Source organism: Mesocricetus auratus, unplaced genomic scaffold (assembly GCF_017639785.1).
Source record: "Mesocricetus auratus isolate SY011 unplaced genomic scaffold, BCM_Maur_2.0 Super-Scaffold_4256, whole genome shotgun sequence".
NCBI lineage: Eukaryota > Metazoa > Chordata > Mammalia > Rodentia > Cricetidae > Mesocricetus > Mesocricetus auratus.
Window position 1 is genome coordinate 92689274 of NW_024429182.1, and position 137234 is coordinate 92826507.

Here is a 137234-nt window from a genome sequence, read left to right on the forward strand (position 1 = left end):
AAAATGTAATACATTTACACAGTGGAGTACTACTCAGCTGTAAAAAAAAAAAAAATGACGACCTCATGAATTTTTCAGGCAAATGGATGGGACTAGAAAAAAGAAAAAAAAATCCTGAGTGAGGTAACCCAGTTTCAGAAAGACAAACACTCATATGTGGATATTAGATGTAAAGCAAAGGATAAACAGGCTACAATCCACAGCTCCAGAGAAGCTAGGTAACAAGGAGGACCCTAAGAGGGACACATGGAAAACCCTGGGAAAGGAAATTAGATGGGGTCTACAGGGTAAACTGGGGGTGGGGATAGTAAGGGGGAGAGAAGGGAGATGAGAACATGAGGGAAAAGGATGGTCGAGGAGGGGATGGATGCAGTGGAAGAGCAGTGAAAGAGATAATAGAACCACTAAGGGGCTAGGGAGAAACCCGGTGCTAGGGTAACTCCCAAGGATCCACAAGGAGGACCCCAGCTAAGACTCCTAGCAATAGTGAAGAGGATGTCTGAACAGGCATACCCCATACAGTCTGCTGAATACCCCAACTATCATCCTAGAGCCTTCATCCAGTAAATGATGGAATACAGTCAGAAGGAGGGGGAAGGGAATATATGAGCAAGGGAAGTCAACACGATGGAAAAATCTACAGAGACAGCTGAACCAAGCTAAAAGGAACTCATGAACTGTAGACTGACACCTGTGAAGACTCCAGGGCACTGATGAACTAGGCTCTCCATATGTGGGAGACAGTTGTGAAGCTTGGATTATCTGAGGGGCCCCTGGCAGTAGGACCATGATATAGTTCTGGTACATGAGCTAGCTTGTTGGAGCCTACACATTCCTTATGGTGGGATGCCATGCTCAGACTTAATGCATGGGAGAGGGACTTGGCCCTACCCCAACCCGTTGTGCCAAACTATGTTGACTCCTCATGGGAGACCTTACCCATGAGGAGGTGTGAACTCGGGGTAGGCTAGGGGGAAGAAGGGGGTGAGAGAAGGGGGAGGAACAACTGTGGTTGGAATGTAAAATGAAATTTGAAAGCTAAATTATAAAATCATGAAATTTTCAGGCAAATGAATAGTGACTAGAAAAGATCATCCTGAATGAGATAACCAAGCCTCAGAAAGACAAGATGGTATGTACTCTTGGACATTATCTGTTAAGCAAAGGGTAATCATTCTACAATCCACAGACCCAGAGAGGCTGATGGCAACTTTTTCTTGCTCCCACAAAATTTCCGCCATCTTTACTTAATGTTATGTCTTTGGTCCTCTACATGGTCTAACCACTTAAGCTTCCATACCTAAAAAGCCTTTCCATGTGTCTGGCTTTTTGTACTCACCTCTTACCATGCATCCATACTGAGGGCAACTATATTCTTTTTTATTAATGTGAATAAACCCACAATTTATTGATTGCTTAAACTGTTAGTGTACTTAGGAATGACTGGGCCACCTTGCAATGTGGTAATTTTAAGATGTTTCTTTTTTTTACATTTTTTTATCTCTTTCATTTGGAGAAAGCAGTGTTACATGCGTACCATGGTGTGTGTGTAAGTCAGAGACATTTGTTGGGAATCTGTTCTATTTTGTGGTTCCCATGGATTCAACCCCTGTTGTCAGTCTTAGAGTCAGTTGCCGTTAGCTACTGAGCCATCTCACATCCAGTATGATTTTTTTCTCCCTATCAATATAGATTGAGAGGGACTCTGACCATACTCAGAGACCCAACAAATAGAGACAGTATCTCAATACATGCTCTTGTAGTCACTGAGGCAAGGAAAGGGAGCAAAGCCAATCATCTCACTACCAAAACTTTCTGCTCCTGTGTAATTGACCAAAACAATTATCAGTGTGAGATATAGCTTCATAGATGGTAAAAAAAAATAAAAACCAAAAAACCTCCAATCATTCTCAAAGGGAAGGGAAACAGTATTTGTGCACTGTCTAGTAACTATCCAAAATTCTTTCTGATTTGTCATTCTTACAGTGACATTTGTGAAAAAAGTCTTAATGTTTCTTCTTTGTGTGTATGCATTCTTACCAGGAATATAAATAACCAAGAATGCAATTTGCTTATATACACGAAAATGTCAGATTTGTAGAAAATTCTAACTATTCACAAATTTTATTTGGAAACACAGACTCCTGCAACCCATTCTGGCCTTGAACTCACTATATAGCTGAGAATGACTTTGAATTTCTGATCTCTGCCTCCCAAGTGCTGGGATTGGTTATAGGTATGTACCACCATTCCTCGTTTTATGAGGTGCTTGAGATTAAACCCAGCAATCAATTGAGTCACATTTTCAGCTCCAAAATTAAATTTTTATTTATTTAATCAAGGATAGTTCATTTACTCCATATACTATGGTTTCAATATGTTGAAGTCCTGGTCCCAAGCAGTTGGTGTTATTTTGAGAAATGGTAGGCATTTTGGTTTTAGGGCATAACTGGTCACTGGTGATATAGCCTTGAAGAACTTATCTTGTCTCCAGCTCTTTCCTTTGTTCTTCTCTACTTCCTGACCATCATGAGGTGAGCAACTTAGCTCGTTTGTGCTTGCTTCCTCAGTCTCTTCACAGGCACACAGCAATGAATTATTAACTAGGAATTGAGATTCCTGCAACCATAAGCCGATAGCACCTTCCTTAAGTTATTCCTTTCAGGTATTTGTCACATTAAGAGAGGTTGTTGGCTGGGCGTTGGTGGTGCACGCCTTTAATCCCAGCACTCCGGAGCAGAGACAGGTGGATCTTTGTGAGTTCGAGGCTAGCCTGGTCTACCAAGCGAGTTCCAGGACAGGCTCCAAAACAACACGAGAAACCCTGTCTCCAAAAACAAAACAAAGAAAAGTGAGGTTGTTATTGTGATTAAGCCTGACTCTGTGGCTCTTTGGGACTGGTTTGGGAGAATCTGGAATAGTGTAGAGTTATACTAGAGAGGTCCCAGAATGATGTTAGAAATGATTAATGGGAAGTTTTGGTGAGAACCAAGAAGGTCAGATTGCTGATAGAAGTGTAAACAATATGGATGAGAATAAGGTCTCTCTTGGGGAATTGGATTATAGACAATTTTAATTCCAGCAAAGAACTTCTTTATATTTTAGTAGTATACTGAGTCTTTGCAAGAGGTTAAATTTAAACATTCAGCAGAGAATATTTCAAGGCATCCTGAATTAAAATGGCATGGTTATTGCTAGCTGCTTTTAGTCAGATTTATAGCAAGAATTGTTACCAAAAGCAAAGTGTTAAAATTTGAAAATTTTTCCATTTTGAGCAGAAAAAAAATGTAAAGTTAAAGCCAAGAGGAATGTGGCTGCTGAAGGGATTAGGGCCATTAAAAAGAAACTAAGTAAACCTGGGTGGTGGTGGCTCATGCCTTTAATCCCAGCACTTGGGAGGTAGTGGCAAGGGAATCTCTGTCAGCTGGAGGCTAGCCTAGTCTCCAGTGAGTTCTAGGACAGCCAGGAAACCCTGCATGAAAAACAACAAAGTAACAACAATAACAAAAAGAAACTAAGTATACTGTGTGTGGTTGTGCATGTCTACCAATGCCAGCCAGCTCTTGGAAATAGGATGCAGGAGGATCAAGAATTCAAGGTCAACCTCAGCTACATAGCAAGTTGGAGTTCAGACTGACTATATGGAGTCCTGTCTCAAAAGGTAGAAAGACATTGAAGTGGCAACTCAGTGATAGAACACTTGTTGCTATTGCAGATGACCTAGGCTTGATTCCCAGAATCGACATGATAGTTCACAACTTTCCATAGCACTAGTTCCAGAGAATCCAATACCTTCTCTGACCTTCACAGGACTAGGCATACACATAGTGCATGCATACATATATACATGCAGGCAAAACACTTATGCATGTAAAATAGACTCCCCCAAAACAGCCAAATATTTGGTATCAGAGTAACAGAAAGGTGCCTGAGGGTTTCTCAGGAATTGGCTAGCTGCCACCCATGTTAGGCACTTGGGTATAAAGGTTTTAATTAATTCAAAAGACTTGGCTTTGAGAACTGTTCACTTAGGGTCACCTAGGAAAGTGCTCCCCCATGTTTATCCATCCAGGTATTCAGAGGCCATTGAAAAGGAGCTAACTACTGCTTGAGCTAGCAGTAGACCTTGGCATTGCCTGTGTGAATTTCAAGCATGTAGAATGTAGGAGTTGTGTGATTGCAGGTTTCCCTTTGTGTTTCAGAGGAAAGTCTAAAAGCCCAATGTACGCATGTCAGGGCCAGAATCCCCACAAGATGTTTATGACAGCGTGCGAATTGTGAGAGAGGGTGGAACTGTGGTGGAGACTCCAGAAAGCTAGAGAGGTCACGGACATAGAGCATCTGCTATGAAGAAGCCACGTGGGCTGCAGATGGCAAGGCCTTAGTGGTGGGCACGGTCCCTTGCCCCTTTGAGCTCATATCACATCGCCACTTACCCAGGGTGCTTTGGGGATGGGCTATAGGACTAAATGTTCTGCTGGGTTTTGTTCTTACTCTGGCCCAACCTTTCTTTGGTGTCTGTCTATTCCATCCTTTTGGAATGGAAATGTTACCATGTGTCATATTTTAGAATATGTCTTGAGTTTTATGAGGGTTTATAGCTAAGAGTTTAGGTCTGAGGAAATTGAACGTGGACTTCTGAGAAATGCATTTGAGCTGGATAAGGTGGTTTGAGCCTCTGCTTTCAGCATTTGGGGAGCTGAGTCAGGTGCATCCCAAGTTTGAGGCCAGCCTGAAACATAGCAAGACCCTGTCTCAAAACAGAGAGGGTTTGAGGGACTATACATTTAATATAACCCTTTGAGGTCCCGTTGTGGAGTGGTGAAGTTTGGATATATTCCCCAAATGCTTGGTCCCCTTATGGTGGCACTATTAGGGGCTGACTGGATAATGAAGGTGCCAATTTCAACAATGCATGAATGGGACACAAAAAGGTGTGACCTAGGAGGAGGCTCCTGGGGAGGGTATTTTCAAAAGGTATGTGCCCCTGGAACTTCCATGGGATAGGAAATAGATTTCGAAGGAAAGCAGGAGTTTTGTGCTGGACAGCCTCATTGGTGCCCTAAAGAACATTTCATATGGAGGAGTGCTTGCTCAGCTGGTTATTGTTGAATGAGCGAGGGGCCGTGAATCTCATTTGGCCTTTGTTTTGAGTATATGACTCATTCAGAGAATGGTAATGCAGAAATGGGACATTCCAATAATGCTGCTAAATGCCTTAAGCAACTTCTCCAGTCAAAACCACCTGCTGGATATTTAATGCAAATGCTGAGACCACAATAGAAAGCTGATCAAGGAGTCAGAATTCTGTGTTAGCCATTACTAGGTTTCCTATACCCTTGTAAGCATGACTAACAGCAGGCCCCTGTACCCAGAGTACCCACAGACTCTGCCCCACTTGTTTGGCACATGTCCCTCTTCTTCCTCTATCAATAGCACCTTTTCCGCATTTTATACTCTGTGCATACTCCAATCTTCCAAATTCCAGAAGTCATTCCTAACACCACTACAGCTTTATTGGGGGACGGGGTGGCCTCAGGATAAGGTTGGGCTGCACACGTGGACCCTTCGTTGGATACAGGTGTCAGGGCTGAGCTTTGTGGGTAGTGGCAGATGCATCAGGATGTTCTTGCTGTTCAGCTTGGTGGTGTCAAGAGGCCCGGTCATGTATACGGGACAGGAGTACACATCCAGGCCCGCTGAGACTGGGGCATCACTGGCACCACGGGCTTGTATGCTTACGCTGACAGGAGGCAGAGGGCTGGGTTGGCTGGAAAAACTGTCCTGCAAGGCCCCATCCATCTGGTCCCACTCAGCATACTGGAGCTGTAACCCAGTCAGCAGCAATCCCATTTTAGGAACCTTGGGATTTGGGCCATTCTCCACCTGGGGGCGCCAGAAAACAGGCAAAGCTATGAAGGTAAGAGTCAACAGGGTCGACAAGATAGGGTGTAATCAGATACTTTGAGGAGGCGAAATGGGGAGTAGAAAGGGTGATGTCAAGATACCCGGATGTGCAGAGGGCGCTTGTTCAGCTCCTGAAGTTTCGGTGGGACACTGCCGGAGCCAGAGCCTTGGTTTCCAGTACGATTGGGGCTGGGCACCGAGGACTCCAAGTACGCCTCCCAACGCAGTGCCAGCAACAGGCGACGAGGGTGGCGGAAAGCTGACAGGTGGAATATGCGCTCTGGTTCGTTGGCATTTTCGCTCGTGCCACTGTCCAGGTAGCGAATCAACAGGTGCCCACGGCGGGACAGCTGTCGCAGCCATTGCCAGGGCAGCTGAGGCCCAGCAGGCGCATGAGATCTCCAAGGCCGAGGTAGGCGTCCAGCCCAAAGAGCTTGGGCCACTGCTGCACAGCGGCTGGAGGTGCACGGGGTTTCCCCCTTCAGCTGCTGCAATAAGCAGTCAAGGTCGCGCTGCAGTATGCCCACCAGCTGCCTCAGTTCCAGTACCTCTGTTTCTAAGAAGCCCTCCAGAGGCCGGTGGGCACTGGGCCCCAGCACCGCCCAGGGAGTGACACACTGGCCTGAGCGAGAACGGTTGGTTAGCAAAACCTGAAGTGCCACCAGCCTCTTCTTGGCTTGCACCAGGCGTTGCCGAAGTCGCCTTTCTTTACGCTGGGCGCTTCCTCTGGAAGCCGAAGGAACCCACGTGGGTGAACACTGCTGTAGCATGTTCAGGAGAGCACGACTCTGGCGTCTCAATAGCCAGTACTTGGGCCCTTCATTCAGTCCGCAGACACGAGGTTCGGCTGGTGTGGGCAGTAGTTGCATCCGGGCCTTGCACTCTGTCATGGCATCTAGCTCCCCTAGCTCTTAGGATTAGAGGTGAAGAACAAAAATTGTCTCCCCACCAGACCCAAGGAAGTAGGCCTTCCTCTGATCCCAGAATTACCAGCACTGCCCTCTCATACTTTTATTGGTGCAGATATTATCTACATTCCTGTGGGGACTGCAGTGCAATGCACTATTCCCCACTCCAGCGTGGACATTTGCCTGAAGCTTACCTGGGCTAGGCATCAGAGTGGCCAGCAGATACTGAGGTGTGTGTGGCCTGACCCAGCTCTTGTTTCTGGGACTCAGGCAGGCTCGTGTCAGGCTAGTCAGGGCCTCTCTGTCCTCTGGGTCCCCCAAAGAACCACCATAGAAAACTGAAGCTGCAGATGAAATCGGAACTTCAGTCCTTCCAGTTGCTACCACCCCTCAAAACAAAATTGTGTGTTTATCCATCACGTGTATCCTGGCCTTCAGACGTCCACCCCACCCTTTCCCAGTCTTCTGGGGGCAGATCACCATATGCAGGACAGGAGGAGGACCTCACCAGCCAGCTCTAGCAAGGCAGCACTGGGGTTGCTGAGACTGGCCCACAGATGCTCTTGGATCTGAAGAACCTTGGTCAAGGTTATTTGACTCCTAGGTAAGGATAAATAGAGTACAGTCTTAATAACAATATACTGAGACTCTTGTATATATTCTTCAGTGAAAATCTTTCTCCTGAGCTCTAGACTTATGAGGGCTCACTAGACAGTACTACTTTGTACCCCAATACAACTTGCTTTCTCCTGCAATAATCATTTTCCTCTAAGACCTATTCCACCGCATAGCCTAGTAAGAGGTATTACAGCCAGCCAGTTGTCTAAGAAGTCAAGGCACCATCCTTATTCTTCACCATATGTTTATTCCTGACCTCTACTCTGACTGCCACCCTGGTCTCTACCACCCCATCGTGATCACTTCCTGAGAGCCTCCTTAAAAGCTGTTCTTTTCTCCAGACGCACCTCCTCTGTCTATTCTTCACATGGAAGTCTGAGTGATGCTTTCAACAGATAGGATCAAGTCTCCTCTCCTACTTAAAATCCCCTCAGTTCCTTCCTGCTGTCTGCAGATAACCCGAGGCCCCTTGCCATGGCCCTCAAAGCCCTTTGTGATAAGCTTCATGTTCCTCTGTTCCATCCCCAGCATGTCCACCTCATGAAGTCATTCCTCCACTTAGAAAAGCCCTGTTTCTATCCTACTGGCTTCTGCTTTTAAGGCTCAGTTCAAAGTGAAGTTGCAAAGTCCTTGGAGAAGACTTTCTTGCCTTCCCTCTTTGGAGGTCCCAAGCTTGGTGGTGCTTGGTGTTTGCTGGGTGATTGAATAGGACTGGTGGATCCCTCACCAGCGCCCTCTGTGAGCTTGCAGCTTTAACCCATAGAGCTGTCGGTGTAGTAGGAGACCATGCAGCAGGAACAAAGGCAGTGTCTTCCTGAGGGGTTGCATGCAGAGCCCTTGCTGGGAACTCACACTGTCGATCAAGATACGGCCCAGTTCTAAGGACTGGTCCCAGAGAACAGACATGGAGTGCTGGGTCAGCACCCCTGTGGAGGAAGCAGAGTTCTGAGTCAGCACAGTACAGTCACTCTCCCCTTCTTAGGACTTGATAGCTTATAAAGCAATGCTCCTCACCTGGCAAGGAAGCACTGGCCTCAGTGGACACAATCAGCCAAAGACGGAAATCTCTGTGGACAGTGGCCACATTCCTGCTTTCTGGTTCTGCTAACAGTTCTGAGTCTGAGACCACTAAGTTTAGATAGGGGGCTGAAATAAATTCTCAGGTAATGAATAGACTGACCCACAAGTTCAGGGGTCATATTCAAGACTGGAGCAACAGACTTCACATGTGGAGACCAGCCATGAAGTCTTAGAATTCAAGCTCAGGACCAAGTGTAGGGTAGGACCCTCAAAGCCATCACGCAGTATACTTACCCCTGGCTCCATCCAGCAGTTCCAACAAGGGCTGTAGCAGTTCTCTTGGCCAATGGGGCATCAAATGACAGTTATCCAGCACTAGCCAGTGCCCTTGGAGCATAGCCTGGCATAGAGTGTTGACTACAGTTGAGACAGGATCCCCATCTTCAGAGCCTAGTGCTATCACATGCAGATGCTTCTGTGTCTAGGAACCATTAGAGAGGTGACAGAGTAACTCAGAGTGATCTTGGGGTGACTTGATCGACTCAGAGTTATGCCATAATAATCTTAAAGTACCTGTATGATTTAAAAAGACCCATGAGGATGCTGGGACAGGGCCCTCATACTCCATCCCAGCCCGTAGAACCCCACTCACCCTGGTCAAGTGACTAGACTCAAACCTTATCATGGTTAGCAGCTAGTTTCCGGATGACAGTCACTGGATGCAGGGTGGCTGTAGGGTGGCCAGGTGGTGGCAGCAAAATCAGTATGGGCTGAGTAGCCTGATTATGTTCAAAGATTACGGTAGGGGCACCCAGGTCTTCATCTAGGGGCCGACCTATTAGACTGGTGGTGAGGTCTGCTAGAGCGCCTGCCAGGCAATCTGGTCGCAGTACACGCCACAGTATCAACTTCTGGAGGAGGCTAAGTGGCTCAGAATTAAGACCAGGTGCAGGACCCAGCACAGTGGATGATAGTGACAGGTAATCCTGCCACACACTGGAGTGGCCTGCCAGGGATGCACGCAGGCCAGCAAATGGGGGCAGCAGTTCCAACACCCCACATTCTTGCCAGGCTCTTAAGCCTAGCCAGGCTGGTCTAACCACACCAGGGACCTGTGTGTTATGGCCTATGCTGGGAGAGGCTGACAGTCCAGGCCAGAGTGCCAATCTCTCTAGATTTGGTGTCTTCTTTGTCACTTGCAGCAGGGCCAAAGCACCCAAGGCACCCACCAAGGGTGCTTGGGTCAAGCCTAGGGCAGCAACGGTGCTGGTCAGTAGCTGGCGGGTCAGGTGAATTTTCAACTGCAGCAGGTGGCTAGCCAAGTCCTCTCCATGATAGCTGTCATGCGGTTTCATGCTGTCTAGAGCCCGCCTGGTGACTGCCAACCAGTTCTCTAAATGCATACAGAAAAATGGCAGCATGTTCTGTAGTGGGCTTAGGGCCTCTATAATAGCCATTCCATGACAAACTATCTGTCGGTAAGGTGTCCACAGTGCCATCTCCTCCAGCTTCTGCTCTTCTATCTCCTCCTTCTGAGCATTCAGTTGACATAGCTTTGCTTGAGTCCTCACCATTGCTCTCAGAAACTTGGACGGTTTCTGACGCTGTTGGTTCTGAAGTAGCAATATCACCAGCAACCGCTCCTGCATGTGGTAATTTGTTGGATGGATTTGGACCTTTGTGATGACCCCACAACATCACCTCCAGCTCTATACTTGAACCCTTCCCATGTTTATCCCACCCCACCAACTGGGCCCCCAGGCACCTCAGTAGCCATCACAGCTTCGGAGGTGTCCACTGCTCTGGTTTTCAGGTCCTGCCAGCGGGTCTCAAGCTCTGGACGTTCTCTGCACAGGATTTCGTGCAGCATCTGTTCTTCTAGTATTTTCATATTGAGACCCAGATCCAGAACATTCAACCTTTTCAGCAATTCACAGCCTAGTACTTGGGGTCACATGGAAAATGATAACTCACCCATGTCAGAGTCAAGCATAGAGTAGACATTTGGCTCTTTCACAGTTTGGAGCCTGCTCTGAGCCTAGCTGAATGAAACACTCTTAGGGAGGATTCTGGGGCCTAGTATGTCTACAAAGCTGTGCAAGTAACCTACTGGTCTCACTGTTAGTATTCAGGCACCTGTATTTGCCTGTCCTTTGGGTCCTGACAGAATACATCCTCAGCTGCATCACCAAGAGCACCACCTGTATACATCCACTATGTTCCCTTTTAAAAGGGCTCTTTCTACCCTTTCTCTCTGTCCCCCCCCCCCCGCCTTTCTTTTCTCTTCTGTTGCTCCTGTCCGCAGTCTGCCTCTCCCCTCCCCTTTTTCCCATTCCCTTTTCTCTAATAAAAACCCCTCCATGTGAGCTCTGTCACATGGCATCTTTCTCATGCCACTTTTTAAATTACAATACTCACCTTGTGCCAAAGCATGAATGGGAAGGGTAGTGCTCAGATACAGACAAAAGCCAGGTTGCACATGGGGTGGACTCAGATTCTCCCTTGACAGCAGCCAATGAAGTTCTTTACACCCTAGGCTCAGCTCCGTATTAGTCAAGAGCACAGGCAGGCCTGTAGAGGGAAGTAAGAACAATTATCCACAATGCCAGCACCCATGCCACCCAGTCCCTGCACAAGATTTGCTTCTGATCACCTCTCTCTTGGCTGATAAGAAGGCTCAATAAAGATTCTTCAACATGGTGGAATGTAGGGATCAGAACTGAGGTCAGATTGTGGTATGAAAATATTGTGGAGCCACAGAATTAGAGAAGAAAATGGGGCTGTGGTTCTCACCATTGGCAGCTGCCTCCAGGAGCCGAGGACCCAACTCTGGGTCAGTGCCTGAGAGCACAGTAAGGCAAGGAGGTGGAGACGGGGTCTCAGACGATACACTTGAGTCCAAGCTCTCTGACTCACTCTTTTCTTTCTCTGTTTCCTGCTCCTGCTCTGCCACCTCCTCACTCTTGTTTTCTTCTATTTTCTGCTCTGTTGTTTGGTCACTGGCCTCACTACTATCTTCTTTGTCATTGTCGTTATCACCTTCATCTTCCGTTTCATCCTCACTGTCTTGGTTTGTCACACTGTGTTTTGCTGGGATGGAAAGACACAAAAGAGTGTCTCTTAGGAGAGGAGCTTGTTTTCTCAGGAGTTCTGGTTAACCCAGGGGAGGGTTCCTGAGCGGGGGTGTAGAGGAAGACAATTCAGGAAAGCTGCTTAAGTTCTATGACACAGTTTTCGCATCTGAAAATTGGAGCTGATATTAGTGATAACCTCATAGGATTGCTCTGGAGTGGAATTGTGAGGATACACAGTATGGACCAGCACATGGCAAACAAGAAATGCTGGTTGTCATTATTACTCTAAAATTCCAAGAAAGGGGTTAGTCATCTCTGAAGTTGACTCCATTTCTGCCCTTTCTGTCAGATGATTAGAAGAGTCAATACCCACCCCATCTTTTTTAAAACGTCAGCTATTCTGACAGTATCAACTAAAAAAAAAAGTCTTCCCTGATAGGAAAATTGGTGCCTGAAACAGTGGCTGATAGGTGAAGGGCTATAAACTGTCGCACTAAAAAAGTCAAGGCTGGGGTGCTGGAAACCACAGAAGGTGGTGTGGGAACAGCCATTCCCAACCCCTTTTCTCCTGCAAGAAGAGATAAATATTTGTTTTCTTTCTAGGTTCTCTTATAAGTGGAGGCTGCCCAAGCCTAGCGTTTGTTGCATTCATTTTCTCTTGATCGCAAATTTAGCACTTTAAGCCACCATTTATTATCCTTAAGTACTGAAGGCTAGTGGTCCAGCACATCATGGCTAGATTCTCAGCTCAACCACACACTGGGCTTAGATGAATGTCTCATCTGGAGCTGGAAGCCCTCCTTCAGGTTTAGTGGATCATTTGTTGCTTGGTTGGTTTTTTAAGATAGGATCTGACTGAGTTTCCCAAACTGTCCGTAAACTGTTGGGCTCAAGACATCCTCATGCTATGGCTTCTTGAGTACCTGAGCTCTTAGGTATGTACCACTGAGCCTGGTCTTACTGGGTTTTCACAATTTCCTTCCTACAGCTGACCTTTAAGTTCCATCCATTTCCAAGCCAGCAAGTCTGTTGACTATCTGACCTTCTAATCTCTCTGTGTTTTCTTTCCTCCTCTCTGCTCGGAGGGCTCATGATTAACTTAAGCTTGACCAAGATAATTCAGAATAACAGCTCTCCTTAAGGCACACTGATTAGTAACCTTGGTGCATTAGTAACCTTCTGAAGTTCATACCAGAAGGCAAAGGTCAGGGCTGCAGGTGTAGCTCGTAGTACAATGCTTTCCTAGCATATACAATCCCCAGCACTTGAATAAAGAAAACCATGGGGACCAAAATTCTGCCCAACACTTCTGAAAATGTCTGCTTTCCTGACAGAAGAGACGTAGATTGCCAGCAGTAACTCTGACATGATGCCTGAGTGGTAGACATCTTAAGGCTATGACATATGGAATAGTTTCTGAGATGACCATAGCGAGTTTCCGCAAACTTAATAGCTTAAACTAATATTCTCTCAGTTGTGGAGGCCAGATATCTGAAATCAAAGTGCCAGCAAAGCTTCATTCCCTCCAAAGGCTCTAAAGGGAAATCTGTCTCTGCCCTCCATCCTCTGGTGAGTGGAATTTAGGTATTCCTCAGCTGTGACTCCATAACCTGCCTCCTTCATATGGTCTCCCCACCGTGCATCTGTGTCCTCTTTTCTTAAATATGACAAATGCAGAAATGTCGACTTAGGCTTCACCCATTTAAGGAACAGAATGATCTCATTCAAGGCCCTGAAGTGCATTATTTCTATAAAGACCTTCCATTCATATAAGATGAGAATTGTCCTCTCATCTATTCAACTCCCCAAACTTCTTTTACACATGGATTCCTTCATTTCCTTCTCCTAGGAAATGTTTCTGCCAACACTATTCAGACGGCTCTGTGATTCAAACAATCCCCAAAATCGTAAGCTTTAGTTGTAAGCAAGATTTCCCATGGTGTTGAGTAGAGCAGAGAAGTGGGAGATCATGGCTTGGCGTCCTATGTAGACTTAGGGCCGTTGTAACGTGAGCTAAGGCCAATAAGACAAAAACAGTAAATGAGAACAAATTTATTAATATAGTTCAGGCTGGTAAAATATGGTATGTGTTAGCTACAGAACCTCAGTATCTCCACCATGAAAGGGCAGACCACAGGAAGCTGAGAGTGCTAGGGAACTCAAGACACCCCAGAAGCATACGGCCATCATCCATGCCTACCTTTGCTGTCTTTGGAAGGTGGTGCCAACAGCTCATCCTGTTTCAGGGGTAGTGGGTTCAACCAGACGAGGGCCTGGTTGCTGGGGTCAAGCAGCAGAGGCCAGCGGCAACTGCTGAAGTGGATATGGCTTCGCAGCAGCAGGCCTAACAAGCGAGCCGACTTTGCTTGGGGCTTAAGGTCTCGATCCCACTGGTGCTGTTCAGATTCACAGCTCAGCAAGGTCAAAATCCTGAAGGGACTACGTGTGGGCAGCAGAGGGTTCTTTGGTGGCACCCCAACTGATTTCTGCTTCAGCGCCTGTGCCACATCATCTGGCTCCAGTGGTTCCTCAAAGCCCTGGCACAGAGACAGCCACTTGTCCAGCAGTTCTTGGCGTCGCTGGGGTGGGAAGGGTCCCAGGTAGACAATGGCAGCTGAGCACAAGAGGGCATCTCCAAACACGGTCTTGCAATGATCCTTCAGCTTCTGGTGTGGAGAGGTAACCAAAGCATGAGTAGTCAGTGAGGTAGGGAGGCACGTGGGAGGGCAGACAGAAGGTCACGCGAGGGGAACGAGGGATATGGAGGGGAAAGTATGGGGAGGAAGGTGTGGGGACAACGAGGAAACAAGGCATACGGTTGGATGTAAAATGAACCGGGAGAGAGACATCTGGGAAGGGGTTGTTACCTGGAGCTGTCTGGTCCACATGTGCATGGGTGTGAGCAGTGCAGTCTTCATGGGCCATCTGTGATACCGTCCACATTGTGCCTGATTGAGGTTCTCCATGACGAGGCTGTAAGAGGCTTGGGCATCTTCTAGCTTCTTAGTCAGAGACAAAGTTTGCTCTAGCAGATCATGGGCCTGAAACTGGAATTGGCCCAGGCGGGCCTGCTCCCGAGCCAGTGTTGCCTCCACCTGCCGTAGTAGCAGGCCAGTGGGCAGTCCCCGGCGCTGTGCCATCCCGTAGTGCAGAACAGCCCATAGCCAGACTGCCAGGTTTGCTGCAGGGATGCTTACTGACCTCAGGGCTGCATCACTCATACCTGGGGCATTCAGAGCTTGATTTAACTTTATCAGCTCTGCGTCAGTCAGCTTCTCCTTGGGGAAGAATACCAGCTCCTGGGACATGTGTTAAGGGGAGAAAGGAAGACATGGGTGCTCTCGACCTTGACTCAGTAGGCTGATCCTGCCCAATTCTCCCTTTATGTGACTCCTCTCCTTTTATGGTACCTCATCTTTCCTACCTGATAAAAATCTTCAGTACATAACAGCTGCTTGGCACTGGCCCAGCCTGTCTCATGGTGGAACAGGTCACACAATGCATCCGTCACCTGGACTACAGCTTCTGGTGGGGCTCGATAGCTTCTTATCTCCTCAAAGTCAGCCACCTGCAGCTGGCTCAAAGGACCTAGAAATGCCTTGCCCATCTAAATGAAGACAGATGTATGCTGCCGTGTTCTGTTCATTCTTAAGAGTATTTCCAAGGAGACCTCTCTTAAGGTTCCTCATGAGGATCCATTTCCAAACCACCCTATAACTTTGGCCTCCCTGCCTTGTTAGTCACCCCATTCTGTCCTCTGAGTATCCTGTGAATGGGTGTCCTCTCCCCAGAGAGCAGGTAGCAGAAAGAACCTACCTGCTCCAGGAAAGCCTCCTGTTGGGCCTGTAGGGCATCTTGCTGCCTGACCAGATTCTCAATGAGGCTCTCCTGGTGTTGACATTCTGCCATCTTCTGCCTGTATAGGAGCTTGCTTTGTTCAAGCTGGGCTTGATATATACCAAGATTCTGTGAACAGAGGCCCAGACCTTGCAGCTCCTTTCCCTGGGCTGTATGAGACTACCCCCACAGAGATATCATGAGCATGATAGGGTGACCTAGTCGTACTCCCAGTAGGCCACAGATTCTGCTCTGGGTCTGTGACTTATACATCTAGTAGCATAACCTTAAGTTGTGAGTGAGGGGGTGCTTTTCCTGCCATTTTATTGCCGTACAAGTAGCTCCAAAGCTCATGTAACTATTCTGCTACGTCTCTTCTCTTCCCAACTCCTTAGTAACAGTTGTCAGAGAACACTGTCCATCCATCTGGAAGCTTTCTCCCCTGTCCCCAACCTTCATGACATTGGATCTCCCTGTCTCTTCTTTTGCTATCCCTACACTACTTCCTTAATACAAGTTTCCAAGGCCTCATTTTCTTCTCACCCTACACTTCTAATGCAGCTTCTAATATCATGGTCTTGATTGACTGTACTGTGTGGAGCAGTGTTTTACTATACCATAACCATTATTCTATAAACCCAAATATCTCTAAAGCCACATTCTTTCCCCAGCCTTACACTATGCATCCATCCACTTAAGCCTCTCATAAGTCCTTTCAACTCTAACTGTCCCCAAAATGGATGTATTCATGACTCCTTAGTTTTCTTGCAATATTTCTCCTCTCTCTGTGTTCTTTTTCCAAAGAACTTTGACAGAATATTCTCAGATTACTCACAGAAAAAAATCTTGTTGCTACCCTTGGCTCCATCTCTTCTATTTCCTCAAACCTAGCTCATTTTTATAGATCTTCCCATTATACCTCCTGAATGTTTCTTATCTCCATTCCCAATGTCCATTAACAGTCAGAATCTCTCCTGAGCTGCACACTACTTTTCTAACTGGTGCCTCGATTTCTGCTTATTCCCTTCCTCCAATCTCTCATCACATTGCATACTAGTTAGTTTTCATTAACTGAATCTCATTGTTTTTGTGTCTTAACACTCACCTTTTTGGCTCTTATCTTTCTAGGCTCATTGTTTTGTTCCTAGATCACCATACTCTCCAGACATTCTGACTTTGAGTTCCTCTAGTGTGGTCAATGTTCTCTAGTCTATGTGTCTTCACTCATGGTAATGCTTCAACCCAGATGTTCTTTCTCTCACATCCCTTTACAACTGTCCAGATGTTACCTCAAGGAACAACTTTACTGTACCTTCATTGTTGTTTGCATTCTAAAGGAATGTTTTGAACATGCCCTCATTCTACACATTTTGTGCTATATACTGAGACTGCCTCCTCTTCTTTTTCCTCCCCTTCCTTCCCTTCCTCTTTCTCTCCTCTCTGGAAAACTCTTCATGGTACATCTTAGAGCACTCTGAACTTTCCTTGTCATAATATGCATAACTGTTTGAAATTGCCCAGACAAATCTAAACTATGTCCCTTAGGCTCTTTGGATCTCTGTTTTCTCATCAGTAAATTAGAAAGGGACAGTTGCTTCCTGTGCAAGGAATGTATTTTCCTTTTATCTGCCAATCAGTCTATCCTTCTATTTAAATACAAGATATAAATACAAATACAGACATACCTTTTGAGGGCCTGGGCAAAAGTTATAGTTCAATTAATTTTGTTGGTAATACCAATGAATAAATGAATTAATTATGAGAAAGGGAAAAATGGAGGATACCAGAATGATTCTGGGGATTTGACTTAGATGATTAAGAGAATGGTAGTATCATTTTTTGGGGTGAGAAACACTGGAAGGATGCATTATTAGGAACATTTAGTGAATGACCAAAGGATCTAGCCAAATGACCCTTGAGATTATGAATGTTTCCTAGCTATATTTGGAATTTCCTATATTATGGTGTGATATAAGGAATCAAGGAATAGCAGGACTCCTCAATCAAATCAATAATTCATGGAATTAATTATCTTGAGAAAAATGTAGGAACCAAGGAAAAGACACTAGAATTTAGGAAATGTAAGAAAAGAGACCCTGTTTACTTTGAACTTTCTCCAACCCCATTCCTCATTTTTTTAAACTCATCTGAGTCTTGAGGTCGAACCTGGTCATTCTATGATAGGAAGAGGGCACCAACACCTTGAGAATTCCAGGACCACAATTTACACAGAATATTACAGAAATTATGTAACATAGGGAAATAGCCCTGCTCACACTGGTATGAAGAGACCGATTAGGTATGAGAAGTAGCAAGGCCTGAAAGCTTACTAGCAGGTTGATCAGATTACCTCATGAGAATGGACACTAGTCCACTTCTCAGTAGCCAGTCCTGAATCTTTTTCAAAGACTTATGTGATACAAACTAAAACAAAGTACTATTTCAAAAGCCATTGTATTAAAAACAAAACTTCTCGCTAGTTTATAAAAATACCTCAAAGGGAATATTTGACTGTGGAAGGAGTAACAATTCCCACCCCACTAGTTTTAGGAAAATATGAGAGATTTATTTACTTAAAAGGATTGGCTCTGCATATCAAAGCAAAAGGATTAGGGTGTGGACCAGACTGGAAAGGAACTGCATTTGGGGTAACATTCAGGTGGAAAGAGGAGGGTTGATGAGCAAGGGGAGCAAGTGTCATAAGAAGTGGAGGGAAGAAAGGAGATGGTTCTGGAAAATACCCGGCAGCAGAGGCTAACTAAAGAAATGCAGGACACCAATGTCTGGTGTGCCATTTAAATAGGATTTTGTTTCTTTGCTGTAGTATTTATTTCCCTGTTTTCATTACTCATCCACATTTTCTCATTGTTGACCACAGCCTTTTGCTACTTTTTTGGAAGAATGCTGCAAAACAAAGTGACATGGGGGGGGGGAGCAGATGGCTATCATGAATTCCACTGAAGAGGATAAGGAACCCAGAGATCTCAGGGGCACACCATACTGTATTGAGTCAAGGCACGAAAGGTACCCAGGGGTAGACATTTGAGATTTCTGTGTTAGAAAAGTCAATGTAATCTGAACTATATCATGGGAAACTTTGGGTCCTGGGCCTAATGGAAGATACAGCAAGGATTAGAGAGACCCTCTAGGGGAAAGAAGACTCTAAAAGGAACAAGAACCAAAATTCACTTAAGTGGGTTCTGCCCCAGTCCCTTTTTGTTCTCTTGCTTTGACACAACTGTGTAAGTCTCACAGTCTTCTCCCTCTTTACCTTGTAGGAGCCTTTTAGCTGCTTTTCCAGGTCAGTTAGGAGGTTAGTTTGGTTGCTGTGCCTCTCAGCCAGCAGCCTCAGAATCTTCAGGGCAGAGTGGATACTAGAAACACAGTAAACCAGTGAGTGGACTCCACAGAGGGCAGAAAGAAGCAAACTGCAGGGATGGGGATGCTCACCGCCACGCCCTCATTCTCATCTTCAGGATCATCTGCTGCTGCAGCAGCAGGAACATGTCCAACAAGTCCAGGAATGTCTTGGGGGTGACAAGTGGCAATTCAGGGCACATGTGCTGATGGTAATAGGCAGATGAAAGATGGATGAGAGCCATGATTTTGGCTACATTGGGAATTAAGGCCTTGATATCTGGGCACTTCAAAGAACCTGCAATGGATATAGTTTTGGTCTGGTCTTGTAGGATTGGAAGGGAATGAGATAGCAAGAAAAGTAGAAAATATCAGTCAGAAATCAAGGAGAGGGAAAAGAAGAGTGAGATATCTGATCAAGAGGATGAGAATGCCCACCCTGGGCATTAACTTTCACTAGCCGGTTGGGATGAGTGGTAGGAACAAATGAAAAGTGGCTCACCATCATCAAGAGGTAGACTCTGAACATTCTCTAGGTGGCACTGGGCAATCCTGACCAGGGAAGCTTGGTCCCAGGGTTCATAGCGATCAACACTGGCAGTGGCCAGTTGAAGGAGCCTCAGGAAAAGGGTGGAGGGCAGCTGTTTTTGGGCTTGATCATCTCCCATCAAGAAGAACATGTGCAAGTTGCTACACACTTGCTGGTAGAACCTGTAAGTCAGGGACTCAGCTGTCATCTTTCTTTAGGCCTGTTTACAGACCCCTGTTCTAACACGGACCCTTTAGCCCACATCTTCAGAGTTTTTGTGACAGCCTATAGATATTTCTCTTGTCTTTTTGGCCAGGGAAGAGTAAAGCAGAGCTGACATGGATGGGTTCTGAGCCTTACCTATGCAATATTGTGTCCTTCTTCATGATAAGTTTGACCACAAGGTTCTCCTTGGGGAGGTGTTCTTCAATGTTATCCAGATCGGCCTCTGTGTACTGGTCAGGGAAGCTACCTGAGGTTGCTAGGGCCACCAGTCGGTGAAAGATAGCAACGCTCACATTATCAGGTACCAGAAGAGCCACTGGCTGGTTTAATACTCCAGCACACCAGCTGGCATCCCGGAGACACTGGGAAACAGCCTCCTCAGACTCAGATGGCAAATGAAAGAGGTGAGCCTGATAAATGCTAGAGGCCAGGCTGACAGCTGTATGGCGCCCAGTACCCCGAGCCACTGAGAGTAGTAGGCCATGCTGCCGGGGCCTAGCCAGGACTCTGACCAGGCGGGCCACGTGCTGGGTCATCATGTGGCACTGAGCAAGGTGGGGGTTCAGTTTTAGCCGAGCAGCTGAGGCAGCCAACTGCTTTTCCAGGTTTTCCCACTGCCGTTCCAAGTACAAATTGGAACTCTCAACGTTAGATCCCAGCGTAAGTTCCAGACTGAACACCAGGTCTGAGGGCTTCTCCTGGGGATAGAGCAGCAGCACAGGCAGCAACAAGGGTAAAGTTAAGTCCATCTGGGATGCCGTCTGCCACTTATTCTTGGGTGCCTGTGACTGGAGCTTACCACCAGAAACGGTTATATCTTCCTCCTGCTCAGCCATCTGAGTTACCCCTTCTGTGTTCTCCTTGTTTACTGACTTCACAGGGAACGACGCTAGACTGCTGTCCCCGAGGAATGAGCATGTGGTGGCCTGAATGCCATACGGATCCTCCTCTTTTTCTGATTCACTGTCACTATTGCTTAAGTCCTCCCACTGGGCTATTTCTCCCTCAGATTCTACTTCGGGCACTTTTTCCTCCTCCACCTCCTCCTCATAATCCTTGACCAAGGGCTGAGACTCTGGTCCACAACAGAAGACACTCTGAGCTATTTGTAGAAGCAAGTTAGCACAATGTGAACGTTCCCTATCGCTGTCCAGCCGGTCACAAAATGTTCTTTGTGCCTCATGTAACCAAAGACGCACCATGATGCGCATAGACATCATGATTGTCAGGCGAGTTCCACGCAAGCCAGACACCCGGCGCAGGTGCTCCTGGTGATGGAAAGTATCTACAAAACCTCGTGAGCCTGTTCTGGTAGGCAGAAGCTGCAGGCTTCCCAGAATGTGGCTCACAGAATGCAGGGAAAAGCGGTAATGTGGGCGGAGAGGTGAAGGCATGAAGCAGTTACCCACAGCCATCCAGGCCTCCACTGAAGCCCTGACGAGGGCTCTTGCTAGAGTGTGCTCCCGTTCCACAGAGGGGATGCGTTCAAGCCAGGCTTGGATACTAGGCACATGCCTGCGCAAAAGGGTGTCCTGGGTCATGTTTTCCAGGGCCAGCACGGTGAAGAGTCTGAAGAGACGTGGAGAGAGTGGGCGCTCAGAGTAGCCTGGCACTGTAGCAGTGGCAAGGAAGTTTACTGTAGGCTGCAGCGTCTGTAATTCCAAGGTGTTCCAGGCATAGATTGTGCCTTCCATTGCCTGGCGCAGAGTCTCCAGCACTGGCTGGCATATCCTCTCTGCGTCTGTAAAATATTAAGACCAGCACTGAGGACGTGCAAGTCCACATGAAAGTATTCCAGTGTACCTCCCATCCCTGCCTCCTCTTTTTCCAGCATATAGAGTTCTAAAGGAATTCTGCATATCTGATGTTTTGGCACTTGGTAACCTCTGAGCAAGTTGCCTCTCTCTACATATTCCTAAACAAAATGATATCTTATCTCTCCTCCCCTAGATCTTACCTATTCATTGCCTGAAGGTAATGAATATTGTAATATTTGCAAGCTGAGATGGTTGGAAACTGAGTCAGATCCCAATAGAAAGTGCAAATCATCTCCATTAGAGAATGCACAGTTATATCACACCTATGCTTTGATCCAGTCATGGTGGTACATATATATCTCCCAGCACTTGGGAGATAAAGACAGGTGGATCAAGAGTTCAAGGCCACCTTTGGCTACATAGTGGCTGTAGGGCCAACCTGATTGAACTACATGAGCCCCTGCCTCCCAAAAATATGCCAAGGAGATGACTCAGAGAATATGAGTGCTAGCTAAGCAACCTGACAACGAGAATGTAATCCCTGGAACCCATGTAAAACAGCCAGGTGTATTTGTAATCCTAGCACACCTGCTGAGAGATGGGAGGTAAGAACAGGGAATTACAGGGAAGCTTTGGGTAGCCTGGAGTATATAGCACAGCACTGGAGCAAGAGAGATCCTGCTGCCTCGGAAAGTGAGAGGCCCAGTTCCTGAAAGTTGTTTTTGACCTCTACATACATGCTGTGGCACATGTACACACACACACACACACACACACACACACACACACACACACCAATGAATAAAACTTTAAATGGCCTTAAGATGTGATTTTCTAGAGAGACAAGGAGAATGAGGAGGGAAGTGGGAAGGGAATTGAGAACAAAGTATAAAGACACATATGTATGAAAATACCATAATGAAATCCATTGTTTTATATCCTAATATGAAAACATTAAAGAGAAAAAAGTGATTTACACAAAACAAAATATATGTTTAACTGCATAATGGAGTTCTGACAATATGGTCACCTCTGTAAACCACCATTTTAATGCTATTTAGATTTCATCAGCCCTGAGAGCTCCTTCCTGCTCCTCTACAGTCTCCCCATTCTACCACCATGCAGACATCGCTCTTTGAACTGATCTCTATCTCTGTCAACTATGCCTCTTCTAGAAGTTTGTTTAAATAGAATCAGCTACTTGATCATATCTGTTTTCTTTCACTTTGCCCGCATTTGACATTAATATGTTTTTAGAGATCAGTAATTTGCTATTTTGTTATACAATATGCAATATTGCATTATGAAAATACCACAATTTGTAGATCTATCAACACATGGAGGGGTATTTAAGTTAGTTTCAGGCTTTGGTTTTTCCAAGTAATGTTTATCCATGTACTTTATTTATGGACATGTGTTTGATTTTGCCACAGGTAAATACAAGAAAACACTATTGTAATACAATTTCTTATTTCTCGACATTTCTACTTACATTCAACCCCACTAACAACATCATTGTATTTGTTTTGACGACCAGCTATCTTTTAAGGAAAGTACAGAAAGAAAACCACAGTTGTTTATATGCAACCACAGTCACTATGTTTGATGTTCTTAACTCTTGACTGCACATCTGGTTTCCATAAGTTACCACTGCCACGCTGTGGAACAAACTCATTTTGACCTTTCCATTTAAGCTTTTATTTATTTTATCTATTTATGTCTATGTGTGTATTTGTGTAAACATATGCCATGTATGTGCAGGTTCTAGCAGAGGCCAGAAAAAGGCATCAGATCCCCTGGAGCTGGAGTTTCAAGTGGTTGTTAGCTGCCACTTGAGTGCTGGGAATTAACCCAGGTCCTCTGAAAGACAGAGTCATCTGTCACGCACCCTTGAATACTTTTTTAGATTTATTTATTTTACATGTATGAATGTTTTGCTTGCATGTATATGTGCACCACATACATGCCTGGTAGTCATAGAGGTGAGAAGAGAGCATCAGACCCTCTGCAGCTGGAGTTATAGATGGTTGTCAACTGCCATGTGGGTGCTAGGAATGAAACTTGAGTCCTCGGGAAAAGCAACAAGTGATCTTAACTGCTGAACCATCTCTCCAGCCCCTTGAATACTTCAATAGTTGCTATAAAGTATTTGCATGCTAAATCTGTATGTCGTGCCAGGGCCAGTTTCTATTAAATGCCTCTTTCCCTTCATCCTCTCCCTCCTCCTTCTGACAGAGCCTCACTGTCAGGGTGGTCTCATGATCTTCCAATCTTCCTGCCTCAGCTTCCTGAAAGCTGCAATTACAGGCGTATGCCACCATGCCCAGCTCATTGCTTCTTTTTGATAGTGGGGTGTGTGTGTGTGTATGTGTGTGTGTGTGTGTGTGTGTGTGTGTGTGTGTTTTATTTTTTGGTTTTTCGAGACAGGGTTTCCCTGTGACTTTGGAGGCTGTCCTGAAAGTAACTCTTGTAGACCAGGCTGGTCTCAAACTTACAGAGATCTACCTGCCTCTGCCTCCCAAGTGCTGGGATTAAAGGCATGCACCACCACCATCTGGCTATTTTTCTTTTTTTTAATGTGTAGTTATTCTTTAAATTTTGTAGGAAATGTTTTGGTGGCTGTCATTCAAATGCAGATTTTCACACTAACAGCTTTAGCATTCTTTACATTCTGTACTGTTTGCAATGTTTTTTAGTCCTCCTACTTAAATATTTTCTTAGCTGAAATGTATCATTTATTATTCATCTATCTTACTAGACCTGTCTTTATTCCTTTTATTATATGCTGGCACCTTAATTACTATTTAAATTCATCATAATGGACAAAACATAGTAGAAAAGAATGACAGGTTTTGAGCAAAACAGAATTGTATTTTAATATTAATCCTGGTATTTAATAGCTAAGGTAGTTCAAAAAAGTTATAAAATTTGTCTGTTTCCTTTTTTAAAGTTGTGTGTGTGTGTGTGTGTGTGTGTGTCTGTCTGTCTGTCTGTCTTTATCTGTCTGTGTCTCTGTGTGTCTGTGTATGCGTATGGTCACCCCAAGAGGCCAGAACAGAGCATCAGTTCTCCTAGAGTTGTAGCTATAGGTGGTTGTGAGCTGCCCAGTGTGGCTGCTGAGACTGAACTCAGGTCCTCTGGAAGAGCAGCAAGAACTCTTAACCAGTGAGCTACCTCTCCAGCTCCCTAACTCCCCACTATGAACATATTCCTTGTTAAAAATCATGTTTTACAAAAATCCCCACCTGGGGCTGGAGAGATGACTCAGTGATTAAGAGTACTGGCTGCTGGTCCAACATTCACATGGCAGCTCACAATAGTCTGTAACTCTAGTTCTAGGGGATTTGATGCCCCTTTCTAGGCTTTTATGGGCACTAAGCATGCATGTTGTACATATACATACATGCAGGCAGTCACACACTTTTATAAACTTTAAGGACAGCATAAAGCTGGGCAGTGGTGGCCTGCACTTTTAATCCCAGTGCTCAGGAATAGAGGCAGGCAGGTCTACACAGCCAGGACAGTAAAGGCTGTTACACAGAGAAACCCTGTTTCAAAAAAACAAAAACCAAACAAACAGAACAAAAATATTAAACATGTGAGGCAGAACAAAGCAGGCAGCATCATTGGCTGCCATTCCTGTCTTGCCCCTCCACCCTCTGGTAGAGAGGTGAGTCCCAGGGACTCTTCTAGTCCACCTTTCCCTCTTCAAGTCCCCTGACCTGTGGCCGCCAAACCCTTCCTGCCACCGAATTCCAAAAAAGGACCTGGAGGCAGAACAAAGCAGCCAGCAGCCTGCATCAGCAGCCACCATTCCTGTTTGCCCCTCCACCCTCTAGGAGAGAGAGGGGGGAGACAGAGAGAGAGAGAGATGCCTGGAACATCCAACATTGGCTGCCATTTCTGTCTTGCCCCTGCACCATCCAGGAGACAGCAGAGGATAGAGCCTTCAACCCATACCCACTAGGAGAGGGAGAGATCCCACATATACCCACTAGAAGAAGAGATGGGAAAATGACAGTATAAGAACATATCCAACAACAGAAAGACTTCTATGGCACTACCAGAGTCTAGGAATTCCACATCAGCAAGTCCTGAACATCCCAATGCAGATGAAACAGAAGAGAATGACCTTAAAAACAACTTCATGAAAATGATAGAGACACTCAAAGAGGATATGAGAAAATCCCTTAAAGAAATGGAAGGAAAAAAAACAAACCAAAAAAAAAAAGCAAACAATCAACAAAACTCTTAAAGAAAGCAAGGAAAGCCAAGGGAAAACAATTAAACAGATGAAGAAAACAATTCAGACATTCAAGACCTGAAAACTGGTCTTGAAATAGAAACAATAAAGACAACACAAACTGAGGGAATGCTGAAAATAGAAAAGCTGGGTAAACAATCAAGAACTACAGGTGCAAGTATAACCAACAGATACAAGAGATGGAAGACAGAGTCTCAGGTACTTAAGATAAACTAGAGGGAATAGATAACCAAACAAGTGAAAGAACTGTATCACAAGAACTTTGAGTCTTTAAAGAAAGAAATTAAAGAAGACATCAGAAAATGAAAGATCTCCCATGCTCTTGGCTAGGAAGGATCAATATAGTAAAAATGGCAATCTTGCCAAAATCAATCTACAGATTCAATGCAATCCCCATTAAAATCCCAGAACAATTCTTTACAGTCCTTGAAAGAATAATTCTCAACTTTATATGGAAAAACAAAAGACCCAGGATAGCCAAAACAACCCTGTTCAACAAGGAAATGTCCAGAGGCATCACTATCCCTGACTTCAACCTGTATTAGAGAGCTATTAGTCCTGAAAACAGCTTGATATTGACACAAAAATAGACAGGTAGACCAATGGAACTGAATTGAACACCCCGACATTAACCCATACACATATGAACACCTGATCTTTGATGAAGAATCTAAAATTATACAATGGAAAAAAGAAAGCATCTTTAACACGATGGTGCTGGCATAACTGGATGCTGGCATGTACAAGACTGCGGATAGATCCATGTCTGTTGCCGTGCACAAAACTTAAGTCCAAATGGATCAAAGACCTCAACACAAATCCAACCACACTGAACCTGCTGGAAGATAAAGTGGGAGGTACCCTTGAATGAAATGGTACAGGAGACAGCTTCCTGAACATAACACCAGTAGCACAGTGAGATAAACAATTAGTAAATGGGACTACCTGAAACTGAGAAGCTTCTGTAAGGCAAAGGACACAGTCAGCAAGACAAAAAGGCAGCCCATAGATTGGAAAAAGATATTCACTAACCCCACATCTGACAGAGGGCTGATCTCCAAAATTTACAAAGAACTCAAGAAGCAAGTCTCCTAAACACTAAAGGATCCAATTAAAAAGTGGGTTACAGAACTGAATAGAGAATTCCAGTAGAGGAGTCTAAAATGGCTGAGAGATACTTAAGAAAGTGCTCAATGTCCCTAGCCATTCAGGAAATGCAAATCAAAACAACTCTGAGATACCATCTTACTCCTGTTAGAATGGCTAAAATCAAAACACCAATGACAGTTTATGATGGAGAGGATGTGGAGAGAGAGAGAAACACTCTTCCACTGCTGGTGGGGGTGCCAACTTGTACAGCCATTTTGGAAATCACTATGGAGATTCCTCAGGAAAATGGCAATCAGTGTACCACAAGATCCAGCAATGCCACTCTTAGGCATATACCCAAAAGATGCTCATTCATACAACAAGGATGTCTGTTTCACTATGTTCATAGCAGCATTATTTGTAATAGCCAGAACCTGGAAGCAACCTAGATGCCCCTCAACTGAAGAGTGGATAGAGAAAATGTGGTACATTTACACAGTGGAGTACTATTCAGTGGAAAAAAACAATGGAATATTGAAATTTGCAGGCAAATGGATGGCACTAGAAGAAACCATCCTGAGTGAGGTAACACAGTCACAAAAAGTCAAACATGTTATGTACTTACTTATATATGGATTTTAGACATGAATCAGGGGAGTGCCAGCATACAATCCCACTGCCAGAGAGTCTGGGAAACAGAACCTTCATCCACCGAATGATGGAAGCAGAGGCAGACACCCACAGCTAAACACTGAACTGAACTCCTGGGATCCAGTGACAGAAAGGGAGGACTGATGAGCAAAGGGGTTAAGACTGGGCTGGTTTAGCCCACAGAAACAGTTGATCTGAACAAGGGGGAGCTCTTGGACCCCAGACTGATAGCTGGGTGGACAGCATGGAACTGATCCAGAACTCCTGAATGTGGGTGTCAGTGAGGAGGTCTAGGTAATCTGTGGGACCTTGGGTAGTATTTATCCCTGGCATACAAATGGACTTTGGGTGCCCGTCCCACAATGAGGGATGCTCTCTCAGCCTAGACTCTTGGGGGAGGGCCTAGGCCCTGCCCTGGATTAAATGACATCAAGAAGGCTTAGTGAGTAAGGATACTTGCAACCAAGCCTGGTGACCTGATTCTGATTCCTTGACCCCACATGGTAGGAGAGGACTCAAGTTTCTCTTCTGATCTCCACATGTGTGACATTGGCATGCTCTGCTTCATGCATGTATACACATACTAATTGTTTAAAAAAATTAAGAGTTATAGTTTAAGCAACTGGCTGGATGGTGGTATCTGTTACTCAGAGACACGGGAGCAATTTGGAAGGGCATGATGAGACTAGGGCTAAATTTGAAGTATCAAGGTAGAGATGTATAGTAGATAGTTGGATAAATAGGCCTATGTTTAAGAGCGATGTCTGATTTGGAGATAAAAGTTATCAAAGCAAAGAGATGATGGAAGCTTTGAGAGAGGACATGATTCCTCAGAGAACATGTACAATCAGACAACAATACTAAAAAAAAGTACTGAGCTTTGATCTGTAGGCAGATGTTTAAATCAATGAACATTGCAATGGATTTTAGTGTAAGACGACAGTAGCTTTCCCTTCAATTCCTTCTCCCAGCTCCTCACCAGAAGCGGCCAAGTGCAGATCTTCCATCAGGAAAAGGAGTGAGCCTTTGGAGTCCTGGTGATACATGAGAAATGTGCCGACTTGTGATTGGCCATGGACCCCTCTGTTCAGCAGGTGACGAAGATGGGTAGAACTTAAAGCAGGGTGAATGGGGCTGTGAATGGAAGGGTGATTTGGCTCCACTAGCACCTTCACAAAAGCTGACTTCCCTGTGGCTATCTCTCCAGCAAGCAGCACTGGCTGTCCATTTGATAGAAGCAGGTCCACCACATACAAAAGTCGTTCAGTCTGCAGGATAGGGGCAGGGGCTTACTATGGCAGTTCCAGATAGGACAGGAATCAAATTAGTTCTAGGGAAATTGTCTTAAAGCTATACTTACAGGTTATGCATTCTTGTAATTGTGGAAACACCAGAGTATATGATCAGGAGGGCCTCAGGAGGACCTCAAATATGAGCTACCCCCTAGCATAACTCTTTAAGCCTCAACCCAAACTATTTCCTCATTGTCTTCATACCTGGGAAGAGGGCTGGAAAGTACCCAGACTTCCTCTGACACAGCTGCTCAGGTAATGGCCAGAAAAAGGGACCAGTGTCCCATCTTCAAGGTTTACGTGTAGATCAAACACCAGGGCCGAAGGAGGCAGCTCAGGGTAGTTGGACAGGGAACTAATAGAATTCCTCATGAAGTTATCAAAGACAGACCAGTGCCTGCTCAGAGGACACACAAGCAAGAGTCAGATAGTCATAAAAGTTCCATCTATGACATTCATATCATATCCCCACTGTAATGTCCCATGAATTTTAGTTACCACAGACCAATCTACCTCAGCTCTTTTATATATTGTACTTCCCATTCTTGTGGTACCTGGAGGGAAGGTGGGCTCCAAAGCCCCATATTGTGGCAAAAAGAAAGCTGCTGATAGCCAGCAAATGTTTTCTCTGCTTTTTATTCACATTGTCACTGTCAAACTGGACTCTGTTCTTTGAAGATTTGAAACTTTGGGTCCCAAGATCGCTGCCATTAAGGTCTTCTGCAATGGTCACCATGGTCAGAACAGGAATCCATAGAAAAAGAAGATAGCAGGGCAAATAGAGGTTGGCTACATAACTTCTTTCACTTTTAGTTCCCTGGACCAGCTTCACCAAGGAACCCATGCTCTGGCTCAGGTGTAACCCAGTTACCCTTAAGATCCCAGCTCTCTCAAAAGCCAACCTTTCTACCTCCCTACCTTGAACACGTGGCTTCTCCTCTTCATATAAGGGTAGATGGGGGTCAAGAAGAGCACGCAAGATGCGGGCCAGGCTGGTGACTTCTGCCACACCTGGGCAAACAGTCTGATGTCCGTGTACCTGTAGCAGAGAACTGGCACCGATGCGAGTAAGGAATCGGAACACTGCAGGCACCAGGACTTCAGCTAAGTGGTTGAGCTCTACGATTGTCTCTTGCAACAGGTGGTATTCATGGGGCAAGGATGCCATCAAGACATTAAGCATGCTCTGCCAAGTCTGCTCCCCACAACACCAGACTAGAGCACACCGGCCTACCACTGTAGGAGACATGCCACTTGCCTCTGCCACCTCCATCAAGAAAAAGGTACTGAGGGGCCGTGCTATTTGTTGACCATTAGGGAGACTGAGCTGGGGAGGGTCACTTAGGAGACAAGTGATGGAGTCTATCCATGTAGAATTAGGGGCCCCATCACATACTATCCATTGCTGAATCCCCGTGAATTCCTTTAACTGCTCTTCCGAGTCCACACTCTTACAATGAGGGGCAGCATGAAGAAGCTTGGGGAAGATGCCATAGTGCCAGGAGGGACCCTCTGACCATCCTAGGAATTCTTGGGTGCTGAGCACACTAGGATATAGGTGGGCAATTTCCACAGACTGGAAACCCTGGGTTGAGGTTTGTTCCATGGCTGCCAGCCGATTCTGAATCTTAAGTAAGCTCTTCCAACAAGTACTCTTGCCACTGCCTGCAGGGCCCAGGAGCAGAATACCAGAGGCCCGGCTCAGGGCCTGACTAAGCTGCTCCAGAGACATCAGTGTGTTAGGGGTGGGAAGCAGGCCTAACTGCTGGAGTTCTTCCACTACTACTGACCTCATCAGTCTATGGGTCACAGGTTCTGCCAGCACATGGCTAGCATTAGGGAAAATCCCACAAAGTAGCTCTCTGAGCTTTTGCAGGCGGAGCCCATCAAGGGTGGTGAACAGTGGTGAGTGCAATAGGGCACGCAGCAGGGCAGCCTCCTCAGGGGCAACTAGGTTTTGGGGCTGCTGGGAATTGTTTCCCTCCTCAGTTGCATTTAGTGTCTGTATTGTGTCTTCTAGTACCTGCTTGAGCAGTGGCAAGCGGCAGGGCAAGGTCCCAGACACTAGCTCACGCTCTAAGGAGAATAGTCTGGATAGTCGAGTAGCCATTCGGGAGGCGTCCTGCACCCCTGCACCCAGCAGGTTAAGTTCTGCCACTCGATGCAAGTCAGGCAGTGCAAATGCCACAGGACGAAGTAGCAAATGCAGATTGGCAGGTATATCAGGGCTCAGGGCAGGAAATGTCAGGAAACAGCCATAGCCAAGGCACATAGACACATGATGCTTCTCAAAGAAACCAGCACCAAGGAATGGGGCCTTAGTAGGATTTATGGTACTGATGTTTTTAGAAGCTTTCTGATACAGTGGGGCATAAAGATGGTGTAGTTCATCCAGACGCTGGCCCAGTGCAGAGAGCAAGCTAGGAGGTAGTTGGTGAATATTCTCCAACAACAGCCAGGCCCCACACTGAAGGGCACCATTCAGGTAATTGCTCAGACATCGGAACTCTATCTGGGGCAAGCAGGGCATCATTACCAGCTGGCGGCCCAGGGTCCATGTCAAGCTATTCACCGTTTCTGTCTTTCCCAAACCATCCCGGCCCAGTAGGGTCCCACAGGCTACCTCCTCCAGGGCCAATAAGAGAACCAACACTTGCCGCTCATGCATCAGGGTAGGTAGAGGCCCCAATTTGGGTCCCAGGTACTCATAATTGTATATGAAGGACCGGCCAAGCACATCTATCCAGCATGCAGCTGGTGACAGAAAGGACTCAGCAGCTGCAATGGTCTTAAGACACTGCAAAGGACTTTTGGAGTTCAAGTGAGATGAACCCAGGTGATACTTAAGTTGGCGGGCCCAGTAGAAGTCTGTCAGATCACTGACCTGGTGCTTCTCCAGGAGCTGTGCTATATCCCGATGAGTCACTGTCATGACCAGCAGGTTACTGAATAGGCTAGTTTGGCGAACAGAAGGCAGAGATTGCTTACTCTGGGAGCTCCTCTGAGCTCGTATAAATTGCACCAGCACCTCCAGCTTGTGCACATGTATGGAAAATGTGCGCATGGTCCCCCGCTCCAACAGAACTTCCTCCATCTCAGCCCGCCACACTACCTCCTCTGCCACCAGTATGCACTGCCATGGAAAAACCTGGATTGCATCTAGCCAGTGCTGGACATACGGCTGCTTAGGTACCTGCCTTTGTTGAGGCAGTGCCTTCAATGACTTAACTAAGGATGGGCCTTGAGCAAGGCGGGTGGCCACACAGCTCTGCAGCAAGTTCACTATTAGAAGACGCAGACACTTCTCCAAAGAGGCTAGCCACTTAGGAAGATCTGGATGTAGAGGAAGAGGACTCTGAAGCTTCACTTGCTCTCCATATGCCCCTAGCACAGCAATTGTCTCCACTGGAGCCTGTGTACTTGAGCTTGACTCCTGGTTATTCTTGCTTTTCTCATCATCTGTGCTGCACCTGAATTTCACAGCTTTAATGTGGGGAAAGCAGCGCCGTGCCCATGACTGGGCCTCACAGGTCTCTAGAGGGGCAGCAAGCAGGGCCACCAGTTCACTGTCACTGAGGAAGAAAAGGCGGGGGAAGTAGGCACATACCCCATAAAGGACATCCTCCAGAGCCATGATGATGGCCTCCAGCTCTACAGATCCTGCTTTCAGTAGTTGTTGTAGATGCTGACCTTGGAAGTAAGGGCTTCTCTTGGCATTGGGCACTATAAGTGACAGAACCATTGGGTCTGCTACAGAAATTCGCATTAGAGTCCGATACTGATCATCCATGACCTTGAAACGGGCATTCTGTGGTAAGAAAGGTAGTAAGTAAGGGGTAATATGAGAGCTCCACTCTTCTATTCAGAGTCCTGATACTCAGGAGCTCTTGCCCACCCTCTTTTAACCCCCTACCCCCTTCCCTACCAGCTCAGCACCAGGAAACTGGATCTTCATCTCATGCAGAACTTTATTTAGAAAAATCCACTTCTGCTGGAAAGCCACCCACACCTCCAGCAGGGCACCTGTATAAGCAGTCGGAAAGGAAAAATACTTGAGGGTTTAACACTTTCAAGGGGGGTCCAGCATACATCTGATCTCTCCAGTGACCCCCTAGCCCAACAAAAACATACTGTTCAGCAGAACTCAGGGACTAGATTAGAGGAAGTAAAACATTCACTAGAAATAAGGATCTGGTCACATCAAACCAAGAAAGAGCCTGGAAAGTCCTTACTCTGTCCTTCACTTCTATCCAATGTTCCCCTGTCACCCCCACACCTCTGGACCAGTCTACATCAGGTTCCATCCATTCAGCCAACTAGAGCCCTGTACTCACCTAGGCCATACATGATGGTCACCCACTCTAAAGCTATTTTATTCAACTCTCCTGACTTTTGGATGGCTAGGATCTTGAATAGTGCCTGGAGACTGTTCTGGATGGCATCTTGCAGGCTGCTGTAGTCTTAGGAAGAAAAAGACACACTGTCATTATGTGTGAATCAAGGGCAGGGGCTGGGGTAGGAAAGAGCACATCTTGACCTTCTAGGGGAGGCAATTACCTTAATACTCTTTTTTATTTAAATTAAAAACAATCTTATTTTACATACCAATCCCAGCTCCCTCTCCCTCCAGTCCTCCCACTCCTCCCACTATCTCCCCATTTGACCCCTATCCACTCCTCAGAGAGGGTGAGGCTTCCCATAGGGAATCATCAAAGCCTGCCAAATCATATGGGGCAGGACTGAGACCTTCCCCGCTGTATCTAAGCTGAGCAAGGTATCTCTCTATAGGGAATGGGCTCCAAAAGCCTATCTTCAGAGGTTGCATCAGCCCATAGAGTTGATATGGCAGAGAACTGAGATCTTAAAGCAGGTACTATGGGTAGATTCTAAGCCAGCCATCAGATATTGTCATGCTTATCTAGTTCTATGGGCATTCTTTAAGGCATCAAAGCTTCATCCTAGAAAGAGGCCTCATGGCTCTAAATCTCTACTGTATGCAGCAAGAATACCCATTCTGGGATGACTGGAATCCTGGTAGAAAAGTTTTCTCTTATTATTTTAGCACTTAGCTTCTTTGGGGACACTTAAAGAGTTATCCCATCATTTTTGGTGAGACCAGGCCTGGATACAGCATTAAACACTAGAATTAACAACAGAATTGAGAAGATTGGTTTGGATAGGTGTAGGACTCTCTAATTATCCATGTTTGAAAGAAAATACATAGTATCTTCAATAATATTGGAAGAGTTTGGGTCCTCTGTTTTATCCCCCATTTAAATGGCCCCTGAACAGTAGGGAGGCATAAAGGCCCATCTGTTGTGCTTATCTAAGGAAGGTGGATCAGACTACAAATCCCTATAAACATTTACCTGAGAGCTCGGATGCCACTTTTCCTTTATATGCCCACACAGACCTCAGATTCTGAAGGTTAAAGGAGGTTGTGTGAAGTCTTAATCTAGCTATGTCTGCCAACATATTATATATTTAACAAAGAACATTTTCATGGGGGATATTTTGGATGTTGAACTATCCTTTTCATATATGTCCTTCTTAATTTTGCTAATAATCTAAAAGGGAGAGTGAACGATTAGTAGTGTCACTAACCCTACAAGAACACATCTTCCTGGGGTAAAAGTTAAGTGTTCACCATCTTGGGCTCATTCAAGTGAGTGAAGTCACTAGTTTCACAGTGTGTGACCACCATAAAATTTGTCCTTGATTAATATACCCAGAACTTATGCAGAGGCCTAGTACAGGGAAAGGATAAAACCTGTAGGAAGAAATGTCAAGCACATAATACTCTGTGAATTAAAGCCAGAGGGAAAGTTGGATAGAAAGTAGGTTAAAGACTGTGAACTCAGGTGAAGATTGGAGGAATCTACTTGGTTCTTGAGCTAGAGGTAGCAAAAGAACTAAACTTCACAAACAAATCCATAGTTTGTACTCCACTATTTTTAAAATTACTTTAGTAGCAGAGGAATCTAAGGGTGGTACAGAAAAATAGAATAGAACAAAGAAACAGATTGACAGAGTGTGAAACCAGGGTCAAACATGGGTACAAAAATCAGCATAAAATGTGCTCATGTCAAAAGTGGGAAAAGAATGTCCTTTGAATAATGGTATATTAACTACAGATGTCTGGTCTTAATATGTTTCAGACAATACTGACAATGATTAGTCCTAAATAAGAGGGATGTGAACAAAGAATTCCATGTTAAATATATAGGAAAGATATTCCAAACCTAATACTGAACATGAATGCATGATAAGGAAAAAGATTCCTGTTATAAAATGCATATCCTCTCTTCTATGACAAATTTTCACTAGCTATACGTTTTGCCCAGACAGACTCATAAGTAGCCCAAATGCATCCACTTTCCTCATTGTCCATTGCTACCATTCTAATGTAGGCCATTATTGCTCTTCCCTTGAGTTACACCAATTGTCTCTTAACTGATCTTCCAGTCTCTATTCTTTGCCTCCCAATTGAACTAAAATCTGACCTTATCACTTCCCCACAACAAACCATTCTCCATGATTTAAATATTACTGAATAAATTCTCTAACTTCGCGTGCCTATTTCCTGTTCCAAGCAGTCTTTGGGCTCTTGTCTCAGTGAGTCGGAATGTCCTCTAATAGATGTTCCCCTTTCTATCATAGATATACTGGCTGAACTAATAGGAAGCTTTGTTGCTATGATTAACTGCCTGGCACACACAACTAAGGAGGGAGAGACGTATTTTAGTTCATAATCTCAGAGGTTTTGCCAATCATGGCAAGGAGAGTAAATACAGCAGTTTACATCATGGTGACCAGGAAGCAGAGAAAAAGGAAACTGGGAAGAGCCAAAGCAAAATATGGCTCTCAAGGACACATTCCCAGTGAACTACTTCCTCCAATTAGGCCTCATCTTCTACCACCCAACAATGTCATCGAACCATGAACTTATCAAGAGGTAAGAGCCCTAGGATCCTATCACTTCCCAAAGCCCTTCAGCTGTCAATCAAACCCACAATGCATGAGCATGTGGGAGACACTACAAATAAATCCACTACAATGGTACTGTCTAATATCAAAATTCAACAGAACCACACAAATCTCAAGCTATTATTTAGAATATTCTAACATTTTTTGCTCTATAGGGAGAGATTTTAGATACCTGTGCCGCTGTCCACGCCCACTTTGGGTGTGGCTAGAGGCGCATACAGAGGTGGTAATAAAAGGCTGTGCAGGAGAGACGAACTGGCTCTCGCTCTTTTGGGCTTCTGGTCCGGTATTGGAAAGCACTGACTCACCTGGGCTGCCAGTTTCTCTTGTAAGTACCTTCCACAATAAATAATTACCTATACCCTCATCGAGCGTGCGGTTTATTTTACAGCGACATTGCTCCAAGTTAAATTATATGCCTGATTAAATGCAAGTTAAGTGAGTATGCGTGAAAGAATATTTGTGTGTGTTATGTCACAGTATTAATTATATAATCTGATCTAACAGAGTTGTAACTACTGGAATGTGTGTGAGAAAAGAGTTGCTGCTTTTATGGAAACCATGGAAGATAAAGGTGAGCTAATAAAAAGTTCTTGTTCTTAGAATAAAATATTAGCAAACATTTTAGCTAAAGTAAAAATTTCAAGTCCTAGCTACCTACCTACTTATCTATCATGATTATATATTTAACTAATTTCTTAGATTCACTGATACCAGTTATGCTGAATAAAAGAATTTCTCCTACCAGCAGTTCCCAACACATCTCATATGCTTTTTGTCATAATTAGCTTCAGATCTCAACTAGACACATCTGGGAAGAAGGAACTTCAGTTAAGGAACTACACCTTCCCTGTGGGCATATTTGTGGACATTTTCTTGTTTATTAATTCATGTGGGAGGGCCCAGCCCACTGTAAGCAGAACCATACCTAGGCAGGTGGGCCTTAGCTATATCAGAGAGATAAATGAGTAAGCCAGAGGAAGCAAGCCAGTAACAATCATTCCTCTGTGGTCTTTGTTTCAGATCCTGTCTCCAGAGACCTACCTTGAATTCCAGTCTTGGCTTCCTACAGTGATAGACCTATAAGTCAAATAAACCCTTTCTTCTCCTAAATTCTGTTCCCTATGTGGAATGTTTTTCTCACTTTGCAAGTCTGACAAAAGTAGTATTTCTCTTAATAACCCTGGTTCTTTGAATTGGTGGTCTTCTCTTATCTACTGTCCTCAATATGGTAGTCTATCATGTATTTAAATGTATGGTATTGGTTGGGTGGTGGCGGTGCACATCTTTAATCCCAGAACTTGGGAGGCAGAGGCTAGCAGATCTCTGAGTTCAAGGGCAGCCTGGTCTACAGAGCTAGTTCTAGGACAATCAAGGCTACATAAAGAAACCATGTCTCAAAATAAACAAACAAACAAATGAATGGTGCTGTCAGTTTGAGGGATATAAGGCTATATTTGTTAATCTCAGAGTGCCCGGTGTTTGACTCAAAGAATGAGGGAATAAAAGGAAGAATGATTTTGCCATAGCTGGGTGTTGGTGGCGCACACCTTTAATCCCAGTACTTGGGAGGCAGAGGCAGGCAGATCTCTGTGAGTTTGAGGCCAGCCTGGTCTACAGAGCAAGTTCCAGGACAGCCTCCAGAGCAATACAGAGAAACCCTGTCTCAAAAAAAAAAAAAAAAAAGAATGGCTTTGCCTTCCACCAAGGTTCCAACAAGGTGGCCAATCAACAGACATGCCTATCTTCATGAAGATCCTGATGGGCAAGACCATCGCCCTCAAGGTTGAGCTCAGTGAGACCATGGAGAATATCAAGGCCAAAATCGAAGACAAGGAAGGCATCCCACTGGACCAGCAGTAGCTTATGTTGCTGACAAGCAGCTGAAGGATGGCCCCACCCTGTCTGACTACAACATCCAGAAAGAGTACACCCTGCACCTGTTACTGTACCTGCAGGGTGGCATCACTGAGGTATCCTAGGTGAGCTCACCCAGTACAACTGCCACAATCTGCCATAAGTGCTATGCTTAACCTGTGCAGTTAACTGCTACAAGAAGTGTAGCCATACTAACCATTTGTCCCCAAGAAGAAGGACAAATAAAGCTGAGATCCTGCTTGGCCCAAGGCTCAGGGACCCAACAGAGTCCTCTTCAATCAAGTGGGAGAAAAGGAAAGAATGGATGAGTCGGTAAAGCACAAAATCAGCAGGGTAAAATCCAGAGGACAGAGCATTGACAAGTAGAGAGAAATAACCACAAAAAGTTTTTCTTTTCTTTTTTTCCCCCAAGACAAAGTTTCTCTGTGTAGCCCTGGCTGTCCTGAAACTTGCTCTGTAGACCAGGCTGACCTCAAACTCACTAAGATCTTTCTGCTTATACTGGGATTAAAGCATGTGCCACCACTGTCCCACTTTTTAAAAAATATTCCTCAAATTATTCCACAGAATAGAAACAGAAGGAACATTGCCAAATTCATTTTATGAGACCACAGTTACCCTGATACCTAAACTGCACAAAGACTCAACAAAGAAAGAAAACTACAAATTTCCTACATACATGAGATGCAAAAATACTCAATAAAATACTAAAAAACAGAATCCAGCAACACATCCAAAAGACATTCATCATGATCAAGTAGGCTTCATCCCAAAAATGCAGGGATGGTTCAACATATGAAAATCTGTCAGTGAAATCCCACATATAAAAAAACTGAAAGAGAGTCAAGATGTAACCGTCATAGGGATAAGAAGCCCAGAAACTTCTCTGGTAAGAGAAATACTTAGATTAACAATTATGGGATAAATACTTAAGTCAGAGCTAGCCAGTAAGAAACAAGCAAGGCCAACAGCTTCATAATTAATACAGCGTCTTGTGTGTTATTTGGGGACTACAACGCAGCAGAGCCCAGGCGACTGGTGGGGAAAAAACCAAAGCGGCAGACAAGAAAAAGGCATCTCTCTACAAATGGTGATCAGGAGTGGAATCATGAATTTCCATGCAGAATGACAAAAGCTTTAAAGGAATTTTATAAACAAAAGAATGGAGAAAAGCATGGGTTGTTGGTAGCAGCATTTTCTCAGGTGGACTCTTATTTTGCTAGCAACAAGCAGAGACTCATGTGGTTTTGCTTAAGGGAGTCTTCCTGACTCAGCATAAGTTAAAAAAAAAACCAACAATGTTCTTTTAAGAGACTCTGCTAACAATTAAAAGATGTGTACGTACAGCTGGAAGTGGCAGTGACCACATCTCCAAGCCAGCAGCTTTTGCTGGATCTCAGCATAGACTGAGGCGATGAGCTGGAATCACGCTTATGCCCGCCATCTTGGAAAAACTGCAGTTTAAACAGCCACGGTTTTAACAGATAAAACATAAAGATTTACAGTAAAGTCAGACTTGGATGAAGAAAAACCTCTAAAGGTTTACAGTGTGTTTAAAAATATATGTAGAATTGAGAGAGAAAAAGAAATGACATAGTGGTAAATAAATAGAGAAGCTGTCTGTGGTGGCGCATGCTGGTAGGAATTGCTCCAGAGGCAGAGACAGGCAGATTTCCAAAGAGAAACCCTGTCTCAGAGAAAAAGAATTAAAAGTAGAAGAAATAAAGTAATAACAGATAAATAAGCCACATAAAGATGGAAAATACATAGAGGGTCTGGATACTGTATGCTATTGTGTTTTTCAGTTTTTTGATTGCTAAGGAAGGAACAACTATTAAAGTATACTTGATTATAAATGCTGCTGAATTAATTCAACTTATATTTTTAAAAATGCCTTGACTTCAAAATTTAAGTATAAGGATATGTTACTTTGGAAAAGAGTTTTTGTTTATGTTTCCACAGACAATGAAAAGCTGAGGATTCCTCCCAGGCTTCTGTGGTTTGATGAACCAAGACCCCCGGAAGCAGTGGCCCAAGTGATTCAACATCTAAAACAGCTAAGATGATGGAGCCTTACAGACCCGTAAAAATAAGGACTTATACAGGTTTCTGAGTTTTGTCATGATCCCCATGGTATGAACAGTGCCCCCTTCCAGCACGAAGCAGTTTGGAATGAGTGACATCCAAATCCCCATATTGTTTATAAATCTTTGTTTTCATTTGAATGGGGTTGCTTATAATTGGTTAATGATCACAACCAATCTCTTTTTAAAAGAAAAAGGGGATTATGGTATGGAAATGAATACTTTGTATTGGTATGGTTTTTCATTTATTGATACAAATTCAAGGTCAATTTTGTGGTATATATATTTCTCCTCTTGGTTAAGTATTGTGTGTATACTCATCTTTTAAAACATAGCACATAATTAAATACAGACTATAGATAGTTACTTATAATAGTCAGAACTTATAGTTAGGTTTTCTAGATATACAGAAATATATTTGAGATATATAGCCTTCAAACCTTTCAAAGACCTTCAGAAAATGGCATTTTAAATGGTTTAGGGTTTTTCTTGACAATGAGAAATGACTGCTCCTGGCATCATCAATTACGTCTGAGAGGAAGACGGGCATCAAAGAAACTCGTTATAGAGTTTGCTTTCAACATGGCAAGATTAGCCATTTGGGCAAGAAACTGCTCTTGCCTGGACTGCTTGACTGTTTTGTATAATCTGGACATGCAGTATCCACAGGAAAGTGACTGCTGAACTCAAACAGTCCTACAGGGTTCCTGCTTCATGGAAGAGTCTACAAGACTTTCTGCAGGACACAGAAAAATGACTGACAGACTGCTGACGCAGATGGACAGTTTGAAATTTCCTGCTTTGCTGAAAAGTGTTCCAGACACACTGTGGCCTATGGGCTGAAGATGGATGCCCCAACATTACAGAGGAACTTTGGGTGCCTGCCCAGGAAGCAAGATGTCTCTGTCAATCCTAGTGTTTATATATTATCCTTCTGTGGTCTTTGATGGAATTGAAGACAGATAGTTATAATTATAGTTTTCCTTAGTTATGATAAAAGATAAGCTACTATATATAGAACTTTGGACTCACAAGGATGGGATGGATGATATTTTCTTTAAATCTTGCTAAATGTTGATAGGCAAAATGTTGTAACTGTGTTCTTGCTTGATAGCTGTTCTGATATATAATTTAACTATGTTAAAGTTAAAACCTTTCTTTTTGTTTAGACAGAAAAGAGGAGATGTTGGGGAAGTCCTGTGTATATGTCAATAAAGCACTGTTGCCAATAGGGAAGCAAGATAGGTGCACAGGAGTCAAGGAGGACTCTGGGTAGGAGAAACACAGGGAGTCAAGGTGTAACCGCCATAGGGATTAAGAAGCCCGGAAACTTCTCCGGTAAGAGAAATACTTATGGGGTAAATACTTAAGTCAGAGCTAGCCAGTAAGAAACAAGCAAGGCCAACAGCTTCATAATTAATAAAAAAACTGAAAGAAAAAAACTGTATGATCATCTCATTAGATGATGAAAAAGTCTTTAGCAAAATCCAAAACCCCTTCATGATAAAAGTCTTGGTGAGATCAGGAATACAAGGGACACACCTAAACATAATATACAGCAAGCTGACAGCCAACATCAAACTAAATAGAGAGAAATTCAAAGTGATTCCACTAAAATCAGGAACAAGACAAGGCTGTCTACTCTCTCCATATCTATTCAATATAGTACCCAAAATTCTAGCTATAAAAATAAGAACGAAAGCAGATCAAGGGGATACAAATTGGAAAGGAAAATATCAAAGTACTGCTATTTGCTGATGGCATGATAGCATACATAAGTGACCCTAAAAATTCCATCAGGGAACTCCTACAGCTGATAAACACTTTCAGTGAAGTGGCTGAATACAAAATAAACTTTAAAAAAGCAGTACTCCTCCTATATACAAATGACAAATGGACTGAGAAAGAAATTAGGGAAATAACACCTTTCATAATACTCACAAATAATATAAAATATATTGGTGTAACTCTAACCAAGCAAGTGAAAGACCTTTATGGCAAGAACTTCAAGTCTTTGAAGAAAGAAATTGGAGAAGATATGAGGATATCGAAAGATCTCCCATGCTCATGAATTGGTAGAATTAACATAGTAAAAATGGCTGTCTTACTAAAGGCAATATAGAGATTCAATACAATCCCCATAAAAATTTGAACGCAAGTCTTAACAGACCTTGAAAGGATAATACTCAACTTCATATAGAAAAACAAAAACCTTAGGATAGCCAAAACAATCCTGTACAGTAAAAGAACTTCTAAAGGTATCACCATCCCTGACATCAACCACATGGTGCTGGCATAAAAACAGACAGGTTGATCCATGGAATGGAACTAAAGACCCAGATGTAAATCCACATAATATGGACACCTGATTTTTGATAAAGAAGCCAGGTATATACAAATGGAGCTGGTCTAACTAGATGTCAGCAAATAGATCCATATCTATCACCTTATACAATATGCAAGTCCAAGTGGATTGAAGACTTCAACATAAACCAGATACACCAAATCTGATAGAAGAGAAAATGGAGAATAGTCTTGAACTCATTGTCACAGGAGATAACTACCTGAACAGAATACCAATAACACGGCACTAAGATCAACAATTAATAAACAGGACCTCATGAAACTGAAAAGCTTCAGTAGGCAAAGGACACTATCAAAAGGACAAAATGGCAGCCTACAGGATGGGAAAATATCTTCACCAACCCCACATCTGACAGAGGGCTGACTGTCAAATTAAGAACTCAAGAACCTAGACACCAACAAACCAAATAATCCAATTAAAAAATGAGGTACATATCTAAACAGGGAATTCTCAATAGAGGAATTGCAAATGGATGAGAACACCTAAAGAAATGTTCAACATCCTTAGCCATCGGAGAACTGCAAATCAAAACGATTCTGATGTCCCATCTTATTCCTGTCAGAATGGCTAAGATCAAAAATACAAGTGACAGCTCATACAGTGAGGATGTGGAGCAAGGGGAACACTCCTCCACTGCTGGTGGGAATGCAAACTTGTGCAACCTCTTTGGAAATCAATATGACAGTTTCTCAGAAAATTTGGAATGAATCTACCTCAGGACCCAGTTATAGTACTCCTAGGCATTATACCCAAAGGATGTCTACCTATCTCAAGGACACTTGCTCAATTATGTTCATAGCAGCTTTATTCATTCAGCTCTATACATGTTCACTGCTACTCTATTCATAATAGTCAGAAACTTAAAACAACCTAGAAGAATGGATAAAGAAAATGTGGTACATTTATATAATGGAATATTACTCAGCTGTTAGAAACAATGACATCATGGAATTAGCAGGCAAACAGATGGAACTAGAAAAGTTCATCCTGAGTACGGTAACCCAGAAAGACAAACATGGTTTGTACTCACTTATAAGTGGGTATTAGCCAAAAAGGATAACTATTCTACAATCTAAAAACCCAAAGAAGCTTAGTAACAAGGAGAGTTCAAGGGGGGACACATTAATCTCACTGTAAAGGGGAAATAGAATAGACATCACAGGTGGGTGGGGGGAGGGGTATGGATGGGGGTTTGGGAATAGGTGAGGGAAAGATGGAGGGAGAAAGCACTAGAAGAAACAGCTGTAATCTGGGGCACCTCTGAGATGAGTTAGAAACCTAGTGCAATGGAAACTCCTAGGAATCTTGAGGGTGACCCTAGCTAAGACTCCTAGCAATGGAGGATACAGAGTCTGAACCAGCCATCTCCTGTAACCAGGCAATTCCTCCAACCCAGTCACATGGCATAATTGGAGACTGGCATGTAGAAGAATGCGGATCGATCCATGTTTATCGCCATGCACAAAACTTAAGTCCAAATGGATCAAAGACCTCAACATAAATCCAGCCACACTGAACCTCTTAGAAGAGAAAGTGGGTGGTACCCTTGAACGAATTGGTACAGGAGACAGCTTCCTGAACATAACACCAGTAGCACAGGCAGTAAGATCAACAATTAATAAATGGGACCTACTGAAACTGAGAAGCTTCTGTAAGGCAAAGGACACAGTCAGCAAGACAAAAAGGCAGCCCACAGAATGGGAAAAAATATTCACTAATCCCACATCTGACAGAGGGTTGATCTCCAAAATTTACAAAGAACTCAAGAAGCAAGTCTCCAAAACACCAAAGGACCCTATTAAAAAGTGGGCTGCAGAACTAAATAGAGAGTTTTCAATAGAGGAGTCTAAAATGGCTGAGAGGCACTTGAGAAAGTGCTCAACATCCTTAGCCATCCGGGAAATGCAAATCAAAGCAACTCTCAGATACCATCTCACCCTGTCAGAATGGCTAAAATCAAAAACACCAATGACAATTTATGCTGGAGAGGATGTGGTGAAAGGGGGACACTCCTCCATTGCTGGTGGGAGTGCCAACTGGTTCAGCCACTTTGGAAATCAGTGTGGAGATTCCTCAGAAAATGGGAATAAACCTACCACAAGACCCAGCAACTCCACTCTTAGGCATATATCCAAAAGAAATGATTCCTAATGATATTCTGCTACACTCATAGATCATTGCCTAGCCCAGTTGTCATCAGAAAGGCTTCACCCAGCAATTGATGGAACCAGATGCAGAGATGCACAGTGAAACATGAGGTGAAGCTTGGGGAGTCCTGCAGCAGAGGGGGAGGAAAGATCATGGGAGCTAGAGGGGCCAAGGACACCACAAGAAAATCCACAGAATCAATGAATCTGGGCTCATACGAGCTCACAGAGACTGAACTACAAGCCAGACAGCCTGATGTGACTGACCTAGGCACTCTGTACATGTTAGTTGTGTAACTTGGTCTTCTTGTGGGACGCCTAACAGTGGGAACAGGATTTTTTTCTGACTCTGTTACCTGGTTTGGGGACCCATTCCTCCTACTGGGTTGCCTTGTCCAGCCTCAATAGGAGATGCCTAGCCTTACCATAACTTGATATCCATGGGGGGCCTGCCTTTTTCTGAAGAGAAAGGAGGAGGAGTGAATGGGGAGGGGGGTAGGGGAAGGATTAAATGGAGAGAAGGGAGGAAGGGGGAACTGTGATAGGAATGGAAAAAATAATTAATTAAAAAGAGTTCCTGCAAAGATTAAGACATTAATAGAGCTTGAGAGATACCATCTGAACACATGGATACCTCAAAGCTATGGTTGAGGATTGGGGCCTGTCTACAGGAGCCATATTCGACAAGAACTGGTGAATGAGCAAAGCCTTTAGCTGGAGGCATTCACCGGATCACAAAGGCTGAGACTCACCTGAGAGGAGAAAGGTGCCACTATCCTTGCCCACTAACTCCCATTGGGGGCTTCGGGATGTCTGCCTTTTGGAACGCTCTGAGGCTGGGGGCTCGTAGGGCACATGCAGGATGAAGTTGAGCAGGCGTAGCTGGCGCCCCTCCCAGTACTGCTGCATCTGCTGTAGGCTCTCTTGGGCATGAATTCGTTCCTTCTCATACTGCCACACCTGGAAAAGGTATGTCTCAGAAACCAGAAACAAGAGGTGGCTCAGGAAAGACAGCCTTGAAACTGGGACTTGAAGATTGGGTCTGAGGCAGAACTCAAGGGCCTGGAGTACGGAGCTCTCATATGAAGGAGGAGTGGAACCATCAAGCTTCAGTCATGTTTTGGCAGTTATTAATGTTTGGCCCAGTACTGCTGCCTCCACTGAGAAGCCTCCTGGATGGCTCTACTGAGTAGGCAGTATGCCAGCGTCAAACTGCCCATTAGGGATCAGGTAAATGTTGGCAGACATCTGCCTATCTATGTGTCCACAGCTTTGAGCCTACCATTCACTTCCTTCCACCAGGGGAAGCATTTAGTCAGATAAGAATGTGTCTTCAGATCCTCATCTGTAGATGGATGGAGACTCTTCCGACACTACAGGAAGGCCATCAGTCCCAACTTCCCTCTCACCTACATGCCAACCACTCTCCCCCCATAGCCCAAGGGACTGCTAGGCCTTGACTGGCTTTATTACAAAATGTGGCTCCAACCAGCCCCCTCCTCCTTGTGGGACCCACCTGATTGATTCGGTCTGCGAATTCCAGCAGTGGACAGTTGAGAAGCTGGCCCAGTGTGAGAAGGTCAAAGCTTTGGAGACTGCCCAACCCTAACACTGGAATAGAATAGGCAAGTCAGAACAACACCTAGCACATGGTTGAATGGAGCTCATATCCCAGAGCTCATTTCCACCCTGAGCCCAGACCATCTTGGACTGCAGTGCAAGATCAGGAGTACAACACAAAGCCAAGAACCCAGAACCCAAGGGCCAGGCACAAATCTGAGACTCCAGCCCATGTCCAATCCCATCAGTTGAGAGGACCCTGTGTTGTAATGAGGGAGCATAGCAATGTGTTCTTCCTGGATCAAATAAGTTTAGCATATTGGGAAAGAGGACACAGGAGCAGCAGGGGGATTGCTCTAAACACTGTGTCTTTCCTATCCCTCTCCCCTGTCTCTAACCAAACAGACCTCTCATGAGGGATTGGCAGCTAAAGTTCTGAAGCTGGAGGTTGCCCAGCTTGGTGAGCAAGGGCAGGTAGCTTCGAAACTCCTCTAGCATGCGCATGCAGCGTTGTAGCACTGGACTGGGCAGCCCCAGGGTGGTGCTGAGCCGCGCTGCCTCTGTCAGCCAGGCATCTGTCTTCTCCCGGGCCATAGAAAGGCTGAACTGCACAGAGAAGAGTTCACTGTCAGACTGACACCCACCCACTCTACCTGGCTGACTTCTGCCCCAGGTGAGAGCTCCCAGAAGTACCTTGGTAAAAGCCATGCACTTCCACTCACTGAAGTTTTCAGAGATGATTCGATAAAGCCTCCAGATGCGCTGCTGCTGTACAATAGACCGGCTCCCAGAAGCGGGTGGGGACATAGGACTCTCATCTCCTGTGGAATAAGGCTGGCTGAGACTTGGGTTATTGGAGGAATGAGTCAGTGAAAAGCCCTTAATGAATACAAGTTAAAAAAAAGATGGTGTGGTACCTATGTAAATCTCTCAGTTCAACAATAGGAAATTGGGTCATCTACAGAGCAATTATTTCAAAGAAAGGATTCCTGGGCAAACACCACAGTGCTAAACTAAAAGAGCTTCCCTTCTATTAGTCTCTAGCTCACCCACTCAATTCCAGTTGCAGTGGACTTGACTGTAGCTCAGATACACCAGGCACACTACCTTCCGCTGGGGCCTTTGACCTGCAGTTCAACCCTTGTCACAGAGAACCACTATTCACACCTTCACCACCTCCAACTCCAAGTCCTTGTTCAAATAATACCTATCCAATAAAACATTGTTCTCTACTCATTTGGCATTTTCAGACACTCTTGTTTTGTTTATTTTTTCTAGGTTACCTATCACTTTCTAATGCCCTGCATAATTTAGTTATATTTTATAATTATCTATCATCTTTCTTCTCCAGCTGCAATATTGAGTCCATTACAGAAGATGTTTTGTCATTTGGTCACTGATGTACTTTGAGTTCAATACATGGCAGGCACTAACCAAGTAAGTGCTGAATGAATAAGTAAGAGAATGAAGATGATTATTAAATCAAGAGGATCTAAAGGACTAGATTATTTTTACAAAAGCTGGGATCAGGTGAGGAGCTGGGGACAGAAGAAGGAAGCGAACACACTGCTATGCAGTTCTCTGGGCCTAGCACCACTTGGCCTGACTACTTTACTATGTTTTTGTTTGTTTGTTTGTTTGTTTGTTATTGGTAATCTAAACTCCTAACAGGAAGGGTCAAGTCAATGGTTGACATCAATTAGGACTGAAGGCTTCTCAGAACTAAAAAACAGAGAGAAATTCCTGACAAAAGATGACTCTAAAGCATCTCCCATTTCACTGGCCATAAGGCCCAGTTGATAGCTGACCAAGGAGCAACTCACAGTGCACCCTTCCAAGAAAAAAGTGACTGTGTATGAGAAAACAGCCTGTGCAGTTACATGCAGAAGGGAACCAGCCTAGCAGCACTCCTGAAGTGTCCTGCTCTCAGATAAGTAGTCTGCTCTGGTTAGCTCCTGTGGGACAGTGAGACCCTCACCAGTCTTCTCTCTAGATATGTTGGCTGGAAGAAGTGATTACCACATCAAGATCTTGACTGTTCTTTTCTATGACCTGCTGCTTGGAACTGGACAACACTGACCAATGCTAAGCTTTCCAATGAGTGTGCACTGTCTCCCTAATAAGCATTGAACCCAGGGGCCCCATCACAATCTAATGAAACATTCGGCTGTTTGTTTTCCCTACCAGACTGTGAGCTTCCTGTATCCACTCACATAACACCTGAGACAAACAAAGAATGAGGCTTTTGTCCTGCAATGATTGTTTGTAAAGGAGACTGGTGGGGGTGTTGATTCCCAAGGCTTGCTTAGGATCACAAAAGACACAAGACCTGGAGTCCCAACCCACATCTTAGTTGGAGGGTCCATCAAATGATGAAAGAGGAGGTGAAGATAGTACCAGTAAAGGTGCAGTAAGTGTAGCATAGTTCATTGAAGTTGTTGAGTGTATTCAAGAACTGTTGCTCCAAGGCAGAAAGCCGGTGCTCCGTACTCCTCTGTTCCTGTGAAGGATCCATGAAGGGCCCAGACAGTGCCTTTGCCAGAAGGCCTTCCAGCTCTGCCAGTGCAGCTGCCATCAGCTGCAGCAGCTTGGGCACAATGGAATGTCGCTTACTGAGCAGGAACTCTGAAGCCTGGCTTCTCTCAAACTGAAATGCCTCCCATATATCCAGAAGCTGCAGGGCAAGCAGAGGACAGTGAGGTGTGGTTATAGTGCAGGGAGGCCAGGAGGGACGAATGATCCTTGAATTTTTCTCTCACCGCGATGTCTAGTGTCTCATTCTCAGCAATAAAAAGGCCACAGTGGTTGCGGATGAGGTCATGGAGTGATCGGACATATTCTACTCGCTCCTCCAGCTGGCTGTATTGCTCATTAGCTTCATTCAACTGCAGAGGTTACAGCATGAGACACCAGCACCCCAACAACCCTGCCTACCTCTTTGGACTCACCCTCAAAAGGCAACCCTATCTTCCAGAGTGGGCATCTGGAGGCTCCAGGCCCAGCTTCAGCATTTAGACCATGGGAGACAGGACAGTTATCTAGGATCAGAGTCTCCCCTTTGACTCAGGTCTTAAAGGAAGTCTAGTTTTTATCTTCCAGACCTGATGACAGGGCAATGTATCTCTAAATTACCTACTGTCCCAAGGAACAGAACCACACCTCTTAAAGCAGTGGTTCTCAACCTTCCTAATGTTGTGCCGAACTCCAATCATAAAATCATTTCACTGCTACTTCATAACTGTAATTTTGTTACTGTTATGAGTCCCAATGTAAATATTTGTGCTTTCTAATGACGTTAGGCAACCCGTTTGGGCTGTTGGATGCCCAAAGGGGTCTCACGCCCCACAGGCTGAGAATACTATCTTATAGCAAGACTCTTGTCTCTTCAGGGTCTGCTCCTGACATGAAGAAGCAGAGCACTACACAAACAGGGCAAGACTCAACACAGACAGATGACATGTGTAAGCATAGTTCAAGATCCTCAAAACCCATAAAGCTCAACAGAAACCTAAAGAGAGTGTGCTGAGCCCTTGAGCAGACAGGGCCCCGGATATACGAGGAAGAAAAGGATGAGGAGACCGCACCTTCTGGGAGCACTGTGCAATGGCATGGATGTCTGAGCTGATGGTTTGGAAGACACGCAAGAAATCTGTCAGCTCTGTCATCAACTGCTGATTACGGCTCCAGCATTCACTTTGCACCTGTGCAAAAATGTTCTTCCTCATGCTGCTTAACTTGGATTCTGGAAACAGGAGAATATGGTGTTAGGGGATTTGTGGAAAATAAGTATATAAGAATTAGTATACATGAGCGAATGGGCAAACAGGAAGTTTCCTCATAAAACGACAAGAGGTAAACACATGAGCTTAAAAGGACAATCACAAGGAGTTCCCACAGTGTGATAAATCACTGAGTTTCCTGGGGCTCTCAGCCCAGCATAGTGAAGGGAAGGCGACCCTGAGAAGGCTTGAGGAGGTCTCTGCTGGAGGGGATATTGAAATGAATGTATAAGTAGTTTAATGTTCCAAGAATGAATATGGAAATGCACATTCATGAATAGCAGGCCCTTGTCTGTGTTTTGGAGTCTTTCTTCTTGCAGAAGGGATACCTTCTGTTTTTCTCTGTTTTTGTTTGTTTGTCTTTTTGTTTGTTTTCTGTTTGTTTTGGGGGGTATGAAGGGTGTTATTAGTATGTGCCACTAAGATTAAAGAAACGCTGTTAAAGTAGATAAAGGCTTAGATGATAATGTGCCCTTGGTAATATGAAATACTTCATTGTCTGGGGAAGCAGGAATCAGGGGGTTGTAGAGCCATCTCAGATGGGTAAAGGTACTTGTCAACAAGCCTGACAACCTGAGTTAGGTGGAAGGAGAGAACTGATTCTTTTGAATGTCTTCTGACTTACACACCCACACAATCATGCTTACACACATGTACCATGACATGGGAATACACGCACACAGTACATATATAAATGCAACTTTTATTTTTATTACTCTTAATTGTGCATGTTGTGTGCGGCGGGTATGTGCATGAGGAAGCCAGATGTATTCAATCTCTTGGAGCTAATCCTGGGAGGGATGCTGGGAGCCAAACTCAGATCCTCTGGAACAGCAATAACACACTCTTAGCCACTGAGACCTCTCTCCAACCCCAAGTACAATTTTTGTAAAGAAGACACGAATAATATCCATATGACATAATTCACTGACTCTTAAGATCTCACTGGTTATAGAAGGACATCATTATTTTATATACTACTGAAAAATAAAAAAAACTATGACATGCTGCAATGTTTTAAGATACTTCTTAAGTTTAGATATGTTAAAAAATAGGCATAGGATATCAAAATGCAATATAAAAATATAGAATACCTCAAAATTCAGTACTGAGTACTTATATGCCAGACATTATTTCAAAGTACTTCACATGTATTAACTCATTTTTTCCTCATAGATTCCCTCTGAGTAAGTACTATCATTCATACTTAGTTTATAAATAAGCAGAGGCACAGAGAGGTTAACTGTACTGGTCCACAATACACAATGATAGAATAATGATTCATACTTAAATATCTTTGTTTTACTCCATTATAGCTCAGGTTATAAACATAATGTAGAGTTAGACATGTATACATGTAGCTTGTGGTTTATGCATATATCATATATAATATTATTACATTTTATTTTATAAACTGTATAATGTTATGTGAAAGTAAACACACCTACCCCCTCCTAGCATCTACGCAACTAGTAGGTAGAATAGTGAGTTTGGAGGCAAACAATTGAGATCCACTGTGTATGGCACTTTCAGCGACTTGGAAGAGATGGAACTGATTAAAAACTACCAAGAAGGAACTTCTGAAGGGCACCTACACTGAACAGAGCATTTCTCTTGGTGGTAATGATTGCTTGGTCACTGAATGGTACTGCTTTGGGACCAGGACGACTAGGCAAGAGTGCAACAGTGACACCACATGGCACAAAGGAGCAATGACGTAAGAAAATATTAGGGTTCCTTTGGTCCATGAGCTGGATGGAGATGGACTGAGAAACTGATTTGAGAGAGAGTAAAAGCGAGAGGAAAGGAAAAGACTTGGTGATGGTATGGGTGGATGTGTTTAATACCCTTCTCTGTTCAAGGGAGTTTGGAAAGAAAGGGAGCAGAGTTGACAGATAAGGTGGCAAAACAGGATCAGCAAGAAGTCTGAAGCAGACAGAGAGAATAAGAAGAAATGAAAAAAATCTATATCAGCCGCTTCTAGAAATAATTAAAAAACAAAACAAAACTTATTTTGTTTTCCCTTCCTATAACCTTGAGTGACACATTTTAGCACACCTAGTTTACAAAGAAACCGAAGCTGTGTGGTCTTCTATCACAAAGCAAGTGAGAAACAGAGCTAGGCCACTAACTGAACTGAAGAGGCCAGTGGATCCCAGACTAAGGATCATGAACTTTACAAACTAGAAAGAGAACAGACACCTGGGGCAGAGCCAAGGAAAGGCCTGCCTAAAGCAAGGCCAGAAAGAAAGTGAACAAATTGTACCATCTTGTCAGAACAAACCCCTGCCCAAGAGTTGGAAGCTTCAGGGGCCTGTAAGAAATTCAGTGAGGAGCAAAAGCTGAGGGGCTAGGCAGGCAGGGTGCTTTTAAGCAAAGAAATCTGCCTCGTCCCCACTGAGCATGGATGCAATTTCGGTGTTGGAAGTAAGGGATCCTAAGGTAAATAGCATGGGAGTGGTCAGCCTAAGACAAGTGGTAAGCCTAAGAGACAAGAAGAGGAACTTGCTAAACCCCCAAAACTCTGCCACAGCAGTAAGAGCCATGGTAGTACTGACTCAGAAAAGGTGAGGGCTGTAGAGATGGCTCGAAGATTAAGGGAACTTGTTCTTGTAAAGGACATGTTGGGCATGACTCCAGCTCCAGGGGATACAGTGCCCTCTTTTGGCCTCCACTGGTACCTGTATACACCACACACACACACACACACACACACACACACACACACACACACACACACTTAAATAGAAAAGGAAAAAAATGGGCACAGAACACACCCCAGCTACACTAGCCTGGGACACAACAGCACAAGGATCATCAATGTCAAGAGGGCTAGGACCAGGCAAGGGGTGTTACACTCTTTCCAGGCAATGTACAACCAGTGGGTTTCCCCAGTGCCAGTGTGCTGTGGAAGCAGAATTGAGCAGAGAATACTTAAGAATAAAAATCAATGGTGCTAAGAATTCTGAACTAGCCAAATATTCAAAATAGATAAAAATGGATCAGAGTAGCTGCTCTAGATGAGAAGAGCTCTTGTTAACTGGGAAGAGTGTGTTCTTTTGCCAATGTCCACAGAGGTTAAGATTGCAGAATGAGGCAAGAACAAAGAGTAACTTTGACACATGAAAATGGTGGTAGAAATTTTGGCACCACTACATTCAAGAAAGGGACACCCTAGTTTCCCAAGAATCTCTATGAAGAAAAACCAAGTGCAGGCTAAGCTTCTTAATCATATTTTGTTTGACTTTTTTTAATCATTTTTTATTTTAATTTTAAATAGCTTGTTTTACATGTCAATCCCAGTTCCCTCTCCCTCCCCTCTTCCCGCAATCCCCTTCCCCCCCCCTCCCACCCTATTGCCAAATCCTTCCACATAGGGGATATCTAGAGTCTGTCATTTTACTCTTGGTAGGGTCAAGGCACTCCCCTAAGAGTCCAGGCTGAGAGAGCATCTCTCTTTGCGCTATAGGCACATGAAGACAGTTTGTATACCAGGGATAGACACTGGTCCACAGCGTAGGGCCCCATAGGTTGCCCAGGCCTTCTCGCTGACACATTTGGGGGGGTCCAGATCAGTCCCATGCTGGCCTCCCCACTGTCGGTCTGGGGTCCAAGAGCACTCCCCTGTTCAGATCAGCTGTCTCTGCTGGTTTTGCCAGCCCATTCTTTGCCAATTTGCTCATCACTCCTCTCTCTCTGTCACTGGGTTCCTTGGGTTCAGTTCAGTGATTAGTTGTGTGTTTGCCTCTGCTTCCATCAGTCACAGGATGAAGGCTCCCGGATGGTTATAGACATCAAGTTCATTATCAGGAATGGGCATTCAAGGTGGTCCCTCCACTATTGCTTAGCTTGCCAATTGATGTTATACCTTTAGATCACTCGAGGTCACTCTGGTGCCTGATCTGTCTTCGATCCTATGATTCCCTCTTCCCCCTATTCTACCCCCACCCCCTCAACTTCCTGTTCCCCCATGACAAACTCCCTTCCTCTTTACCCTCTCTATTCTTCCCAGGACCCCCCCCCCACCCCTCGCTGTGTTCCCCATCCATTCAGAGGATCTTGTCTCCATCCTCTTCTCTTGGGTACTATGCATATATGCATATCTTTTAGGTTCTTTCCTGTTTCCCAGACTCTCTATCTGTGGAAGTGCAGACTGGCACTATCCTGATCCATATCTAAAATCCATATATGAGTGAGTACATACCATGTTTGTCTTTTTGCGACTGGGTTACCTCACACAGGATGGTTTCTTCCAATGCTATCCATTTCCCTGCGTATTTCAAGATTCCATTGTTTTTTTCTGCTGAGTAATACTCCATTGTGTAAATGTACCACATTTTCTCTATCCACTCTTCAGTTGAAGGGCATCGAGGTTGCTTCCAGGTTCTGGCTATTACAAACAATGCTGCTATGAACATAGTGGAGCAGATGCCCTTGTTGTATGAACCTGCCTCATTTGGATAAATGCCTAAGAGTGGAATTGCTGGGTCTAGTGGTAGATTAATTCCCATTTTCCTGAGGAATCTCCATACTGATTTCCAAAGAGGCTGTATGAGTTGGCATTCCCACCAGCAGTGGAGGAGTGTTCCCCTCTCTCCACATCCTCTCCAGCATAAATTGTCTTCGGTGTTTTTGATTCTAGCCATTCTGACAGGAGTAAGATGGTATCTCAGAGTTGTTTTGATTTGCATTTCCCTGATGGCTAAGGATGTTGAGCACTTTCTTAAGTGTCTCTTGGCCATTTTAGCCTCCTCTACTGAGAATTGTCTATTTAGCTCTGTACCCCACCTTTCAAGTGGATCCTTTGGTGTTTTGGAGACTTGTTTCTTGAGTTCTTTGTAAATTTTGGAGATTAGCCCTCTGTTGTTTGACTTTAAAAAAAAACAAGAATAGAAAAGTTTTCATCAACCGGCATGTGATTCCTAATGAATATAGGGATTGAATGAAGTCAAAAACAGAGGCTGACCTTTGAGATCATATCTTTGATGGCAAAGAGAAGGGACTGCGAGCTAGAGCTTTGGAAGACTCCAAAGGTCCCTGGAGGATATTCTAGTCCCAAGGTGACCCATGTGCAAAGATGTAAGGAAGGAAGATGTAAGGAAGACAAGAAGCACTTACCCAACTCTGCTTGAACATCATGGCCACTCAGGAGCAGCAACTTGCCTTTTGTGAGCAACTGGACAGGCATATTGGACACACGTTCCTGCCAATCTTCCAGCTGGCTTACCAGTACTACATAGTCATTGATAGGAGAGCCTCTTAGGTCCTCTAACTTCTGAGGACCCCAGACTTTCAGGAACTTATAGATGCCTTCTACCCACTGTTGTTCATTGCAGAATTCCCGAACCTCCTGCAGCATGTCCTAAGAGCAGATAAAGTGTGTAAGGCAGAGGCAGTGGCTATGATGGGAGCTGGAAGCCAGCAGCCCATTCCTCAAACCTCTGTTCTCACCTCCAGGAGGGCCTGTTGTACAGCCAGTGCCTGTTGGATTTCAGCATTGTTGTCCAAGTCCTCCTGTACATGATTATAATTGGGGTGCAGATACTGACCCCGAAGCCGGTGTCCACGGACCTCAAGGACATCAGTAATTGCATGAGTCTTCCAGGGCCACACAAATCCTACGTTCGGACCACAGAATAAGCGAACAGCATCGCTGGGTTTTCCATGAAACTTGGGCATCTGGAATTCTGCATTTGAGTCCTGGTCTTTATCATCTAGTGAAGTACATGACATAATAGTTCATGAGTATTCTCTAGAGCCCCACACAAACTTTCTCTCTATCCTAAATGAACACACTCATCATACACTATACTCCTAATCCCTGCTTATGAGAGAGTCTACACATACATCATCAACATTAATTAATTAATACAGCACAGCAAATCCATGAGAGGAGTGGATTAGCCAGAACTCACATGCTGAGAATAGAATTTGTCTATAATCGGGAAGGGAAATTATTACAACTTATTTTTTAAAATATGTGCCCAACACGTGTGATTTTATGTATTTGTCTATATAAAATACAGATGCCTTTCCAGAGCTCTTTCCTTCTTATACATGATCCCCTAAAACTAACTTCATCTTTCATTCATCTTCATGAAGACATACCTGTTGGGTAAGGAAATTAAAAGGCATCTAATCCTTTTAATGATTTTTTATGACGACATTTGTACCCTGATGAAAAGGAATGTCAAAATGTATTTTCTTTCTGATAGTTAACAAAGTTGAGGATTAGAGCTGGAGAGATGACTCAGTGGTTAAGAGCACTGGCTGCTCTTCCAGAGGACCCAGGTTTGATTCCCAGTATCCACATGGCAGCTCACAAATGTCTGTAACTCTAGCTCCAGGGGAGTTGACACCCTCATACATGCAGGCAAAAGACCAATGCACATAAAATAAGAATAAATAATAAGTAATTTTAAAAGTTTAATCTTAACATCTTAATGAACTGTCCTATCAGAAATAGCACAGCCACATGAACTAAATAAAGCAGATGTTGAGCAAGCACAACTTGTCAGACAAGCACACATTATTTTAACAACAGCAAATAAAATACAAGTGTGACATTAGAGAAAACCTGGAATTTGGGGTGAAGCAGGGGCAGACAATGTGTATGTACACACACCCACCAGCATAAGCAATTACATAAACACATGAATTAGCAAGCACATGTACTTAAGCACATGAATTAATGAGCACAAGTTCCTCTAGACTCTCCTACTTCCCAACAGACATGTACAGTACCCATCTTAGAGCTGCCCCATTACATCCAAGGCCTGACCTGTGCCGAGCCTCCTGTCCACTTCCGTGCCATTTACACTCTACATGTGCCCCTCCCCTCCATTCAGACTTCCTATCCCCTGTCTCTGGCCCTTTAAATACCTTCAGAATACAATGGATCTCTGGAGGTCCTCAGGTCTGTAGACTGTACTGCCTTCATGTTAGGGGACAGAGAATGAACAGAAATAGAGAAACAATGAGATTCTAAGTAGGCTGAGAACTTTGGATTCCACAGAGGATAGGATTAGGAATTCCCAGAGCCCACTCCCTTCCCAATCCAGAAACCTTTAGGGCAGAGGTCTTCATAGACTGCAGATCCTTAGTAAGACTCTCGATTATAGTTTCAATACGGGGCATAGGAGACAATTGGTCATTGTCATCAAAGACCAGCTGTGATAAGAGAAAGGGGTTTTGTCTTGGGGCCTGTAAAAGAAGGATCAGGAGAGGTTACGGGGCAGATTAATGTACACTCCCCGACATGTCCTCTGGTCCTTGATTGACTTCCCACCCTACCCACCACCTTACTTGCAGAGTGTTGGCTACAAAGGAAGTTATTTCATTTTCTAAGATGGAAACAAGGTTCTGACAAATCATGTAGTCAATCAAGCGGGCAAACTTTCCCAGCTTCAGCAACCATGTTTCTGCCTGCTTCAGCTTCTTCTCCAGATGCCTGCATAGCACCCTCTGAAGGTATATGGAGCCTTGGCCTTTCCTGATCCTGTTCCAGTTTTGCACTCTCTCTTGCAGGCCCTGTTGCATTTGGTATGTGTCTTCATGAACCTTTCAGGATAGAACGGTAAAACTCATTGCAGACAGAAGGATAGGAAGAAAAGAAGCTATCCACTGGTCCCTACAAGCAACGAGGTCTTGGTATCTGGAACCTAGAACTTAGATTTGCATGTGGAAGGCTCCTTTTCAGTAGAGATTGGCTCCACACACTTTTAAATGACTTGAGAAGACACGAAACAGAGGACTTATATTTAGAGGGCTCATGTGCTAATGTGATAGGCCAGGCCTACAGATAGAAAGGCCACAGGATAAGGCAACTAACCTTGGCAGTCTGTACCTGTAATCCCAACACTTGAAATATGTAGGCAAGAACATCAGCCTGAGTTATAATGAGACCATGCCTCAAAACAAACAAGCAAACCCCAAGATGGAATTCAATTAGAGAAAGTTGAGTATAGGGACACAGGGAGTGTCACAAGGCAAGAACAGATAAAGACTGCATGATTAAAGTCAGCAATGATTGCAGGATTTGGACTCTAACCATTAGGCATATGATGATGGATCCTCCTGAGAGACATAATTATATTACAAGATATTTATAGGCACTGACATAGACTTCCAATTGAGGAGAAGTTGGTATGGGGAATCTCTTTATAGGTTCTTCTTGGATCTAGGAAAATTCTAAACTGACAAAGGCTGAGAGTTGTCAAGTCTCTACATTTGTCCAGTAGAGGAATCTAAGAAAGATATAGGAAAGCTATGCTTGGCTAGATGAACCCAACGATAGTCCCTCAAGCTCCCCCCTTTCTTTGCCATGTTCCACTGAGTTTGTGATTAGATCTCACTAATATCTATGCATTGTATTTCTGCTCTCTATGAATTTGTGTTCTGCAACGCAGTTGAGCCCTAAGAAAACATGTCTTCAATATCGGGAAAGTGTCATTTCCCATGCTTTAGCAATATCCTCAAGGCTTAGTGTTTCCCACTTCATATGCCCTCAGTCTATTATAATGGTTCCCAACTTTCCTTATGCTGTGACTTTTTAATGTAGTTAGTTCCTCATGTTTTGGTGACCTCCAACCATAAAATTATTTTCATTGCTACTACGTAACTGTAATTTTGCTACTGTTATAAATTGTAAATATTTGATATGCATGATATCTGATGCTCTATAGAGTAATTCCATTGTAAATATTTAGAGAAAGAATGTAATATCTTCCATTGAAGGGTCCCCTTGATTGCTAATGAGCATAGAACTATACAAATGACAGTAGTAGCCAGGCGTGGTGGTGCATGCCTATAATCCCAGAACTTGGGAGGCATAGGCAGGCAAAACTCAGTGAGTTTGAGGAAAGCTTGGTCTACAAAGCAAGTTCTAGGACAGCCAGTGTTGTTATACAGAGAAACCCTGTCTTGAAATACCAAAAAAAATCCCCAAAATGACAATAATAGTTATGATTGAAAAACATAATAAATATATAGTTTTAAAATACTAGCACTAGGCACAATAACTTGCAAGTTACAATTCTTTTACACCTGTCAAACATAACTCAATACCCATTCCTAATAAAAAAAATCCTTAACAAATGAATAAGGGAGAGCCACAAAACATCCACAATTAACATTTTTCTTTAACATTTTAAAACTAGGTTAGCTCTTCATGATGCTGTATTGTAATGCATTTATAAATGAAATGCATTTATTCAGTAGCAATTAAGAGTTTGGTTTGAACAGCTCAGTGACAAGCTGTTAGTATTATGGAGTTCACATCTTCTGCCCCTGCCTCTTGAAGGTGACTGCCAGCCAGGAAACATTTTTTTTTTTGGTTTTTCAAGACAGGGTTTCTCTGTGGCTTTGGAGGCTGTCCTGGAACTCGCTCTGTAGACCAGGCTGGCCTCGAACTCACAGAGATCCGCCTGCCTCTGCCTCCCGAGTGCTGGGATTAAAGGCGTGCGCCACCAACGCCCGGCTCAGGAAACATTTTTTGTTCCCTGCAGCCACATAGAAAATGGCTCTGTGTGCTTAGTGCTTGTCTTTTTGTTTCTTAAATGATGTTTAGTTTCTTTTTATTATTTTTTAATTTAAATTAGAAACAAGCTTGCTTCACATGTCAATGGGGGGGTTGGAGGGTTGAGGGGGCTGGTGGGGGACAGGGAAGGAGGGAGGGAGAGGGAGCTGGGTTTAGTTTCTTTAGAACACTTGCCTTAGCATACACAAGTCTCAGGGTTCAATCCTCAGAATCAGGAGGAAAAAAGGAAAAGAAATTCTTGCCTAACTCAAGACAATAAAAATATTGCCTCATAATCTAAAAGATTCCTCTTTTTTTCACACTGATATCTTTTACCCATGGTGAATGGCATTGGGGCAATAATTAGAAAACAATGGCTTAGTGAAAAAGCTAATAAAATGTGTTCAAGACATTTAACCCACAGAATCTTGGGAAAGAGAAAGCAACAAATGCAAAGCATGAAGAGATCCATGTTCAGGGTTAGGAAACTGTCAATATAGCGTAATAAAAGTGCAAGGCTGGGCATGGGGACACACACCTTCAATTCCAGTACCTATGAGGCAAAGACAGGCAGATCTTTGGGTGTTTGGGGCCAGCCTGGTCTACATATTGAATTCCTGGATGGCCAGGGCTACATAGAGAGGCCCTGTCTTTAAGAAAAAATTCAAACTTGATATAGAAATTCAAAGATGCAAAACAGCCAGGGTATCTTTAAGAGCACAAAAGGTGTACGATGTGTGACACCAGATATAAAGCCTCATCAGAAAGTTGTAATAAGGAAGTCAGTGTGGCTTTGAAAGAATATAGGTAGGTTAATGAATGGTACAGATTTTAGAGACAGACTCTTACAGATAAAATGGTATAGCATCAAGGGCTATGGAGATGTCTCAGTCAGTAAAGTGAACGCCTCACAAGCACAAGGAGTTGGGTTCAGATCTCAGCACCCAAGTTAAGAAGTTGGAATGTAAGCTGGCAGATGGTGGTGTATGTCTTTAATCACAGCACTAGACCAGTATGGTCTATAAGAGTGAGTTCTAGGATAGCCAGGGCCACACAGAGAAACCCTGTCTCAAAAAATAAGAAGTTAGGACATAACTCTAGCCTAGGGGCTGGGGACAGGTGGATCCCTAGAACTCACTTGTCAGCAAATCTAAACAACTAATAAGTGTCATATCTCAAAAACAGATAAGGTACAATGTGATTGAGGACTACACCTGATATCTACCCCTGGCTTACACACGCATCCATGTAAACATACAAACAAATGCATATCCCTACACAAATACACAAAAAAAAAGGAAGGAAGGAAGACCAATAATAACTAAATGGAGGAAAGAATCATTTTTTTCTTGGTTTTCTGAGACAGAGTCTTTCTGTGTAGCCTTGGCTGTCCTGGAACTTGCTTTGTAGGCCAGGCTGGCCTTGAACTCAGAGATTTGACTGCTTTTGCCTCCCAACTGCTGGGATTAAAAGTGTGCACCACCTATGCCTGACTGAAAAAAAGTCTCAGTTAATTCAAAGGAAACTAATTTTGACCCTTACCTCACGTCATATATAAAAAAATTTGAAATAGACTATAAAGGTAAATCCAAAGATAAAATAATAAAATTACTATACAAAAACAGACTGTGTGACTTGGAATAAGTACAGATATTTTTAACAAGGACTCAAAAGACTTGGTTGTTGTAGAATATTACTTTGACTAGGCAAAGATGTGTTACATTTGTTTATGCTGAATTTCTTTAATTATGTAAAGATGTGTTGCATTTGCTTCACCTTGCCTGTCTAAGGCACCTGATTGGTCTAATAAAAAGCTGCAAGGCCAATAGCAAGACAGGAGAAGGATAGGTGGGGCTGACAGGCAGAGAGAACAAATAGGAGGAGGAATCTAGGCTCAAGAGAAAAAAGAGAAGAAGGAATAAAGAGAACAAGAGAGAAAGAGAGGTTCATGCCTGAGGCCAGAAGCCTGGTAGCTGTTAACCAGCCATGGAGACAGCAGGAACGTAAAATATACAGAAAGAAAGATGAAAAGCCTTGAGAAAAAATATAGATGAAGAGAAACAGTTTAAGTTATAAGATCTAGCAAGAAATAAGCCTAAGCTAAGGTCCAGCATTCATAACTAATAAGAAGTCTCTATGCCATGATTTGGGAGCTGGCTGGTGACCCAAAAGAAAAAGTCTGCTGAACTTGATAGCACTGAGAAAACAAAGAAAATTTAAATCAGGGACTAGAGAGAAGGCTCATCAGTCAAGAGATGGCTGCTCTTCCAGAGAACCAGGGTTCAATTCTCAGCACCTAGATGATGTCTCACAACCAACTGTAACTCCAGTTCCAGGGAATCCTATGCCTATGTCTGGCTTCTGTGGGTACACACATATTGTGCACAGACATACATGCAAGAAAAACTCCCATACATGTCATTTTTTAATTAAAATAATTTGTTTACCAAAAGACACAATTTAAACAGTAAAAAGGTAAGCTCCAAACCTGTCATACAATTGACATAGAATTATATTCCCAATGTATAACAAAACTTTGAGAGTAGGAAAACATTACTGTCACACATACCAAAGAACACAGTACGTCTGAATCTAGATGTATAGACGTTTTCTCATAAGCACCAAACACTTCCTCAGCAAATTCCATGTGTATATCCCATACTTAACTCTGACACTATCTGGAAACAGCCTTGGGTCCTTCTGATTAAAGGCACAGTCCACAAGACTGTCTTCCACTTCAGATGGCAATCACAATGGGTGGTCTTAGTCCAATTGTGCTGCTTTAACAGGTTACTTGAAATTTATTAAGTACAGAAATTAATTTTCTCACAGTTGTGGAGGCCGTGAAGAGGCTTCTTTCCGCATCTTCCAGTTGAGAGGAAAACTATGTTAAGAGGAAAGGTGAAAAGGCAAGGGAAGGGAGGAGCAGAGGCAGAGCCCTCCCCCGTGGTCCTATCACCTCCCAAAGGTTCCATCTTCTATTATTGCCACAATGGCACCTGGTTTAAACACAAAACAAGAACATAATAACAGAGGACAGACAAGTGCAAGAACCTGATAGGACATCCCTGATAGTACTAGATGGGGATGTGGACCTCAGATACAAAGTAGTCATAATTAGGAAAGATTCCATCACTGTATGCTTCTACTAGCCATGGAGGCCTGTCACAGGTTCAAAGATAATTCCAGATTATGAAAGGTTAGGATTCTAGTTCTTAATTTCCTTAATGCCCTAATTCCTTCGTGTTAGCACAAACACCTGACAAAACAGACACTGTTACCTTCCTTTTCCTCCCTTCTCCTAGGCCAGGAACAACCCCTGGGGACCATTAGAGTCCCAGTGTTTGCTCAGTTGTTATTGATCCATCTATCCCAGAATAGAAACTATTGTTGCTGAGCAGAAAAATGCATCAAATCCAACAGCAGAATCCAAGTCACACAGGGGTCCCAGAAATAACTTAGCCAGGAGAAAGGGCTCACAATAAAGTAGAACCTCTTACCAGGTGAAGAATGGATGCACAGAGATTCAGAAAGTGACAGAACACTTGCAGAGCCTTGTCGGTCTCTTTGGCTATTGTCTTCTGCAGGTCCAGAAGCTCATAGCACTTATCTGGCTCCTTGGGTAGCCAGGACACAGAGCGAAACTCCTGAAGGAGCCTAGAATCAAGAAATAAGCTAGTTAGAGCCGGTACCCCAGCCATCCCTCTTTCAATACCTTTGAAGTTTTCCCAACCCAGTTCAATCCAGACTGAGCAAATGTTTACAAAGACTGTAATATTCCCAGTGACCAATGACAGTTGCCAGGTGGTAAATTATTTGGAAAAGCCTCATAGAATGCACAGATGCTTATACCTAGTGACCTTTCTTCTAAGAAAGGCTCATATAAATCCTAAGATGTGAAAAGACAAGACTTCATCCTGGGAATAAAGAAAACGAAGGTCCTAAAGTGTCAAGATTGAGAGGCATGTTTTAGGATCAAAGGTAATTAAACCACAACTACTCTAGAATTGACTGCCACTGAGGAAGCTGCTCCTGTTCTCAGCCCTCCCTGTTTCCCCAGAACTCCATCCATAGCTTTTGAGATTCTTTGAAAAATATGAACAGCCCTCAATAAGCAGTCAGGATTAAGATGATAAATACATGGTAACTATTCTGTGCCTGCTAAAGGGCACTGGATATATAGTATTTTCTATCCATCATCAATCTCATTTAATTCACATTATTTGCGACCCCCGGGAAGGGACCCCCGACCCGCGGGGGTGAGGTGATGAGGGTCGCTACTAATTTGGTGGGCCTTCACGAGCAGATCCGATCTGGAAAGTGAACTTCAAGAGGTTAATGGAATCAGGCTCAAGACAACATTCGCTGATCAAGAGCCTTTATTTTTGGGGGCGCTCTGGAATTTATAGAGGAAGGACCTCAGGGGGTGGTACAAGCATGTCAATCAAGTCTCAATTCAAATATACACCAAATACGGTAAAGACAAAGCTGTAATTTTCCATCAGTCATTAGTTGCATTCCACAAATGCTTGTCAGCGTAAGTCAGGTGCAGGAATTAGGGAAGGATAGGAAGTGTACAGCAGAACACTTTAACCTTTTGTTAACAAAGACAATTACTCTGTAAGGGTACTTCCCTCTGGCTAGGCGGGTGGGCTGCCCTGTGTAAATTTAACTTTTATGGTTAGCCTTTTCCTTTGTCTCAAGGGCATGTGTGCTAGTAGTCACGTAGTCAGAAGGCCAAGAAACGGTTGACAGATCTTATTACAGATGGTTGTGAGCTACCATGTGGTTGCTGGGAATTGAACTCAGGTCCTCTGAAAGAGCAGTCAATGTTCCTTACCTCTGAGCCACCTCTCCAACCCCCTACATTTAATTTTTAAAATTTAAATTTTACCATGAAATGTAGATTTCCAGGAATCCTAAAAAATAAAGTAAGCTGATAACAGTGGACCTATACTGCAAAATTTCAGGTAGATGGAATTGATAAGTGATTGTCTCTATTAGATGTAATCTTCAGGATGCAGTGCCACGATCCCTAATGCCTAAATCATTGCATTCTTTCAGTATCCTCCATTTAGACTTCCTGAGCATTTGAGTTTGCAACTCCTATCACAGAATAAATATTATCTGAAGTATCATGAAGGAAAGACAATGAAGTGATAAAATAGGAACAATCAACTTTCAAAAAAGTGTGGGTGAGTTTAAAATGTGGGGAATTAAAGAAATTTTGGGTTCAAATGCCCAAGTTTGACCCACAGGCTTAGCACTTAATTGTGGTGTACTTCTGATAAGTTCTTATAGAAGAACATAAAAGATATATATTCAGAATACTGGTTATATAACAATATGTAACATATGATAATATTTTATATATGATGGGAGAAAGGACTAGAAAAATAAAATATAATATTCTTAGTGGTTATTTATAAATGATAAAATTAGAGGGTTTTTTCCTTGTCCTTTTTTGTATTTTAAAATTTTATAAATGGACATGGTATGCCTTTTGTCCAAATAAATATGTAGAAGGCACTAGATTCAAGCCCTAGTACTGCAACATACACACATACCCACCAAAAACAAAACAAAACCCCCAAACAACTAAAAACTAACAGGTTCTGCTATGCAGTATAGGTCAGCCTCAAACTCTTGGTCTTCCTGAATCAGCCTCTGAGAGGTGGGACTACAAGCACACACCACAATTCCCAGTATGTAAAATTTAAAAATCCATGACAGCTGTGTTTGTAATACTTCACCTGCTAATATGGAGCATCCCAGCTCCAAAGTGAGGAACAGCCAAGAGCAGATGATTCTTCAGGAAAGTCTGGATGCGATGCAGCCCATATAACCTCACGTTCTTCTTCCAACTGCAGGTGAGAGGAAGTGGCAATACAATATGTTCTCATGTTTCTCTCATCTGCATCTCTGCCCAAGTCCAATCCTGTCACTACTTACCAGGTCAAGGCCTTTCGTAAGAGGCAATTCTTAAAGAATGGAATCTGCTGGAGTTCATGCCAGACAGCACAGTTGCGATGCCAAGTACCTAGTGTCATTGCTTCACTGCCCTCCACAGGATGTACATGCAGGATCCCAAAGGGAGAAAAGATGTAGTGTTCGGGATTCACTTTGTTTGGTGGCACAACTATCAGGTTGTAAGGCCTGTTTTTAATTAAACAACAACAACAAAAACCACCTCCAATTAGTGAGAATGGAAAAACCTGCACATATCCTGAGGAGACCAGAGAAGACAGGGAAGAGAAAAAGGAAATAGAAAGGGAGGCAGAAAAAGCTAGAAAAGGGGGAAAGACAGCAGGATAGTATCCACACTAGAATTATTGAGCAAATATTAACAAGAAATGTAAACCAAAGATAGATGAGAAGAAAAAGGCATTTAGCCTGTTAGCCCGTTCCAAGTTCTTATCTTCAGATACAGAGCATCTCATAAAATTTATGACATCATCATTTGTAAGCTACAGTATTATTTTATGAAAATTAAGATTAAAAAATCTTCCCATTGTGATACATTTTCAATTTTTGGCTTAATTTATTTGAGTTATACATTTTTTACCACTCCCCTTCCCTCCTCCCCTCTCCCCTCTCCCCTTCCACCATACCTCCCTGCCCCCTCCCACACTCCCATTTACTCAGGAAATCTTATCTTTTTTCCCCTTCCTAGGCAGACCCATGTATGTCTCTCTTAGGGTCCTCTTTCTAAGGGTTCTCTGGGGTTGTGGCCTGGAGGCTGGTTGTCCTTTGCTTTATGTCTCATATCCACTTATGAGTGAGTACATATTATATTTGTCTTTCTGGGTCTGAGTTACCTCACTCATGATGGTTTTGTTCTAGTTCTGTCCATTTGCCTGCAAATTTCAAGTGTCACTGTCTTTTACTGCTGAGTAATACTCCATTGTGTAACCACATTTTTCTTATCCATTCTTTGGTTGAGGGGCATCTAGGTTGTTTCCAGGTTCTGGCTATTATGAATAATGCTGCTATGAACACAGTTGAGCAAGTATCTGTGTGGTGAGTGTGCCTCTTTTGGATATATGACCAAAAGTAGTATTGCTGATTCCCAATTGTGCTGAAGACCAATGTTTCCCTAACATTGAAAAGATAAGATACCTTGACATTTTGGAGATGATGAAGTGTGTCTGTGGTGGGGATAGGGGTGTTTTAACAGTGGCTATCAGAGCCTGTGATGGATGTGAGTGAGGGAAGGATGGAAAGGGGAACTTTGGGCTGGGATGTGGCTCATGGTAGAGCACTCACCTAGCGTTTGTGAGTTCCTGAGTTCCATGTAAGAACAGAAGAAAAAAAAGTGGACCCAAGAGGGAAAATGAATGAATGCAACTGGTGTGGAATCAGGAGGCTTATTTTTCATAGTCTCACAGGATTAGATAAAATATAAAAAAGGTGAAGAGGTTTAAGTCCTGTTCAGGGAAAGAAAAATTTGGTTCAGTCTAAAACAGGATGCTTTTGGAAGACCAATGTTTCCCTAATATTGAAAATTCAACATATGATTCTTGCACCAAAGCTAGGTAAGGTCAGCATTAAGTGTGCTTCTAAGCCTATAAATACATGCTTCCCTCATTTCAAAAAAGAATAAAGAACAAAAGTAAGAAAGGCACAATTCAGACAAGAGGTTGTGAAAGCAAAGCAGGGCCAAGAGTGCAGAAGAGAAGGCTGAGGGGGAGAAGACTGGAAACTGAGGCAGGAGAGAGGGATGTGCGTGGAGAGAAAGGACAGCAGGTAACATGGATGGGGGGTTGGTTCTTACCTAAAATACCGATCAGGAGCCACATTTAGATAGAGGAAGTGGATCTTCTTCTGGTACCAGTCTGTATTCAGAAGGGATTTTACCTGACTTCTTAGCAAGGAAGTCTTAGAACTTATCTTCTTGAAGGCCTTTTCCTCAGGCGATTCAGAGGCAAGCTGGGACCTGCATGACAAAATAAATCAGGGAGAAAAGGCAGAGCAAAAAGGTCAGTGTCAGTGTCTAGAGGTGGGCTTTGCCGCCATTGGCCATGGAAAGCAGGAGCTAGATCAAGTGTCTGAGGGGACACAGGTGACACTGTCAGAGCCTGTCTAATCTATACTCAAAGATGTCACTTACTGAGCAAATAGAGTCCATCAAGCATGTTGGTCAACTACAATCAACTATAGCCAGGGCATGAAAAAACTCTTCTGATAAATGAATCTACTAGACTGCCTGTGATTACTGCAGTCAGTGTTATGTAACATTGTATACAGTACTAGGAAGATTATTTTCTCAGTGCATTATCCTGGAAGCCCTCTGTCCTGGAATTCTTTTCAGCAATAGGCTTTGATATTGGATCAAATCATCTTAACTGCTATCTGTGATCAAAAGAGGATATCAAGTCCAAGGCCTGCCTGGCTACGGTTAGTTCAAAGCCAGCATAGGCAACTTAGTAAAACACTATCTCAAAATAAAAAGTACAAATATGAGTAAAAATTTGGCTCAGTGGTACGGCAGTTGCCTAGCGTACATGAAGACCCAAGATTGATCCCTACCTAGCATGACAAAAAAATAAAATAAAAACATTATTTCCTAAGTAGTGAGGTTCTATAATCACAAGACCAGAAATACTGGCTTCTGAACAGATCCATGGTGTCCAGTCTGAATTCTGGGCTCATTCCATTTTGATGTCATATACAAACAACTAGTGTGCCCATTTCTGCAATCTGTTGTACCTAACCATATGCTCAGCCCTGTCTAGCCTCAATCTCATCAAATTCTTCCTTCTTTGCCTGCTGTGAGCTAATTCCCTTGGTTTCACTTGCCTTCTCTCATTCTGTCTCCCCAGTTTGAAGGTCAGTGTGCCCTTTATTTTCTGCAAGGTTACTATGTGTTTGTTAGGTCCCTTACTATTCTCTATTAAATTTCCTCTTCTTCTTACCATAACCTGTTTAGTCCTATGGAGTACCTACTTCTCAGGTACTGTGTCTTAAGGGCTGCCAGTATCCCTCTACTTTAACAAGAGTCCAGATACCAGAATTACTTCAAGCTCTGGTCCCAGCGTCTTTTTCTCTCTCTCAAGCCAGTCTTGATGAATAGTAAAATGCCATTCCCACTTGTCTCCCATCCATTCCCAAGTGTACTATAATCTGGCTTCCTCTTCGCAAAACCCTGGCAGTGTTTCATACCACCAACTGTTGCCTCCCTGACACGCTTCCACCTCCTAATCCACTTTACTAATCTAATCTCTACTCAAACCCTCTATTCCTGCTGTATCTGCGTGTCTTTCCCAACCCCATTCCACCAAGAGTGTACGCAGACAATAGCCAGCAGCTTTTTGTTTTGTATTACTTATCACAATTTGTTAATTATAACTTTCTTGTCCTAACATCTCCCTCCCCAAACTGCAGGACTCTAAAGGAAAGAACCGAGTCTGTCTGATTCATTTCTTCCATCCCTAGCATCTAGATAGATCCAAGTATCTAGTATTAGTAATGAAATGAGCTAGGACCTAGGAAGACAGCTCTGGAGAACAGTAAACAGTATTAGCTAGGCCTCAGGGATTGACTGCCAGGCTCAGAGAGATATGAGAACTTGATTCCTTGATATATCAGGAATATCCCAAGAGAGAAAAGTTAGACTTGGGGCCACTCTGAAAAAGAAAAGCTCTGCTGGGATGACTGAAGACATAAATTTTTGACATCTGTCACCTTCCTTCACAGCTCCAGGAACCTGCCCACTTATCCACCATGAAGAATCTGAGACTTCATGAAAAAAATCACACATTGATCCAGTCATAAATTTAAGAGCAAAATCTGAGGAAGTCGTTACTTGATTAAAGGCAAAACTAGCTTTTGTTTCTAGACAGTCAATGTGTCATAAACAAGTTACAAAATATCAAGAAAATCAGACCAAGCTAGAGAGAAGTTCCTAGACTAAAGTCAAAGAACTCCCAGAAAAGGTATTTTAGGCATTCTGAAATCCTAGAATTTTGAAAACCAGACTGGGTAACTGGAAGGAATGGATCATTGCTCAAGGGACCAGCCCATCCGATCAGAGCAGAAAGATGACTCAGAGTCAGTGCTCTGCCATAGACCTGAAATACTTCACAAAGTGGAAGAAGACCACTCAGACAAGCACTTCCTAGGAGTAACCAAGGACCCTATCCATATCTAACACCCAGGACCACCATAAAATAAGCCCCAAAGTGTGGTTCAGTGATTATAAAAGAGAAAATGAACCCCAAGGAAGCTTCTGGCACCACCCAAGAAGACTGGGAACAGCAAGGTTATGTTTTGACTCCCTATTGGTTGACTCTTGATTTCAGTATTTCACAATTGATTAGCATAGAGACACTGACTTTGTTTTGCAAGTGAAAAGGAAGAGCCTAGTCCAGTCCAGGTTAGGGCTGTGCTAATCCCAAAGAGCCAGAAGGAGGGACTCAGAGCCAGTGGCCCTGTAGGCACCTAAAACTAACTTCTTTTTCCTCCTCTACTAAAACCCCGGACCAGGCCACTCACTTTCTCTCAGCAGGCTCTCCTTCTCCATAATCAGCATCACTGCTCTCATATTGTACAGGGATGTCTGTCGCCAGTGCCAAGGGCAGGAGACTAAGGCTATCCAACCACTGGTTCTCGTCTAGGGCCACCTCAGCACCAACAATGCCCAGGCTATGCTGTAGCTCAGGTAATGTCAGTGGTTGTAGCCACGTGGCTAGTTCTCTTTTTTGTTGCCCACTCCACAGGGCCTTCACAAACGGGCATGCTGGGCATAGGGGCCTTCGATGAGACCTCTTCATCCAGGGATGGCAGTCAACATGGGAGGAACTATGTAATAAAGAGCGGTCTGGGGGAAAGGCCTTGTCTATGGCATCTAGCAGGTCCAAGTGGAGTTGGGATTGGACCTTGGGTGCCCAGCAGTACAGCTGCTCCAGTAAGGGCAGCAAATCGAGTTGACCAGTTAGCATCTCACGATATGGAGGCAAGAGGCCCAGGACTGCATGCAGATAGCTCCAAGCTTCACAGCTGCCATCCTGCAGCACAGCTGACAACAGAGACCGCAGCTCAGACAGCAGCAGCTCCAACGATGTCCGCTGCTCGGATTCAACCACTGCCTTAAGAAGCTCTTGTTTCTTTAAGCAGTCCCAGGAGTGTTCTTGGCTGCTGCAGCTACATTCACTGAACCCAGACTTCGTCTCTTCCAGAATAAAACGGAGGCAGGTATTCAACTGCTGTCGAACTGATCTTGCCCACAGCTCAGGGTTCAAATGCCAGTTCCAGTTTTTTGGCTGCTGGCTCTCACCTGTGTGACCCAGCCCGGTTGGGGCAGGGTAGGGGTGGGAGGTTAGGTTCAGGCCATGGGCTAGGACAGCAAGAGGTATAGAACTGCAGGGCACAAGCAGACCAGTAGAGGGCCTTTCTTTCCTGAGCCCCTCACTGTCAAGGACTAGCCCTGATCCGAGGAGGACGCCCCGGACGAGAGCTTCTTCCCACCCTCCAATGCCCTGTCTCACCTGGCCTGCGGGATGTAGAAAGCATGGAAAGGGAAGAGGAACAGGCCTGAGGATGAGGTTTCATCGCGGAGCTCTCGCTGTAGTGAATGAACCTAGACTCAGTCCCAGTCACTTAACACGGAGACCGACACACGCTAGCTAGCAAAATATTTGGCAAACCGGCATTCACAGCAGGGAACCTTCAGAGCAGAGGCTGGCAATTGCCTTGAAAAGAAGACACAAAGGGGTCGTCACTCAGAAGCAGCAAAACCTCAGTCACCTGAATTCTTCGCCACAGATTGAGAAGACCCTGAGCGGAAAGCCGACTGCTGAGTGGGGTTGTAGGTGAGGACACCTAGAGAAAAGAAGGGGCAAAATGGGGAGGCCCCGGGCTTGACAGTGGGCGGGACCTCCCGAGGAGCGGGGAGACCTGAACCATCAGGGCAGCAGATCCGGATTCTGAGCTGAGGACTCAACCATACCACCTGCTCCCAGCAGTTAGAACCGTTACAGAATCCTGGAGGCCCAAGCCTCAGCCGGAGCCAGGAGAGGCCAGCATGCAATGTGGGAGGGGCCTGAGCGGGCCCGAGCCCAGGCCATACCAGCAAGTTGCCTCTAACCAGACCCAAAGAGAATCTGGGCGGGAGAATGAATGACAAGATTGATTTGGCGCACTAACAGCATCTAGGGTATCTAGAGCAGGTGTAATCCATGTAACCTCTTATCCATTCACTGATTTCCCCCTTCCCTCCCTGAGCAGTACATCTCTCTGTCCACAAAGAAAGCGCACATAAGGCAAAAATCTTTTATCCCTCTCAACAAGCTACACATCTAGTTGGGGCCAAGAATCTGGGAGTGGTTTAATTATTAAAAAAAAACAGAACCTCTGGGGCTGGAGAGATGACTCAGTGATTAAGAGCAATGGCTGCTCTTCCAGATGTCCTGAATTCAACCTCCAGTAACCACATGGTGGCTCACAATCATCTGATGCCCTCTTCTGGCATGAAGTTGTACATGCAGACAGAGCACTCATACATTAACACACACACACACACACACACACACACACACACACACACACCCCACCTCTGTCCTACCTCTCTGTGATAGAGGTATGACTCCAAGATTTTACTCTAACCAGTGGAAATTTGATATGCCAGAAACATGATGGGGATGGTGGTTAAAAAAAAAAAAGTAGGCTGGGGGCAGGGGGCAATCATACATCTGATTTTGGATATTTCAAGTTTTAAGTCTGAGATACTTACCAGATATCCATGGGCAGGAGGCATAGCACTTGTCCCACATGGTCAAGGCCCTGGGTTTAGTCTCCAGAGTCTTAAAAGGGAAGCTGGCCTTGAACTCATGATTCCTCTGCCTTGGCCTCCTAAGGGAAAGGATTATGCTTATATTCCATGTTCAACTAGAAGTTTAGTGTTTGCTCTCACATTGTATTCAAGCATAAGTATTCCTAGGGCTATCACTGGAGTGTTCTCTTTTCCCAAAGGCTATGAAAATAGTGTTAGGCTTCGAATTCCAAGAGATTTCACCACCATGTTTGCCAAAGCCCATTCCAACTAGTGAGATGAATAAAACGAAGAAAAAAAAGCACACCTCTTTTTAATAAGTGCACAACCTGGCAGTTGCACACATCACTCATTCACTTTGCCAAACCTAGGGAAAAGAAAAGCTTCTACATCTAATCTTTGATTTCAGTGGTTGTGGTGAATTAATTATGAGAATGGCCCCCACAGGCTCATCTATGTGGATGTTTGGTCCCTTGCAGGGGCTGTTTGGAAAGGATTAGAAGGTGTGGCTTTATTGGCTCATCTCACTAGTGTAAGTATAGAAGAGTGAACACTTTTCATGTGTTCTCAAGACTTCAAGTCTCTGCTCAAATATCCTCTTGTAATGAGTTCTTTAACTTCCCTATAATAGAGGTCAGCATTCTACCCCACGTCCTTTCCTCTTTACCCTGAATTATCTCTCTGTACATTGATTGCTGAGTTATATACTCATTTACTTATTATCTGTTTACCCTGACTAAAAATATTAGCTCCAAAGTGGCAAAGATTCTAATTGTTCCTACTGCCCCTTAGCTTATCTCCAGTCCTTTTTTTTTTTTTTTTTTTGGTTTTACAAGACAGGGTTTCTCTGTATTGTTTTGGAGGTTGTCGGTCCAGCCCAGCCTTGAACTCACATCGATCCACCTGCCTCTGCCTCCCGAGCGCTGGGATTAAAGGCGTGCGCCACCAACCCAGCTGGTTTCATTTTTTTGAAAATGAAGATAATAGTGTATACTTCTTAGGCCACTTTTGAGATGAAATGCTATGTATGTAAAACATTTAGCATCTCATAGAAAATAAATACTTGATAACTGACACAAATGAGACATAATAGGGTTCAGTGAGAAGACATGGGCATATGTTTGAAGTATTAAAGATATGTTACATTTGTTTATGCTTTGGAATATTTGTTTAATGATGCAAAGATATGTTGCGTTCTTTATGTTGCATTTGTTTAACTCTGTGATGGAGATTGAATTTGGTTCATACATGTTGACTTATAAGTTTAAAACCTGTAAGGGCAGTCCAACATGAAGCAAGCTGAGACAGAGGTTAATGCTTCATTTTGAGGGGAATTTTGACCTCTACATACATGTCTTGGCACAAGTGTCCACACATACACACTCACATGAAATAAGTATAAATGTAATTTAAAATTTTTAATCACTTCTTCAGGAGGCTGGAGAGATGGCTTAGTGGTAAAGAGCACTTGCTGCTCCTTCAGGACCAGAGTTCAGTTCCCATATCAGGCGGCTCCAGGAGATCTGGCTTCCAGGGTCACCCACATACATTTGTGCTTATACACACTCTCCCTCGCATAAAAGTAAATGCCCCCCCAAAAAAATCACTTCAAGAACTTGATTCCACAAACAGGTAAATTTGTACTAGTGTTATTTTACATGACAACACACACTCTTCTGTGTATAACTTACTGTGGTTGTGTTTATTTTTCCTATACTGACCTTTATAAATTAAGTTCCAAGAGAACAACTACAGCACCCCTCTCTCTCTCTTTTTAATCTTTAGATAACTTAACATCAGAGTCTTATATGAATACATAGTGAATGTGAAGCCTGCCCAGAAATGCAAAGACAGAGTTGAGAATCAGGAAAATGTGTTCCAGAACCACCAATAACATGCTTTTTTTTTTATGGTAAGCAAAAGACAAAACCAAAACCAAACCGAAGAAAAAGGCTTAAAGATGAGTCTAGAGAGGTCATATGGGACCTGTTCAGACAAAGCCCCTGGTGTCACAAAAGCCAATAAACAAATGAGTGCTGTCGTTATTTATATTTTGTATCAGAGTTGACTAGTCTGAAAAATGAATTGGCAGGTCTTTCTAAAGCCGAGTCTTTCTTCCTTAGAAACAGAACCCCTAATCTTTAGTTAGACCAATGACTGGTGATAAAGATTACAGTTCCAGCCTCCCTTATAACAAGATCTGGCCACATGAGAAACTTTTAACATGCAACTTCCAAGGAGGAAGGCATGCCCTTCACCAACAAACTCTGATCTGTTCTGTTCCTTAAAAGGTTTATGTAATGGAGAAAGCGCCACCTTAGGTCACAAGAATGAGGTGGGATATCCCAGACACAATCATCAGAAAATATGTGAAGCAGCTTAGGTCTCAGATGATTGTGAAGCTACCATACCAGGTTTGATCTAGGTTTTTTATTTAAAAGAAATAAAAATGTGGTGAGCTGCTGTTATTGTCTCTTTGCTGTCATTAACTGAGAGGGGTTCCAACTAATCAAAAGGAATCTGGACTCCAACAAAAGGCTGTTAGGAGACAGCTTCGGTCATCTGTATCATGAACTGATGAAAGTTAAATTAAGCTGCTGACAAAAGGGGGTGAAGAGTTTAAGAAATGTTCACACAGAATTAGAGGACCTACAAACTGAAAGGGTAAACTGCTGTAGATGGGCCCTCAGGTGATGACTGGCCGTACAGTGTTACAAGAGTTTGGCATGAAAATAAACATATCCAGCTGGGCATGGCAGCTTGCTCCTGTATTCCTAGCATTCCAGAGGCTAGCAAGATTCTGTGAAGTAATTTCTTCCCTAGCCAAATACTACATCTTGAAGGAAAGTTTCTTAAGATAAAGAAGAGAGGTAAAGTATTCCATCCTGCAGGGAATCTCCTTCAAACTCAGGAAGTAAACAATTCAAAGCTTTAAAAATTCCTGAATCTGACCAGATGCACTAGGCCCCTCCCTCTCCAAGCATACATACACAGCAAGGACTGCTGAGAGACACTCCCAAACAAGATAAGCTGCCTTGAACAGACACTCTCGATCTGCTGAGCTGCTTGCAAAGTATGCAGTCTGCCCCCAGGTTCTAGCTTTTGTGAGCTGTCAGCCATGCTGGGCTGGGCTTCTGGTGATGTGCTGTCCTGGAGTCATTTCTGGTCCAGTAAGGAACCCCTTATGCACACTCCTTTAAGTAATCCCAATAAATCTTTAGTTCAACAAGTTGGACTATGGTGGTATCCTTAGGTTGGATCTGTGATCAATTTTCTATCTTGAGTGAGTTTACACGCCCAGAGTATTGCCAAGTCTAGGCAATAAAGTAACAGCATTTCTTCACAATAACAACAAACCCAAGAATAAGCAATAAAAATTCTCAAACTCTACATTATTGGCAAAAGGCTACAATTGCAAATTCATTTTTTATCATTCACTAAGACAAAATTTCTCTTGGTTTTTCTGTTAATATGAACTTGAGCAAGAAGTAAGTTAAAAGCTGTGCACTAGTTACTTTGATGAGGATACAGTGAGTTATAAAGACATTGACTGTCTTCATAAGGTACAAACCATTAAAGAGTGCCAATGCACAAAGAACTACAGTAGCTAAAATCTGTTAAGACTGCTTTATGGAAATGGCAATTGCATTAGGAAGTTTCATAGGTGAAGCAATGATCTCTCTCCTGCATCCTGAACCAGGAAACAACAAGTACAAAGGCCCTTAGCAGTGCATGACAGAACCATGGAACCGAAAGCAAGCGCAGTTGGAGTACAGAGAAAGGGAAGTGTGATTCAAGTCAACTCAACAAATAGGGTTGATAGTACTTCATAGCTAAGATAAAGCTAGAGGTAGGACTGGATTATACAAGACCCTGTAAATCATGACTAGAACTTCAGGTTTTGGGTAGATCACTTGCATAGCATGTACAAAACCTGGTTTCAATCCCCAGCATTGAAAAGAGTTCTAGTTTTTTATTATAATGGTTTTGCCATGTGCACACCTTTAATCCCAGCACTTGGCAGGCAGAGGCAGGTGGATCTCTGTGAGTTTGAGACCAGCCTGGTCTACAAGAGCTAGTAGTTCCAGGACAGCCTCCAAAGCCACAGAGTAACCCTGTCTCGAAAAACAAAAATAAAGAATGGTTTTAAGCATTTGTTTCCTGGTTGCTGAGTAGATAGGTTAAAAGGGGTGCAAAAGTAGGCACAGGGAGGAGCAGCATTGTAAATGTAATACTGGAAGATCATAGCAAAGATGGGGAGAAGCAGAATCAAGTAGTATTTAGAAATGTAAGGTGAGATTTGGCAATTGAGTGAGAAGATCAGAAAGAAGGATGTACTTAGGTTTCCAGCTTCTTCAACTAGATGAACCAGGAATAAAAGGAAAGTTTATAAGAAAAAAATTAGGTTTGGATTGTTCTTGAGATACACAACTGAAGGTATCAAGTAGCTTGAAGACCTGGGAATCATCAGTACCTAAAATCCAAAGTGGGGGGCGGGGAATGAAACCATCCTAGAAATTTTTGAGAGAAAAAGAATACGACCTAGAGAAGACTATGAAGAGAGTGAGCCACTATGAAGGTTAAGACACCATGGTTACAGAGGTAGGAGTAAAACCTTAGAATCAAGGCAGTGATGGAATGTCAACAAAAAACTAACTATAAAATAGCATCAAATGCCACTGAGAGATAGAGGACCAGGAAATAATCAATGGATTCAGAAATACAAGGTAATAACCCAGGTGATCTTGATAAGCACTCTTTCAATAGAGTAAGGTCTACATAACTCAAAAGGTGGTAGTCTAAGGAATGGGAATGGAGAATGACTTGAAAGGTGGAGACAACTGTGTCTGATTATAACTACAAAGTGGTAAAAATCGGATGGTAACCCAATGGAAACTATAAGAGTTTGAATAGTGGAGTCCTTAGCACATTTAGAAATTGACAAGAAAAAGCAAGAAGATGTTGGATGCATTCAAGTAGGAAATGACTAAGACTCAAAGCCCAAGAATGGACACTAGCATTGGATAAGAGGGTTTCCTCCCTATTTAGAAGGGAAAGGGAACGGTGCAGATGGGTTAGTCAGCAGAATACTAGAAAACCTACAGCTGTTTTCCTTGTGGAGGAAAAATATGGCCTACAGAAAGAAAACAGGGCCAAAAGGGTTAAAAATACTAACTTAAAATAGTTACTTAGGGGAGCAGGAAAGAACAGAAAATCACCGAGTGTGGTGGTGTGTGCCTTTAATCCCAGCACTTCAGAGGCAGAGGCAGGAAGATCTCGAAGTTCTAGGCCAGCCAGGGCTACAGAGTGATACCCTGATCAAAGTATAACATACACACACACACACACACACACACACACACACACACACACACACAAATTAGATTGTGAGAGCTGAAATTCCATTTGAACTTAACTATGAATTCGAAGTGGCATAAATATGCTCTATGGTGATATTGTTGAGTAACATTTAACTGCTCAAATGCAGACACAAAAGTTTCATAAGGGGGCAGGGCACGGAAAAAAAAAAAACTCAGCTTATAGCAAGAAAACCATTGTGGATTAAGCTGACTAGAAATTTAAAGGCAAGTGTTACTGAGGAAAAAAATTATTAAAGCTACAAGAAATCTAATGATAGTAAGGACATTGATTTACTAAACCAAGCTCAAGAAATATGGTCAGTGAATTCAAGAAATAGTGCTTTATCACTTGAGTAATAGTATTCTCAAGACTGAGTGGTTTAGATTGATGACAATACATCCAAGACACAACTAAATGGATAGCCAAGACAGAATAGAAACCATTAGGTATTGGATCAAGAAACTAAGTGATCCTAACTACTGAATGGACCATGCAAACATCAAAGGATTAACTGGTGGATAGGAAGTACAAGAGCTATTTAGAGGGAAGGAAAAGAAGAGTTGGTGAGAATAGTAACATAGGTAGAGGACTACATGGACGAACAGTTTTAAAGCCATTTGATTGGGCCAAGGAACAGGCAGTGAAGATCTAAAGTCACAATGACAGAACCACCACCTCTACCTCCAATGTTGATATGGTAAGGCTATGCCAAAAGTAACCTCTGGGCCAGGATGTAGGTCAATGGTAGAATCCTTTGTTAGTGTGCAGAAAACCCTGAATTTGACCTCCCACAAACCCCTGCCTCCCAAACCAAACAAACAAAAAACAAAACCCAAAATACAAAAAATTCCAAACTTGTTTTGTATGTTGTGCCTGAGAATACTGCCCTGCTCTCACTGTGCCAGTGCTATCACTTTATAAGACTGGAGAAAGACGGGCAACTATAGAAAGTGGGACAGTAGGAATGGGTTTCTCCTAAGGAAACTGAAGAGGAAACTAAAGGGAGAAAAGAACTGACAGGTCAGATTGAGGCACATTTGTTTTTGCTCTGAAGGCAGACTATGCAAAGATGATAGTGTATGTAGGTTGAGTGTGGGGAGCACACATGTGATTCCAGTACTTAGGAAGTAAAAGCCAGAAGGATTTGAATTCAAGGTGTGAGACTAAATAATAAGACTGTCTTAAAAAAAAAAGTTCAGGTAATTCAAAGAGAATGGGCTTCGGACAGATCTGTTTCCTAGTCTTTTCCCAGCAATGACTAACCATGTGACATGGAAAGAACGGAAGCACAGACAATTCACAGTACGTGTTTATTGAAAGGCTACATACATTGGTGCAGAACTCTTCCAGCAGCAACACTATATCCTGGGTCTCCACCTTCCTGTCTCTGGGAATGAAGACGTCACACTCTGCTTTTCTTACATTTATGCTTGTCAAAGAGTGAATTTTGTCAGGCAGACATGAGGTCACTCTATAAGGAAGTTCCTCGTCAGCAATTTTTATCTTCCTAAAGAATTATCTAGCAACCAGTTGTAGCCCATGTCTGCAATCCCAGTACCTGGGAGGCTGAGACAGGAGGATCATAAGTTTAAGGCCAAAGGACCTAAAAATCACCTGAAATGAAAAAACACAAAGGAAAAAGCAGTGACACACTAGAATCTGTTTTCAAAGAACTATGTATAAGACAGAGCTCTTGTACATTCTGGGTTCTTCTTTGCCTATTAAATGGAAACAATACCTCCTAGGTTTGTGATAAAATGGATAAGATAAATTTATGCAACATACCCAGTAGACATGATTTTGAGAAGCAGCTGCCCCAACTGCACTTCATTGACAGGTCTTGATATACAGCACAGACTGCCTTCAAACTCACAATTCTCAATCTGTGAAGTGCTGGGCTTGTAGGCATGCATAATAAGGCTTGGGCAAGAGCCGCGTTTTAACACAGAGCCGGCTATTTCTAGTTTTTGGCTGGCAGCACTTGGGCAGTAGAGGCAGGAGGATCAGGAGTTCAGGGTCATCTTTAGTTATCATGATTTCCATGTCAGTTTTGAGACCCCCATTTCAAAAATAAAAAATAAAACACATATTTCTGACCTGTAGGTGTGTGTGGGGGGGATCTGCTTTGTGAATGGTTGCTTTTGGCTGGGAATTTAAAATTTAATTCCTCTGTAAAGAGTGAAAGCCGGCCACCTGTGGCCATACTTGAAGGGGTGGGGTGGGATTAAGGAAAGCAGTGAAGAGGGGATGGGTAGCTTAAGTTGTTGAGAGTTCCTACCTGGCATACACAAGCCCTTGAGTTTAACCCCCAGTAAAACAATAACAAATGCACACCCCATGCTGTTGCTTGCCCTGCATCCTGTCATTATCCTTGACAGGTGGCATATGCCACATCCTCCTTCCTTCCCTGTCCCCATACTGTAGATGATGTTATGGAAAAGGCAGAGCCAGGAAAGGAGGAATCCTCCTGAATACAGATGAGACCCCACAAAGGGAGGGGCAGTAACAAGAATACAGAAGCTGGCACCAGTTACAGTTGAGAACAATGCAAGGTGGAAGGTAGAGAGCTGGGATTAGGAGATTCCAGACAAGCAGTGAAACACTAAGGAATTGTTAGGAGTCACATTAGATTATATTTAACCACCCCTCCATCACCATCTACCTCTCCCTTCGATTTCTCTTCGTTAGATTTGACTAATGTTGTCCTTCTGACTTGCCCTGAAGACAAGAAGAAAATCCTTCTTTGTTTAAAGTCTTTATTGCTGATTTTACAAAGACAGAAAATATTAAGATGGTAAACTGGGGAAATGATCGAAATTCTAGACAACATCCTTGTATTTTTTTTTTTTTTTTTTTTGGTTTTTCGAGACAGGGTTTCTCTGTGGCTTTGGAGGCTGTCCTGGAACTCACTCTGTAGACCAGGCTGGCCTCGAACTCACAGAGATCCACCTGCCTCTGCCTCCCAAACATCCTTGTATTCTTACAGGCTAGTCTTTGTTTTGTTGTCACTGATCTCCTAAGAATTGGTGGCTAAAGCACTCTTTTCTTCCTCCTTTTGTTGTTTGATACTGAATTCTTCCCCTAGATCCAACACTAGTTATGATTCAATATATATATTCAGGCACTTGAGTTAGACTCAAGGACAGCCACTGAGAGCTCTCCTTTTGGAACCAATTTCCCGTTGCTATTACCAACCTTAAAAACTATGTTTTTGCTGGGAATCTGGGAATGCTGAGTTTGTCCTACTAAGTTACAGAAGGCAATTTCTCAACTGCCAGGACTGAGGACAGAAGATAGGCACTAAATGGCAGACTAAAGGTTGGTGCCAATAAATGGACATAAATTCCTGCCCAAAACCAACCAAAGTAAAACCCGGTTTATTGGCTCCAAGAAAAGGAGCAACAGTGCCCAGCTTTCAGGCTCAATCTTTCCGTACAGATTTCGACAAGCCCAAGGTTCATAGAGGAGCCCATCCAAGCACCTTCTCTCCTGGGGCAGGCGATGGCTAGCTGCCTGACGACGAGTCTCTGGGCTGTTCTGCAGGAACACTTGGCAGGGCCGAGGCAGCCTCGTAGTCCGCGATGCGGCGCTGGACGAGGGCGGGCATGAGATGCACGTAAGCCGCCATGAGACGGTGGTTAGAGTGGATGAGCTTCCCAGCACAGTGGTGTAGACAGGCCTCCTGGAAGGAAGACGGAGGTAAGCAGAGACCAAAGGGGTCCTGTCAAGCCCTCCTTCTCCCCGGGTCCCCAGCCTAGCGGTGAGGTCATGGAAGGCAGAGGTGCAAACGGGGTGGGGGGGGACCGTCACGTCACGTCACTGTCAACTCTGGGGCCCCCACGGTCCCCACCTCCTCAGCGTCCAGAGCTCGGTGGTGCAGGCTGGGCACACAGCGCTGGAAGCACAGTTCTGTCATCCGATTGTAGACCAACAGGAAATCTCGCAACTAAGAGAAAAGCGGATCAAGACTTTACCACCGCCGAAGCTTCCCGGAGTGCGCAGGGCAGCCTGCCTTCCCCACACTGGGGGTTCTTGCAGGTACCCCAGAAAACAAACCGCACGTCTAACCCGGAGAAAAACTTAGCTCTTACTCACGTTTCTCAATTGCTGCTGCTGCTGCTCCATCACGCCCAGGGCGCGCGTCCCACGTGACTTCCGCCCTGGGGACGCGGAGTCGCTCCGGAAGTAAATTCTCGCTAGTCTCCAAGAGCTTGAAGGCGTGGCTCCAGGATCGCCCTGCCCATGTCTGCTAACGTCACCTCCGCCCTTCTTCTCTGCGACGTGGCCGGCTTCTTCTGCCCGGAGAGCACGTCACTTCCGCCGAATCTCTGACCTGCTGCTAAGATCGCGACGGGAACTGAAACCCGAGGTCCCCGCGCGGTCCGGGCCTCGCGCCCTGAGGGGAAGAGTGGCCCGGCCCAGGTGAGAAGGACATACTTGTACGAAAGGAAGTTGAATGCACAAACCTGTGCTGAGGGCAACATGCCCTGAGCCCTGAGCAAGGATGAGGACACACCTGATGCCCAGGTGTGTGGGGGGGTGGAGGAGACCTCTCACATCTGGAAGGCATAAACTGACTTTGGAAGGGACGGTCTGTGTCCTGGGAAAGAGAGGCTTTTACCTGACACCAGGAAGACACCAACTGCTCCAACTAAGGCCTGGTGGGGAGGGCCGGAGGGAGGCAGATGATTGAGATGGAGAAAGGAGAGACCATTTGAAGGAAGAGGGGACGGCACATCAAAGGATGTGAAAGACCAGGGATCGCAGAGCATTCTTGAGTGGCAAGTGAGCATCTGAGTTTACCAAAGGATTTTGCCTTCTGGTAAACATGCCTGTGTAGGGTCAAGTTCCCAGAGAGCACAGGCATTCCCTCTCGCCCTCGCTGCTGTAATCCCATTGCCTCAGTATCTCCCACATAGTAGGCACTCACTAAATGTTTGATGAGTGACTGAATGCATGAAAGGTTACTGAAGGTGAGGTCGGGGCTTGCGAGAAGACACCCGAGGCTTTGGTATGCATGCATCTGTAGAAATAATGTGCTTGGAAGAGAAACACACATCTCAAGGAAAGAAGTGGAGGCTGATCTCCAGGGAGACCCAAGTCCTAACAGACAACCTCTGAAACCTCTGAGAATACAGGGAAGGCCTCCTTGTTCTGGAGTGCTGGCCGGTTTCCAGAATTGTCTGTGTTGGGCTTTACAGCGTGCTGGGGTGGAGACCTTGACTCCAGTCCCTTCCCTAGCCATGACGGACGGGATCCTAGGGAAGGCAGCCACAATGGAGATCCCAATCCATGGAAATGGTGAAGCTGGGCAGCTTCCTGAAGACGATGGGCTGGAGCAGGTGCTTTGTTTGATTCTTCTAATTGTTTCAATTTAGCAATCCTGACTCTTAAATGTTTCTCTTTCCCGTCCCAGTAGCCTTCATTTAGTTAGCCCTCTTTATACTTTTCAAGTCATCATTATGACTCTATACAGACTTTACTATGTACTGTCTCTATCCCCAAAATATCTCAGCCACCCCCACGTTCCTGAAGTGCCCCCTCTTCTCTGACCTATAGGACCTCCAGCAGGTGATGGTGTCAGGACCCAACCTCAATGAAACTAGCATTGTGTCTGGTGGCTATGGGGGCTCTGGTGATGGACTCATCCCCACAGGTATGAATGATAAGAGACAGGAGGCCTGAGTGGGAGGGGGGCTAGTAGAGTTTGGAGGCTCATAGGACACATAGGAAAGCATGAATCGTGGAGTGGAGAACTTGAACACTGCTGGTGTGAAATCCACAGACTGTCCAATCCCAGATCAGCTCTTGGAGTTGATCATCTGCTCCCCACTTGCCATTTAGTCTCTAGCTGTCTCATTTGTCTTTTCGTCCATGGGGCCACCACCACCTGAGCCACGCTACGACCTTTGAGTCACAAGAGCTCTGCAGCTAAAGGCGATTTACAACTTTGTGAAACTTCTTGGAGTTCTTAGAGTCTTATGCTGACTAGAATTCTACTTGGAAATACAAACCAACTTCCCTGTTTTCTGTGCCCAACACCTTTTTTTTTTTTTTTTGGCTATCTTTTTGTTTTGTTTTTTGTTTTTTGCTTTTTTTTTTTTTTTTTTTTTTTTTTGGAGACAGGGTTTCTCTGTATTGTTTTGGAACCTGTCCTGGAACTCCCTCTGTAGACCATGCTGGCCTCAAAGTCAGAGATCCGCCTGCCTCTGCCTCCCGAGTGCTGGGATTAAAGGTGTGCGCCACCAACGCCCGGCTGCGCCCAACAGCTTTGGCCCTTCCAGTCCCACTCATCCTGTTTGCTTCTGTTTCTTCCTTTCCTGTCTACCAACAAGACTCTTACATGACCCCAGGAATGCCAAATACATACATTGAGTTGCTTTGGTTTTTTGGGACCTAAGTCTCCGTTCCCCCTAATGAGCAGAAGAGTGCACTTGTGTAGATTTCCTCCTTTAGAGAGGTCATTTCATGTGCTGGGAGGGAAGTAAGTGAGGTCACAGAAGTACCTGATTGTATGTGAGAGAAACTGGCATCAGAGAACTTGGTCCTTTAGGGTCTGGCCGCCATCCATCTCACAGCACCTCACCTTCTGGCCCTGGTGATGAGGTGGCCCGCGGCATTGCCGGAGAGAAGTTTGACATCGTCAAGAAATGGGGCATCAACACATATAAGGTAAGACTGGGGAAACTCTCCATGGGTACCGTTTCCTTTTCCCCGGGTCTCATACATAGTCTTTTACTATGACTAAGAGAACGGGGGTGTTGGAGTAGTTACTTGTTGGGGTTGGGGTGGAGTTTAGATTTCTGACCTCCCACCCACTTCCCAATCAGTGCACAAAGCAGCTGTTATCAGAGAGATTTGGCCGAGGCTCCCGGACTGTGGATCTGGAGCTAGAGCTGCAGATCGAGTTGCTGCGTGAGACGAAGCGCAAGTATGAAAGTGTCCTGCAGCTGGGCCGGGCACTGACAGCCCACCTCTACAGCCTGTTGCAGACCCAGCATGCACTAGGGGATGCCTTTGCTGACCTCAGCCAGAAGTCCCCAGAGCTTCAGGTGCCTCAGCCAAAACAAAGAGGGTGGGGGTACTGGGCCCTGGCCCTTCCAGGCAGGCATTCCTCAGCCTCCCTCCCTCCCTCCTGCAGCCCCCAGGGAGAACCCCTCTGGGGTGTGCCCAGTCCTGCCCCCAGCACCACTCACCTATGGAGGCAGCCTAAGGGTTTGTACAGAGGCCCGAAAGTTGGAGGGGTTGTGGGAGAGGGCGCAGTGGTGCCTCACAAGTAACCCTTCTCCATGTCATCAAGAATGCCTTTGGTGCTTGGCCTAATCAGAGACCCTCCCCTGCCTGCTGCACTAGCTTTCCCTGTCCCTGTCTTGTAAACTTACCTGAGACTCCACTCCCCACACTCCTGCCCAAGGCGACCCTACTAACGTGGCTAAGAGAGCCTTGCTAGAGGCAGTCTGGTTGTTTTAGTTTTGATGGCTGTTTCTTTGGGACAGAGGGAAATGAAGGGCTGTACGGCTCCTGTCAGGTAAGCACCGTTACTCAAGGCCTGTGCCTCCCTTCTGCCCTTAGGAGGAATTTGGCTATAATGCAGAGACGCAGAAGCTGCTGTGCAAGAATGGGGAGACGCTACTAGGGGCTGTGAACTTCTTTGTGTCTAGTATCAACACACTGGTCACCAAGACCATGGAAGACACACTCATGACTGTCAAACAGTATGAGGCTGCCAGGTGTGGGCACTGAAAGGGTCAGGGTTCGGGAAGTTGGCTGGCGTGGGTGAAAATTCGAGCATTTAGGGGCATACAAGTTCAGGAAAGAGTTACATGTATGGATGAAGAGGTGGAGACCAGCCTTTATCACCCCTTCCCCAGGCTGGAGTATGATGCTTACCGGACAGACTTAGAGGAGCTGAGCCTAGGCCCCCGGGATGCAGGGACACGTGGTCGACTTGAGAGTGCCCAGGCCACTTTCCAGACCCATCGGGACAAATATGAGAAGCTGCGGGGAGATGTGGCCATCAAGCTCAAGTTCCTGGAAGAAAACAAGGTGCTGCCCTACTCCCTTGGTCCTAAATCACCTTCCCATCTGACAGTGCCCTTCCCCTCAGACCCTCCTAATTGTTGGGTGGGGAGATACAGCCAGGCTAGGGACTGGGTTCCCCTAGCCCCTTGATACCTAGCACTTTCAGGTAATCTTCCTAATCACTGGCCTTTGTTGTTGTTGAGAATCTGGCCACTAGGACCAGGAACATGACAGAAAGAAATTGTCCCCTCAGCTGGGGTGTCAGAACCCTAGACACAGCAAATAAGTCAGGTTTCTTCATATTGCCCCTTCTCTTTTGACTTCTTGGAAAGTCCCCATCCCGCAAACACTGTCAGAACAGAGTCCATATGCCCTGACCCATGCCTGGGCTTAGGCTCAGCCCCTCAAGAAGGGTGCCTGAGTCCAGCCTTAGCTGACCCCGCTGGGCCCCCAGATCAAGGTGATGCACAAACAGCTGCTGCTCTTCCACAACGCGGTGTCCGCCTACTTTGCTGGGAACCAGAAACAGCTGGAGCAGACCCTGCAGCAGTTCAACATCAAGCTGCGGCCTCCAGGAGCCGAGAAGCCTTCCTGGCTAGAGGAGCAGTGAGCGGCTCCCAGCCCAACTTGGCTAACGAGAAGGACACTGGGCGGGGCAGCCCCAGGGTGGAGGAGATTGGACACGTGATGTCCTTTGACACTTACTTTCGGGCTTGGGCTCCCCTTTCCTGACTGGGGTCTGATACCAGTTTTGCCCATACTGCTGTGGTCTGAAAAGGGCCTGTAGGCCCAGAAGCTGCTGCCCTGTCCTTTATCTTCCTGGCCTCTGGGCTTCATTCCCAGATCGTTTTCTTTCACTCCACAGCCAAAGGCTATGACAAAACACTCCCTGGCCAATGGCATCACTCCTCAGGCCTATCCCTAGCTCTTGGGATGTGCCCCCCGACCAAAGACAGGACCTCCAAAGGCTCTGTCAGCCAATGGCAGCTCTTCTTGGGCTCCCCTGGGCCAATAGTGTTGCCTCCAAAACCCTTTGTCCCTCCTCGGTGTGTGTCCATTGCAGAGAAGGGGACTGGGACCAAAGGGGTGAGGAAAATGGGGAGCCCCATTTATGGCCCTGCATCTGAATGGGCCTCCCCTCATCCACACACCCAGTTGAATTGTGCTTAGAGCCCAGGAAGACTGGGTTCAAGCACTAGGAATAAACCTTTCATAAAGCAGGCCCAGTGAGGTCAATTTGTGGGCGACTAGTGGAGGGTGGGTTGGTAAGAAATGCCCAGTAATCATGCATTCAATTCTTATGAATTCAAAAGAGCTGTGACCAAGTTTCAGAAGCTGCTGAAGGTCTGATCCCCTTCAGTCCTAGTTAGAGCCAAAGCTCTATTTTCTCTTCCCCATTAGCACCAAGAGAGCTATGGGTTCGAAGAACATAGGGACCAGAGGGGTTTGGGCTGGCTAACCATCATGCATTCAATCATACAGCTGATGTTTACTGAGTGCTTTTATTTGCCAGCCACTGTCTTAGGCCCTGGGGAAAAATCAGTGGATAAAACCTGGTCCCTGCTCACAGTGCTTAAGGCCAAGTGGGGGATAGAGACAAGTAACCAGGCAACTACAATACCATGAGAAGTGCTAGGATGCGGGATGCAATGGGAGCACCTAATAGGGCATCCAGCTTAGACTGGGGTAGGGATGGCGATGCCAGCTTAAAAACTGAGAGCTAAAAAGTAAGCTAATATGCCAGGCAGAAAGGCCAGTGTACATGAAGTCTGAGTAAATCCTGTCTGGAATGAAAACTTAAGTGGGTGTGGCAAGAGGTAGGACTTTTAATCTTTGGAGAAAGGGAACTAAGAAACCTCCCGGTCAGAGACTTGACAACCTGGGGAAAGCCTAGGGTTGAGAAAAAGTCTTTCTGGGCTACTGGGTAGCCTAGTGGCCCTAGCTTGGCTCCAAGCATGAACCCTGCCTGAGCTCCTTCACAAGTAGAGAGTAGCTACTTGCAGAGATAAAGGCAGTTTCACCACTCCTGCTGTAACCCGCACTGCTCCTGTTGAAGTCAAACCTGAACTTTATGTGAGAAGTCACAAGAAAACTCCCGGCAACACTTTAGTCAGGACTCAGGTGCCATCAATTGTCAGCCCCAAAGACAACTGCAGATCTTTTCAGCATTCACCTCTGGAGGGTGGAAAACGGGGCCAGAGCAGTCAGCAGGCTCTCCTAACACAGGGTGCACTCCAGTCTGGCTTGGCTCTTGGGTCGTTAATACTGCAACCCCCGGCCAGGCTTCCTGGGCTTTGGTTAGCCTGTATGTAGTCAGCTGTCTGCCTTGATTATTAGAGGTGCTGGTCCTCATATTAGCCCCTACTTGGTGGGCCACTGGGGAGTTTTCGTTGAAAATTGAATCTCCAAATGGTTGAAGACAGAACCTGAAAGCAGAGCCCAAACCTGGTTCCACCATTTTCTAGCTGATTAGGATTAACGCCTGGGGAACGAACGCTCCGCTCCTTCCGTTGTAAAGCAGCTAATAAAAGCAGCTACCTATTACGGTTATGCGTATTAAATGAGATAATGTATGTAAAGTGATTAGCTCTGTCTGGCACGTAATAAACACTCAGTCCCTGTTAATGTACAAATGTTCTTGTAGTCTACCAAGGCCGTTTTTCCATAATGCGATTCTGAGAATCGCTCTGGGTCTTTGGTGTGAGGAAGGAGTCGCTGGATGGTCTAAACCAAATTTCCTCACGAGGGGGCTCCTGAGGCACCTAGAACCGAATGAAGTCTCCCAGTTAGCCGGCAAACCCCTTCTCCCAGAGTTCTGAGCCGAGGTACAGGTGGCCCCCCTCCCTCTTGCTCAGCAGAAACCTAACTTGCAGATTTTACAAGAGCCCGCAGGAAAGCCAGAGAAGGTGCGACTAGAGAAGCAGCTGGGACGGGACCTCAGAGTACTGAATTCTGCTGATTCTAGCTGCTTTTTCTTGAAGGGACCAAGTGCCACTACCTGATGCCAGCTATCGCCCTTGCCCTGAGGCCTCGGGAGCCAGAGGCAGCGGGCGAGGATCCCGGATCTCAGATCCGGGATTCGCTTGTCAGCTCCTATCCGCACCGCGGAGGCAGCGCCCGGCGCCGCAGGGGCGGAGGGGATGGTGGGCGTGACCTGCGAGACGGGGGCGTGGTTGGGGCGGGCCTTCAGCTCCCCAGTCGCCCCCTCCCCCGGCCGGTCCGCAGCCCCGCCCCGGCCCCTCCCTCCGGCCTGTGCGACGGGTCCGGCGGCCGCGCCGGCGCGGGGACAGGCGGAGGCGCGGGACGTGGGGCGGCGCCGCGGGTAGGGCCGGGCGGACGGGCGCTGGCAGCGGGGGCAACGCCGCGGGCCGCTCCGAGTGGCTGCAGTCCGGGCCTTGCCCTCCCATCCTGCTCCCACGCCGTGAGTGCGCCGCGCGGGCCCCCAGGGTGCGTTTGGTTCCCCTGTATGTCGGGATCCGGGTCCAGGCGCTAGCGGCGGTGTGTCGGTCCGAGCGTCTGTGGGTGGGGGCGCGGATGCTTTTCAAAAGCTGTTCCAGTCTCTGTCCACGTGAGGCGTGTCCGTGTCTGTGAGAGCAGCGGGGGGATTCTTTGGGCTGTGGCTGCTCACGTGAGGTCCGTGTTTGCGGGCGGTGCGGTGGGGGGAGGCGCGGGTGGATGGGTGATGGTTCCTTTTAGGAGCGCGGGTTTTGGGAACCTGTGTGTGTTGGCGGAGGGTACCAAATGCTGCGGCCGATGGTGTTGGGGGGTGTGGGTGGGGTTGCTGATTGGCACTCTGGAATCTTGTGGCCCGGCTTGTCCGAAGGGTTCCTTTCTCCCTGGTGCAGACGCCCACCCCTGCTCTCTTCTCCTTCCTCCCTGGGCACCTAGAAGCCCACTAGCCAGGATGGAGGACATCCTTCCTCCGCTGCGGGCACAGCTTGCTGGACAGGAAGCTTCCTGCAGAGGCTGTTTCTTGTAGGAAAGGACCCCTCTAGTTCTTCCTCAGCCTGGGCCCTGCCTGGAGGACTCCAGGCCCCTCCCTAGTTCCCACTACCTTCCTTCTGGACTTGGTTTCAGAACCTGGGCCACAAACCTGCAGGGACAGATGGTTGCAGGTTGGAAGGGCAGTCTGTACCCCAGGGAGGTCAATATGACTTAAAGCAGGCCCTGTGCATGTTCCTGGTGTGGGAGTCCAATGTGGACCTCAAAAGAAAGAAAGAAAAAAAAGGACTGCCCCAGAGGGAAGATAAATCTGAGATTTCAGGGTGGGTGCAGAGATCTTTACAGGTCTCTCCATCCACACTGTGCCTATCTCCTAAGCGGGGCTCTGGTTTGCTGCAGAATGAGAATGGAAGCTGCAGGCCTGACAGGTGCCCTGCCTCTCTTGGCTTGGATGCCTGCATTGAGAGAGCACTTAGACTATCTTATGCTGTGGGAAAGCTACCTTGTGCTAAATGGAGGTCTCTCTCCTTGGAACTTTGTTCCTTTGTCTTGTTACTGTTTTTGATTTTGCTTATTTATTTATTTTGCTGAAAGGGACCTACAGAGTTTAAACATAACTCTCCTGTCACCAGCATCTATTGAGGACTTTCTATATGGCAGTTACCAACTCAGCTACTTAGGGGACAGTGGCATTTCTGCTAATATAACTGGAGAGAAAAGAATCGTGGTTGGGATAGTAGCGCCTATGCTCAGAAAACAACTGCTACACAGCAGAGTGCTGAGAGTGAATGCCATGGGTGACTTAAACTCAGAAAACATTTATTTTGGAAAGAAAGGGGAGGGGCAGCCTGTGAGCACCCTCTATCATGCTTAGCTTTGTGATGGAAATTAGCAATCAAATCATCAAGCTAGTTTGAGATGAGATTTAATTGTGGGGCACATTGCAGTCTGTAGGAGCTTTTAATTTGAAAGGAAGCCTCTGGAATCTCAGATTTTGAGAACAAGAAATCCCCCTAACCCTCTCTTTCCCATTTTACAATACGGGTATGGAGTAGACTTATCTTGTGCAATGGCATTAGTGACAGGACTAGATCCTAAATTTCATGACTTTAAAGATGGTGGTGGCAGACATGTCTTTAATCTCAGCGCTCAGGAGACAGAGGCAGGTGGATTTCTGAGTTTGAGGCCAGCCTGGTCTACAGAGTGAGTTCCAAGACAGCCAGAACTATACAGAGAAACCCTGTCTCAAAATCAAGAACGAAATTTTAAAATAGAATTACATCACTTTGCCCCATCCCTTTCCTCCCTCCAACCCTTCCCAATTACCCTTCTAAACCCTCATATGCTGTCCTCTCAAATTGATAGCCTCTTTTTCTTTAGTCATTATTGTTAACATATGTGTGTGTAAACTTATGCACACGTATAGGGTCATGGGAATCCCAGCCCCAATGAATAGATCTCTTGACTTTTTAAAGTTGAGCACATTTTTGCATCGAAGTATCATAGTTTGTACGTAGAGTTGAGAGAAAAGTCAGGGTTGATATTACTAGGGCTCTGACTGATAAGGCCTGGCGAACGGTGGTACCTTTTATGGAGAGGAGAAGCACAGCAGGAAGAAAAAGGAGGAAATGGATTCAGTTTGGGACTATTCTATTCATTATCCAAGCAGAGGTATCCAAAATTGCAATTAGATATGCAGGTCTGGGATTCAAGGGAGTGAGTCTTTCCGCCCAAAGCTTTGGGGGTTAGAAATGCATGAGAATTAAGACTGCAGGAAATAATGAGATTACCCAGACAGATTACATAAACAGAGAAGAGACCCTGAAACAAAACCCACAGAATTAAACCTTTAAGGAATGGGTAGTAGGGGCAACGAGTGCAGTGAGTGGGGGTACTTAGCCCAGTGGGTCGTAAAACCACGGGGTTCCAGTGCTGCCCTTTGAGGCTTACTCTCTTACACTGCTATTCTGTTTGTAAGTGTTTCACATTTCTGTTCTTTTTAAAAATTAATTTTTATTTAAATTAAAGGGAATCTTAGTTACATACCAATCCCAGTTCCCTCTCCCTTCCATCCTCCCATTCCCCCCACCCTCCCCATATTTCTGTTCTTTTACTCAGTTTTCCCAAGGCACCTATCAAACTCATGTTTGTTTCTCAAGATCCAGCTCAAACATCCCTTCCTCTGGAAGCCTTTTTCATTTTCCACCAAGTTAGATACTTCCCGCCTTAGCAGTTAGAACTGGTCGTTGTCATGGTTCTTACCACATTGTCATTAAGTGTGTACATGTCAGTTTCCCACGGGGAAAAGGTAGGGAGCCACTTGATCCAACTCTGTGTCTCCAGCTCCTAGATGAAGGGTGGCCTAGAGGGTGTCCAGGACATTTGATTGGATGATCCATGCACCCACTGTCAGAGTGATAGTAATATGAATTTCATCACTTTCCTTCCCTGGAAAGGGAAAGGTTGCTCAGGTTTAAGGGCTTCCCCTTATCCATTGTTGTTACTTTTCTTTTGGAGAAAGCCCAAAGGCCACAGCCTACAGACATTTGTTATTTTTCTCAGCCTCAAATGATCAAATATACCTGGAAGCTAGTGAGTAGGAGTGAGTCATTTTAGCAAGTGAGCCTAGGCAACGCCCTCCACCTGTACACACCCCAGCAATGCCTGTGGTCACCTCCAGTTCACAGCTGTGTAAGTCCTGTACACTGGGAATCTAGTGTGACTGGAGAAGAATGTCATCCCATGCTGGGGGTGGTTTGAGAATTTGGAACACCTGAAAAGCTCTGAAACACATTTTCCCTCTCCATGTCAAAGATCCCATTTATCCAGCACTAGCTGTCTTCGTTTAAAATCAGCTTTTTAGCTCTCTGAATTTGCCTTCTCCAGCTGCCAGAAAGTACACCACTTGAAGCTAGAGCAGCTTCTTTGGGGGCTTTACATGATGGGGCCTCTGACATTTCAGTGGGGATCACTGTCTTGATGGAAAGGCTCTCTTCTCCCTTGGCCTCCGGACAGCTTGCTTCCCCTCTGCCATTCCTGTCTCTGATACCTTCCCACTCTTCCTTGCAGGCTTTATATTCTGAGCCTGTATCTTAATTGTTGGCATTCCTAGGGACTAAGTTATAGGTCCTCCTTTCTCACTACCCTTGGTGTCATCTACTTCATTGTGGCTTTAGGAACATCCCTATACCAAAGAAATCTAAATCCATGTCTTCTCTTTCCTCCACTTAAGTTGCCTTTCCAACTGACAGCTAGACTGTTCCACTTGAACTGTGTCCCATGGGCACCTTGGAGACATTGTGTTAAACCACTTGACTCATCACCCTGTTACCCAGACTCTTCTAGTTTCCAAGCTAGAAAACTAGCAACCATTTCTAATCCTTTCTTCTACCCTGCCTCTTCATATAACACCAACCAGTTATCGGATTCTATTGGTTTTCTCCCCATGAAAACTATTTTAGCCTCCTGTAGCAACTACTTTCTTAAACTTCCACTCCTGACCCCCTATTTTCCACTCAGCAATAGAAAAACATCTACTTTTGTCATTCTGGCCTTAATCTCCACCTCCCTCCAACCACCACCAAACTTTTCCTTTGCACTTTGGATAATCCCCTAGCAGGGGAGGGGGTGAAGTCCAAAGGACAACAAAGCATTGTGCAGTATGGCCCCTGCTTAGCTCTGCATCCCATTTGTTAGCCCTCTCCTGCCACAGTGAGTGATCGCAGCTCCCAGAGACAGAAAGCACGGTGCTCAATAACTTACCCATCCTCCATCTCCATCCCTCTGGGCCCACCTGCCTCAGGTCCAAGTTAGGGAACTTACTCCTGCTTCCCTAACATGTTCACCACCACACTGCATTGCAGAAATCTGTTTATTTGCTCTGTGTCCAAGATCCTCTACATGTCTGCTGTGATAAATAGCCCACTTGAGTCTGGGCCTGTTGGAGGTCTATGTCTAGAATAGAGGCGTGATCCAGGAGTAGGAAGGCCCCAGGAAACCAACCTAGCGAACCCTAGATTGAGGCTGGGGAATGGCCACAGCAGATGTGATACCCTGTGAATCGGGGTAGGAAGCCGAAACAGGAAGGGGAAGGGAGGGAGGGGCTGTCGGTCCTTGGATGTAACCCAATTCCCGCCTCTGTATGACAGGCTGGGAGATCCCCTGGGTTTAGAGAGGGGTGGAGCCTAATGTCCAGCTGCCCCAGCCAGGCTCAGCAGGCCACTGGTACTCTACCTCCCAGCCTTCCTATTTACAGTTTGAAGCTTCAGTTTGCCTTCATCCTCCCTCTTCTGTAAGCTGCCTAGCTGCCCTCCTTTCCTCTTATGATGCCCTAGTATTAAGTCCCCCAAGATGCCAGTGCCCACATCAGGAGAGATTTTCTCAAGTGATCCTTCCTTTTCCTTCCCACACCACCAGCACATACACTCAGGGCAAATGCACTCTAGCCCTTCTATCCCTCCCCAAGTCTGAAGAGGCCTCTGGGCTGTCATTCATTCATTGTCTTTAAGGTGCCCGTGGTATTCCTAGGTGGACACAGCAGTGGTGATCTGGTCCCTCTCCCTGTTTTTCAGCTTCTTCATGGGTAAATTGCTGACACGGATTGCCTACATCTACTTTGTTAACAACACTCATTTGCTTATCACTCTGGCCTGGCTTCTGCCCTAACCACTCCACCACAGCCAAACCTAGCGAACACGTCTAGTCTTTAACCTGTTTCACCCCACTCCCCTATTGCTTTCCACTTTGTATCCCAAGGTACTCTGTCATCCATTCTTGTTGCTTCAAGGGCCATTAATATGCCGATGATGCCCAATCAATAACAAGCCCAGACTTCTCTCTTGAGCTCCTATATGCTGTTTCTAACTTGACGGCTCCACCTGGACACCATGTATATAGTTCAGGTTTAGTGTACCTAGAACAGCATGTCCCAGATACCCCCTTACTAGCCCTTTCTGTCTTCTATTTGATCAGTTGAGAAACCGGGGAGTTGTTATCAACGCCCCCTTTTTCCTCTGGTATCCAGTCCATGACACTCCTTCTAATTCAACCTCAAACCCATTATTAGCATTACTCAATCTTTCTGCCTCTAACTCTGTAGCACCGTGTTACCTGAAGAACTGGGGTAACTTCCCTACTAGTCCTCCTCACTCCACTCCAGCTTCTGTTTCTCTGCAGTTGTCATCGTACCAGAAGAGTGTTCCAGTTTGTTTCCATTTATTTGTAAACTGCCTCTTATTATTATATTCTTAATGCTCTTGCCGTTACTACTTTGCTTTAATCACACAGTTCGTTTAAGTATGAGCCTTCTCCCAAGAATGTCCATTTACTTTTGCTTCAGACCCCTCCCCAGTTCCCCATGGTTCCTGCCAGTACCCCTACTTTTCTGCTTGCAGAGAGCTCTTTGTGACCACTCAGTAAAGAATTTTAGTTTCTTGTCACATTATTTTTCTTCATAGTACTCTGTGTCACCTAAGGGCAATTATGAATTTACTTGCTACGATACTTTCTTCTTGTTATTTTTAAGACATGGTGTCTCTACATAGCTCTGGCAGTCCTGGAACTCACTGTGGCCTCAAACTCAGAGACCTTCCTGCCTTTGCCTCACAAGTGCTGGTATTAAAGGTGCGTACCACCAACCCAGCTACTCATAATACTTTTTAACTATCCGCTATCACCTCTCCACTTTTGTTCAGACACTTCCAGTGTCTGTGTACATTAGGCACTTAGTAAATAAATACTTTGAATTAATCATCAAACTCAGTAAAGATAGATCATTCTTAATGTCAGACTCCTTGCTAAGACCTAGAAATGGGAAGTAAGCTAGTTGCCTGCTTGTAAGAATACTATATATGAAGGAAGCAGAGAAGTAATAAAATTATAGGGTAAGGTCTAGGATCGAGGAAATACAAGGAATTGAGGGGCAGGCAGAGGTAGCACCCAGCCCAGACTTTGTAAAGACCCAGAGGATCTTCCCAAAGGAAGTGACGTTTACTTGAAAACTAGGCAAGGGGGTAAGAGTGTCTCAGGCAAAAGTGAACAGAATGGGTAACTACAGAAACAGAGAATATGGAGTTTTCTAGGCATTGAAACCATTACAACAGAATTGTTCAGCTTTTGGGGCCAGTTTAAAGACTTTATCCTCTGGACAGTGGAGAGCCATTGAAGGAATTTAAAAGGAGTAATGGTAGGGTCAAATCTGTGTTCAGAAAACTCGCTCTGGTCGGAAATGGTGATGGATGGGAAGGCACGGGCGAGGCGAGTAGAACACCAGCAGCTGCACTGCAGTAGTGAACCCTTGGCAGCCTAAGATGGGCCGCTTGGGGTGTGGGAGAAAGGAGGGCTTAGCAGTCATCCTTAACCTTAACACTGGTTGGTGTGGCAGAAAGTGCAACCCCAGGCAGTTGTGCTAAGTGGCGGGTCAGAGTGTGGGCAGAGAGGCTACCTGGAGGCTGGTTGGAGGCGTTAAGCAGAAACGAGACGGGGTGTCAGTGAAGTTATTCCTGCACTGTGCACTTGACCTGGACCCTCTTAGACTTTAAAACAATCATTTGGGATGGGATTTCGTATTTGCATTATTACGAATTAGAAACTGATGGGGTTTGAAGAATAATTCAGTCACCAAGATGGCAAGAGAGGAGCTTTAAAATCCAGTGTAACCCTAAATCTGTGCTCTGAAATCGTGCCACGCTCAAGAGTCATTCAGCCCACGTGCTTCACGCTGCACTTCCAGCCACCACCTTGTCTTGTCCCTGGCAGGGAAGAAAGGGGCACATTTCTCTGCGGGAGATCGGGTGGGGAGAGGGACTGCTGGCCCCCCTGCTGCTGACTATTTCTCTGTACACAGGCTGGTGTGAGTGGCAGGAACCATCTGTGGTCACCATGGCAAAGAGGGAGGACAGCCCTGGCCCGGAGGTGCAGCCAATGGACAAGCAGTTTCTGGTATGCAGTATCTGCCTGGATCGGTACCGGTGCCCCAAAGTTCTGCCTTGCCTACATACCTTCTGTGAAAGGTGAGGGGAGCTACCAGAGAGGGACAAGGACCTTGCAGCACCCCGTGCCCCCCAAGGGAAATGCATGTTATAAATAAAGGGAGTGTGCATGCATGGGAGGGAAGTGAATCCCATCCTGCAGGAGGTAAGGATCTGGCTGTAATAGGCTATGAGAGAGCCAGGAACTCTGAATACTGGGCCAGAGTGTTGCCTAGAATCGAACCTTGTCAGGTCCTTCCCAGATCACAAAGCAGCCAGGGGAGAAATCCGAAAGTACTGAGACTCCCAACCAGCACTGGAAGCAGTATAGTTTGTGACTGATGGAAGCATGGCTATTTGAAGTTAGGTTTGTTCTTCCCCGCCTGGTCCGAGGCACTAAGTGAAAGGCAGCCCTTCTCAGCTTCTATTTATTGTGCCTTCATTCTGCTAATATTTCTTATTGAGTAACTGCTGTGTGCCAGACCCAATGCAAGTCATTGAATATGCACTAAGGAGGAAAACAATACCAGACAGGATTTTATCTTAGTTATTTATTGAGACAAGGTTTCACTGTTTAGCCCTTGATAGCCTGGAATCCACTATGTAGAGCAGGCTGGTCTTGAACTCACAGGCATCTACCTGCCTCTGCCTCCCAAGTGCTGGGATTGAAGGCGTGCGCCACCATACCCATCTCTACAGACGTGATCTTTATGATGAAAGGGTTTGTAGTAAAGTGAGGGAGGTAGCAATCCAGTAATCATAGCGCTGGCTGGATTGTTAGACCCATGAATTACACTCAGAGTACTCACATGCAGTACTAAACCGTGTAAATTTAGAGATCCATTAGTTTGGAGAATCCTGTGCATCCCAGGGATGAATAGAAGTTAGGTAGGCAAAGGGAATTTAAGAGCAGGCTAGGCAGAATGGAAAGCTCAAGGAGACCATGTGGCCTGGGGAATGTGTTAGATGAGGGAGGCTACAAGAAACCCCGTGTAGCTAGGGCAGAGTGAGGGATTACAAGTGATCTGGGATACAACTGGATAGGGAGGTGGGCTCAGCACGCCCATTAGGAAATTTGTCATGCCTGGAAAGCACTCAAAGCCTTTGTGTGGTTTTCTTCATGATCCCATTGTATTTTGGTATCCTTTTCTCTCTGGTCTCATTTCTCATGGCTGCATCTTAGATGTCCTAGTCCCCAGATCTTCTCACCAGAGTCTCTCCAAACCTTCCATCTATCCCGTTTCCACTAAATCTGCTTCCCTGACAGCTCTTCTCTTGAGATTCCAGCTTTACTATCTTCTCTGTTAATCAGTGAGCAGCCTTCCTGCCCATTTAAATTCTTGTTTGGTTAGGTTGGTTGACCAGCAGGCTTCTGAGATCTGGGTGTGATGGAATACACCTTTAATTCCCATCACTTTGGAGGCTAGAGGAGCTTTGTAGTGAGACTGTCTCAAGGGTAAAAAATACAAAATGATAATAAAAAAATAAGCAGTAAAAAGCCAGAGAAGAAGCCAGTGTATGCTGGTTAGTGAGGGCAGGGGCTAGGAGAAGGGGGAATCACAGCCTCTGTGTAGCCCAGGCTGGGTGTAGGTAGGCCTCTTTCCTCAGCCTCCCAAGTGTTGTGATTTCAGGTGTGTGACATCATGTCTGGCTTAATTAGATTTTTTTGATTGATTGTTTTTCTTTGTGTTTTTTTTTCTACATCCCAATTTAAGTTTCCCTTCCCTTCTCTCTTTCCAGTTCTTCCCTCTAATCTCCCCTTCTCCCTGCCCCATCCACTCCTCCTCCTCTGTTTCTCTTCAGATACAGGCAAGCCTCCCCTCCCATGGCTGTCAGCCAGCCCTGGTATATCAGGTTGCAGTGAGACTAGGCACCTCCTCTTCTACAACTAGTGAGCTTTAAAAAAATCTAATTGTAACATATAGGCCCTCTGCATATATATTACAATTAGATTTTTTTCAAAGCTCACTAGTTGTGAGCTTTGAAATTCCATAGAGTGAATTTTAAAGAAGCAAGAAAAGAGACAAGAAGGTTGGAAATTGTCAATCCGAGAATGTCTGACAAACAGGAAAGAGTTGTCCATTACCTAACAAGGTGCATTGTGGGAATAGAGCTAGACTAGTGGGATGAGAGCCATGAGGGACAGATTGGGACCGATCTCAGAGTCAAAGAAGTGACAGGTGACGACATGTGGGTGGCAGTGGGAACAGTAACGGACAGAGAGGTGAAGTGAAGGAAGGGCTCTTCGGTGGTAAGGAGATAAGGACGAGGAAACGGTGATGGAGGTGGGTGGCCTGGTAGATGTTAGAGCCACCGAGAGCGGGGACGAGAGGGCGATAGAAGAGTTGCCTCAGGAAAAGGACTTCAGACAGTGGAGAAACAGCCCTCAGGTCAGTGGGGACAGTAGCAAAATAGTGTGGTCCAGGCAGAAGGGAAGGGACAGCTTCAAAGGAGCTGCAGACACATAGAATGTTCCAGTTGGGAAGAGGGAGGACTCAACCCCACCTTCTGGCCCTAAGGAATGTGGAGCATGAAACAAAAACCACTCTTCTGGGAGGGACTTCAGGGAGAAGTAGGTCACAGAGAAACCAGTTAATATTTGTAAAGCACTTAAGATCGTACCCGACACACAATGTTTGTTACATCTTAGTTAAGAACAAAAGGTATAGACAAGAGCGAAAGAAGAGCCTGGGATACAGGACAGTTTCTTCTGCGGGTATCTTTCTTCCACGGACTGATGATCTCTAAGCACAGCTGCCTTCAGTCTGGTGTCTGTTTCTAGCAATCGTTGTCCTCTCCCTCCCTCTGGTGACTAATCCTGGCCACCATCATTCCTCACTCCTCCCTTCTTCACTCTGTGGTTGGTCCTGCCTCAGGCAAGTTAGGCATCCTTATTCTGACTTTGTCCCTGTGCTCCTCTCAAGCCACCCTTCCTGTGATCCTTCCCTTCATCAAAGGATGGGGTCGGCCAAGCCTCTCCTTCCTTAAGACTTTGTCTTCCTGACTTCCTTGTCATTCCCATCGCTCCGTCTCTACTGCTAACTTTTTAGCTAGGAAATAAGCTCGAAATTCCCATAATAGTAGGCTGGGGTGTATGTGGCTCAGTGGTGGCTTGGGTAGATGGCAAAACTAAAGTACCCTTGTCAGCACAGAGAAGCTATTTTCTTGTATCCCTGCAAGCCCCCTCTCACTCAACCACCCAGTCTCCCCACCATCTTCAACATGTATCACTCAGACTTCTCCCACTGCTCTTGCCGCCACGGTCACCTTCACAGAGAAGTCTCCTCATGTTTGCCAAATGTAGTGGACACTTTCCGCTCCTCAGCCGCTTCCCACCCTGGTGACTCATTCCCTCCGGACACTGTCACTCTTCCAGCCCCTCTGACCATCTATCACCTCTGCCCTTCATGGTCATCTGTGCTGACTTCTCCGTCCCTCTCTCTTTCCACTGCCCACATCTTCTCGGATCTCATCCTCTCTCTGGCTGTTGAGTATCTGGATGTTGATGTCCCCTCATCTCTGTGTCTTAACCCCCTTCTCCCCAGTGCTGTTCCCTGTGTTTTTCACTGTGATGTATGTCACCATCATTCTCTCAGATGCCTAAGCTAGGAGCCAGGAGCCCCTGAAGAACGATCTCCCTCACTCTCCATACCCACTCATCATCATCAGCTTCTCCCTCTCCTTTTTTTCTCTTTCTCACTAAATCTAATCTACCACCACCCCCTGCTGGGCCTCATTACGTAGCTCAGGCTGGCCTTGAAATTGAGGCAGCCCTCTTACTCCATCTCCATAGTGCTGGAACGATAGGCATGTGCAGGCACACCTGGCCATGTTTCTTCAGTATAAATTTGTTCCCACCCTTACCATGAATCCAGGTCTGTCTCACCTCCCTGGAATAGTGGGAGTATGTTGGTTAAGCACAGGCTCCAGTGCTCACTGGTTTGGTTACTCTGACCACTTAACCCTTTATGCACCTCTTCATACAAAGTATAAAGCATAGCACCCAGCACACACCCTTCTACAGGCATGTATCTGTACATGGAAGCGGGCCTTTGACATTCAATCCTCATGTAGCTGAACTCTGTGCCATCTCCATCTTATAAGGAAAGAAGTTTGTGAAAGTAACTTGTCAGGTGTCACACAGTGGATTAGGTCCCTGGCCAGGGAGTTGAACTTGAGGCACACTAACTCAAGGACCAGTGTCCTTAATCTTTAAATTCTAATTCTGTGTCTTTGTTTTTCCCTCTGAAGACTAGAAGTATTTTAAAGGCTGGCACTGTGTTTTATTTTTTATCCCCAGAGCGCGCCATAAATTTGGCAAGAATAACCAGTCAGTAAATGTTTAATGAGTTAAGGAGGACAGGAGTAGCAGGATGAGGGCTTGTTACATATTTTCTTGAGGAGGCTTGGTAAACATCTGTGAAAGGTGAGCCTGTGTTTGTTTTAGTGGAGGAATGTAGACATGTCTGTTCTTAGAAAGACCAGGGATGTATTCCTGCTCAGTGCTCAGAGGCCTTCTAACATCTGCTGGTCGATGAGGCCTGTGTGTATGTGCACTCCACACAAAGAAGTTTCGAAATGAAATGTCAATGGCACATGCATGTAAGAGGGGTTAGGCACCTATGAGGGGTGCTTGTGCCCCTGTGCTGTGACTCTCCCTTCTCCTTGGCCAGATGCCTCCAGAACTACATCCCTGCTCAGAGCCTGACGCTGTCCTGCCCAGTGTGCCGCCAGACATCCATCCTCCCAGAGCAGGGGGTCTCAGCCCTACAAAACAACTTCTTCATCAGCAGCCTCATGGAGGCCATGCAGCAGGCTCCTGATGGGGCCCACGACCCCGAAGACCCCCACCCCCTCAGTGCAGTGGCCGGCCGCCCTCTCTCCTGCCCCAACCATGAAGGCAAGGTGGGCCCAAGCGAGGCCCATTGAGGCCAGGACTTGGGGTGGGAGGAGAAAGGAGAGGTGATGAGGGTAGGGTGGCAATGGTGAGGTGTTCTGCAGGGGTAAAGAGGGCCAAAGGGGAGGGGACAAAGAAGTGTAGTGTGCGGCTGTTGCTTCATAGGAGCCCTTGTACCGCCAGACGATGGAGTTTTACTGTGAGGCCTGTGAGACTGCCATGTGTGGTGAGTGCCGCGCAGGGGAGCACCGGGAGCACGGCACAGTGCTCCTGCGGGACGTGGTGGAGCAGCACAAGGCAGCCCTGCAGCGCCAGCTCGAGGCTGTGCGTGGCCGGTAGGCATCTCGGGGGTCTGGGCTGGTGCCCCAGCAGGGGCAGCACAGAGGTGCAGGGGAGGGGGAAGAAAGGTCTAGGAAGAGCAAGACTAGGAGGCTCTCGAAGGACAGATAGGGGATCTCCCAGAGGGCAATAGTCTTTGAGGACTGATTTGGCGAGGACACCCTCCAGCATGAGGTATGAGATGTTTCACCTCCTCAGATTGCCACAGCTCTCTGCAGCTATTGCCTTAGTTGGGGGCATCAGCCAGCAGCTACAAGAGCGCAAGGCAGAGGCCCTGGCCCAGATAAGTGCAGCCTTTGAGGACCTGGAACAAGCTCTGCAGCAGCGCAAGCAGGCTCTGGTCAGCGACTTGGAGAGCATTTGCGGGGCCAAGCAGAAGGTGCGTCAGGTCACCCTTGCCACCCATGGTCTGTGGTGAGATGGTCTTACTGTCTCCGTTGTCCACATAAGGCTTCCTTTTCTCTAGCCTCTGTTCTGTCTCGCAACATGGCCTGTCATTGCTGTGGTCACTTGCCTCTCTGTCCACATGGTGTGTCACTGCCGTGGTCATCTGCCTCCCTGTCCACGTGCATCTCTATGTATTTCTTTCCTGCCATGATACTACAAGCTCATCAGTGAGCACAGCAGCTTCGTTTTTACCGGTCAGCATACCTACTCCGTCTCCTCCCCTTCAACAGGTGTTGCAGACACAGTTAGACACACTGCGCCAGGGTCAGGAACACATTGGCAGTAGCTGCAGCTTCGCGGAGCAGGCACTGAGACTGGGCTCTGCCCCTGAGGTATTGCTAGTGAGAAAGCACATGCGAGAGAGGCTGGCTGCACTGGCCGCCCAGGCCTTCCCGGAGAGGCCGCACGAGAACGCACAGCTGGAACTGGTCCTTGAAGTGGATGGGCTGCGGAAATCGGTGCTGAATCTGGGTGCATTGCTCACCACCAGTGCCACTGCACATGAGACAGTGGCCACAGGCGAGGGCCTGCGCCAGGCACTGGTGGGCCAGCCTGCTTCACTCACTGTCACCACCAAAGACAAAGATGGACGGCTGGTGCGCACAGGCAGTGCAGAGCTGTGTGCAGAGATCACTGGCCCGGATGGCACACGCCTTGCGGTGCCAGTGGTGGACCACAAGAATGGCACATATGAGCTGGTGTATACTGCCCGCACAGAAGGTGACCTGCTCCTCTCAGTGCTACTCTACGGACAGCCAGTTCGTGGCAGCCCCTTCCGTGTGCGTGCCCTGCGACCCGGGGACCTGCCACCTTCCCCAGACGATGTGAAGCGCCGGGTGAAGTCTCCCGGTGGTCCTGGCAGCCACGTACGTCAGAAGGCAGTGCGTAGGCCCAGTTCCATGTACAGCACTGGTGGCAAACGGAAGGACAACCCAATCGAGGATGAACTCGTCTTTCGTGTTGGTAGGAAGGCCGAGCACAGAGCCAGATGAAGGCTAGGGGCAGGGTTGGTTGAAGGTTGAGGTGAGGGCCTGATGGGGGCCTAGGGGAGGATGGTGGGGGCTGTCTCAGGCAGGAGGTTCAGTGAGGAGGGGAGAGAGGTTCAGACTGATCTCAGTTAATGTGCGTTTTCTCATCTCTTACCCACAGGCAGCCGTGGAAGGGAGAAGGGTGAATTCACCAATTTGCAAGGTGTGTCTGCCGCGAGCAGTGGCCGCATAGTGGTAGCAGACAGCAACAACCAATGTATTCAGGTAAGCCTCTTTACCTAGCTCCTTTAGTACCAGAAAGGATTGACACACCACAGCCTTCAGGTCAGCTCTTAAAGAGGAAACCCACAGTTGCAACCATCTTTAAAGAGCAGTGAATCCAAGCTCCTCTTCCCCACCCAGAACCTTCGGTCAGAGCCAGGGTCCTTGTGCTTGTTGCCTTTCCTTCCCAGGCCACGCTAAGGCCATCTGAGCTCCTAGATTGGCTCCTTCTTTTTCTTTCCTTGAGCCATTTTCAGGCTGGTCTACTTTATCTTAGCAGTCAGGTTGCAGGTCTGCCCTTCCCCGCTATCTTCCAGCATACCAACCTGGCTCCGGGGTGTTATCTGCCTGGAGAGTGCAGCCGTCTAGTTGACGAGAGAACTAAAAGGGGGGAGTGCCTTTCATCACCTAGAGGGTAGCACACAGCCTCAAGTGGTTCTGTACTTGCTTTCCAACTTGTACCTCGCACAAGCTAATTCAGGCATCAGTCATACTCAGTGTTCATAGTCTCTGACGTACGGCGACTGAAACATGGCTTTCCTTCTCCATAGTCCTTGCAGAAAGCACTGATCCTAGCATAGTGGGTATGAATTGTGGTAGATAGTGTAGTGATTGAATGCCTGGGCTCTGAAACCAGACACCTCAGCTTGAATCCTGACTCCCTGTACTAGCAAGTCATGTGACCCCCTTGGTACTGTAGTTAAGTCATGTGTGAAATTAGGAAAAGCGTTTCTCGGGATTGTTGGGAGTATTAAATGACGTAATGTAGTATACCTAACACCTAGCTGTTGTTAAAAATATTATTGTTCAGGTATAGACTGTAAACAAAGGCAAGGAGATGGGAAAATGCTGGAGTGGGTAGTTCGCATCCCATCCTGGCTGCAAGAAGCTTGCTATTAGGAACTTGGAGTGGCAGAGGTCAGATTGTAAACGGTTTTGGAAGTGATCCCATGGAAATTTGATTTTACCCTGTGAGATTAGCTACTGTGCACCTCACTTCTTAGAAATGTATTACTGTGCAGCTGCACCTTAACCCGAAGACCCTTACTTTAAGATACCTGTACCTTTAAATGTCCTGACCCTGCCTGGATAGCCTTGTCATGAATCCAGTTCTGCCTTTCTTGTCACTCTAGCAACTCCCTGACTCCACTCCACCTAGCAGGAGCCCTTTCAGCCAGATTCTCAGGCCTGTCGGCTCCATTTATTTCTTAAGGTAGAGGAGCAGGGAATCGCAGGAAGGGATGTGGGGCCAACTTAGATGATGAGGGGGTGCTTAGGAGTTCTGGGGTAATGCTGGGATTCTGCTCAAGATTACCTTCCACTGACTTCTCCTGTCTTCCCTTTAAGCCAGAAATGCTTTCTAGCACAAAGGTTGAGATTTAGGGACACCTGTCCTGTCGTTCATACACAGAAAAACTGGTGCTGCTTGACCCTCTGGCGAGGGGTTGTGAAAGAGGCTGGCATAGTCCTCTCTTCCAAACACCTGCTACTCTGTGACAGTCCTTGCTTCTCTCTACTTCCAAGTCCACCCTGATGTCATAGCTGCTGGAAGCCCATTCTTGGATTCCAAAGCTGATTCCTTTACTCCCTCTTACCCTGGATGCCTCAGGACTGATGTGGGCTGAGCTCACATCTGTAGGATGTGACTCCCCTACCTTGCTCATGAGGCTTGGAGGTCCTTGTGAGCTTCTCCTATAGTGCAGGGTGGAACCCTACTGACAGAGCACACATGCCCAACAATAAGAAAGTGCTTTGTAGTTTTGAATGAACAATTTAATTTGTAAATATTCGCATTGTGTCATTATCTTAGTCCAAAAGCTTGTTAGCTCTTTCTGGGGAATCCCCTTTCCCTTCAGGCAGCGTGCAGATCACATCCTTCTCTCTTTCCTCAGTCCTTTGCTCTGGCAGTTTTCACACTTTTCCTTTTCTGGGCTGGTTTGTAGTTTTTATCTGATGTTTTATCTTTTTGTTATTTTATGTTGAGATTCTTGAAGTCAGAAATCTACTTAATGTGCCATGGTATAGGAGAGAGATAACATAGGGGCCAAAATGAGAGTCCAGCAAACTCTAGTGCTGTGAAGGAAACAGTGTTGCAGCTTATACTGAATACCAGATGTCATGGGAGAAGGGAATGATGCGGTGGAGAATGGAGGGACTCGGTTGACTGAGTTTTTCTGTGTAGCTTTGGAGGCTGTCCTGGCACTTGCTCTGTAGACCAGGCTGGCTTGAACTCACAGAGATCCCCCTGCCTCTGCCTCCTGAGTTCTGGGATTAAAGGTGTGCGCCACACTACCTGGCTGATGAGTTCACTTTTATCCCTACTGAGTTTTGAGTTTGCTGTGAGATATCCAAATGGATCTTTCTAATGAGTTTAGGCCTGAGATTGAACCGGGGGATTCTTTTGTTGGTTGAATGCCTCCTAAATGCCAGAAGCTCTACACAACTGAAAATGCAGTGGCAGACAAAACTAATGCAGCACCAACTCCAAACAGGGCTTGCATCCTTAGAAGGGGTGGACCACAGATAGCCACAAAGTGGCAGTTGTTATTTTATATATATGAATGAATGAACCCTAACTTTATACGTATGTACTGATTTGAAAGGTGGGAACTCTGAAGAACTCTGAAGAAGTGATCTGGAAAGTTTGGAACTCTAAAGATAAATATGAGGTGGCCAATTCTGATAGGGGGTGTAAGAAAGGATGGGAAGAATGAGGCTTTCCAAACCCTCCCCACTGTTGAGTCTGAATTGAAGATGCCGTGGTGGGAGATGGCTGATGGACTACCTCACTGCTGATCCGTAGCTGCTCCTTTTAGCCCCCTCATTTCTACTCCTTACCCTTGATACTTCCTTTCTCCTGCTGATACTTTTGACTTTGCATAGGACCAGTGCAGAACGCCATGTGCTATGCTGACTGACCAGGTGAGGGCTTACTAGAAGGTCATTCCAGAAGGTGATGAGCTGTGGTAGGACAGGTCTGGCAGACCTATCCCTGGGTGGCCCAGCCCATGAAGGAGAGAGCCGGCCTGAACTGAGTATCAAGCCCAAGGCACAGAACTTGAGCTTTCTGTGGTAGTTTCTTGGCTCTGATCCATTCTGTGTCCCCAGAGGCAGTAACAAAATGGAGTATATGAGAATTATGCAATGAGTAATAGAGCTGTGAAATTAGAAGATGTAGTTTAAGAGGGAAAGAAAATTAAAGAGATGCTTTAGGATGAAGAGATCTTAGCATCTTAAGAGGCTAAGGTGGGGGACTCTACGGGGAGTTTGAAGGATTCGTTCTGGGGAACTGGAGAGTTGGCTTAGTGGTTAAGCCTCTGCTCTTCCAGAGGACCAGGGTTCCATTCCCAGCATCCACATGACAGTTCACAATTGTCTGTTCCTCCAATTTCAGGGGATCTAGTACCCTCTTGTGGCCTCCATGCAGGCAAAACACCCATACACATAAAAAAACAAACAAACATCATTGTGTTCAGAAGAAAGGTTGCCTGTCAGCCTATAAACCGAAGGGAATGATCCTGTCTACTTTCTCCTTCTCACCTACCCCTTCCTACTTGGCTGTGAAATTCTGTTGGGTTTTCCTCCTGCATTTCTCTTGAATCCATCTGCTTCCCTCTGGATTGTTTCCTTGGTTCAAACCATCACTGTTTATCATCCGGATTTCTGCTACGGCTTCTAACTGGTTGACTAACTTCCAGTCCTGACTCTCTCCTGTTAGAATACTTTTGTAAAAGCACATCTGTCACTTCTCTGGCCATAAATTTTCAGTGACTCCTTATTATAACCAGGGTAAAATATAATTCCTGTTGGCGACTCCAGCCACACTAGTGAGGTCCTCAGACACGGTTCCTGTTAGCTAGACTCTGCACCTTTCAAAATTTGTTCTTGCTAGTTCATGATTGACATCTTTATTGTTAGCTCACATAATCTCCTTCTTTTGGTGCCTTTTCCCACCGTACCCTTGGTCCCCTTTGTGTTTTCACACTCCCCTTCACATTCTTACTGCAAGTCCTCTAAGGTATCGCTTACATGATTCCTCTGTACCCCTGGCGTGGTTCCAGCAAGTGGTTGTTGAATGCCTGAATAGATGGGATCTTGCTAGGACCCAGCTCCCTTTCCTCTGTACCCACAGTGTTTCCCCTCCTCCCTGCTCCCTCCCTTGCTCCTCTACTCCAGGTTTTCTCCAATGAGGGCCAGTTCAAGTTCCGATTTGGGGTCCGTGGGCGCTCACCTGGGCAACTACAGCGTCCCACGGGTGTGGCAGTGGACACCAATGGAGACATTATTGTGGCAGACTATGACAACCGTTGGGTCAGCATCTTCTCCCCTGAGGGCAAGTTCAAGGTGAGAAGTTTGCTGTTGCTGTACTCTGAACACCTGGTGAGCTGCTCTGCTGACCGCACGAGGTCAGGGCCTAAAATGGTCTATTCCAGCTCAAGGTTCTGCTTTAATACCAGGCAAGGACATTATGCTCTACTGTACTAGTCAGGGTAAAATCCCTTATGGTATACCCTTTCTACAGACTAAGATTGGAGCTGGCCGCCTCATGGGACCCAAGGGAGTGGCTGTGGACCGGAATGGACATATCATTGTGGTAGACAACAAATCTTGCTGTGTCTTCACCTTCCAGCCCAATGGCAAGCTGGTTGGGCGTTTTGGAGGCCGTGGGGCCACTGACCGCCACTTTGCAGGTATGAGAAAATAACAGGCTGCAGTCCTCCAGTTCCATAGAATTTCCCAGGGTCCTCCCGTTGTAAGGACCCCTTCTATATCTTGACTCCAGTTCCCCTTTCCTAATTTCTAGTTCCATCTTCCCAGAGGCAGGGTACCTCACTCCACCCAGAGATCCTACCCTTCTCCCGACTGAGTGCTTCAGCTTAATACTTGAAGACCAACTTTGTATTTTCAGGGCCCCACTTTGTGGCTGTGAACAACAAGAATGAGATTGTAGTAACGGATTTCCATAACCATTCAGTGAAGGTCAGTGCCCTCCCTCCCTCCCTCCACCCACCCTCCCTTCATGACCACTGTCCCAGTGGCCCTTCCTCTTCAAAAACCTCCTTTCTCCCTTCCCTCCTTCTCCCAAGCCCCCTTGAAATCCTTCATTGAACCAATAAACATTTATGGCCTGGCTGCTTTGTCCCAGGCCTATGCTAGAAGCTAGGGCTGAGTAAAGCAAACACATTCCCTGTCTTCCTGGTTAGAGTCTGTCCGGGAAGAGGAGACAATCGGGAAATTACAATTTGAAGTGATAGATTCAGGGATAGGTCCAGGGAACTGTAGGAGGGACAGGGAAGACCTGCAGCACCAGTGGGAGTGAGCACAAAATAGAGAAGGAGGGGATACACACCAGTAATCCCAGCACTTGGAGGTGAAGACATAAAGATCAGGAGTTCAGGGTCATCCTTGTCTACATGGTGAATTCAAGGACCACCTGGGATACATGATACACCATTTAAGAAAAGACAGAGACCCAGAAAAAGACCATGGAAGTCAGCACCATTTATGGCACCACGGGTAGTTCAGACTAGGTATGCTGGTGCACGGTGAGGGGGAGACCTGCGTACCCTGTGAAGGGGCTGTCTCTCTTTTTAAGAGCTATGGAGACTGCTTGAGGAATTGCAGGTAGGGATGCGATGAACCCTTTTTCATTTTAGAACGGTCACAATGACTAGGGCAATGCTAGATGAAAAATGATGAGAGCTTGGACCTTGACACAGGTATAGCTATATATATATATCAGTATTGAGATAGAGAAATGGGAAGTACCGCTCTCCCATGGAAGCATCCCCTGGAATGTCTGACGGGCAGTGGGATACTATGTATGATGCCTGAAAAGAATTTCTGGGCTAAACTGCATATCTGGGAATTCCCTTTGGAACTTTACCCCACCCTCCAAGACCTTGCCCTCTGCCTGAGGTCAGGTCCCCAGTCCCTAGCCCCTTCCCCCACCAGGTGTATAGTGCTGATGGAGAGTTCCTCTTCAAATTTGGCTCACATGGCGAGGGCAATGGACAGTTCAATGCCCCCACGGGAGTAGCTGTGGATTCCAATGGGAACATCATTGTGGCCGACTGGGGCAACAGTCGAATCCAGGTAAGTAGGGCCTCGGGATGACTTGAGTGAGACTTCCTGCTGAGCCTCTTCTCTGCCTGACTGTACTTCTGCTTCCATTCTCCACCTCTTTCCCAGGTATTCGACAGCTCTGGCTCCTTCCTGTCCTATATCAACACATCTGCAGAGCCACTATATGGCCCACAGGGCTTGGCATTGACCTCGGATGGCCACGTAGTAGTAGCTGATGCTGGCAACCACTGCTTTAAGGCCTATCGCTACCTCCAGTAGCTGCACAAGGGCCCTACTTGGCTCATGGAGGGACGGACATAGGGGTGATTGGACCAGAGGGTCTGGCTAAGAGGTGGGCCAGACCCAGCAGCACTGAATGTGGGCTGTGGGCGTGGGTGTGCCCAGTGCCCTTCCCTTCCTCCCCAACCCCACGGTTGCACTTTATTTATTCGGTTCTTGCTTTGGTGACTGGGTGGGCCTGGACTGGTCCCAAGGATGTGTGCAGAGCTTACCCTACCCCCTTTACACACCCCCCTTACACCCTCAGTCTGCTCCGCTCTCTGCCCCCTAGCCTGGGGCCGGGATAGCCTCTTACTTCAAAACAGAAGTCCCTCTGGTTGTCTCCCTACCACCCCATACACACGGACAGAGACAGCAATACCCCACCCCATATTAAATAAATGTGTTCTCCAAGGTGTTTTTGCTAGGTTCTTGTGGGGTAGGTCTCTGAAGGGTTGGAGTGTTGGTATCTACTTTGAACTAAAAACTGGTCAAGCAGACAGGCAAAGGACACAGTCTCTGCAACAAATGGTGAACTTTTTAAAGAGTATATATAATTGCTTTGTTTTAAATATTCAATTTTATTAATGTAGGTATTGTGTTTATATGTCTGTCTGTGTACTACATGTATGCTGTGTCTGTGGAAGCCAGAGAGAGTGTTAGATCCCCTGGATCTGGAATTATAGATGGTTGTTGGCCATCATGTAGGTTCTGGGAACTGAACCTAGGTCCTCTGCAACAACAAAGATGACTCTTGACTGCCAAGTCATCTCTCCAGGCCCTAAGGAATATTGTTTACTTATTCTTTGACAATTTCACATATACATACAATGTATGCTGATCATATCCACCTCCTGCTCCCCCTGGAGTCCCTCAACATGCTTCCTTCTGCCTTCATGTTCTCTTCTGTTTTTTATAAGCCACTGGGTCCAGTTCCAGGTTTGCTTTTTCTGCACTTCAGGAGAGGAGAGCAAGAGTGAATCCCTGGGTCCCTGAGCCACTTGCCAATTCCTCATCCCTAGGCCCTGTAACCCTGCATGCCTGTAAATATAGGTGCTCTCCCCGCTTTCTAGGTCTACAAAATAGGAAAGGACGAGTCTTATCCAGCATACAGCCAAGGCTATAAGGAGAGCGGTTTTAGTCATGTGAGGGTTTCCTTGAGGCTTGTCAAGTGAAGCCTGGCTGTAAGACTCCATGGTCATTCCCAAAGCCCTGGACCCCTAACCCTTTCCAGCTCTGTGTTCCAATGTTGCTGCCCTCTCCCCACAATGGAATTGAGGTTTTCACATTGCATTCCAGAGCTCTAGTCTCTCATAGTAGGACTGCTAATCGCAGAGATAGTTAAAACAGTATTCAGTGACCTGGGAGATAGGGACTGCAATTTCTCATTCTTTACTAGAGATTGAAGCTCAGAGAAATAGGTCACATTGTTGACTGAAGTGCAAAGTTGGATCTGTAGCTGTCATTCTCTTAACAGTGAATGACACTGTCTTCTTTATCCTGTGCTCCTTGCCCTTAGCATGATGACTGGCAGAGAAGGTACACCAGATTTGAGGAATAGTGGATCTGGGAATGTTGGACATAAGAGATTGTGGGAGAGATAAGATATTGTCCAATATAGTGTAATTCCCAGGCCTCAAATGGGAGGCACTATGAACGTCATGAAATCTTTGCAGAGGTCAAGGGTATACTACTTGGACTAAGTAGAAACTTTGGTTATACTTACCTCTTTGGTCCTCTCCATCGCTGTTGGTTAATACCTGGTAGGCAGGTGGAGGGACACAGATTTCCTCAAAGTTGTAGGACAGTGTTCTCACCAGCTACACTTCAGGCTCTGATTATGCACTGACCAAGAGAGGCAGTGGGCTCAGTATCAGTGGAACCTATTCCTTCCCGCCATTCTGCACAAAGCACCAGCTGTGATGCAGAATGGAAGCTCCGAGTTCCTGCTTTCAATCTCTTTTGGAACACCTAAATGCAAAAGAGGGAAATAAAATGACAACAAAGGTGACCTTCCCTGGATGAGAAGTGCTAAATAGTTCTTCCGCCAGGCAGAGAACAGGACTCTAGAGTTTATTTCTGGATTTGGCAGTCTTTCTAAGCTGTACAAGGAATGTCTCAAAATGAAGCCTCCTAGGACCATCCACATTGGGTGTTTCCTATCTAGGTCTCCTCTGAGGTTCAGGTAGGTATAAACGGTTGCCTGGTTGTGGAAGTCATGTCATGATTCAATTGGTGTGACTCAATGATCTTCATGTACACGGAGCACACTACCAACTCTTTGTCAGGACAAACCAGAAAGTTATTTTGTGGTCCTGCATGAATTCAAGTCCCGCTTGTTCAGTGATCCTCTGTGGTAGTGGTTCTCAACCTTCCTAATGTTGAGAGCCTTTAATGCAGTTGCTCATTTTCTGGTGACCCCTAACCATGAAATTATTTTGTTGCTATTTCATAACTAATTTTCCTACTGTTATGAATTGTAATGTAAATATCTGATAAGCAACCCCAAAGGGGTTGCGACCCACAAGTTGGGAACCGTTGTTCTATGGCCAGGTGTGTTCCACAGGCTCATTCATCCATTAAAGATTTACTGGACACTTACAACTCAGGACAATTATTAGAAAGAACAGTGAACCCTGAGGAAACAAGACGGAAATGGTCCCTATCCTTCGGGCAGTTACACTTTAGTGGGAAAGGAGACATGTGACAAAGAACTAAATGTGTAATGACAACTTGAGTTCAAGTGTGAAGGGAAAAATACAGTACAAGGACAGAAATAGTGTTAACCAGGGTAAACTGGGCAAGCCTCTTGTAATCAGTAGCCTTCTGAAGAAGCAAAGAGTGGGCAGGGATTAGCCATGCTAAGTAAAGGAAGCAGAGATTGCAGAGGTCTTGATGGGTTTGGAATCTTAAGGAGGCCACGGTAGTTTCAGAAAGAAGTTGGTTGGAGAGAGGAAAAGAATGCATTTGAAAGTTAGAGCTGAGCTGGATCACTTAATTAAGGCCAAATGTGGGTCCAGGTGTAACAAACAGCAAAGCACCGAAGATCGTACGCAATCGGGATGGGTGAGATGGCCAGTGAACTGGTGAGTGGAGAGTGAGTGGGAAGAGGCCTATCAGTGGAAGAGGAAGTGATCAACATCTCTAAACTTGCTGAAGACCTGGCGTTTTAAAATCATCTGTTGCCTTCCACTTCTAGGGATGTAGCCTAGGGAAAAACTGGACAAATACAAAAAGTGTGTGCACCAAACATTGGGCCCAGCTTTTAAAGTAGAAAACAGATTCTAGATAAACCTACCTGTCCATCAGCAGGGAATAGCTACATAAACTTTTTGCTAATGTGTATATTTAAATACCCTATTTGCACCTTTAAAATACAAAGACTGGAGAAATAGCTGGGCACAGTGGTGTATACTTTTAATTTCAGCACTCAAGAGGCAAAGAGGCAGGAGGATGTTCATAAGTTCCAGGTTAGCCTGGTCTACCTAGGGAGTTCCGGGACATAGATTCTGTCCCAAAAGACGAAAACAAGGTATAGTCTTGTCTTTGCAAGTCTGAGTTGTCAGCATGTGGGAGGCCAAGGTGGGCATGTTGCTTTAAGTTTGAGGACAGCCTGGGCTACACAAGGATACCAGCCCTTATAGCTGTTTTAAAGCAGCAACAAAAATGCTGATGAGTGAGGTGTTCTGTAAAAGAAACGTTTCCTTGTTTTTAGGGAGGGTATTATAAGAATGGGAAAAGAGCCAGGCATGGTGGCATATGCCTTTAATCCTTGCACTTGGGAGGCAGAAGCAGTTGAGAGTCTACTCCACATAGCAAATTCCAGACCAGCCTACCTAAAAGGGGGGGTGAGGTGTGATAAAGCTGGAAGTCTTTTAAGCAAGAACAGGTAACCTCGGGTACCCTGAAGAGCGCCGTGATAATGAAACCCAATGTAGAGGAGCAGACTGATTACAGAGGAACAGAAGTGAGGGAGCTGTCAGTGGGCAGATGAAAAACCATGGTGCTTGTACTAGTAAGGGGGCAGAAATATACAGATTTTGTGTATAATTAGAAAGCAGAATTCACAGGATTTAATATTTATGTAATACAGTATTTTAGGCCATGTTTCATGTTTTGAAGATACAGCAGTGGGGGAAAAAGCAGATAACACCTTATATTGGGGTTGGTGTTGCAAAGCTCAATTGTAGGATGTTTGCCTAGTGTGTGCCAGACTCCATATTTGATTCTTCAATACCAAAAATTAATTATGTTCTCTGCACAGTTAAATAGTATGGTGGCTAGTGGATTCTGTAGCTCCTTTATGCCCGCCTCACAAAAACTATCAGGAGCTTTGAGACCTGGTTACTAAAAGGCAGCCATTATTAAACTGTAGCCAGGCACCACGACTCCCTACATAGACCAAGCTGGCCTTGAACTCACAAAGATCCTCTTGCCTCTACCTCTTTAGTTCTGGAATTAATGGTGTGCATCACCATGCCCAGCTGTTTCTCCAGGCATTTGGTTTGTTTTGTTTTAAGGGTGCATATAGAGTTTTTAAGAATATATATTAGCAGAAGTTTATGTAACGTTTCTGTGCTACTAGACAAGTTTCTCCGGGATCTGTGATCGTAAACCTTCGAACTGCTGCGTGTGCTGGCTCACACCTTCAGTCCCAGCACTTGGCAGGGGCAGGCAGATCTCTGAGTTCCAGGCCAGCCTGGTCTAGAGAGTGAGTTTAAGGACAGCCAGGGCTACACAGAGAAACCCTGTCTTGAAAAACCATTAAAACAAAACAAGTCTTTGAACTTAGTACTCAGGAGGCTGTAGTGGGAGGATCATGAGTGTGAGGCCAGCATGAGCTACATGGTATCTCCAAGAAAAAAATATGCTGAACTATGACTTTAAAATTATATATTTAAAAAAATGCTGAAGAATACTCAAAAGCATCACTTGCTGCTCGTTGTACCATTGTACTATTACTAGTGCCCTGGGTTTCTTTACATCTGGGGGGCGGGTAGGAAGACCACATAGAACTCCATTACAGCATGTCTCTCTTCCATTGCATATTTCAAACGTTTGGTAGCTTGATCCACTGGATAGAATTTATATCACAGGAGTCAGCAAATGTTACAATCAAGGCTTTCTCCCCCTAGAGAATAACTTAAATATTTACTGCCATGGTCCTTCATAAACTTAGGAATACACCTTGGAGTCAGGAAGCCATAGTTTAAGTCAGGGCCCCATCAGTTGCTAACAATGTGATTTGGCTAATATATCTAATATTGGTTTCCTCAGTCATAATATAAGAAACAGTTCTGTCTCAGCCATTTGTACAGCTAACATAAAACACCCGAGGAGGATGATTTTAAAAGAAATGTATTTCTCACAGGTCTGGAGGCAGGAAAATTCAAGATTAAGGTGCTGATAGATTTGGTGCCTCATGAGGAGGGACTGTTCTTCACAAGGCAGGAGAGAGAGAACTTTTTTTTTTTTTTTGGTTTTTTGAGACAAGGTTTCTCTGTATTGTTTTGGAGGCTGTCCTGGAACTCACTCTGTAGACATGGCTGGCCTCGAACTCACAGAGATCTGCCTGCCTCTGCCTCCTGAGTGCTGGGATTAAAGGTGTGCGCCACCACTGCCTGGCGAGGGAACCTTTTTATATGCTGTTTTTATAAATGCATTGTCCTAAAACCTTCCCCATAGGTCCCACTCCCACCTCTGACTCATTGGGGAGTAAACTTTCAGTACATGGATTTGCACACCACAGGAACAAAATAAAACAAATGAAATTTCAATAAGTGCTTAGTACAACAGCAGATATAGGTACCTAGCAGATGTGAATAAATTCTTTTCTACTCATAGGGAGATGGGAGTGGGTTATTTAGTGCCAGAAGAGATATCTCAGAAGACCAGAGTGTGTTTCCCAGCACCCATATCCAGAGGATAACAACCGCCTGTAACTACAGTTCCAGGGGTCCAACGCCCATCTCTGTCTGATTTCCTCAGACACCTGCTTGCACACAGGGCAAAGACAAGTAGGCACACACATATAAATCAAAAACAAAAAGGAATGGACTATCCAGAAGATCCATTATAAAGCAAAAGAAAATGTTTTTGTTGGAGGGATCTATTGGGAGCAGTGAGCTCTTTTTAGGTCCCTGAAGCTTTATTCCTAAGCTTTCTAACCCCAGGAGTGGGAGAATCTGGTCTCTGCTGGGATACACAATGAAAGCACCAGGCCTGGCACACCCAGCACTCAGTCATCCCTTTTGGGATGACTGAAGTCAGATTAGTTTTAGGGCAGGTTGAATGAAGCTATCCCAAGGGATAATGAAGCCAATGTTCAGCTTAAACATAGAGCCTTGCAATGCCAAAGGATGTCCTAGCCATTAAGGCTTTTGCTGGCCTATGTTCAGTCTTTCCTGGAGGAAGTCAAAAAGCTGTTGGTTGGGAGAATTGAAAAGACTACACCAAAAGGGAAATGATTGTATTTTTCAGAACTTGAATTTCCCCAGAAATCAAGCTGGAGACTGAGGTCTCTATACCCCCTCTGAATACTGGAGGGTTACCGAGGACAGGAACGGGGCATAGAAGAGGATGTGCATGCTCCTAACCCCAGGTAGCTAGGGATTAGGAGGAGTGTTAGGGCAAGATTGGAAAGCCAGTCAGCAAGAGGGAAATCTTCCCAGCCTGTGACCTGTGGTTGAAGGTATGAGTGCACTGGTGCCTGTGGCCTCCAGGGGGCGTGTGTGCATAACTATGAACAAACATCTTGGTCCAGGCAGGAGGAAGGCTGGATGGACTGAGGACAAGCAGAGGTGGCCTCTTCTGATGAGAGGAATAAAAGCAAGGTCAGTGCTGTGCTGAGTGCTTGAGGAGAGTTAACTTATGACTTATGACCAGTGACCACCACCAGAGTTGCCACATATTCACAGCCCAGTGTTTGCAAGTGGATGTAATGCTCTACCTCACAGCTTTTGTCTAGAAGTTGGGCTTCATCTGTGTTACCTGCTTGTGAAACACTGGGGGGGGGGATCTAGTCGGTCCCTGGAGATTCTGACATTGCTTTTAAGCCACCAGATGAATGCATGGTAGATGAGTTAGAAGACAACAATATTAAAGGGCCATAAGTAATTTTTGGAGGCAGGTGATGGATGGATCCAGGGGTGGTATAAAGGGGCCCAGAACTATATGTGAAGAGGCAGCGCTGTAAAATGAGCACCTGATATTTGTGCTGTTTCTCTTTAGAGGACTATGCTAGACAGACACTGGCCTACAAGTTAGAAATGGATCTCCAGAAAGGCTATATAAGGTATCAGAGGCTGTGAGGAAGAGAGAGAGAGAGTCTGGGGTATCAGCTACCAGTGCAGATCCAGCCAGAGATGCCTTGTGATGGGAGACAGTGGGTGTCAGGCCTCAGCTGTAGGAGCTGTGTCCTTTTTCCTTTGGGAATCTAGCTTTGCCCACTGACCCGTGAGGAAGGAGTGACACTAACAGCACATGTTCATTGTTAGTCAGAAGAGGACATTGTATGTGATGGCAGAAACCTGGTCTCATGCCCCTGAGTTCCCAGAACTCTGATGTTCTAGTTGGAGGAAGTTATGCAGAACAGAAACAGAAAAGAGATTCTAGGGCAGGAGGAGCAGCTGAGTAGCAGGGCTCGAGCTCAGCATGAGCATGGCCTGCAGTCTTAGCACTTAATAAAGGAGAGGGCTTCTGCCAAGGTTGGGTAAAGGGACATAAGGACCATAAGACCACCCAAGAGTGATCACTAAGGAAGAGATGTCTGGAGACTCAGGCTACAGCACAGCTGTTGCTACCTACAATTCTCTACTGAGCTGGCAGCAAGTCTTGGGAGTAACTGAAGCAGACTTTGGAGGTCCCAGGGAGTGGTGAGAATAGCAGGGACTGGGAATGATAGGTGATACCTCAAGAAGGAGGATGTGGGACCAAAACCTTGGGGAGAGAAGTAGGACCGCAGAGAAGGGGCAGTGACAAGCAAATGTGACCCCTAGAGTTCCGTATGTACCTATCATAAATATACCCCACTAATAATGTCCGCGTGCTTCAGAAGAGGAAAAATTCTCAGAAATGTAATGATGAGAGGAAAAGCAGGTCAGCAAAGTGACAACAAGAACAGGGCTCAGGATGGCAGAGCGCTTGCCTGGTGCGTGGGAAAACCCAGGATTGCTTAAGAAACAAAACTAACAAAAAGCGATCAATAAGTAGCTGGAAAATACTTCCAAATTTTGGTAGGTGACATAAAGGAAATGAGAGACTGAGAGGTCAGAAAAGCTGGTCAAGAAAGCATGCATGGAGAAGGTAAATTTAAGTCAAAACCAGTTGTAACGAATGTGCAATCCTAGTTACAGTTCAGTATGTTCTGTGACAGGTAAATAAGTGTTTCCCTCCAAAGTTGGAATTACCAAGAGAGACTACAGGGAAATGACACCCCTTTGGGCCCTCATACTGTCAGGCCTTCCCTCAGAAGCTTTTGAAACTTTTTTTTTCCTGGTAGGTGTTGAGTTGGGGACAGGGTTTGGCAATAATGAGACAATTATTTGGCAATAGTGAGATAATATCTCCAAACCAGCTGAAAGGTTTGGGGTACCCCTAGAAGAGGCCCCCCTGACTAATGCTTGGGAAAGGTTCTTTTGAATATTTCTGAGGAAACTCATTTGTGTGTGCAGGGTTATAAGCAGTGGTCTGCTTAATTGTCGTAGGCTTCGATTGAATTGGACTTGATACTCAGTACACAGAAAAGGTTCATTCCCCCTCTTCTTCCCTCTCCTATTGTAGAGATAAACTCAGCCTCAGAAAGGTAACCGTCCACCCTATTCTGATTTATGAGCACCTACACCTGCAGATTCCAGAGCGTCCCAATGGATATGGGCTAGTCAGAGCTGGAAATTTGCTGAAGGGGGTGGGGGCTACTGCCGGGAAGAGAGAGTCTTGGATTTGGGTTTCTTTTTAGACTTTGACCTTATTTGCTGTGATGCCATCTGCAAATATAACATCGATATTTCTCAATAGGGTTGGAAATGGGGGTGGTGCTGTTACAATAGGGTTGGAAATGGGGGTGGTGCTGTTACCGATTCTGTATAAGTTCAGCCTCATGCCCAGCACTGTCCTGTGGCCTTTCCAGCTCAGCATGGCTAGGGCAGTGGTAGCACCGGTAACCCTGGTGTTGCTGGGCCTGTGCTGGTCCCTGACTGTTGCCAACCCTCTTCGTTCGTGAGTAAAGCTGGACTTAGGAAAAGAGGGTTGTGATCGGGGCTTGAGTGTGATGGGGCCAGTTTCCAGACCTAGGTCATGAGCTAAGGAAGAGGAATAGGACCCATTGGACCCAGATATCTATTTGTGTTTTCTCTAGTGCCCATGGGAATGTTGCTGAAGGTGAAAGTGGGACCAAGCCAGACTCAGATGTAATCGGTGAGGCCCCAATCCCCTGAGTCTTTGTCTTCTCTGTCTCTGCATTTTATCATCTTACTGATATTTTTCCAACCCAGAGCGCTGCTCGGATGGCTGGAGCTTTGATGCTACCACCCTGGATCACAATGGGACCATGCTGTTCTTTAAAGGTAGGAGAAAGATATGCATACTGATATATGCTAGTAATATATGTATTTCCTAGCACTAGGAAATCTAAGGCAGGTGAATAATAAGTTCAAGACCAGCCCAGGCTACATGGATGACTCTGTCTGAAAAGCAAACAAATGAAAGACACAAATGTTAGAATATTTGGACCTCCAAGCATGGACCCTTCAAAGGGTGTCTTCATCTGTGAGGGCTCAGGGATTTTCTGAGGGTATAAATCACTATCTCAGTCAGTCAAATGCTTGTTCTGGATAACCTCAGAGAGTGTTGATTTTTCAGGGGAGTTCGTGTGGAAGGGGCACGCAGGGGTCCGAGAAACAATCTCAGAGAGATGGAAGAATTCCACCAGCTCAGTGGATGCTGCATTCCGTCGTGGTCCCGACAGTGTCTTCCTGATCAAGGTACTGCTGGGGCAAGGGAAGAGCTGGCCTGGAAAGGGCTGGAACCAACATTAGAGTCCCTCCTCCCGCAAGTGTCCTTGGCATGGATCCTAACTTGGTCCATTTTCTGCTGCTGTAACAGATATCTGATGATAGATAATTTTAATGAATAGTATTTTACTTGGCTCATGGGTCTGGAGTTTGGGAAGCCCAAGGGCATAGTGCTGGTATCTGGCAAGGGAACTCATGCAGCATCACAGCCTATGGAAAGATGGTACCAAGGTAAAAGAAAGAAGGCACAAGGGAGAGGCGCCCCTCCCCCTCCCTCTTCCTCTTCCTCTCCCCTCCCTCTCATCCTCTCTCCCCTCCCCTCCCTCTTCCTCTTCCCTCCCTCCCCTCCCCCTCCCCTCCCTCCCCCTCTGTCTGTCTGTCTGTCTGTCTCTATCTGTCTCTCTCTCTCTCTCTCTCTCTCTCTCTCTCTCTCTCTCTCAGAGGTCACACACAGTCTTCTGAGTATTCAATACATATTAGGATCCTCTATGTTGCTGTCCTCTTTCCACCTAGGTAAATTCTCACTCATTTTTCAACTCTTCGGTCGTATGCTTTCTTTCCAGGTTTTCTGGGACTTTTCCGGACATAATTAGACATTCTCCCTATTTTACCCATTGCTTTTTGCATGCTTTTCACCTTGGTGGCTGAATGGCTGGCATGCAGCAGTTGCTTTTAGGGATTCTTGTTATCTCTGGATTCTCAGTGCTTCTCATAATGTCCATCCTGTAATAGTCATTCAGTGTATGTTTCTTGATTGAATCTGTAAGTAAATGGGCAAATGGATGTATGAATGGGTGAGTGATTAGAAGATACCTACTTGTGAATGTGCTTACCAAAACTAAGAATGCTGCAATTAAGTGTACCACAGGAGCGTCTGGTTATACGTATCCAGATGTGAATGCATTGTAATATGGTGACTGTATTGGCTGAGAGTATGTATTGTACAAGGGGCAACATGGTGTACTCCACTAGTGGACTGAAAATTCACGAAGCTGTAAGGAGATGCTGAGTAAGTGCAGCAGAGCAAAACTGCATGTGCGAGCCACGTACCTAGAGGTGAACAGTTCCCAAGAACGTGCTTCTGAATGCAGGGAGACAAAGTCTGGGTATACCCTCCTGAAAAGAAGGAAAACGGATATCCAAAGCTGCTCCAAGAAGAATTTCCTGGAATCCCATACCCACTGGACGCAGCTGTGGAGTGCCACCATGGAGAATGCCAGAGTGAAGGCATACTCTTCTTCCAAGGTGTGTCCACAGGGGAATCCGAGAACACAGCTGGGTTCATGGTTCTCAGGCTGCTCCTGGTGATGGGGGAAGAGCCACTGTTGGCTTTATAAGGAAAGCGAATGCATGGAAAAGCCCGTTACAGGCTAGAGATCAAGTGGAAGTCATTCTAATGAAGGCGACTGGGCTAACGTTTCTCTTTCATGCTCCTTGGTCATCTCACCATGACCAAACCCCTATTGACCTTTCCACTTTCGCTGCTAATACCCCCTGACCTTGTCTCCAGAAACTCCACGCTATTCCCTGTATACCACATTTGCCTTCAGCTTCCTTTCTTGTCTGCCTTATAACTCCTGCCTGGGGTTTCGGTTTGTTTCCTCTTTGTCCGACTTCTCCCAGCCCTTCCTATTACTGGGTTGATCATGTACACCTTGCTGCTGGCTTTTGATGTATGGTCACTCTCTTCAGCTGCCTCCCTGCGGTGCTTGTTTGCTCCACCTATTCTGGGCCCCAGTGCAAGTCCAAGGTGTGCAAAACCCAGCCTCACTGACTGCCTTTTGATTTCTTGGTCATAGGTAACCGCAAGTGGTTCTGGGACTTTGCTACAAGAACCAAAAAGGAACGTTCCTGGCCAGCCGTTGGGAATTGCACCGCAGCCTTGAGGTGGCTTGAACGCTACTACTGCTTCCAGGGTAACCAGTTCCTGCGCTTCAACCCAGTCACAGGAGAGGTGCCTCCCAGATACCCTCTGGATGCCCGTGACTACTTCATGGCCTGCCCTGGCAGAGGTGAGAAAGCCCCAGCCTCTGGGGTCTACTGGGATTTACCTACGCTGGCTGAGTTTGCTCGTATGCTAACCTCTCACCTTAACTCTGTACTCTAACATCTTACAGTGGTTCCCCCCATTATCCTCAAACAGGGGAAACCCACATTCCCACTAGTCCTGGCTGTCTCTTCATCAGCAGAACATACTCTAACTCCCTCTCCCTGTGTTCCCATCACCTGTTTCTCTTCCAGGTCACGGTAGACACAGAAATGCAACTGGTCACGGGAATAGCACCCATCCTATGCATTCACGCTGCAGCCCAGATCCCGGCTTGACTGCATTAATGTCTGACCACCGTGGTGCCACCTATGCCTTCAGTGGTGAGAGACTGCCCCAAACTCCCCGTCTCTACCCTCCTGTCTCTTGCTTACACCCCTCCTCTCTGACAGAGCCCCTCCACTTTCATCACCAGGTCCTGTATTTTGTCCCTTTGTCCCTCACCTCCATTTAGCACACCATCCCCTCAGATGCATATTTTCAGCCTTGTCGTTCACTGTCCAGGCCTTTCTTCTACATGTTGGACTGTCTGATTCTGTACTGTTTATGTGCTCTGTGGGATACCTCTATTCCCAGTCATTTCTCGAGTGTCCCTTGGCCTGCTGAGTCCTCCGACTGTCCCTTGGCCTGCTGAGTCCTCTGACTGTCCCTTGGCCTGCTGAGTCCTCTGACTATCCCTTGGCCTGCTGAGTCCGCCGACTGTCCCTTGCTCTCTGGACCTCTCTGTGTACCCACACCTGCCTGTCTCCCTGGTTCTTGTGTGTCTCTCTGAGACTCCTTGCTCTCTGGCTCTCCCTGTGTCTCTGTGCCTCCTTGTGTCATTTGCTCTGGAACATGCCTTTCTGAGTACTCCGGCTCCCCTTAATTTATTTCAGGAACCCCATCTTTCCAAGGTGTTTAATTCTTACTTCCTGGACTCTGGACTCAGCATCACTTAGGGATGAGAAGTTCCCACTGCTAACAAACAGACCCTTGAGCACTCCAGACCCTTAGAATATAGCTTCAAGGAGATTTTTTTTTGCTTTAAATATTCAATGAAGTTATCCTTCCCTTGATCTGTGTCATCAGTTGGTAAAAGCCATCTCATGATATTTTGGAACATACAACTCCTAAGGCAGGTAGTAACAGGGCACACTCTACACTGAAGACATCTCCAAAATGGGAGGGAACAACCAAAGTACATTCAAGCTGAGATATATGTAGCAAAAATGACATAAATGGCAAGAGCATAGAAAAGTAAAAATACCTTTTAATTCCTAACTTCTGAGCAAATGATATGTTGTGATTAACAAGTTCTATTGAGAAATATATAGCTACATGGAATGTGTATCCTCTAGCATGAATGCACACCTTAGTGAAAAAAAACATATAACTTCAATGAAACATACATGTTGTGACAATACAGAACTGAGCTGAGAACACATGTCATAGTAATAACATGTGTCAGGAGAATATGCATCTATGGTGAGTGTGTGGGATCATTGGGGGAAACCACAAAGTAAGTGTGTGTGTGTGTGTGTGTGTGTGTGTGTGTGTGTGTGTGTGTGTGTGTGTGTGTTGGGAGCAAAGATTGATTGGAACATCCTAGGTTTGGGGTACAAAACAGGACCAAATGAATGTGTCATGTGAACAATTAAATGTGAGCCTAAAGTTCAAAGGAGATGTCAGTCTGAATGGAAAAGAGTTTATGGGTGTCCTAGCACACAGATGATATTTATGAGACCATCAAGGGAGGTAAAGGTATTTAGAGAAGAAAAGAGTACAAAATAGCGACTCTAATCTCTTAGATAGAAGATCAAAAAGGATAGTCAAAAAATAAGTAGCGTGCTGCATGAATCTGGGACTGTAGGAGCTAAGATTTTCTTTTTTGGAATGTTTAATGAAGAAGGAATGCTTAGGGATATAGCTCAGTTGGTAGAGTTGTTTGCTCTGCATGCACAAAGTTCTGGACTGGATCCCTAGAACCATATAAACTGGGCATGGCAAGCGGAAGCAGAGGATCAGAAGTTCACAAATGCCACCCACAGCTCCATAGGAAAAGGGGGTGGTGAACAGTCAAATGACGCTGAAAGCCAAAAGGTAGAAATTAACCAGTATATTTGGAGGACAGTGCTGACTTTGATAGGAGCAATTTCAATGGAGGATAGAAACACAAGCATAGTTAGAGTGCAGTGAGGGAAAGGGAAATAAGAGTAAATTCCTTTAGTAAGTTACTATGAGAATAAAAGAGATTGGAGAGGGGCTGGAGAGATTGCTCAGTGGCTAAGAATACTAGCTGACTTTCCAGAGGTCCTGAGTTCAATTCCCAGTAATTACATGATGGCTCACAACCATCTGTAATGAGATCTGGTACCTTCTTCTGGCCTGCAGGGATACATGAAGACAACACTGTATACATAATAAAAGAGGTTGGAGAGATTGCTAAGTAAGTGAGCTTGCTAGCTGCTCAAGTGTGAGGAACTGAATTTGGAATCCCCAGGATCCATGTAAAAGGCCAGGCAAATCAGGGTGCACACCTGTAACCTATTACTGTTGGGAAGCAGACACGGAAAGACCATCGGGGTTTGCTCACTGCCAGCCTACCTCTAGAGTAATTAAAAGATCTGGTTTTCAAGAGAACGGGGTAGAAAATGATTGATAGAGCAGGATAGCCAACATCCTCTTGTGGCCTTTATACACATGTATAAGTTCATATATCCTCCTCCATACACATGTGTGCCTTACTCACATATACCACACACACTTGCTGAAGTCTGGTCTGCTGTTCTCATGATTGCCTCTCGATGTGGCCCCTGCTCACTCCAGCTCCAATGAAGCCACAGTTCCCAACATGGCTCTCCCCTCACCCTATTCCTTCTTGGCCTCTGCATGCATTCTCTCCCTCTCATGACTCAAACCTGCATTCCTTGCTTGTCCCTTCACTATGTTAGCTTTTACTGCCAGCTCTAGCACTACCTCTGATATCCCACAGGCTCCCACTACTGGCGTCTGGACTCCAGCCGTGATGGGTGGCATAGCTGGCCCATTGCTCATCATTGGCCCCAGGGGCCTTCAACAGTAGATGCTGCCTTTTCCTGGGATGATAAAGTCTATCTCATCCAGGTGCGTTTTGGGAGCAAGGCTTAAGATGGAAACTGGGACAGGACAAGACTATACAGGTCTATGTTAATTACTCTCCTTTGTCCCCTAGGGCACTCAAGTGTATGTCTTCCTGACAAAGGGAGGCAATACCCTAGTAAGCGGTTATCCAAAGCGACTGGAGAAGGAACTTGGGAGCCCTCCTGGGATCAGCCTTGAGACTGTGGATTCAGCCTTTAGCTGCCCTGGTTCTTCCAAGCTCTATGTAACAGCAGGTGAGGAACTTTGGGTACTAAGGGGTGTCTTGTTCTGCTAATTATTCATGGCATAGATGACCAGGTGGGGATGAGAAAAGCTAAGTTGAGATTCTCGTGATATAGAAGCCATGTTAAGTTTGTTGTCTTCTTCCCAGGACGGCGGCTATGGTGGCTGGATCTGAAGTCAGGTGCTCAGGCGACATGGACAGAGCTTTCTTGGCCCCATGAGAAAATTGATGGGGCCCTGTGTTTGGAAAAGTCTCTTGGTCCCAACTCATGTTCTTCCAGTGGTCCCAGCTTGTACCTTATCCATGGGCCCAATTTGTACTGCTACAGCAGTATAGACAAACTGAATGCTGCCAAGACGGTTTCTAAGCCCCAGAAAGTAAACAGCCTTCTTGGCTGCAGTCAGTAAGAAGTCCTGATGGGAATTAGCCCAGCTCAGTCCAGCCCAGCCACCTCTCCATTTTCATCCTAATAAAACCAGATGGTTTCTTCACATGAATCATGGGGTGTTGATTGTGAAACAGTCTTTTTTATTTGAATTTAAAGGTTAGCAACTTTCTTTTTAAAACACTTATTATTTCATTGTTTTTTTAAGTAGATGAAAGTGCATGGGTATGTGCACATGAGTGCAGGTGCCCACAGAGGTGAGAGGAATTGGGTCCACTGGAGCTGCAGTTACAGGCAGTTATGAGATGCCCAATGTGGGTGTGGATCCTAGTCAAGAGCGGTGTGAGCTCTTAAAAGTTGAGCCGTGTCTCCCACTCAAGCAACTACTCTTTTGAGACTCTCAAGTTCAAACAAGGCCGTGGGAAGCAAGGGCAATACATAGATGACTTCCTCTTTTTCTTTTTTTATTAATTTATTTTTTTATATTCTAATCCCAGTTCCCCCTCCCTCCTTTCCTTTCACTCCCTCCACTCCCCACCTCCCCCATCTGCTCCACAGAGAGGGTAAGACCTCCCCTCAGAAGTCTACTAAGTCTGTTCTGTCATCTAATTGAGGCAGGACCAAGGCACCTCTCTATCCCCACACCTGTGTCTAGGCTGGGCAAGGTATCTCTCCATGTAGAATGGGCTCCACTAAGTCAGTTTGTGCATTAGTGTCAGATCTTGGACCCACTGCCAGTGGCCTCATATATTGTCCCAGTCGCACCATTGTCACCTATATTAAGGGAGGCTAGTTCAATCTTATGCACGTTCCCCATTTGTCAGACCTGAATCAGTGATCTCTCACTAGCTTGGGTCAGCTGATTCTGTGTATTTCCCCGTCATGGTCTTGACTCCTTTGTTCATATTTTTGCTCCTCCCTCACTTCAATTGTACTCCAGGAGCTTAGCCCATTGGTTAGTTGTGGATTTCTGCTTCCACGTAGATGATTTTCTAATCGAAACCACAGGCCTTTTCTTGTTTGCTTTTCCTTTTATTTCTTCTGATTCCCCTGACCCTCCTCCTCTCCCCTTCCTTTCTATCTTCTTCTTTGGTCTCATGTAGCTTAGGCTGGCTTCAAACTCCCCATCTAGCCAAGGATGTCCTTGAACTTCTCTAATCCTTCTGTCTTGACCTTTCCAGTGCTAGGGTTACAGGCATGCACCACCATGCCAAGTTTATCCTGGAGATCAAACCCAGTACTTTGTGACTGCTAAACAAGCACTCTACCAACTGAGACACCTTCCTAGCTCAGAACATGATTTATCCCAGTCTGTCTACACATAGTGGGAAAAACAGACCAGTGTAGGAAGAGAAACTGTTGAGTGTGCACAGCATGTGAGAGCTAAGACTCTGACCTAACCTGACCATAACTGGCCCAGGGCATCAAGAGCCCCAGGGCTTGTGTCAGCTATGCTATTCAAAGTGGGTTGGCTTGGAGTTGCTGTGGAATGTCTTCTGTGGGTGGGTAGGAGGCTCCAACTGTAGTTCTGAGTGGTTTGGGTAGAAATCAGCAGTCAAGATGTTATTGCCTTGAGTTAAGCACAAGTGGAGTGAAGGCTAAGTGGGAAAACAAGAGCACAGTGGCAGGTTGGAGATGGATGGAATGATTCTGAAAGACGGAGCAGTGGTGTGCATGTACAGAACCAGTCTCTGGGGGATTGATGCTTCTGGGGCCTGGAGCCTTATGTAGTCTGCTGGTAGGGGTGGTCTGGCCTCCCTTTTGCCCTCCATGGTGTTTGCACCCTAGAGACCAGCAGATGCCTCCTGTATAGAAGTTACAATGCTTGCTTGTTTTCTGCTCAGAAGCAAAGCAAACCTTTAGACTCCATTACAATCACCCATTTAGAGAGTTGTAACAAGTGAACCTCAGCTGAGATTCTCTTTCCCTTCCAAAGCTAGCTGAGACTGGAGGCTGGTTTGTTTTAGAGCCTAAAATTTAGGCTCAAAAATAGCCTGAAAATCTATCTGTGTGGGTGAGGGGTATTTGTTTTTATTTACTTTTTGCATTTGAGTGTTTTCCCTGCATGTATGTTGGTGTACTGTGTGCATACTTAGTTCTGTTGGAGGCCAAAAGAAGCCATCTATTCTCTGGGACCAAAGTTACTAGACAGTTATGAACTGCCATGTGGATGCTGAGAATTGAACCTGGGTCTCTGGAAGAGAAACTAGTACTCCTAATTGCTGAGCCATCTCTCTAGCCCCAAACTGGAGGTGTTTCTCTGATTATCTATATCATATTCTCTATGACTTCTTCAAAATAGATACAGTATTGCCTGTGATCCCCATTACTGGAGAGACTGGGTAACAGGAGTGTCACAGAGCCAGTGATTGCTGCCTGGGCTACAGAATGAGTTTAAGGCCAGTTTGGGCAACATAACAAGACCTTTTTCTAAATAAAATGTAAAAAGAGAGTTGGTGATATAACTCTGTAATGAGCATTCTTCCCACCAGCCTGGTCCCAGAGCTGAATCAACCCCAAATAACACACAGAGACTCTATTAGTTACAATGTTGTTGGTCAATGTCCAGGGCTTCTCATTGGCTAGTTCTGTCTCAAGTATTAACCCATGACTACTAATATATATATATATTTTTTTAAATAAGGTCTTATCTTACTGAGGATGCCAGCCTCATGTGTCCTCTCTTCCTGGGATTATATGGTGACTCTCCACTCTTGACTACATTTCCCAGAATCCTCCTCAACTCCTGGTCCCACCTATCTTGCTTCCCTATTGGCCAATGGTGCTTTATTTATGAATCAATAAGATAAACGTATACACAGAAAGACTTCCCCCATCATAACTCTGTCTTAAGGTTTTCATTGCTGTGAAGAGACACCATGATCATGGCAACTCTTATAAAGAAAACATTTAATTGGGATGGTTCGCTTATAATTTCAGAGGTTTAATCAGATGGTTTGCTTATAGTTTCAGAGGTTTAATCCATTATCATCATGACAGGGAGCATGGTGACATGCAGCCAGACAGGATGTTGTAGCTGTAGCCGAGGCAACAGGGAGTTGACTAAAACTCATTCTGAGGGAAGTCTGAACAAAAAGAGACCTCAAAGCCCACCCCCACAGTGACACACTTCCTCCAGCAAGTCTACACCTACTTCAGCAGGCAACACCTCCTAATAGTGCTGCTCCCTATGAGATTATGGGGGCCAATTACATTCAAACTACCACACACTCAGTGGTAGAATGCTAGCCTACAATGTATGTAGTTTTTAAGGTGTGTATGTGGACATGTGTATAGGTGCATGTGCATGATTCCTCCTAGACCACTCCTCCTGCTTCCCAGTGAAGCAGGTTCTCTCAGTCAAACCCAGTGCTCACTGCTAATGGTTAGTCTTGCTCTCTTGTGGCTAAAATTCCAGGAGGCTTCTCAGCCCACCTGGCATCTCCCCATTCAGCATTTGCATGGGCATCTGGTGATACCAACTCAGGTTTTCATGTTTGTGGAGCAAGCTCTTTAACCCATGCCATCTCTCCAGACTCATGCCACCATTTTTATTACCATCATCTATCACCCTCCTGATTGTGTCCACTAAGTTGCAAAAAGTTTTGTACACAAATGAATCATTCCCCTACTTCAACTACCCCATGGCCAAACTGTTGCTCTTTATTACTCATAGCTGTTTCACCTGTGAAGAAATTCCTTCAGTTCCAGCATCCAAGGTGTCTTAGGGCTTTGTTGCTGTCAAGAGACACCAGCAACTCTTATAAAGGAAAAGATTTTAAAATTTTTATTATTTAATCCATTTTTCCAGCTCTATTACAGTTTCCCCTCCCTCCCCCTTCTCCTCCCAGTCCCTCTCCCCAACTTCCCCTCTTCCCACATACCCCAATCCACTCTTCTTCCTTTCTCTTCAAAAAAGGGAAGGCCGTCCATGAATATTGGTCAGCCATGGCATATCAAATTGCAGTGAGACTAGGCACCTCCTTTCCTATTGAGGCTGGATGAGGTAACCCAGTAGGATGAAAGGGTCCCAGAAGCAGATAATAGAGTCAGAGACAGCCCCTTCTCCCTCTGTTAGGAGTACCACAAGGAGACTAAGCTACACAATTGTAACATATGTGCAGAGTGTCTAGTTCCATGCAAGCTCTCAGGTTGGTGTTGATGGTCCAACCTGAGAGTCTCTATGAGCCCCTGTGAACCTGAGTTAGTTGTTCCCCAACTCCCAAGTGTGTGTGTGTGTGTGTGTGTGTGTGTGTGTGTGTCCTGGCCCTTTTGGCTCTCATGTGGATGCTGAGAATTGAACCTGGGTCCCCTGGAAGTATTACTAATTTCTTTATTTCTAAAAGAATTAGTCAGGACTGGCTTACAGTTTCAGAATTTAGTCCATTGTTGTCATGGTGGGAAGCATGGCTGTGGGCAGGCAGACTTGGTGCTGGAGGAGCTGAGAGTTCTACATCTTGAGCCACAGGTATCAGGAGGAGACTGTACCACACTGGGCATAGCTTGAGCATATAAGACCTTAAAGCCTGCCTCCACAGTGATACACTTCCTCCAACAAGGCCACACCCCCTATAGTGCCACTCCCTATGAGTCTATGTGGGTCATTCCTATTGAAACCATCACATCATGTATGAGAATAACCTACCTTTTTCCCTTTTCCACACGTACCCCATTCCCACCCAGGCTTCTGCTTTTTTACTTTTTCACTGTCTTCTACTCCGAAAGCCATATTTTTCCTCCAAGTGTGAACACCAGGATTGATCTTTGAACTGTTTCATAACAATACTTTTATGTCTCTGCCTTACTGTCATTTTTATCTATAAAAACAGAAGGAAGTAACAAAATCTAGCTAGAGGTCAGAGAAAGAGAATGTTGGAGTTTGACATGCTTGACTTCAAACTCCAGCTAAGCTTCTTAACTCTCTTTGGGGAACTTAGCCTCTCTGAGTTGTTTTGTGTTTGTTTAGCTTTTGGAGATAGACTCTTATATAGTTCAGGCTGGCCTTACACTCTTTTTGCAGCCGAGGGTAACTTTGAACTCCATTTTCTCCTGCTTCTACCTCCCCAAGTGCTGGGGATTACAGGCATGTGCCACCACACCACCACTGACATTCTCTGAGCTGTGTATGTGTGTGTGTGTGTGTGTGTATGTGTATGTCCTGCATGCATGTGCAAACTAGGAGTATGCGTTGCATCAATCATTGTTCAATACTTCTACAGAAGCCACTCTGGGCATTTCAAGTAAACAAAAAATTAAAGCAAAAAAATTGTTATAAAGTTGAGGTTTGGAAATGCCTCTGGGAGATAATAGCATTATCCAAACACTGGGACACTAACTGCCAATCTTGCTTTAGAGGAGGAAAACAAAGAAGAGGTGTTGTCTAAAGATACAGAAGGTTGCCGGCCGGTGGTGGCGCATGCCTTTAATCCCAGCATGGAAGAGGCAGAGGCAGGTGGATCTCTGTGAGTCAGAGACCAGCCTGGTTTACAAGAGCTAGTTCCAGGACAGCTTCCAAAGCCACAGAGAAACCATGTCTCAAAAAACAAAACAAAACAAACAAACGGAAAAAAAAAGATACAGAAGGTGGGGCAGACACATTTGGACTGGCTTGTGTTGCTGATGCTTTTCTCATATTCAGGGACCACTGCTGAGATGCGGACAAAAAAGGAGGGAAAGTTCTCCCTTCCTTCCACCTTCAGACTTAAGTGAGTCCAAGCCGACGAAGGACTTAGAGAGTGGTAGTTTTCAGATCCTGGGCTTAGGTGGTGCAGGGGGCATTACAGAGAAGTGGGGGTGGGGATGAGTACCAACAGGCGAAACCTGCCATGATTATATTCATCACAACTCTTAAGTTGTAAAAAACAACAAAAAATTGTAGTCATAGCAGCAAAGAAGACAATCTGTTGATTTATGTGCCCAAAAATCATGCAAGCAGACTTTGGCTTCAAGCCAAGGTCAACACAGATGTTAAGTTGATGTCTTTAGGCCTTTCTGCCCTGAACCCTGCTTTTTTTTTTCAGGTTGTCCTCGTTGTCAGGTAGGTACTACCTCCTTAATGACAAGATGCCTGCCAAGCTTATACTGTGTTTGATAGCTCCAGGAAAATTCCTGGACCTGATTTCCATGTCCCTCTTTGGTCCTGTGTCCATCTCTGAATTGATCACTGTAAGTGTTGCACCTCTGAGGGGAAAAGTATCCTAGCGATTGGGAGCCAAGGGATACCACAAAGTCACACTACACAACAAACCTCACACAGAGATTTAGTGAGAAAGACACAGGAGTAGCTGCCTCCACCAGAGTGAGAAGCAGCAAAGAGCTGAGCAGGAGGCAGACTTTATGTAGGGATTCTTTCCAGGGTGGAGATTGGTGGGATTTCTAGTCCTGAGCTGGAGGCAACCCAGGGATTGGTGGGATTTTAAGTTCATGGATTGGTGGGTATTTGAGCGAAAGGACTGATTGGGTTTTTAAACCTGACATGAGCGCAGACCTTTTACCCGACATTCACTATGCAAGTGCAGTTCTGAGTTTGGAGCCCACCATAAAGGGGGTTGTAGGACTGAGACTCCACATAAGAAAGAGTGGGAAGGGTGGGTCTCTAAAGCATAACCTTCTCAGATGAGGTTAGGGGTGGTGGAAAATGCACCAATATTAAAAGATGTATATACCCAGGAGTGGGATTTCTGGGTTAGATGCAATTTCTAGAGTTAGTTTAGTGTTTTATATCTATATGGGGCAGCAGTAAAGAACATGCAATGCTCTCCCAGAGAACCCCAGTCCCAAACCCAGAACTCATGCTGGGCAGCTCACAGCCGCCTGTAACTCCAGCTCCAGGGCATACATACAAAGCTCCCTTCTGGCCTTAATCTTCCCCCAATACACATAAATAAAAATAAATAAATCTTTTTTTTAAATGTGAGCTAGATGGAGTGGTGCATACCTTTAACCCCACAGTCAGAAGGTAGAGAGAGGCAGACTTCAGAGTTCAAGACTAACCTGGTCTACAAGTTCCAGGACAGCCAGGGCCACATAGAAAGACTCTGTCACAAATAAACAAATAAACAAAGTATATGTGTCTGGTACCTATATGCCACATGTGTATGGTTATGCACAGAGGCCAGGTGAGTAGGATCCCCTAGCTAGAATTACAGGTGTTCATAAGCTGCCTGATACGGATTCTGGGACCCACACTCGGGTCTTCTGTAAAAACAAGTGCTCTTAACTACTAAGCCACCTAAGGGGGAGGAGGGAATGAGAGCACGAGGGAATGAGATGGTCAAGTGGGGTAGGGATGCAGTGGGAGGGCAATGAAAGATACCACAATAGAGAGTCACTGTGGGCTTAGGGAGAAACCTGGTGCTAGGGTCACTCCCAGGAATCCACAAGGAGGACCCCAGCTAGGACTCCTAGAATAGTGGAGAGGATACCCGAACTGGCCTTCCCCTGTAATCAGATTGGTGACTACCCCAACTATCATCATAGAGTCTTCATCCAGTAACTAATGGAGCCAGATACAGAGGTCCACAACCAAGAACCAGGCCAAGCTTCAGGAGTCTAGTCGAAGACACGGGGGAAGGAACACATGAGCAAGGGAGGTCAAGACCATGATGGAGAAACATACAAAGACAGCTGAACCAAGCTTGTGGAAACTCATGAACTCTAGACCTACAACTGTGGGAACTCCAGGGTACCAAACTAGGCCCTCTGTATTGGGAGACAGTTGTGAACCTTGGACTAGCTGAGGGACCCCAGGCAGTAGGACCACAATACAAATCTGGTACATGAGCTAGCTTGTTGGAGCCCACTCCCCATGGTAGGATGCCATACTCAGTCTTAATGCATGGGGGAGGGGCCTGCCCCTGTCCCCACTTACTGTGCTAGACTATGTTAACTTCTCATGGGAGCCATTACCCAGGAGGAGGAGTGGATTGGGCGTGGGCCAGGGGCAGGGAGGCAAGGGTGGGTAGGAGAAAGCGAGGGGCAGGCAGGAGGAGGTGTGGGAGGGAGAGCTGTGGTTGGAATGTAAAATGAAATTAAAAATAAAAAAATTTTAAACAGATTTGGATATGTAGCCCAGCCTGCCTGACCTCAAAATTAAGATCCTCCTGCATCTGTCACCCAAGAGCTCTGTTTTTGTTTCCTGAGGATACTCCATGCCACACAACTAGAACCTTTTAATTGAAAAAGAATTATTTTAGGTGTGTTTGGCAGCCATGTGTGTCTGTGTGTCATGTGTGTGCAATGTTCTCAAAGATGAAAAGAGGGCATCAGATCCCCTGGAACTGGCGTTACAGACGATTGTGAGCTACGATGTGAGTGCTGGGGGCTCTCTCCACGAGCAGCCAGTGCATTTAGTAACTGAGTCGTCTCTCAGACTTTCTTTTGAGATGGGGGTTTTCTGAGTAGTCCTGGTTTTCCTGGAACTCTTTGTAGATCAAACTGGCCTTGAACTCACAGAGATTAGCCTGCTTCTTCCTTCAGAGTGCTGGGATTAAAGGTGTGTGCCGCCATACCTGGCCCCAAACCAAACTCTAAGCTCAAATCGTTTTCCAGCTCCTACCCCCTGTTTCTTCCAAGCTTCTCACATGGAGGTCCCTCACTTACACATCTACTTTTCTGTTTGCTCAGTTCATCACAATGGGCACCCCAGTTTTCTGCTGAGGTGGATCGTTGGGGTTCACGACCTTCACCATGCTGAATTCAAAGAATGCAGTTTTTGCTTTGACCTTATTGGAAATCTTTGCAGCAGCTGATGCTATTACCATTTAATGGTCCTTGAACTCCCTCCCTTGGATCTTATCCATGCTGTTAATTTCTCTCAATTCCTCTCTTACTCTCAAGTTTCTTCTCAGTTTCCTTCCTGACTTGCCCTTTCCTTTGCTGGCTCCCTAAGCCTGGGCATTTCTGGAGTTCAGGTCTTGGGCATTTGAGACCTTAGTGCCACTTAGTGCTTTGATGGTTAGGATATTTCTACAGAAGTGTCTTAAGGAAGTGCGTGCCAGGCCTGGAATCTGATTTCTGAATTCCACCTCATGTAGTACAGGAGAATATTTTATTCTATAGATTTTCTTTTCCTTCTTTCTTGTTTTTGGCAGGGGGTGGGGGTGGGAGGATGGGAGGTTGGGGAGGTCTTTGTGTAGCCTTGGGCATCCTGGAACTTGCTCTGTAGACCAAGCTAGCCTCCAACTCAGAGATCTGCCTGCCTCTGCCTCCCAAGTGCTGAGATTAAAGACGTGAGCCACCACTGCCCAGCTTTCTATGGATTTTCTAAATAAAAGCCACCATCCAGAAGTACTGAGGTTTATTGCTTTAAATACAAGAAAACATGTATTGTAAAACAATATTTGGGCTGGCAAGATGGCTCAGCTGGTAAAGGCTTGGTGTAAGCCTGATGACATGACTTCCATCCCTGGGACCCACATAGTAGAAGGAGAGAACCAACTCTTGCCCATTGTCTCCTGAATTACACACATGCACCATAGCATGCATGAGCTCACACACATACATGCACACAAAATAAGTAAAAATGCAATAAAACCCCCAATATTCATGTGTAGTGAAGGATTATTTTTTCCCTAAAAGTGTTAATGTGGATGAAAATTCTGTTCTTACATCTAGATGACTTGGACACCAATTGCCAAGTAATGCTAATTGGCCGGTCTATCCAACTTAATAGCATGACTTCATTATTCATTGAGTATAGTGGCATGTGTCTATCATCTCAGCATGTCAAGAGGAACCCAGTAGGCTCAAGAGGCTAAGACCAGCCTAGCTACACAGTGAGTTCCAGGCCAGCCTGGGCTGCAGATAAAGTGACTCCAGATAGATTTTCTTGGAACCAATCTTTCTTTGTAGTTCCGTTGTAATAACTGCAACACATTACTACCGTAGAGGGCCTCACGTTGGTCAGGACCACACAGCATCCATAGTATTTCATAGGGCAAGAATTGATCTTGTGGCATAGAGAACATAAAAAGAGAGAGAAAGGAAGAGTACAGGACACACACTGATTCTGTGTAGGTCAAAACATTTTATAAACCTAGGAGAAGGTAAGGAACTCAGGAGCACTGCCTGTATGGAGGACACATTTTTTTCTCTTGCACTCTAGCTAATTAGACCATGGAGGTTTGAATGAGAATGGCCCACATAGGTCATAAGATTGAACACTTGGTCTCTAGTTGGTGGACCTGCTTGGGAAGGATTACGAGATGTGACTTTATTGGAGGAGGTGAGTCACTGGGGACAGGCTTTGAGGTCTTAAAAGATATGCCACATTCCTGTTAGTTGTGTAAGGTGTAAGTTCTCAGCCACTGTGCCAGCACCATGCCTGGCTCATCTGCCGCCATGCTCCCTGCTGTGATGGTGATGGCCTTCTATCTGTCTGGAACTATAAGCCCTAAATAAGCCCCAAATTAATCAAGTTGCTTTGGTCATGGTGTTTTATCATAGCAACAGAAAAGTAAGCAATGTATACCCCTCATTCTCACCAGACTGTCCATGTCTCTGTGATTATCTGCACATACTTCCATGAATACCTCAGCTTCTTGTTCATTGAGACTTGGAGAGAGAATTTTTGGTGGGTCATTTTAGGTGAGTGGTATTTCTGACTTTTTTCATTGGTCAAAGCAAAAAATCTAAAAGCCACTCTCCCAGTTCTATACCTAACACATCTACTGATCACTGACTTCTGTGGATTTTGCCTCCTGAATTTATAAAACCTATGCAATTTTCTCCATTCATAATCCCATTGGTATGGTCCTTAGTCATCATCTCTCACCTAGGCCACCCCACCTTAATTACTTCCTAATTGGTCTCCACCCTTCCAAGTTGACCTTCTGTCTATCCTCCCTCAACACCCAGATAATTACATCTGCAATTCTCACTTTCAGCTCTGATGACTTTCTGCTGCCCTTAAAAAAAGTTCAGAACCCTCAACTGACCACACAAGACCTAACTCGATTTGGCATTGTTCCATCTCTTTTGCCATTTTCTGTTCCATAATGCTTGCCTTAGCCTGTTTTCTGCAGTTCTAACACAGATGGGTAATATACAGATGTTAAGACTTGTTCAGTTTATATTTCTGGTGTCTTGGATGTCCAAGATCAAGGTGAACATTTGGTGATGTCCAACTCCATGTTAGGACTCTGCAGGGCATCATATGATAAGGAGGGAGGAGTGCATAAAAGAGATACATCCCAGCTGGACTGTGGTAGCAACAACTTTAATCACAGCAGAGTCAGGAGGATCTCTGAGTTCAAGGCCAGCCTGGGTGTAGGGAAACTCTGTCTTGGAGAGAGAGAGAGAGAGAGAGAGAGAGAGAGAGAGAGAGAGAGAGAGAGAGAGAGAGAGAGAGAAGCTGGCTTTTATATCAGATCTGTTCTCTACACAGCCCTTTACTCCATTAACCCATGAAGGGATAAACTGATCTATAAAAGCAGAATCCTCATGACTTGTGGGGTTAGGTGGATGGGAGGGGTTGAGGTAGGACCTTACTATATATAACTCAGGCTGGCCTTGAACTTATAGTCCTCTTGACTCAATGTGATTTTGGGTGGAGATCTTTAACTATAGCAGCATCTACACTCTTCCTGTACTCCTGCGACTTCGAAAATTTTCTCTTCTGCCTACTCTCCCCTCCCTTCATCCTGTTTTCTCACTTAAACTCTACTTCCTGTGTGAGTCTTCCAAATCTCCCAGTCCAGACGACCCACACACAGTTCTCTGTGCATTTTCTTGAAGACACCATGTTTCTAACTACTGGGTTGGTATCTCTTCTCTCTGTTAACTGTGAAGCGTATGAAATCAAGAACTCTTGTTGCTTTGGGCGTTCTTAGCACCAAGGACAGTGCCTCATTTATTTTAGTGATTTGTTGAGGATGACTGACTGAATGAAGATACCATATCTTTTCAGGTAACCCTTGCTCATCTCTCAAGGACTTGGGTCAGGTGCCACCTCTTCCAGGTGGGACACAGCTAAACCAGATTCATTTTGGGATCCTTTTGTCCTGCTTGGGAACCAACATGGTGTGTATATTGTAGGTAAGTGTCAGATTACAATGGACTTTTGAATGATGGATATAGGAAGTTTCATTACACTGCTCTATTTTTGCACGTATATGAAAATGTCCAAAACAAAAAATTAAAACATTTATATGTACCACAAATAAAGTCAGAGTATATTCAAAGACAACCTTGGAGTACTTGCTTTGAACAAACCCGGGCATGATAAAGGTCCTTCATCCATATCTTGTGAGTGTGTGTGTGTGT

General features: G+C 45.3%; 5 protein-coding genes and 1 pseudogene across 14 annotated transcripts; 4 read left to right on the forward strand and 2 right to left on the reverse strand.

The window, feature by feature from the left end:
- Positions 1-2312: 2312 nt before the first annotated feature.
- On the reverse strand, positions 2313-70826 carry Dnhd1 (dynein heavy chain domain 1). The gene is made up of 43 exons (XM_040756984.1): positions 70332-70826; positions 69340-70120; positions 66620-66781; positions 64798-65001; positions 64599-64709; positions 62346-62502; positions 56634-56888; positions 56394-56531; positions 56211-56262; positions 54780-55042; positions 54447-54690; positions 49134-49291; positions 48309-48434; positions 47947-48223; positions 46243-46370; positions 45957-46155; positions 45506-45600; positions 44742-44949; positions 32863-32988; positions 32454-32551; positions 29447-32336; positions 29083-29248; positions 28733-28925; positions 28216-28504; positions 19611-21216; positions 19224-19432; positions 18815-19019; positions 18636-18738; positions 15344-15493; positions 14952-15134; positions 14395-14826; positions 13728-14193; positions 11247-11543; positions 10872-11024; positions 10219-10397; positions 9131-10096; positions 8748-8934; positions 8448-8561; positions 8161-8359; positions 7324-7415; positions 7010-7159; positions 6009-6817; positions 2313-5886 (listed from the first exon to the last, which is right to left on the reverse strand). Exons 1-43 carry the CDS (start codon positions 70393-70395, stop codon positions 5536-5538), a joined length of 14235 nt encoding a protein of 4744 aa, XP_040612918.1. The 5' UTR covers positions 70396-70826; the 3' UTR covers positions 2313-5535.
- LOC110340078 lies at positions 37235-37709 on the forward strand (annotated as a pseudogene).
- A 7445-nt stretch (positions 70827-78271) lies between the features above and the next one.
- On the reverse strand, positions 78272-81214 carry Timm10b (translocase of inner mitochondrial membrane 10B). The gene is made up of 4 exons (XM_005087432.4): positions 81071-81214; positions 80826-80921; positions 80457-80657; positions 78272-78589 (listed from the first exon to the last, which is right to left on the reverse strand). Exons 1-3 carry the CDS (start codon positions 81098-81100, stop codon positions 80481-80483), a joined length of 303 nt encoding a protein of 100 aa, XP_005087489.1. The 5' UTR covers positions 81101-81214; the 3' UTR covers positions 78272-78589; positions 80457-80480.
- Positions 81215-81272: 58 nt separating this feature from the next.
- On the forward strand, positions 81273-86217 carry Arfip2 (ADP ribosylation factor interacting protein 2). 4 transcript variants are annotated; one of them, XM_005087433.4, is made up of 8 exons: positions 81277-81397; positions 82177-82317; positions 82535-82631; positions 83529-83647; positions 83806-84027; positions 84548-84705; positions 84847-85021; positions 85452-86217. In XM_005087433.4, the coding sequence occupies exons 2-8, from the start codon at positions 82219-82221 to the stop codon at positions 85605-85607; spliced, it is 1026 nt and encodes a 341-aa protein (XP_005087490.1). In that variant the 5' UTR covers positions 81277-81397; positions 82177-82218; the 3' UTR covers positions 85608-86217. The 4 variants fall into 4 exon arrangements, with proteins under 4 accessions (XP_040612936.1, XP_005087490.1, XP_040612933.1 ...); XM_040756999.1 differs by having other exon boundaries at positions 81284-81397; positions 82217-82317; XM_013126262.3 differs by having other exon boundaries at positions 81300-81502.
- Positions 86218-88287: 2070 nt separating this feature from the next.
- On the forward strand, positions 88288-109599 carry Trim3 (tripartite motif containing 3). 6 transcript variants are annotated; one of them, XM_013126250.3, is made up of 12 exons: positions 88288-88418; positions 95784-95949; positions 100581-100812; positions 100970-101139; positions 101342-101522; positions 101821-102553; positions 102740-102843; positions 107017-107184; positions 107363-107531; positions 107750-107820; positions 108796-108936; positions 109033-109599. In XM_013126250.3, exons 2-12 carry the CDS (start codon positions 95819-95821, stop codon positions 109183-109185), a joined length of 2253 nt encoding a protein of 750 aa, XP_012981704.1. In that variant the 5' UTR covers positions 88288-88418; positions 95784-95818; the 3' UTR covers positions 109186-109599. The 6 variants fall into 6 exon arrangements, with proteins under 6 accessions (XP_012981704.1, XP_012981707.1, XP_012981703.1 ...); XM_013126253.3 differs by having other exon boundaries at positions 88303-88319; XM_013126249.3 differs by having other exon boundaries at positions 88309-88444.
- A 5138-nt stretch (positions 109600-114737) lies between these two features.
- Positions 114738-125082, forward strand: Hpx (hemopexin). Of its 2 annotated transcripts, none has more exons than XM_040757071.1 (10): positions 114738-116018; positions 118541-118599; positions 118677-118748; positions 119044-119165; positions 120287-120440; positions 120995-121207; positions 121437-121565; positions 124214-124344; positions 124433-124595; positions 124733-125082. In XM_040757071.1, exons 1-10 carry the CDS (start codon positions 115879-115881, stop codon positions 124990-124992), a joined length of 1443 nt encoding a protein of 480 aa, XP_040613005.1. In that variant the 5' UTR covers positions 114738-115878; the 3' UTR covers positions 124993-125082. The 2 variants fall into 2 exon arrangements, with proteins under 2 accessions (XP_040613005.1, XP_005087494.4); XM_005087437.4 differs by lacking the exon at positions 114738-116018 and adding an exon at positions 116036-118401.
- Positions 125083-137234: the final 12152 nt, after the last annotated feature.

Bases quoted from the DNA above. Each gene is read 5' to 3' on its own strand.
- Trim3 (XM_013126250.3), top strand. From the start codon at position 95,819: ATGGCAAAGAGGGAGGACAGCCCTGGCCCGGAGGTGCAGCCAATGGAC. The intron at 101,523-101,820 runs GTGCGTCAGGTC...CCCCTTCAACAG, and splicing joins TTTGCGGGGCCAAGCAGAAG to GTGTTGCAGACACAGTTAGA. The intron at 107,821-108,795 runs GTCAGTGCCCTC...TTCCCCCACCAG, and splicing joins TCCATAACCATTCAGTGAAG to GTGTATAGTGCTGATGGAGA.
- Dnhd1 (XM_040756984.1), bottom strand. From the start codon at position 70,395: ATGAAACCTCATCCTCAGGCCTGTTCCTCTTCCCTTTCCATGCTTTCT. The intron at 62,503-64,598 runs GTGAAGTATTAC...TCTTGATTCTAG, and splicing joins GGGATGCTCCATATTAGCAG to GCTCCTTCAGGAGTTTCGCT. The intron at 8,935-9,130 runs GTTTGAGTCTAG...AATGGTTCCTAG, and splicing joins TAGCTGCTAACCATGATAAG to ACACAGAAGCATCTGCATGT.
- Arfip2 (XM_005087433.4), top strand. From the start codon at position 82,219: ATGACGGACGGGATCCTAGGGAAGGCAGCCACAATGGAGATCCCAATC. The intron at 82,632-83,528 runs GTATGAATGATA...TTGGTCCTTTAG, and splicing joins TGATGGACTCATCCCCACAG to GGTCTGGCCGCCATCCATCT. The intron at 84,706-84,846 runs GTGTGGGCACTG...CCCCTTCCCCAG, and splicing joins AAACAGTATGAGGCTGCCAG to GCTGGAGTATGATGCTTACC.
- Timm10b (XM_005087432.4), bottom strand. From the start codon at position 81,100: ATGGAGCAGCAGCAGCAGCAATTGAGAAAC. The intron at 80,922-81,070 runs GTGAGTAAGAGC...CTTTTCTCTTAG, and splicing joins AGCAGCAGCAATTGAGAAAC to TTGCGAGATTTCCTGTTGGT. The intron at 80,658-80,825 runs GTGGGGACCGTG...TCTTCCTTCCAG, and splicing joins GAGCTCTGGACGCTGAGGAG to GAGGCCTGTCTACACCACTG.
- Hpx (XM_005087437.4), top strand. From the start codon at position 118,163: ATGCCATCTGCAAATATAACATCGATATTTCTCAATAGGGTTGGAAAT. The intron at 119,166-120,286 runs GTACTGCTGGGG...TTCTGAATGCAG, and splicing joins ACAGTGTCTTCCTGATCAAG to GGAGACAAAGTCTGGGTATA. The intron at 121,208-121,436 runs GTGAGAAAGCCC...TTTCTCTTCCAG, and splicing joins CATGGCCTGCCCTGGCAGAG to GTCACGGTAGACACAGAAAT.